This window comes from Cinclus cinclus, chromosome 9, assembly GCF_963662255.1.
Source record: "Cinclus cinclus chromosome 9, bCinCin1.1, whole genome shotgun sequence".
Taxonomy (NCBI): domain Eukaryota; kingdom Metazoa; phylum Chordata; class Aves; order Passeriformes; family Cinclidae; genus Cinclus; species Cinclus cinclus.
Window position 1 is genome coordinate 15,092,979 of NC_085054.1, and position 129,597 is coordinate 15,222,575.

Here is a 129,597-nt window from a genome sequence, read left to right on the forward strand (position 1 = left end):
TCAAGGAATAGCATGGGCACATTAGCCTTTGAAGAGAACCAAGGCTTTAAAAGGAGCCTTGGAAATGGAGATTGATTTGGAAAATGGAAGGTTTGAAACCTTCAAAGCAAACCAAGCATTTAGATGTAAGTCTTGAATGAACTCAACCAAAGACCCTAAATTTTGTAGGAAAAATGAGATTTCAACTGTAGAGACATGCTTTCTCTGTTCCCCTGCCCTACCCCTCACTTCTGGATTTGCCAAAACAGGCCATCCTGCTCCTCAAAACAGCAGGTGCTCATTGCAATCCCTACCCCACCCTGCGGGTCACTGCTGGATTATACCGTACCATAGGAACATCTGAACAAAGTCAATCCCATGAACTTTAGTCAAACATCCTGCCTCCACAGCAGTGGAGATCCTTTAGGCTAGGATCAAGTGTAGCATCTATTTTTATTGGTGTAAGACCCAACTTGTCCTTGGCTGGGATTGGAAGATGCACTAGGAACTTGCATACACAAACCAGAGTTGTGTCTCCTCCCCTCCAGGCATCCAAGCAGATGCCTAGAAAAGAGTAAAAAAGCAAGTAAGTAATACATGAAAACAGAACTTTGAGCCCCTCACCTCCCACACCACAGAGCAGAGAAAACACCTTCTACACAACATATGCACAGTGCTCTCAAGAAAAGGTTTAAAAGATGCTGGTCTTTTCTGACCTCTCCTGTAACTAGAAGCAAGGACCCTGGTTAACACCTCAGGCTCTTTTTCCTTCCTTCCTACTCAGAAGATCCCTGACTATCTCAGTCTCAGTCCCAGTCCCCTTTCCTTCCCTGCTTTGTGCTGGCAAGATCAAGCACCCAGTGCTTTACTCTGAGAAGTAAAAATGAGAAGAAACCACACATTGAAATGCCTGCAATTAGAGAGGAAGCAGTTGCAGTCATACAGCCTAATGGAAAATACAGTCAATTATAAATCTGATCTGGAAAGCATTATCTCAAAAATACCAACAACAAGCTACATATGTCCTGCAGTTCTTTTTAGGTAAGATATTTGGGGGCTTCAAATCAGAGCTTTCTCTGAGTAACACCTGGCTGCAGCCCAGGAGTTGCTGGAGAGCACAACTACACAGAGAGAGAACTGGAATATTCTCCTGGGAGCGATTCAGGATTGTTTAATGCATTGCTCAGTAAATACAATCTTGGATATTTAGACGGAATCTCCAGCAGCAGGAATTACTCGGCTCAGGGGAACTGTGATTGGATTCAAGTGCAGATAGAGACCTGTGATGCCAGGATATCAAAAATGCAGCACTCTGAATTGCAGACCAGTGAATGCTTCAGTATCATTAGTATGGTATTAGCAGGGTGTGTGATTTGTTTAGAAAATTTACGTACCTGTTTCAAACTGTTTGATGCTGATATTCTATATCTTGCACCACTGCAAACTCTGCTTTGAGTGGGATGTCTGTCTTGGTATCCTTTTTTTGTTTTTTTTTTTTTAATCACTGGAATGAAATTCCTAGGGATAATTATAAAAGATTGCAAAATCCTGATTACCTTCTAATGAGACTGAAATCCCCCAAGACATGGCTGAGAGTAAAGTGTCTTCCCAGAAAAGAAGTCTCTAAAAAGATTAATTGACCAGAAAGCCTGAATATTAGCTGGGGCTGATCAGAAGCAACAAAACAGAAAGGCCCTCACTTGCTGTTGAGAGATGATGAAAGGAAAAGCAGTCTCAGGAGAGAATGTACAGACAGGAGGTAAAGGTAGCAGGGATTCCAAAGAGGCCTGTTGCATAATCCCATGGAAAGGTCCAGAGAGGTAAGGACACAAACTCACACCAGCTTTCATTTGATTTTAGCTCAATCCAAGCATTTCTTGTAAAAGGTATGTGAAGGGAACAAAGTATTGTTACACTTTGTGTGGTTTTTGGTATTCCAGGAGAAGAAAAATATGAACCTGGAGCACCCATAAGCATGGGGTCTGGGAAAGCAGAGGCTACTGGAGTGCAAGCCTACATTTTTCTGAAGGCTAACTAGCAGAAATCCTCTATGAGAAGCTGTCTCTAACCTTAAAATTTTACTTCTGGGACTAAGATGCTTTTCATTTCCTCTGCACTTACCTCCTTGTGAGACTGCTGACCCCAGGGATACTCTCACAGGGTTTGGATCCTGTGAAGGTTTCTCTCCTGTCTGGAGCCACCTCTTCTCTCATATCAGGCTGGTACTTAACTACACTTGAGACCTTCCCCCTTGCCAGTGTGGATTCTGAGCTATAGGAGGGCACAGACACCCTGAAGGACAGCATGCCATAAGGAATTTTCAAGGCAGTACATATCAGTGCCAGGATTTTTAAAGCATGGCAGCCTAATGGACTGGCAGGTGTCATCAGCTGCAGAGCTGAGCCATAGGCTGGCAAAGCACAACATCAGCTTTGGACAAAAGTAGCTTTTTCTGAAAATGCAGAGTTTCCTATTCATCTCAATAAATTGAACTATTTCATTCAAAGCCAAGACGCAATCTGGGAGCTGTAAAAACAGGAAATCTAGTTTTTCCTCCTCAATATGTAAATAAAAAAGTAGATGTTCAAGAATGACATATGCTAATCCTACAACTCCAAAGGAACTGACAACTGGAAAAAACTACTGGATTCTTTGTTTGTCATTTTGATTTCTGAATGGTTGATGTTTTAAGCGATAGTTATACCAAGGCAAAAAAAAGTCAGACAGTTAACTTCAAAAAACAAAAGTTAAGACTTCGAGGCTTTAAGCATAGATTCATTTTCTTCCAAATGCAAGCTGACATATACTGAAAAACTAAATAAAAAATAAGATGTCTAATCAGACACTATTTTCTAACACATAAAAATTCATAATCTTAACATTAAGTTTATAGAGTAACATCAATATGTCTTTTGCTTACTGAATTTACCACTGTCTGCATGGAGTGACAGACCAACATGTTTCAATGCTATCAATAAAAGTAACATTCCTTTGTGATTAAGAAAGTAGAAGTGTATGAGGAGATTAAAATTGATTTTAGTTAGTAAGATTTTCTTCCTTTCAGCCTAAATAATTTTGAATTTCAACGACTGGGGTCAAATTGATTCACACAAAGGTACAGTTTGAATCCTTGGTTCAAAGGCAACGCATACAGCAGTGAACAGAAGCCACTGCTTTGCTGAAAATGTCTTGTGAACATTGGTTATTTCCACCTCTATTTTTTGTGGCTACATTTTGTACCGGAAGGGGCTACCCTCCACTGAATGCCAAGGAAATGCCTCCTTTTCCCTCCTCCTTCCTCTACTTTATGCCTTTCCCCTTTCTCCTCTCACCCATCACTCACAGAACCTTAACTCGTGTGTTCAGCCCCTTATTTATGGCATTTCTGTGGCTATTGGGAAATTCCAGAAACCAAGCAATATATCCTGATAGGGAAGAAAAATTCTTTGAAAGTGCTCTCCAGGAAGAACACTGAAATCAAGGAGGTCACATGAATAGAAAGGCCCATTGGATTTTCCCAGGGGCATGCAGCTCAGTTGGGATGGCAGGCAGGGTGGAATATGAAGATCTAATTCACTAGCACAGATGAGTGTTTCTCCCTGGGATTAATGATTGTTCTGATATGGCCTGCCTAAGAGATGTAGGGCAGCCAGAGACAGATAATGGGGATCTGTGAAGTCTCAGATTGTGAAAGATAATTAAAGGGAGTGATTTTTTTTTTTTTGCAATGTCACTCACAGTGCTTCACGTTTTGCCTCCAGAAAGTGGAATGCTTTAAACTCTAAAGTATTCTGTAAACATTGACCCACTCAAAAAGAGCAATTTTGTCTTACAGTTGTCTTATTGGCCAAACTCACCCTGCAGAAATCCACCCCTGCCTTGTCACCCTTTGGTGAATGAATCTGGACACACTGTTAATTTCTGCATGCTTTCCTTCCTATACACTTAAAAGGAGAGTACACAGCTCCCATCAAAACACACTGAACTTCAGGATAAAGATGCTATCCTAAAATTGCCCCAAATTTAAAGAATTAAACCTTAAAACATGCTTTTGGAAAAGTAAATAAATTTGTTTCACAAATGAGAATCCCAAAACAGAATCAGTGATTCTCCCACTTTACTTACATGACTTTAAAAAACCCCAAAACCTCATTCTCTTCTCAAATTAGCCAACTCTCCTAAGGCAAAAATAACAAGACAAAATTGAGACATACTTTCAAGCATCTCTTCTATTGAAAAGGACAGAGGAGATGCCTGGAAAGACACTGAACATGCATATACATGCTTCTAGGCACATCAGCGCTGGTTACAATCACCAGCGACGGACAAAGATGCTCGATCACTTCACTGTGGGATAGTAAAGAAAATAATGCTGCCTGTCCTCTGTGTCAGCTGAGCAATTAATACTGAGCTTAGTTAGGGCCATTTTGAGGGGGCCGGGAGAGGGGAGACGGACACCACCACCACCACAAAGGCATTTTAGCCCGAAATGACTCTGCTGGGGCTATGGCAAACGCTATCACCTCAGCCTTCACGGCCTCTTTCCGACACAGCCCGTGCCCGGAGAGAGGCTTGCCCGCCCGCGGGTCCGTAGCAGCGCTCACCGGCACCTTCCTCGGTCCGCGATCCCTGCGGGCTTCGCACCGGCTGCTCCCGGCGGGGCTCCGCTCCCGCTGCTCCTCAGATGCCCGCCCGCGCCCACGGTGAAGGTGACCCGAAGCGGAACAGAAAACCGAGGGGACCCGTGCCTCGCGAGCAGACGAGCCCGCGGCTCCGGGCAGGTGGGTGCTCACCGCGGGGCTGCGGCAGCGACCCCGCGGCGCTACCGGAGGCACCGACCCGTCGCGGACACTGAACGGAGCCTGCACCGCCGCGGGGTCGGACCCGGGCGATACCGACAGCGGACAGCCGTCCCCTCGGCTTACCTGCCGCCCCGGTGCCGCGCCGTGCCGCGCCACAGGACCCCGGCACCGCCGCCACCGCCGGCCCCGCTCCGCCGACCCCGGCGCCGAGCCCCGGGCGGGCGGGGCCGCGCGTCACACGGCGGGGGCGGCGCGGCCGAGGCGGGCAGGGCGGGGGAAGATGGCGGCGGCGGGCGGCGGGCTGCTGGCGGCGGGGCTGTTCCGCGGGCGGGTCGCCATCGTCACCGGTGGCGGCACCGGCATCGGCAAGGCCATTGCCGCCGACCTGCTGGCGCTAGGTGGGCGCGGGGCGGGCTCCGCAGGAAGCCCCGGTGGAACAGCGGGGCGAGGCGGGTGTTGGGTGGGCGGTGGAGCTTGAGGGGCAGCCAGGGAGTGCCCGGGGGCTGTGCTGTTTTTTGGGGGCTGACGGCGCTCGGGGACGGGGTGCGAGGAGCCCGTGGGTGGGACATTGTGACAGGACCGGTGAATAGCAAGGGGTATGAGGTGAGGTTGATGTGCGGCTGTGCCTTTTGGCCTGCAAAACGCTCGCTGTTTTAAACACGGAGGTCAGTGAGGTTATGTTAAACCAGGACCCTTTCTCTCAGACTCGCCTTTCAATGAGTTCTCATCTTACTTTAACTGGAGGATTTAGGAGGTTGTTGAATCTTTAACAGAGTGGTATGCTTGAACTGCTGCCCGCACGGTAACATCTTAGAGACACCGTGCTTCTCCCAGTGTCTGCGATTTCTGGAACGTCCTGAAATTGAAGAACATCTTCATGAGGCACGGCATAGGTTTTCTTTCCACGCTGAGTACAGAGATGTGGTAAAATCTGGAATGAAAGGCAGTCTCCTGACTTCCTGATGTGAGACCAGATGAGGTAGAAATGACTCCTGCATGCACCTTACAACAACCTTTCCTGCAGATTTCAACATTAGTGCTAGGGATCACCGGTATTAGACTGGGTTTGGATAGTTTATTGTCATGACTGGATTCAGCGCCTTCAGAGTACCAACGTTACACATCTCGGTGTCACACTCCCGTGGCTTGCGTTGTTGGAATGTGAACCACGCACTGCACTGTAAAGAGCTTTCTTTGTTAAGGCTGTGCTGGAAGACATCTCTGCCTCTCCTGCCCTTTGTGCCGAAGCTTTCCACTCACTGTGTGGAGCTGAATGGAGGATTAGTTCTGTTACCTTTGTATTACTGGGGAACAAAGTATTTTTTGTCCAGGTATCCTAACATGCTGTTTTAAAGAGGATCACACTGTTGGTTGGTGAGGTTACCCAGTTACCTTAAAATTGTGCTTAATTTGATCTATGCCGTTTTTCTCAAGCAAAATACAATAACAAAAGGGTGTCTGTAAGCCTAAATAGAACACAAAAGAAAACAAATCTATACAAAGCACATGAAAAAAAATGAAGAAAGAGCTATACAGAGCTTAAGACTGACTGAGTAACCTTCCTTACCTGTAGACTTGCTGGTTACTCCTGACAAGCTGGAGTAACCAAGCCATTATGGAGCTATACATGGAGCTATTTCCATGTATACCCTGCCCTTCAGGTAAGGGGAGGGCTGGTTCTTAGAGGCATAGGAGCAGTGACAGATAATGCCAGTCATTATATACATTGTTAATATAACCAGTCTCCTTTGAGGCCTTCGCCTTCTGGGCAAATTTAAACCTTTTATCTGGAAGCTTGTGCCCTTTTCCCTGACCCAGTCAAGAAATGGTCTGGTCATTCTTTGTGAAGAAAATTAAGTGATGTCGTGTCAGCTTGTACAGTATGTACCAAATGTTCTTCAGTGATTAAAATCTCGCCCTCTCCCAATTAGTTTATTTAACAAAAGTATAGTCTTCTACTGGACTTTATTCTATATTAGTGTGTGTATTAATGAGGGCTTAAGTTGGTAAATACAACTGGGCTACTGTGATTCAGTATTTTGTGTTAATTGGTAATTGTGTACGGCATTTTATAAACTTTGCATTAGTTAGGTAGGTGGTTGTGCAAGTGACTGGAGCTCTGTAGAAAAAATCAAGAGACCTCAGAGACTACTGTCTTTATATGTGTCATTTTAAGATGGCCACTAATTAAAGGGGAAGCTCCTTTTCCTAAGGATATGTAGTTGTGACGCTTGCCTCTGGAAGAATTAAACTCCTCTATTTTTAATATTTTTAATATATAGTTTCACAAGATAGCCTGAGTCAAATGAACAGCTTGCTGCTCTTTCCTCCCACTAGTTATTTTGAGTTGATTCTGGTGTTTGCTTGATCACATGAGAGGCCAAATTCCATTCTGCAACAGAGGAGGGGGGGAACTCCCCCACACCTGGCAAGATGTTAACTTTTCCTCTTTTTTTTGACTGATTGAGGATGGTTTATACTAAAGCAGATGGGCAGCAGACCTGATATGAAGAAGCGATTACTTCTACTGAAATGCTAAGATTATGGAAGGAGCAAGTGTGAGCAAGACCTCCTTGCCTGCTTGGCTAATAATTTCCTTATCCTTATTACATGAAGTTGCATGCCTTCTGGATTTGCACTAGGAATTAATTTGGTGTCCTTTGGTTTAGTTTGTGTAGTAACAATTGCTGAAGCCTTAAAGCTGTCCTGAGTCCACTGGTGTGACAAAAGAAATTAGACTGGTTATAGTGTGAGTGCTTGACTTAAATTTGGCAGATGCAGTATTTTTTCTTCATAGAATGAGTCCTTCTGCCTCCAAATGCTGCAAAAAAAACCAGAGTACTTGAGCTCCTGCCTTTTTTTTTTTCTCTCCTTTCTGCAGCTAGGATTCTGCAGTGCCACAGGGAGGGCTCTGTTCCCAGTCTGTAGACTGCAGATAGGGATTAATCTTATGAGGCTGTTATCCTTTCCTTCAGTCTCTGTAGAGTTAAAAAGCAGACCATTACATTTACTCACTACTAGTGAAAATTACAGACAGGTGAAGATTATTTTTGTAGTTTTAAGAGCAAGCATTTTTTGTAATCAAGACCTGCTGAAACATCTTTAAATCACTTAATTGATAAATGAGGCAGCTGTGAGCAGAAGCAGCCAAAGTGATGTCTGAAAGCTGCTTTGCTGACTCTGCAACTCACAGGCTATCTTCCCTTCTGCAGGAAGGAGAGGAAACCTTGTGGACATTTTTTTTTAATTGCTCTTTTCCTGGCATAGAGGGATCTTGTTGCTAAGAAGCACCTGACATCAGTCGTTTCTCTCTCTTGCAAGAACTTCAACATTTTATTTTCTAGTCAGTGACTAATAAATGCACATCCTACAAGATATTTCCATGATGTTGCTAAAAAATAGTATAATTGTGTTAGCTGAAGGATGTTTCATTTTGTCTCTACAGGTTGCAGTGTTGTTATTGCCTCTCGTAAATTTGACCGATTAAAAGCTGCTGCAGAAGAACTGAATAATAGATTTGGTTCCATGAGTCCTGCCCAAGTGACTGCCATAGAGTGCAATATCCGCAAAGAAGAAGAGGTAAAGATTAGTGATCTTGTTCTGGGGCTTAACATACCAAAAGCATATTGTATATAGGAATTCTCAGATTTCTAAAGATTTCTGGCCTTCTCAAAAGTATCTTAGATCAGGGGAGAGGTGGAACAAAGCTCAGTTAAATTGATCTGCGTAGATGTGCTTCCCAAGGAAAGACATTTGTTAGCCACCTAAGCAAAAAAGCATTTGTAAATATTGGCAAATATTTTTCTGACCATGCTTACATATTTCAGATACTTCTGGGCGACACAGGCCTTGGAACTGGCATGTTGTACAGTGAACTAGAGCCCACTTTGCATGATTCTTTGTCACATTGCTGTGACAGAAGTGAGGGGGTGTAAACTTGTGAAGATGGAGACCTCAGAATAGTTCCTTCAAACAGGAAGGCATAGCATGGAATCTGAATGCTTGTGACTTGACTCAAGTGCCTTGCATTGTCAGTTTGGCTTGTAATAAAGCCAACCCCCCTATATACATATATATATATATATTTATATATGGAATGTTTTAGCCATATCAGAAATTTTGGTTACAGTTTGAGGTGTGCTTCATTGCAAACTCTGTTGCTATTCAAGTTGATTTTTAAATTTTTACTTCATATTACAAAAAATGGAAGATCAAGAGCAAAAATACATAATCCAGGTTCTTCAGAAGTCTGCATGCACTTCCTATTTTTTAAATCTCTGTTATTAAATATTTAAAAATCCAGCTTCAGGTTGAATTTTTAACTTTTTGAAGACAGATAGAAAATCTTCCAGTAACCACTGATTGCTACATTTTTCTCAACCTCTCAAAGTCTCTTTTAACCTAAATATTAATGACCTTCAGTAGCTATGAAGATTCTGGAAATATCCTAATATATAGCCATTTAACAAATAAAAATTAAAATTCTTCCCTTGTGGAACAATTCATGCCATAAAATATTTATAGTGATCTACTCAGACGTTCCTGAAGGAGATGAACCTTGGGGCTGTGCAGTATGTCAGTTCATCTACCAGTGAATTTTAGGTGTGTATTTACTGGCATCAGCAGTGCAACATAATAGGTTATGGCAGATGTCAGAGGGCAACTTGCATGATTAAAGCTACATGAAAGAAAAGATGTAAAGAGGAGAAAAAGGTTTAAGCTTTTTTTCAGGTCTGTTTCTTGCAGAAAGTACTCTGACATGCTTAATAACTTTCTGGAGGTGAATCTTATTTCTATATCAGTCTGAAATTGATCAGTGGGAACTGCAGCATTCTGTGAGATTGTAAGGGGCTTGCTTGGATGGTGAAATGAGGTAATCTCCACTAAACTGCCATTCCTTCTTTGTTTCCTTTTTAAGTGTGGCTAAACACCTATTTGAAAAAATAGACTGAAGTGGCTTTGGAAATTTTTGGAAGTGCTTTTCAAGCCTTCCTTATAATGCTGTGTAAAGCGTTTAGGCATTGTTCTGTGTTATGGGTAGCCATACTGATACTTGAAGAAACTTCTGTCTTTGCTGTTACCTTGCAGTTTTGTCACAGAATTGTCCTGTTTCCAGTTGAGTTTTACAGATACACCTGAACTTTCCTAGAACTTTTCATGAGATATTAGTGAAGCTTCTCTTGGATGCCTCCTGTCAGTGGAAGTTCTCTTCAACCATTTGAAGAGACCTTTCATGTCTGTTTCTATTGAAGAGAGGCTTCAGAGGAAAAAGGCACATTAAACTCTAGTCTTGAACTTTTCAGTCATTGATTTAGTCTTAAGGTTTGACTCACTTCAGTTCTCCAACTGCTCTTACTTATTTCTGTTGAAGTCCTATTTAGAAAAAATAGCTATGAAAATTTCCTAAGCCTTTTGCTGATGATCTGAATAAGGAATGCAATTTCTGTTGCGTGTTAACATGATAACTTGTGTACCTGTTAAATATGTCTCCATTCCAGTTGCTCATCTCCAAGACCAGATTTTTTATTGGTTAGAGACATCCTGTGATTTTTGTTCTTTAGCTTGTGCCTTTCTGACTCTGTTCTCTTCTCTTAATGCTGAGATTCTTAAAGATTGCTAAATCCTGACCATGTGTTACTTAATTTCTAAATTTACTGTTGGACCAGAAATTTGTGTTTTCAGCTCTTAAATTTGTAGTGAGGATAGCACTTCCTTACACTTGGGTACTTCAGTTTATATGTTGAAACTAGATAAATTAACAATTGTTAACTTACACTGCTAAAACCTGTCAGAACTGAAGTGTATGGCAGGTTTTCCACATCCCACTGCTTACTATTGCTTATTTGTTTCTTAGAGCAGCAATAGTGAAAAGTACTTATTTCCTAATTCGCATTTGCTTGCCTTGTGGAAACTAGAGGAAAAGTACCTTTGGGCTTTTACTTCAATTCAAAGAGTATTGTACATCCACTTTCAAAACCTACTCCATTCTTAACTTAAAATTTAGTGCCTGGGACTTGGAGTCATAGACAGAGGAATTGGTAAAAGATGTCGCTAAGGATTTGTCTGGCCTAGGGGGCAGATATTGAGTAGAGGTACAGTATTTTCACAAATACAGGAAGAACTTCCTGTTACAGTGGAAGAGGGGATGAGAGGGCATGTGAACTTTTAGGTTCCCTCACAAAAGAAATGAGATTAGTTACAATTGTATTGTCTCTGTGTGCTACTCATTAGTAACATTACAACTCATTGTGTGATTTCAGCTTAGTACGAGTGAAGAGTATTTACCTCAGAAATCATGGGAGCACATTGTTGGGTAGAGAGGAACAGCCTCTGCAAGAATTCCATGTGAGTCACTACATCCTCCTTCTTAGCTCTTATACCATTGCAGGAGAAAAACATTATAAATGTTTCAACAGGAGAAAAAAACAGCTTAGGTGTTCAAGCTCCCTTAGATGTCAGAAGTGATCTATCACAAGCTTCAAAGCCCAGCATGTTTCCTGAAGAACTCGGCAATTCATTTAATATGTCATTCTCTCTGACATCTCACTGAAGTCTTTCTGAGAGTAAATCTTTGTTTTAGAGGAAGCCACCCTGATCGCCTATAGGAACAAGCCATTTCTTCTTGTTATAGAATGCCATTTTTTTTTAACACTCCTCCATCAGCTGTTCTGCATATCTCTAAAGGCCTCTATAAATTTTGTCCTTGTTTGAATTTTATAAACTGGAGGGAACGACTTTGAATACGGAAAATTTAAGAAAGGTGAAGGTGCTTTAAAATAGCCAAAAGATTATTTTTTACCTCCTATTGCAAATCTTAAAGTAACTGACCTGCTTTGAAGATGACATGGTTCATGCTTCTAGTTTGGATCTGTGAAATTCAAGAATTAGAAGGTTCATCCTTCATCATGTAGTTTGGGATATTTGTTAGAGCTCTTTCTGGCCTAAGAAGAGGGAAAAAAAAGATGCAGTGAAATAATTGCTGCAGAAGCTTGAAGGCAGATATCATGGGAATAGCTTAATGAATTCACATTTTTAAGTCTCTAAATCTTCATCCTCTGAAGCCCTTTTACTTTCTAGCAAATCTTACTTTTTGTTTAATGTGCAAGAAATAATCCTGCTTGATGAAGGATTTTCAACCACTGTGTAACCTGTCAGGCTTATTTTTGTCATGAGTTTTCTTCTGCTTTAGACTTGTTTTCCATTGAGTGTTCTGTAAAAGATGAAAACCTGTTTTATTTTTAAAAATGGCAGAGTTGAGGGTTCTGGGATCAGAGAACCTGAGGTTTCTCTATTCTGTCATCAGAATGTATTTTTATATTCTGTCATGGAGTCTTATCCTGGAGCACCAATTGTGCACCTGTTCCCTTTTCCTGTAGTTTGGAGTTTATATAGTGATAGATGTTGCTTCTTGGTGATTATGAAGCTGAAGTGATTTTTATTGTTGCATATTTCCTGTCACTGCCCTCAAAATGTTTTAAGAGCAGATCAGTTTGCTTTTGCTGAGATGCAAACTAGACAGCTCTGTGTGCATGTGTATCTTTATTTAACTCTTTTTTTTCTTTAATTTTGAGCTACAGAAAAATCTCTTGACAGGGACAAGACATGAGGAATAAATGTCTGAATTAAGGGGAGAAAGGGAGGGAGAGTGACTGAAAGAGACAGAGACTAAGCACTGTCACCATCACTAAGGTGATAGTCATGAACTGTGGATGCAGCAGTATCCTGTCATTCTTCTGGGGGTACCACCTTCATACAGGCCAAGTTTTGAGTATCCATGGGATGGTCACAGGTGCCATTCTCATAACTTGGGGTGATTTGCATGAGCACTTGCTTCCTTTTCCACGGTTTGCCACAGTGAGCACTTTAGTCTGGATGCATTAACCAAGATGTGCTAACCCCACCTTACTTCTGCTAGGCCTGGAATTAATGCTTTCCTGTTGCAAATTCCTCCCTTCTGTGCTTCTCTCAAGTTCCTGCTTAGGTGGCTTTTGATCTTTTGATAAATTCTTTCTGTGGCCTTGGCAGTGTTTTGAGACAGGCAGCTGTACTCTCTAAATCCTTACACTTGTAAAGCCTTTGTGTTATACTCTGTGGACAAACATTTCTTTAACTGACACCTGGATAAGTAGAAACTTGCATGTCTAGGTAAGTGGAAGATAAAACCTTGTACTTCTGGCAGGCCACAGCTGTTGTTGAAATCAGCAATTCAGAATTCTGTTCACGGTGTCTCCTTTCCATACTTGAATTCCAGCAGCAGAACCTGCTGCTGGACCAGACCTCGAGGGTAAAATCTGTCACTTGGACATCAACAAGACAACTTCAGACAGCCTCCATACGGTGCTACTTAGCACGTACCTTGTGTCCGAGTTCACCAGTAGCTTTTCTTTCCCAATAAACTTCATAGCTTAGCATAGGCTCAGTTGGTTTATAAATACTTAATTCCTGTCTGTGTGAAGCCTGTAGTGAAAAACTGTGGCTTAGTGGGGAGTTGTGGGTAAGAGATTCCCGTTGTTGTACTTTTAAATAACACAGCAGTAACACAGTAAAAATACCTGTTACCACTGTGCCAGAATGCCTATTAGTTCTAGCCACCAAATCACAAATCTCTAACACTCTGTAGTGGGTTGTTTGCCTGTGTATTTTACTCACTCAGGTTGACCTGTGAATGCATGTGGATATTTGTCCCTTTTCCCTGAGTCAGTGACTATTGTCAATTCAGTTGTCTGTGAGTATATGCTACTGCATAGAACATCTAAGTTGCAGTCAGACACAGAAGTTCCTTATTGCAGAGCTCCAGTCTTCTGGCTGTGTCAGAAATGCCAATTTTTTTTTATTTTCTGACTTTCTCAAAAGAACATCCTAAACTAGTAGCTCTGCCTCATGGAGCTTTGCTTTGCTTCCAAAAAGAGTCTTTAATAGCTTTACTAAGAAGTTCTTTCCAAGTGGATTTTTAAATTATAGCAATAGAAAAGAATCTTCTTTAGTAGTCACTGTGATTTAAGTGTGTTCTACCAGACCCTCCTCCCTGCACTGCTAGCTGCTGTCACCATGTTTACTGTAACTGGGAGAAGAGCTGCAGTGATGCTTTTTCTACAGCACAGAAGACTATTTGAAGATTGCTACAGTTGGAGTCATCTGAGCTGTCACTGGAGAGCGTTCTGGCCTTTCCTGGCCTTCAGAAAGCAGAACTGATATGCATGTGTTTGTTGTTGGGTTATTATTTTTTTTCCTGAGAATATGATGCAATATGTAGGAACAAAAACTGTTCCTTCAGTGCAACTTATGAACCATTTTGAATTGATATACTATAGCATATAACGCACATTTTTCCAGCTGTTGAAAGCTTGCTTTAATGCTTCTTTGCAGTGGATTTTTCTTGTTAATTTGTTTTCTGTCTTTTTTATCATTCTTATAATTTTTTCCTTTTCTCTCTCTCTCATCTTTCCACAGTCTGAATAGCCTTAGTCTGTTTAAATCTTCTTTGTACTGAAACCATTTCTGTTCCATAAATGAGCCCATATTTCAATGGCTTGCAGAGAATAGTATTCAAAGTAAGATTCTCAGACTGACAAGGGGAAGAGTTTAATGTTGTTGAGCAAAGCATAACTTCTGCTGCGTAGCCAGACATGACTTTCCTTTGCTTACAACAAGAGAAAAGTAAAAGCCAGAATGTCCTTGTGGCATGGCTGTTCCTGCAAGCTATGAGTTTGGGACTGCTTTCACAGCTGTTGTGGTTTTCTGGGATTTTTTCCTCACATCCCAAAGCCAACAGTGACTAATAAGTGAGGAATAAGATGACATTCAGAATTTGAACATTAGGTTTAGGTATCAAAATTATTTTCTTAAGGCGTTTTTTCTCAGCAGGCACTAGGTTTTCAGTCATTATATGTTTGTTGAGGGATTTTTTCTTTCAAGAGGTGCATCCTTACAGGATCCATACTATCCTGTTAAACCATCCTGTGCTGTAGGAATAAAGATGTAAGCAGCTATTTTTATCAGACTGGGTTGGTAATACTCATTGTGAGATACAGATAATGCATTGCTTGCACTTATTTTTGGTTTCTGATGTTTTCTACTGCTACCTCAATACAGAGAAAGGCTGATTGATATCCTCCCCCTAGCCCTAGCCCAATCTGTTTTAGTGGCAGCATTGCTCCACCTGTTGGGCTTTTTTTTTTTTTTTTTTGTTCTGTTTTACTCTGACCACAGATGCTAGATTATCTTTTTATATATGCTTGAGTAGGAATAACTGATGCATGATATCTACTTAGTATTGATGATGCAAGCAGGAAGCAGTCATGATGTCCCATTTCTTGTTTCTTGAGATAAACATTAAATTATTTAGTAGTTGCTGTGGAGTTATTATTACTATCTTGCAGTAATAGTTTTGCTAAAGAAAATAACTTTTATTTCTAGCATTTTCTAGACTTCATGTTTTTTAGGGTAATTAACCTTCTTGCTCTGTGTAAGAAGACTGACTATTGCCAACTCTTATCTCAGAGCTGTAGTGAATGTACTAAACTTCTAGGTAAGGATGATAAAACTCCACAAGATGAGCTATGTTTTCTATTTAAAATGGTCAGGTTTATATGGTCAGATAAAAATAACAGTAGCTACCTTACATGAAACTCTTTACAGATCTCATGTTAACGCCTCCACCCTTCTGAAAAACCCTTCTAAAATCAGGAGGTTTTTAGTAGGTTGTATATAGTGGTCTTTTGTGTCTGATTTTACAAATCTTCAGCAGCTTAAATCCCCTTCTTTGGGTGCTGGTATTTTATACAGCACCTGCATTATACCAGCAAAATTTCCTAAGTAAATGTGGACACAGCCCAGCCCTTCTTGGCTGGCTAAACCTCCTACCAATCTTACAGCCTCTGAAGGCTGGACCTCCTCTTTTTCTGTGAAAAGGGCATGATGGAGAAAACACTGTCTGAGAACAAAATTGGGTGTAGACCTTAATCATCATACCACACTAACAAACACTGTTTCAGGTAGAAGCTTTGGTGAAGTCTACACTGAGTCTGCACGGGAAGATTGACTTCCTGGTGAATAATGGAGGTGGCCAGTTTGCAAGTCCTTCTGAAGCCATCCGTGCAAAAGGCTGGAATGCTGTGATAGACACAAATCTGACAGGAACTTTCTATTGTTGCAAAGCAGGTAAGGTCTGAACAGTAAGCTTTTTATGTTTGTTTTTTTTTTTACAGAAATACCAGAAGATAAGAAATGTAAAGTTTCCCTACCTTCTACTTTTCATGCACTTATCTGACATTGGATATTTGTTTTCCTGAATCTCACCCAAAACTTTGCATTAAATGGTATATTGCATTTGTTCATAAATACAAACATACATTTAGGCAAGCACAGTCTTCTGGTTAAGGCCCGGTTTGGGAAGTCAGTTGACTTGGATACTCATTTAAAAAAAAACTTTTGTTGACTATATTCACTGTGTATAACACAGGAAAATACTTTCTTCAGGGGTATAAATTTAGGCTTAAATTTAAGTATGGTATGTCATTTGCAGATAGCATTTGGAGCGTGGAAATTAAATTAATTTACATGGAAACCTGAAATCTTGATTTCCATCAAATGCTTCTTTACAATCTTTGAGCCTTGCTTGGACCTTGCCTGTTGCCTCATGGCCTCACCTCTGGATTGGCAAGGCTGTGGTACAAACAGCAGATTGTTTTTCTAAACCAGTATGACAGATGTGATATGTAGTGTGATTGCAGTTAAGACTCCAGATTTGGTTTCCAGTTGGCAAGTTCATTTGTATGCATTTCTTCTGATATTTATAGGTTATCTTCCTCCTTCATACAGTGTACAATGCCTGGATGCAGGATCATGGAGGAGCCATTGTCAACATTACTGCTGCTGTGAGAAATGGCTTTCCTGGAATGTCGTAATATATATTTTCTTTTTACACTTTCTTATATTTTTCCCCCATAAGTACTAACTGTTCTTGAACACTTCAGAAAGGTGTGTGCTGGACAGCAGCAGAGTATAGAAATATAGTAGTTAGGTCATGAGAGAGCAGGAGTATCACTTGTCTGTATGTGTGGGGTTCTCTTATTAATCCACTAGATGGCCTCTGTGGTCTCCACTTGATTGTAAGAAACTATGAAGCAAGACTTCCCAGTGAAGCTTTAATTGGAAACGGTTCCCTTTTCTGTTCCTTTTTTTTTTAACTGAGATTGAATTTCTCTTGAAGAAATGCAAAAAGATATTTTGAGCAAGTGTTGCATTATCTCTCTTTGTCCTCATTCAGGGTTGAATGGTTTCAAAACCACCATTTTTTGAGGAAGAGCAGAATATTTTCTCACTGGCTTGTTCTTCACAGTACAGAATAAATATAGAGATCCACACGGTGGTGCTGAAACTACAGTTATTTGAGTATATCCACTGTGGTATCTGGTTCAACTGTCATGACAAATAGACTGAAGATGTTTCAAACTGAGTTGAACTAAGAGGAAATCAAGCTAATTCTGAATAATGGTGAAAACATTTTCCTAAGTAACCGTTGTATGTAGATGGATAGACAAAACTATTTCCAAATTAAATTGAGTTGAAACTTCTTGCAGAAGTGTCCTATTGAAAAAGATATGCCTTTACAAGTCCAGGCACCACTCATGCCAAAAGTCACCTGATAGCGAGTTTTTTATAAGTATTAATTTTGAACATAAAAGTTGTCACGTTTCCTCAGACTGTGCCTGGAGGTTATCTATTTCTGGCCTAGACCTATGAATAAGTTGCATTATCTTGCATTTTTCTTAAGCTTTTCTTATTATTTTGCTGCATTTGAGAAGCTATTTCATCCATCTCCTCTTATTTTAATTATCTCTCTGTTTTGCTAGGCTAAAGCAGCTAAATTTATTCATTTCCTCTGACCTCAACTGTCTGCAATTCATTATTTCAATAATTTTGTTTGCATTTGATCAAGCTTGTAATAATTTCAGACTAGTTACCTACAAGCAGCAAGGTGTAGGAGTCCCTCTGACTCTCGCATCTGTCTCCATCCACCAACAGTAATTTTTGAATAGTGACTTATTTTAATCATGTTTGTCAGAAGATTTGAACAGTCTTTCAGACCACTGCTCTTCCAAGTGTTGCTTTGCCTGTGCAGGCTACAGGGAGTTTTACATAGTTCGAACTTCAGTTTTTTCTCTCTTTATACGCCTCCTCCTGCAGTAGAGTGTAACTGACCCCATTTTGCATTGGGAAAGAGATTTTTAAGTATTTTCTAGCAATGACAGGAAATCACAACATAGCTTGTTTAAACAGCCATGGTAAAACTTGGAAACTATAGAGTGTCTCTCTTCCAGATAGTTTGTCCAGCCACAGAAAACCACTCTGAATACCCTAATGAGGCTACAGTAGAATTAACATTGGAGACTCTTAGCTAAGGGAACAGATGCTTCCTTTGCCTTCTTTTCTCCATAGGCACACAGGAGCTGCAAGAGCTGCAGTGAATAACCTAACCAAGACTTTAGCTTTAGAATGGGCTCACAGTGGAGTGAGAATCAACAGTGTTGCTCCCGTAAGTAATGGCAAACGATCTGATTAAAATTGCTGTTACACGTGCTCATAGTTAGAACTTTTGGACCAAAATGGAATTTTAAATTTATTATTAGTAACTGTGTGTGGATTATTTATGTATTTGTTTATAATTTCCTTACTATGTTCTTTGGACCATTTGACAGTGTTTGGTACTTTTGGATGATGAGTCAGAGGATGTGGGATAAAATTGCTTCCGCTTTCTGCCTTGACTTGGCACACTTGGTTTTGAAGTTTTTTTTATAGCTAAGTGAAATGATACTGGTAGGAGTTGGTGACCTGTCTTACAAAGCCTTGACATTAAATTACTGAATACTCTGTGTTTCAGTAATGGATACATTGCTTCTGAGTTCAGGAAACATTTTCTGTTTGAGGTTCAGATATGCTAATGGTTTCCACCTATGTTTACAAACTTGTTTCTAAACTCTCTGAATGTCTAATATAATGCCTTTTACTTTGTCTCCTACACGTTAAGTTAGTTTAGCTTTAGGCATATAAGGAGACTGTAGTTGGAGTTTATCTTCTCTCAGAGAAATCGCTTGTAAAAATGTGTATTTTGATTTTTTTATCAAATTCATGCAGACAGCAAACCACTGCACAGGTCAGCTAAAATATGCCTGCCACATTTCTGAGGAAGTAGACAGCAGGTGGAGTTGTTTTAAATAACTCTATAGAAACAGCTGCTGCGTTCTGTACTGCTGCAGATAGAGATACATATAACATATAGTTATATAGAAGCTGTAGCCGTGACATTTGAGAATGTGTGATCTCTTGTAATTTTCTCTTATCCACAATTTATTTTGTACATTTACTCCATCGAAATTAAAGAAGAAACATAAACTTTGTCCAGCTACTTCTACTGGACTTAGCTTATCTCACAGTGAATGTCATAGGTGAAGTGTCATATTTGTTTAAGTGATCCCTAGGAAGATCTTGCTACTATTTTTGTAGAATGTGTCTATATTATGTTGTGCTTCTTGTCCTAAAACATCTGGCTTGCTTTGTTTGGCATAGCATAGAATGCCTAATGGCAGATGTGTGTTAATCATTCAGGTAAAGACTTTTATGTAACCTTTGTGAGACCAAATTCATCTGGAGACGTATTAAATATTAAGATCTACTGACTTGTATTTCCTGTTTATCTTCTTTTTCTGATTTATCAAGTCTTGGGGAAGTAAGTAATTAAGACAGCATTATTATGTGAATATACTTTTCAGGCATGCTAATTACCTAATGAATCATGCTGATTAGATATTATAGCACATGTCAGAAGACGTTTTTGACAAGCAAATACTTCACGGCTTTGGCTGTTTCAGAAGTATTTGCTAGCTTTGTTACTGTGCTGGTAACAAAAGTTCATATTGTAGTTACAGTAATACTTCTGTCACTGTTGTGGACCCGTCAGTGGTAGCAATACAAAATTGTTACTGCCTTATGAGAGGAGAGTAACATGTAGGGAATGGATACATAGAGAGGGAAGTGTGCATTCTGAAAAAAAATACTTTGACATAAGTCATACAGGTATCTTAAAAATCTTAGTATATACTTCATGGGTGAATTCAAATTTTGCTATTTTACTTAAACTTGTGTCCCAAAAGTTCTGTACTAACTGGTGGATGTAACTCTGTGTTCACACTGCCATCTCAAAACTAAACTGGACTGTGTGTTCACCAGAGGAAACACAGTCATCCTTTTCTGCTTCTAAGAAGCTAAGCAAGGAGAGTCCAAATTCTGACTAAAATTTGTCTGCTTCTGTAATTCACAATGAGTCGGTCTAGTGCTCCTACAGATGACAAGAAACTTTTGAGAACTTGTTCTTGAGGTTTTGTAGTTTCCTGCTGTAATTTAACATGAAATGCTTGTAATTGCAAGGCAGCAACTGAGTTTTTTTATACTCCACTTTTTTGTTATTGAAGAGGCAGCAGAGAATTGGAATAATCAGAATTATTGTGCTTGAAAAGAGATGTGGCTAGCAGCCAAATTACCTTCTTGTGTAAATTATACTATGCCATTACATTCAAAAATTTATATTCAAGTGCTCTTTAGATAGTTCAGTCCCACAGAAAATCAGTAATGACAACTTTGCAATTGTAGAATGATCACTTTAAATGTATGCAAGAGAACTTAAGTTTCACTGTGCTGTTTTTAAATAGGGACTGGTATTTTCAGAAACTGCTGTTGCAAACTATGGAGAACAAGGTGTAATGATGTGGTTAAAGAGCATACCAAAGGTTCCTGCCAAGAGGTCGGCTGTTCCTGAGGAGGTAATGTATTTCAGAATGCTTCTGAGACACCTACCTCTGTGTCTCTATTTTAAAGCCACTTCATTTTATGGAGAACAAAAAATATTTAATTTTGCACTGTGATGAAATATTTAAAAAGAAGAAAGCTTGTAGCAATGTGTGGTTGTGCCAAGTGAGAGACTTAACCAGCAGTCAGTGTTATATAGAAAAAATTAATTCAGCTGCCTCTTACAGCTGAAGTGTTTTGATAGTAGACATTATTTCTTGAAGAAGTTGCCTTCAGCAGGAAGGACTGAAAGAATGAATACTGAAGGGGAAAAAAGTGTATCTTAAAGGCACTTAGCTCTCTTCCACCAAGAATGCACATCTTTGATAAACTGATCAACCCTTTTCTGTTGGCTTTTTGGTACCTGATGCTGCTTTGTGAGAGCTCACTGTTTCTCCTCTGTTAAATGCTTGATGTTTGTGGCTGAAAGGATGGCTTTAAGGCTGTTACAGCTTTCACTACTAAGTAGAAAATGATACTATGTCTTGTCTGTAAAAGTTTTCACAAGCTTCTTTGACATGAGCAATTCCCAGCAGTTTAAGAAAGATTAAAATTGTCATTCTTTTGTTAGATCTCTCCTGCAGTATGTTTCCTGCTGTCTCCAGCTGCATCATTCATAACTGGGATAACCATGGTCGTGGATGGTGGCCAGAGTTTGTACAGCCATACCCTAGAAATACCCAGTAAGAAATGGGCTACAAAATAAAAGTGACTGAATTTGTGCAGTGGGAGGACACAAAACTAAAATGCCTATTTTCTCAATCAACTAACTAAATTCTTATCTTTGTTTTCCTCAGATCATGACAGATGGCCCTCACCACCAGAAGGAAAAAATTCTGAAATGCTGAAAAAGCTTCTTTCTGGCGAGTTCAAACCAAAGCTATAAAAGAAAGAGATTTTACCTTGTTCCCTGTTGACCCTTGCTGATAATCTCACTTTGTGATTTGGCCTTACTATTCTGAGTAATAATTTTTTTTCTTTGCTTATAAGTAACTACATTAAGTGCCTTGATTTTTGTTGGTTACATTTAAAACTTTTGAAAGGCTTTACATTGTACATCTCTTCTCTGAAAACACCCTGAAAATGTGCAGTCTTTTGGGAAGGGAAAAGTTACAAAATACAAATTATCCATTTGCACAGGCATTAAGTAATGAAGAATCCTAACCAGAAGTGAATAAAAACAATACTTATTTTGCAGTGAAGATAGCCAAGAGGGAATGTTTAGGAATCCTTCTGTTCATGATGAATTTATGGAAAAGGTAATTTAAATCTTTAACTATTAGTTGCATCAGTAATCCTTAGGTAAGTGTTAGCTCTACACTGTTTCAGTTCAGGCACGTACTGAGTGTTCAACAATGGTTTTAAAGACCAAGTAGAGTAAGTATTTCTCTGAAAATAAATAAAAATAAGATGGAATACTGTTATTAATGTTTCAAACTAATATGGCATATCATATTTGGAATGCTTTTAATTGTTTGCAGATATAATGACATAATGGAGTTAAGCTGGCTGCAACTTAAATTTGATAACAGAATAAGTGGATAATAAATACAGTGATTGAAAACAGTATAGATTCAACAATTTAACATGCAAAATCTGTGCATATTGAACTACTCTCTGCAGTATGCTGCACTAGTAAAGGAGAAATTTGGAGTTCTTAATTTTCCATCTAAAACACCTTTTATCCATACTGTGTTGTCTTACAATGTTAACAGAATTTTGTTCATTACTGTCCTAAGGTGTGGTTTATGTGAGCAATGCAGAGATGCCATTTAAAAACCAGAAATCTTGTAATACATCACTTGAAGAGGCTATATTTGTAATTTTTAAATTCAGTTTAAGTCAAATATTCCTATGTCTGCTAACTTCAGTGAAAATATAAAAAAATAAGTAATGGCTGTGTTTTCTGTAAAAACTGAAATTCCTGGAATCAAGTTGCTGCTATAGAAGGGAACTTTTGATATTATATTTTGGACTGAATGTAAGAGTCGATGGTTGTTTGTTCCCTGCAAAGATGTTTGACTTCTGTGTCTCTCAGTAAGTTATATGTTCTTATATAGGGACGTGTAGATTGCTTTTTCATGAAAATTAAATGAATGCCAGTTTTTGAGGGGAGGAGGAGTTTGAGCCATCATGTGTGTTCTTTCTGCTTTATCCTCTTTCCTTAGTAAGTGGACAGTCATTTATGTGGCTGTGAGAAATTGGTAGAGCGATAAAGCCAACTTTTTTCATACCTCTTGTGCAAGGTGTATTTTGTTTATTGCAAATATTAGTTCAGGGAACTCAGCAAGAGGATTCCTGTAAGCAAATGCACTTGATAGATAACTAACTCTAGAAGTCTAGCCCATTGCATTCAAGTGAAATTATTTAGTTTATTAACACATTATTTTGACATTCTTAACATCTTTCTGGAAAAGAAGGTTAAACATGAATAAGCTTGAGACTTGTGGAACTTATTTTCTCTTTGTTTTTGACTTTGAGTTTCTATGGTACATGTGCACTGTGGATTCAAAGTGAAATGGAAGTGGATTGCTTAATGTTATTATATGCCAGAAATGTTCACTAAAAGATTTGGGTACAAACTTGGAAATCATCAATTTTTAATCTTGCAAATTTCCCCTTTAACTATGCTATAGTGTGACTATTCATAAAGAGGGGAAGTTTATATGTAATGATGGTGAAATTAATCATTCACCTCAGGAAATCAAGAGAACATTAGAAAGGTGAGCATTCTTCTGTGTGGGAGACATGTTCAGTCTGCTATTAATAAATTCCTTCACAAGTAAAACTATAACAAACCTTTCTGTATGTGCTGAATACAATTTGACCTTGCTTTCTGCAACTTTCAGCAAAGCAATGGACGTACTAAGAAGATGTAAGTTAGTTCTTTAGAAGAGGCTGTGTTTTTTTTTTAACTGGCAGGAAGTTGAAACAGGCAGCATTTGTGAAGCCGTAACGCGCTCATCTTAGTGCAATAGAATATACTCAGAATACTCTAAGGGTAAAGCTGGTTTAAAACTATAGAAAACACATCCTGGGAAGGAGAAGGGGACACATCAGTGTCTGCTTTTCTTTGCTTTTTCTTTTGTTTTCCCCAGTAATAATACCAAGGTTCCCGCATGAGCTGAGGCTTACTGTGCATAATATTAAAACGTTTATCACAATTTTTTCAATATTAGGATATCAACTCCCTTGTTGTAATGGTTTTGCAGTAATCACAGCCTTTTGTTGTTGTTGTTGTTTGGGTTTTGTTTGTTTTTATTTGTATTTTTGGGGGGGTTACTTTGTGTTTTTCATTATGCACCATTAATTGTTTAACTCTCAGAGATTTTATTTTGGTCTTGCCTCTTTGCTCCATTTTATGTAGATTAAAATTATTTTAAAAGTTTTGCAGCACTTTGCAGAAACACAGTACTGTGTCAGCTGGGAGCAGGAATGTTTCAGGTTTCTGCTGTAGTGCTGCAGATAATATCAACTGTAGCAAAGCTCTTCCTATGCCAACAGCCCTTGATCAAAGGGCATTGAGAGGTTAAAAGAAACGGGTGTGGTAGCAAAAACATCCTTGACCTTAAGATTGGGGTATCTGGAGTTCAGAGAACAGGGCTTTATTTTATTTGATTTATTTTAGAAGGGAAGCAAAAGCAACTGTGAGAAAAGGGCTAAGGAACCTCAGGAAGAATCAAGGAGATTTACTGACCAAACACTGAAATTTAAACATTTGCTGCACTGTATAATTGTAATAAGCAAAGAGAAGAACATTTTAATGACAGTTAATTTACCATTCTGTTAGAAATCTCATTTTTGGTTGCTTTAGTATTTACTTCTGGCTAAGCCTGCACCTGTTCTGCCTATGTCTTATCAGATATTCATTTGATGGATGAATAGGTGCTTACCAACTGCTACTTTACTCCACTGTCTGGTGTTATATCTGAATATGTAACATAGAACTTTACAGTTGTGACAGCAGCGTAATTCAGTGAAGGGGAACTTCTGTCAATTTCTGTCAACTGCACTTGCCTTACATTTTCTAGATACTCTTTGTGTTAACCAGAATATTGTTTATTCAGGGTATTTATTTAGCATAAAGTGAAGTCTGATTATTCTGTGGGCTTACTTAAATTGAAGTCTTTGTTGTAAATATCTTCAAAGATTAAAAGTTGTCATATTTGCTAGAGGGAGAATAGTCTGTGCAGAGTCATTCTGCAGTAAGGTGCCTTGTCTGCTTTAAGATGTAAATGAACAAATACAAGGCAACCCTTGCTTATTACAAGCATTTCTGGCTGTGGTTAGTCTTCTGAACGGTCACGCAGAATATCCTCTATAGTCTTTAAGGAAGTGTGCTCTTTGCAAGGTAGTGTAATTTCATATATTTCTAATTGGCATCTCCTAGTTTCCCCTTGCCATGTCAAATAGCAGCCTCGTGTTAAATGGCTGAGTGCTGCAGGTGTTTGGGAAGTTGTCTTATTAGAAAAGTCAGCAGTGTCTGTATTCTGGGTTACTCAATATGGCTGAGTCCTAAAGGTAAATGAGTTGCTTCATAAACTTCAGTGATGGGGCTGGAGAAGACAAACCTATCAGTACTACTGCCCAAGACTACTTAGTGTCTATTACATTTTTATGAGTCTTCCAGCAGTAGTTTAGGACTGTCCTCCCCAAGATATTTGCTTTTCCTTTCTTTTTGCATCAGCCTTACAGCAATGGTGAATTTGTATTGGGTGGAAGTACTGAGATGCAGGCACTTGTTCCCTTCTGTCATGGGAAGGCAGAGGAGCATAGCAGACACGACTAGCAAAGGTTGGAAATAATACTGCTGTTTGCTCAATGCATGTGAGCTGGATTTAAGTTTATAAACACTGTTGGCCCTTCTGCTGGTAAGGAAAGACTTGGTCATGTTACAACATCCTGGCATCACAAGCTTTATCCTACTGCAGTTCCCAGAAGAAGCCATTTTGATTTCTGTTATTTGCTCTGTTGTCAGCAGCTTGTTCCTTTGTCAGTTAACCCCTCATTTGATTCAATATACATTAAATTAATCACTAACTTACCCTTTTCTAGATGTCATTCAAAACGTGGTAATACGGTGCCATCTATAGGAAGGAGTGATGGGGAGGCGAAGAAACTTGGGGGGGAAAAAGAGAATAATGGCATGCCTCTAAAAAAGGGCTGGTTTGTTCCTTTTTAAAGTGTTTAGAAGCTGTGGCTCTGGTGTTAACTAATACAGGCAACTTAGCCTCAAGCCATACATGTGGGAGGTGAGAACCTCTCATTGCAATGAGGTATTGATTCTGGAATTCAGGGAGAGCCATTCTGCCAGATTTCAGTCAATTGCTTGAGTACACTGTGCCGAGATGTGCTTACTCTATAATTTCCACCCCCACACCTCCCAACTTCTGTCACCTGTACAGGGTTTGAACTGAATGGATAAATAACTGATACACTTTTTTTCAACTCCTGTCAGCTATTTTTTACTGTTATTTTCCATATCAGCAATTGCACTGTTCCTGTAGGCTTTACTTCGGTCTGGTAGCATGACACATGATCCCAGAACCATGCCCCTGGGTTTGGGCTGAGCTCAGTGTGAGACAGCGTCGTAAGTGCTGGTCCTTGGTGTCAATACATATTTTTTATCTCAAAGTCAATATTTTGCTGTTCACCCTGCTCCTGGTAGTGAAGATACTCTGATTTCAGGATTATGACATGACAGCACTGATGCCTGTTGGGATGTACATACATCATTTCTGCAAGGCACTCTCGGGATGGTGCTTTGTGCTGGGCAGGCTTTGTGCAGCAAAACAAAGCATCACATGGGCAGAGGAATGTGGGATGATTTTCCACAATCCTTGCTGCCTTCTGTAGTGAAAGAACTTTGACTTCAAAACCTACTATTCACTAACACCTCCTCCATCAGTTAAATCCAGTTACAAGATGCTAAAGCTGACAAATGGCCATTAAATGGAACATTAAGGCTAGGGAAACACTGGATGTGTTTTCAAAGCTGTGTAAGCAGCTGTGGCTCATTGATTGTGCTTGATGGGGCAGGAGCATCACAAGTCAGCATTTTCTTGGCTGTTTCACTATTGTTTGGCAGAAAAGGTCACCTTTTTAACTTCCTAGTTAAAGACTCTTGGCCATGAAAAGTGTCTCATGAATATCAGTGACAATTTTCCCAAGTCTGGAGCAAAATGTCTTAGCTTTGAGATGACTGTGTCTCCTGCATCATGGCTCTGGAATCAGTGATTCAGTGCCTTGTGCCTTTCTTGGATGTGCTTCATCAGTTGGTGTTCAGCACTGTCTTCTTCAGTGCCTTTAGAAAAATATGATGGCATTGTTTTTTATCATTCTCAGTAGCCTATTTTGCTTGAAGATCTCAATCAGGACCTTGATGAGGAATTACTTAGTTTCATATGTGTTTCCCACTGGAAATTGGCACGTAAATCTTAAACTTCTGTTCAAGTATTACTTCACAGGTTTGTTAAGGGTGATCAAAGTAGCACCTCAACCCTTGTTTTGGGCAGATTTTGAGGGGCTGTCCAGGATTTGCAAACCTCTTGATGTCTTCCACGTTAAATACTTCTTAGCACATGCCCAGAAAGCAGCATGTGAGCAGCAGCTCAGCGGGGATTACTGAGCTGCGGAGTCAGGTGCTGCAGCACAGGTCACTGCTGTCTCTGTACAGCTCTGTGGGAACGCACAGGGCCTGGCCGCGTCTCAGAGGGCATCCGCTAAACAGGCACAGGTCATTTGTGCATCCCACACACCATGGCTCATGCCTGTAAAGTTACTGTTAAATCTACAAAACTAATTACAGCGCCATGCTATTATTTACCGTCATCGGTTACTTAAGACTGCAAGGGTAGCTGTAATAGCTCTCCTGCTACGTATCAGGGACTGCTTCCTCGGTGATGAATTGAGGGTAGCCTCCTCCTTCCTTGCATCTATTAACTTCCTGCGGGAAGCAGGTGGCTCCTGCAGGGAGCGGTCAGTCTGTGCCGGGAGAAATGTGCGACCTCAAGGCGGCAGAGCGCCGTTCTGAATTGTCTAAAAGCGTGAACAGCCCTGCAAAAGGCAAGTCGAGGTAGCCTGGGCTGCGGCCGGGGCCTGGCAGAGGCGCAGGATTTGATTTCATTGCAGTGAGCAACGGCAATGCTCGTACCGCGCTGCACCTTCCCATCCTGCCCTCGCACGGCGCCGATCCGGCACCCCGGAACGGCGCCAGGCCGGGCTTCTCTTACGCTCGCCCGTCCGGGACCGGCAGCCGCTCCAGACGGCGCTGCGGCAGCGGCAGGAGCCCCTGGGCCCGGCGGTGCTGCGGAGGGTCCCGGGCGGGACTCGAACCCGGGGCCCGGCGCGCACGCGCCCCCGCAGCCCCCGGGCGCGCGCCGCCCCCTCGCCGTGACGCCGCCGCGCGGTGACGCCTCGCGCTCCCTCCCCGTCACGGGGCCCGGCGCGCGCGGGGCGGAGCTCGCGGGCGGCAGCAGCGGCAGCCTCGGCGCTTCACGCCCGACGGGACCCCCGGCCCGGCCGCGGCCGCAGCGCCCCTAGGCACCTGCCCGCTCCCCTCCGCCAGCCGAGTCGCGTCGTTCCTTCCGCGCCGGCCTCGGCGCCGCCTGTCACCGTCCCCGCCGTGCCCCGGCGCGGGCAGGCCCCGGGCCCCTTCCCCCCCTCCCCCGGGGGGGTGGGCTCCGCTCCGGAATCCTGGCCGCTCCCTCCGCGCCGCCCGCCCAATCGGGGCTGCGCCCGCCGCCGCCGGGAAGCGCGGGGGGTGCCCGGCGGCCGCCCGGCCTCCGCCGTGACATAGGTCGGTCGGTGCGCGGGGAGAGGGCGGGCGGGAGGCGGCCCGAGTGCGTGGGGACCCCGGGGCGGGTTTGCCCGGGCGCCTCGGGGCGGCCCCGGCGTCCCGGAGGTGCCTGGGCCGGGGGCGGCACGAACCCGGCCCGGTGCAGGTGGAGCTGCGCCGCGGTGTAGTTGTTCGCGGCGCCGGGAGACACGCGCTAATGATGCTTCCTTACATTACCGCTGCAGTAGCTTAAGTGTTTTACGTGCCTGACGAGTATTTCTATGTCATCCTAAACCTTCCCGCGATTGCTCGCTGATGCTGTGATTTCTCGTCTTTGAATTGCTCTGCAGTGGTAGTGCTGTGAATTAGGTATGTAGGTCAGATTCTGCGAGATGTTTTTGTCAGGGGAAAAAGTGAATGATGGATTATTTATTCCCGTGTTGCTTTTGAAGTGCATTGCAGCACCCACGAGGCTGGGGGTGGGGGGAGTTGTCCTTTTTTTTTTTTTTTTTTTTTTTTTTTTTTTTTTTTTTTTTCCCCCATTGATTATTCTTGCTTCATAAATCTGCTTTTAGTTTTTGGCTGTGGCGTTACTGAAGATCAAAGCGCTAAATTAGCTGAGCGCTTCTAAAGCTGTATTGTATCGTGCAGCGTCCTCTAAGAGGGTGGTAAAAGATAATAGAAGCCTGCCTTGAAATAAGGAGGATTTCTAGTCCAGCAGAAAATGTCTCTCAACTACAACGTTTCTTTTCTTTAAACAATGCAGCACGTTGCAGAGCGTTGGAGGCCTTCGGAGTTGTATTGCTGTGTATATGGCAGAGACGTATTAGCAGAGGGAATGGCTACAGGCTTGTCTTGCACAACATTTTGGGCTCTCGTGGCAAAGCACTTATTAACAAAATAGGCTAGAAAGTGTTCTTTTCTGTGGAATTCCATGTGGATATTTTTAAAGGAAGGGACATTGATGAGCTAGTATTTATGCCACACTGAAAAACCTGAGAATAATTTTTTTTGTTGCTATTTTTTCCTGCTTTCACCTCTATCTTTCCTTACAGTAACTTTGTAATTAACTGTTTTCCTCAGAAATCTGTTTAAAAATCAGAACTTGCTATAACTCCTGTTTCCTTTACACTGTGCGTTCTGTCATGACTGTTACTGATAGGTATTGAACCCAGATTTGATTGAAGTAGCAAAGCTGTATTTAATTAATTTGGGTTTTTTTCCTAAAGTTTTAGTAAATGTTGATATGAAGCAGAATAGGACGGTAACATTCATCAGCTTGACTCATTGCTTGAGAAGAAAAATCAGTGTAGAGTTTGCCTTGATGAGCTCTGTGTTGGTGTTTGAACAGGTGGTTTACCTAGCACTAATAGAAGACTAGGGTGAAGAAAACAGAAGATTTTGCATTGCTTGCCTTGGCTTGCTGAGATTTCTGAACTGTCAGAGGAACTTTTTTCTTTTTCTAGATAGCTTGGTAATCTTAGGAATTTTATAGTAAATTTATTAAGTAAAGAGCTGTAATGGGATTTATTAATGTGGTGAAAAGAGCATTATGTTATTGTTTAATATCAGTTGGAAAGCTTTTTTTGTTTTGTTTTGGCTTTACATTGATAAAACTTAATTTATTGTAAGAATGAATAGCCTTTCAATTTTGGTCATAGATGTTTCAGTTGTTCCTCACTATGAATGTTGGGAAAGCTAGTCAGTGCACAGGCTTGTGGAATTTAAAGCCTAGTGATGTTAAATGCAGGAGAGATTGTTTTATTATAAGGTTTTCTCTGGAGAAGGTGAGCATGTTGGTCAAGCTGTAACTTTAGTCCACAGTTACAGTTTTTACTTCACATTTTTTCCTGATCATTTCCTAGAAGCTGTCCATATTTAGGTAAAAATTAGAATTACTGGTTTTTAAAACATTGTCATTAATAATAAGTATTTGTGGAGAACTATGGAGAAAATAAAAACTTTGAAATCTTGGCAATCTGAAGTTTTATAGGTTTTTGGTGACAATAGGAAAAGGAAAGGTGGAGTTCTATATTGTGATACTGCAGGGATTCCCCATGGAAATGGGAACCACTGCTCTAGAGATACTTGACCCACAAATACACGTGGCATAGTTCAGGGCCCAGTTTGAGGTTGTTTAAGTTGGACTTAGTTGAGCAAGGCCAAAGCAGAAGTATCTGCATTGTCCTTTAAAAACCTGCAGTTGGGAATTGGTAATGCAGGGAGGCCTGTAGAGACGTGTCTTTGTCCCATCTGTTTGTGAAGTCTTACTTAGGTGTACTTTTGTATCTCAAATTATTGCATATTTTTAAAGATATTCCAGCAAAATTTAACTCAGTTTTTCATGTGAGAGAAAAATAGTTTTCATTAGGCTGAAGTATTTTTTATTTGCTGTAACTTTGTTTTCAGCTATTTTTTTATTTGAATCCTTCACAATATCTTTCTCACTTTCTTCTCATTCTGTATTTCCAAACATCATTTATCCATTTTTCTGTATTGTCTGCATCAGTAAAAGATACTGCTTTTTGTTTTCCTGAGGTGATTTGTGGCAAGTACACTAACAATCTGACAACAGCAATGTAATAAAATTCGTATGCTTCAGATGTTTGTGTTGGAAAGATTGTACTTTTGAAGTTCAGGTGTGATAGCACTGATGAATATTCCTCATTTGGGTGAAGGAAGAAATGATGGATGTGTAGGAAGGGAAGGGCTTTCATTAGGTCAGCCCCCACCAAAATATCCTGCAATTATGTGTGACAGACACTTGTCTGATCTTCTCTTAAAAAACTCAGAAAAGGGGAATACCACACCTCTTCACTGGCCTATTTATAGCTGGTGCATGACTATTATTGTTGTTAGGAGGCTTTTCTTAACATTTAACTCTGTCTTGGTGCTAGTTAAGCCAGTTAATTCTCATCCAACTCTTAATACTCGTGCAGGATAATGGTTTCTGTGCTCTTTTCACCAAGTGTTTGCATACATGAAGACTCTTCCTCTGTCTTCTTTTATTTTGGACTTCTCTTTACTAAATTGTGCAAGAAGGATTTATGTTGTTCAGTCTCACTGTGCGCTGGTTTGTCTGTATCTTTTCAAAGTTCTACAGACAGTTTTTGAGCAACAGAGTAATTAAGTTACTCTGCAAGCAGCAGGAGTAACATGACAGCCTTATTAAAATGTCATTCTAGGGTGTGTGCATGCAGGTATGGCTGGGTTTTGTTTTGGTTTTGTTGTTGGGCCTTTTTTTTGTTTCTGGCCACCAGCATCAGGTTCCTGGCTCCTGCATTTGCTAACACAGGAGCTCATACTAGTGTTGTTGTATCAGCTCAATTCATATATATGAATTGGAGTTATCTTTCCAAGGAATATAACCTTATGGTATGCTGACTTCAATCTTTATTTTGGTTTGGTTTTCTTCTATTAAGCCTTTTTAGACTTAGCAGAGTATGCACTTGCCACTCTTCCATATCTCTTTCCCAGCATATGCAGTCCCTGTGGCTTTTGGACATAAGCCTGCTCTACAGTAGGAAATTTGATTGAGGACAAGTTCTCCTAGGGTTAGATGCAGCTTCTGTTGGCACAAGGGTATCCTTACTGTTCTGTTTTATACATGTGCTGCCTTCTGAAGTAAATTAAATTGCTGAGGTAATGTCTGCCAGTGTAACTGTACCTGAACGAGCCTTTTGTCATTTTGAGATATCATATGATCCAGTGACGTAGCAGAAGAAAATTTAATCCTATAGGCATGCTAATTGGAAGAATTGCAGAGTCAGCTATGGAGCAGATGTGTTCAGCATGTTCCCTGGTTTTACTCCATTTTATCAGACTTATGTAAATGATTTTATCCATAATTTTTGAGGCTAGATCACAGATGGGACAAATTTTGCAATTACTTCAGCAGTGTGTTCTTCACAAAACAGACACCAGTAATTACTAATTAAGACCTTTTTTAGTTTCTTGCAGGAAGAAGTATTCAAGCAGTCAGTGTTGATTACATCTCACCTGCCCTTAGAATTATTTAAAAATAGTGTAGACTAGAGATCTGTAAATGCTAGCAGTTTAAATGCCATGTTACCAGAAGTAGCAATAGTCTTGAACAATCTTTGAACACTCTTTAGCAATAATCTTTGAACAAACTTTTGAAAACTAGAATAATCTGGATCAAGCTGTTTGAATTAATAATAATAATAATAATAATACTAGTAGTAGTAGTAGTAGTAATAATAAAGAGAGAGCTAAAATACTGACCCAAGCAGAAATTCAGCTTCTAAAGAAAATCTAAAAGGAGCACAACATTCTATTGAAGAGCATGAGATTTGTCACCCTGAATATTTTATTAATGCAATGGCTGAAAACTAGTAAAATTCAACCTGTATTTAACCATTGTTTTGTCACGCTGACTATGTGACACAATTTTTGTGACTCTAGCATAAGACTTTGTTTTAAAAATAAATTTGAATAGCAAACCCCCATGGGAATTGTGGAGTTGTTTTCCATTATGGCTTGATGATAACTGTCTTGGTGTAAAGTTGAGTTTAGAAAAGCATTTTTTCACTGCTGGTAGCAGTGAGCACAGTAACTTCAGGCAGGGATGAGGTTGATAATGTAATGACTTCTTAATGACTGACTTTTTAAATTCCTTGCTGCAGCAAGTTCCTTCATGGAATGTGTGTTATGTTTCTGTGTCTGTGATACTGGCACTGTCATGAATACTGAGTGAGACTTTCAAAGGAAAATTTATATTTTATTGGTGAGCTGTCTGGCAAGTTTTAGGTGAAATCTTAATCCGTGATAGAATCAAACAAATGATAATCCAGTATTCTTGCCTCAATGATGAGCATGAATGAAATCTTATGGAAGAGTGAGAGTAGTGTAAGCATTCTTAGCTTGAATATTCTTTCAATCCCTACTTACTTTTAGTAACGTTGATTCTAAATCTGGTATAGTTTTTGTAGCAGCTAGTAATGTTTGGATTTTTTTCTCAGACTTTTTTTGCATGCAGCTAAATAAATGTCCATCATCCAAATATCCTTTTGTAAGAAATTCTATAGGTATGTTAGTGGTTCTAGTAAAAATTACTCGTTTTTTTTTAACTTTTTAAAATTTGTATTGCATTCCTTTGGTGCCACCTTTCTTTTGGAGGAGAGTAGACATTCTCTGTGTATTATAACAGTACATCTCTCTGTTCCTTGTACAGTTTTGTAGCCTTTTATCACTTTCTTCCCACACCCAAATGTTATTAAAACCAGAGTCCTAACTTGCCTATTTCTTTTCCCCTTTAGAACCTATTCTATGCCTTTGATTGACTTTCACCTCTACTGTAGTCAGTCTTCTCCTTGTTCTCCCAAATAATAGGAGTTTCAGAAAACTGCTGTTTCTTAGATAATTTATGATTTATTGAACAACACGCACTGGTCCACTGGTATCCTCCTTCCTTGTGAAAACAGCTGTGTCTGTCCTATGTCTTCCATATTTTAACCAGTTTATTCATAAAAGGGTATATCCTCTTTCTTTTGCTGTGACTGCAAGAAGGTCTTTGGCGAGACTTGTCCAGCAGCATAAATCCAAGTAGACCATGATACTGAGTGAGAGCAGTTCTTTATACACATACTCAGAGTGCACCAGGATTTGAAAGTAAAGGCCTCTTTTTGGAGGGCCCTATCTGCTCTTCCCTGCTCCATCACAATTATGCATATGTTAATTATTTGTAGTTTATTTGTTATATGTCACGCCTAATATTGTGTGATTTACTGAAATCCCTGAATTATGCATGTCATCTTTTTTTAAAAGATCTGGATCTGTGTGGTGGCTGAGAGGGTTTATTCCAGCACGAGATTTTGCTCCTTTCTTTGTGTTGACATTGATACTGTAGAGATGTGAGACCAGTTAGATAGGCTGATTATTAATTAAAATGTAAAATCTTCAGCTGGATAATCTGTTGGCTCCAGATCTCCTGCTTGTCATCGGGGTTCAGCTGGACAGCAGCAGTTACTGTAGACAAGCAGGACTGCTCTCTTGACACAAATGCAACCTTAGCAGTGGAAAACTTTTCTTAAAGTTGATGGTTAGAAGTGGAAACGGACATCGTAATCCTTTCTCTGGAGCTTTTGAATCTGCACTTAGATTTTTAGTAGCTGTATTTATGAGGATTCTTACATTTTTATCACTTGAAGGAAAAGTATAATAATGAAGCATCATAGATGTCCTCGTAATTTGGTACCCACTTCTAAGGGCTGTGCTAGTGCAGGTGCAAGAAGGAAACCTTATGGCAATACGTTGTCTTTGTGTCTTTGCATTTAAATCTGGAGTGTTTTGACAAATCCAGGTTCTATTTTTGAAACTTGGTTTAAATATTATGAGGGTTTGGATTGAATTATGATTTTTTTTTTAATTCACAGGGAATTAAAATTACCAAAGTGTAAAGTGACAGAGCTTGTGCACTTGATAGCTTAGCAATATCTTAGTGTTTTAGCCTCTGTGAGTCATCCAATTTAAAACACAGTGCCTACTGCATACGGGCAAAACCCTACAAATTTGGTCTATTTAGACCTGCATAGTGAGACCTGCTTGCTACAAAAATGCTGCACAATCATGTAAAAGAATATTTGGATTTTACATGCTAAGTGTTACCTGTGCATGTACATGCAGTTTTCTCAGTTTCCATTAGTGTATATTAATTATACTCTCACCTATCTTCTTGTAGGCATTATTGAGCTCTCTGTACAGTTCCAACTGTGAGAGGTCTGAGTCTCTTCAGAGACTACCTGGGGCTCCCTGGATCAATTCATTGCTATTTGTTGTGACATCTTTTATTCTTGAATTGGAGGTGGATTCAGGGGTGTTTTTTCTATGCTGTGTTGGAAATCTGTATGGTTCATGAATGTTTTATCTACTGAAATATTCCATGTTTTAGTGTATTATGAAGTTTTTTTGTTGGGTTTTTTTGTTTTTTTTTTTTTTGTTTGGTTGGTTTTTTTTTCTTTTTATATTTGTTTAGAGAATAGAAAAAAATGAAGGAGCTGTCTGACTGAATGTACAAAGCTAATTTGAATTACGATGAGAAGAGCGTGTGGGGAACTTAATGAGGAAGAATTGAGTGTGAGCCAGGAAATGCATTTTAGGCAGAAGTTCCAGGTGCTGGTGAATCATTAGAGTAGGAAAACATTACAGCAAGGCAGCAGAAGATGAGGAAAATCACAGTTGTGTTACTGTACTCTGGATTTCCTCAATGTATCACTGCCTTGAGTAGTGTGCAGGAAGAATTGTGCTTTGAGGAACAACTGTGCTTTGAGGAATGAGTAAGATAGTATATAACAAGAACTGTTCACTGAGGACAATTTCTCCTTTATGTCTTGAAATATTTGGAAGATGGAGAGTAATTGAGACTGAGCTGTCTTCATGGTGAAGATAAAAAAATGTCCTTGGAGACTTAGATTCTGTTCTTACTGGCGTCACAGCAAAATGCCAGGTGGATCATATTAATAAAAAAGGCTCGTATATATCCTTATGTTATTTTTTTTTTGATACTTGATTTGAAATGGTGATGTGATTTGCAGCCATGATTAAAACTCACAACTGCTGCAAATTCAAAATAGTTGAGCTTTCCTCTGAAAGGAAGATTCTATCAATTATGACTGTTATACTGAAGAAAAACAAAGCTTTGCAGTTTCAGCACCTGAAGGTAGATATGAAAACTAGGTGTAGAAGTTGAGAGTGGGTTTATTCATCTGGCTTATTTCCCAAAATGCTTGTATTTCAACTCATCACAGTCACAAAACTGAAAGGTTAAGTGGGAAGCATAGAACTAGTTACTGGAGTTATGGAAGGTGCTTTCTTCTCTATGTCCTCAAAAGCTCTATCTGACTGATAATTTGTATGTAATCACTCTTGTACATTATTTGAAATGCCCCAGTTGTTTGCAGTACTCAGTAACTGCTGGGGACTACATTTTTTCTAAAGTACTTTATTTTTGCTCATAGAATATTGTTGATAGAAGTGGTTTGTGTTAGTTTTACTCTTTTAGTGAGTGGTTACTCTTAAAATCCATTTATTTGTTGCTGGTTGTAACATGATCTTCCATTCTTAGAGTATTGAAGGTTGCAAGAATCTGCAGTAGCACTGGTAGGATTAAGTTTGTACTGTGTACAATTAGTTCTTTGGCTGAACTGGTGATCTTGAATGATATCACAAGGATGAGAGCCAAACTGTACTCTTTTCGGGTTTATGCTGTGAACTGTCTCTTGGACAAAACCCTCTCCAAACTTTTATCTTCCTGTAGGACCTTGGATAGAGCACAAGCAGTTACATTTGTACTGAGGAATGGTTTTCCTTGTAGCACTTTCAGCCCTTCTTCACAAGTATTTTGACTTTGTTAGTGTTCAGCTGGGAATAAAACTAACATTGGTGCCACTCATGACAGTTTCAGCACAAGGGCTCCAAATGGCAGCAACAAGTGCTGAGCCAAGAGTACCACTTGAGATTTTTGGAAGGAGACACAGAAGCACCTAGATCTCATTATGACACTCACTGTAGTGCATGTTTCATGGGATTCTAGAGTCTAAAAATTTCACACGCATTTTGTTTGAGACCTTCTATGCATCTACTCAGTTCACATAAGATGGTAAATTAGGATAAAGTTGCAAAAATCACAGAAGTATTTTACTGTGTGTATTTGTTGACACCCCAATGTTACCTGAATATATTGAGTTAGCCTTCAACATTTTTATGATGTGAATAGCACTAAGCAGTTTGTTTAGCATATAGCCCAGCTAATGGTAAGGAATGTTCGTGTTGTGGTGCTCTGGGATTTTCCACCATGATGGTGGTGATGAATTTCCAAGATACCAGAGTGCTCTGGAGGCAGTGATGCAGTTATGAGTAGCCCAGTGAACTGTATCTGTTACTTTTTGACATACCTTTGTGAGCAGATCTGGTCCTGGATGAGAGAGGAGGATGAACAGTCAATTTGCAGCCAGTATGTTCTGTTGCAAAATTGGCAGCACTAACACATTTTGCAAGGTGTCGCTGTGGGGCGTGTCTGCAAGGTTCAGCTGCTGTGACTAAAATTTTTAAGTTTAAAAGTCATAAACAGATCTTAAGAAAGTATCATGACTTTCAAGAAAGATTTGCTTGATGTATCAGCAAAGTAATTTTTCAGCTAGGTTAAGAAATGAGCTGTCAAGTGCTTTGGCTGCTGCCGAGGCAATGACGGATAGAGGAAATAGAGAAGTTCTGTAAAACTTGAATTAGGTGAGGAAAGAGATCTTGTTGAGGAAAGTAGATGTTTTTCTGTTTGAGCCCAATTACAATCTTATCTTTTTGGTGTACTTGAAATGGAGTGGGGCTATGAAGGGTTAGCTAATAGAGGCTCTCGATACTGCTTAGAAAGAAGAGGTTCATTCAAAGCAGGAAACTTGCATTTAAGTGTCTTGAAACTCTAAATATGCTTATCTCTCCCTGTCAACTGTAAAGGAAGTGTAGAGAGATTAGCTTTCGTAGACTATGGTTACTCTTTGTGAATACTGCTGTAAGTGTTAAGATATTTATCTCAAAAGCCTAATTTTGCTATAAACTCATCTTGAACTGCTTTGCATTTTTATGAGAACAGTCTTTAAAAACTCCATCCTTACACTCTCAAACCTTCCAGCACATTGTAAGTTTTTCTAGTCAAGATCATAGTTCATCAAGCTGATAAATGTTACATGACTCTGTCAAATTACAGTTTATAAAACAGCAGGAACTAAAGATTTAATCTGAATGAAATTTTGCTATTGTCATTGGGCACATTGGCTCCTTCAGTTAATTCTGAAATCTGGTTCCCAAGGTAACTTGAGTGAGAGCTCCACTTAAGGTGCTAGAATTGACAGCACTGATTTCCAAGGTTTTATTCTTCCTGGAACTGGGCGGACACCATCCGTAGATCCTGATTTTTATGCAAGTCTAGTCTGTTTTATTGGTTTGGGGATTTTTGTTACTTTTTTGTTTGTCTGTGTATTAAGTTGAACTCTGGAAGTAGTACAGCTGGTAACCATTCTTTTCATAAAATAAATAAATACCGGATTATGTCTGTAGCTGTATAGATGATGTAAGTCTGCATGCTCCTGTGGGCTCAGTGAGACATAAATTCACTTGTTTTTTTTTGCCAGGAAGATTTTACAAGTCTTCAGTGTAAGAAATCAGAAAGTCTGCCCATTGTAGACAGACCTGACACTTCTGTACCAGCCACAAAGATTCTGATGCTTCAGCCATCCCACAGTTACTGTCTGCAGTCTGCATGGAGCACTGTGGCTGTAGGTTGTGTACAGAAGCAAGATGGCTTCTGCATGCACTACATTTTTATACACATGGGAATTCACTATGCCTCTTTAATGTGTATTGCACCTATGTTAGATAGTTACACGTTGTGATTTAATAATTCTTCTCAATTGTTTCTTGCTTGTCCAGTCTTGTGGCTGAAACTTTTTCCAATTTCCTAAATGATTGTCTTTATGTCAAAATGCATTCAGTGCAAAAACATTACTGAGTAAATGTAATAAACCATAATATTTAGACTTGCATGAAATACAGCTTCTAATTGTGGATGGTGCCCTCCTGGTTGCAGGGAGTATAGAAGTTCAGAAAGCAGTCCTGTCAGTTTTAGTACCATAAATGCAGTTCATCTCATTTTTAAAGTGTTTAGTATTGTTTTTAATTAATAATAAATGGAGAGTAACCACAGTAAACTATTATATATATTTAAAATACTTGATGGTATTTAAATACATTTTGCTGGATTGCAACTCTTTTCTGACATGATTCAGGTAATTTCCTTAAGCCATAACTTGTCTATCTTATTGTGCATGCCTGATCATTGTTGGTCTCTAGGGGCCTGCAGTAGGAATCATGTTCATTGGTGTTTTTTGCTAAGTAGGAGTATGAATTTCTTTTATTTTAGTCCATCAGCTGGGTTTCCTGTCAGTTAATTGAGGTTTTAAAGCAAATAACTAGAATATAATGTGATACTTAGCCAATGTGTTGAAAAAGCCTAAGTATGGTGATTGCTGCAGTTAGTTCTGTTAACTAATCTGTAATTATTTCAAGAAGGCATATTTTTCTTGGCAGTAATAATAAACCTTGTAGTCAAGGCATTTGCTGTGTTTTGCATTTATTACTATGGTAGAAACCAAGCTGAGTATTGCAGTATTTTATTATTGATTGCTATAATAAGAGTAATTGGCAGCTTTTGGACCCTTTCCTTTTTCATACTTGGTTATTTATACAATATTTACAATTCACTAGAACCTTGTTTTCCGGGTATTTACAAATATTTGCAGGAATGATCCAGGAAAAAAACCCACTGCTTTTGTGAAGTCTTAGACTCTTAAAAATCCGTGGATCATGAATTTTAAATGTTTGATTTGAAACATATTACATACTGCATTTTATCTTTTTGTTGTTGTTGGTCATGACATTCCTATTCCAGTAACACTATGCAGTAGTTTGGACACAATCTCTTGATTTTATTCTAAAAACTGGAACAAAAAAATGGATGCTGGCTATTTATTTCTCTTTTTTATCACCAGTTGCTATTTCACTATCTAAATGCAGTAAACGCATCTGAGGACTTTTTAATCCTTAATACATTTTTTATTAATAATTTTTTAAGTATTATTAATTTTGAGTGAGTTGATGGCTCTTATTTTATGAAGCCCATTGTGCTCGTAGAGGTTGCTGGCTCGTGGTACTGTTTTAAGGTTGTTTGGTCTCTCTACAACAGCTTAAAATAGCTTGGGGAGCTGTCTGGTTTAATTAAAAGAGAGTGAGAAAAGTCAAGGCAAAGTTTGGATGTGTATCGACTATGCTACATACAATCAGAACAAAACTTAAAATAATTTTAAACAATAAATCCAAGTACTTTTGCAGGAAAAATGCCAGAAATGTTCTTTCTGTGAAAATGTGTTTGATGTGTTTATATTTCTCCTGTCAAACAGTCATTCTAGTGGTAGAAAGGTGTAGTTCAGTTGTTTGGGACAGAATTGTTGAATGATGATTATTATGGAGAACAATGTAGCTAGATGCTGTGTGTAGCAAGGTGGGAGCTGGCCTCTTCTCCCAGGCAAGTAGCAGTAGGACAAGAGGAAATTGCCTCAGCCTGTTCCCCAGGGAGGTTCAGGTTGGACATCAGAAAGAATTTCTTCCCCAAAAGGGTTGTCAAGCACTGGAATGGGCTGCCGGGGGGGGGGGGGGGGTGGGGGGTGGGTGTCACCATTCCTGGAAGTGTCCAAGGAATGGCTGGATGTGGCAGTGCTCTGGTTTAGCTGATGTGGTGTTTATGCTCTTGGTGAATTTGGTGGATTTTGGATGTGGTGGATTTGATGTGCTTGGTGGTCTTTTTCCACCTTTTAATGAATCTGTGATTCTATAAGAGGGGAATACTGTTCCTGTCTCATGCTGCTCAACTCCAGGACAGGACTCAATCATTGCTGAATTACTTCCCTGGTCATGAGAGATGCTGCTCTAGATTGTCTTCCTTGCTCTGAGGTGTCAGCTGGCATGGCTTGGTTGGTTCTGCTGTTTTGCCAGTCTCTCCTGGCACAGCACAGCTGGGTGGACACTCTCAGTGTGCCCTGTCCAGTGCCGTTAACCTCACAATTAGGATAAATTAAGGGGGAAGGAAAGTGCTTCAGAATAGAAGAGGGCACATGAGAGACAAGGAACTGAGGAGAATATTATTGTGATGTGGCTCATGCCCTTCCTGGTGTACTGTTGATAGACAGGATTCCTCCTTGGTGGCTTTCAGACCTAAAGATTCCTCAAGGTGTACAAAAAAGGCTGGAATCAAACATTTCAACAGATGTTTCCTGAGAAGTATTTATCCATTCATTCCCTTGCAGTTTATTTTAAAAGATCCCATAGTACTGTGACAAGAATAATATTCCTTTTATTTAATTCATCCAGTTAAACATAATTTGTAATGTTCCAAATCTGACCCACTGAGTCCTATTTTTTGTTTTCTTTTGCAAATGTTACCTGAATTTAGCAATGTATCATTGGCTTTTGATTTGGATTAGTTTAGTCTTTTTCTCCCTTTTCTGCTTTCCCTGAGAATACCTTTTTTATGTATTATTACAATATGTTAAAGATCCAAGTTTTCCTAAAGCTGACCTCACTTCTGATGTGTTACTGTTAGGCTTTTTCTCATTACTGTTCTTCGATTCTCTTTTTTTTCTGTCATTCATGATTTTGTGCTACTGCTGCTACTTTCATATTCTTTGAAAAGGATGTTTTTTTATCCAGTGTTCATCTGTGTGTGTGTCCATGTACAATCCTCTTCTTTATGTACATTTCTATGGAGTTACCTTATTTTAGGTGTCTTCTAATGTCTTGTAACAAAAAATACTGACTTCTATGCTTGTCACACTGTGTAGTGTCATTATTATCATTTATGCCAACAGTTGCTTTGAGTTATGAAAAATGCTACAGAAGTTCAGATTTAGATATTACTCTCTGTCTTGTTTAGAGATACTGTGTTTGTTTTTTTTTAAAATAAAAACTTTAACAAGCAGTGCTCCACATTATTTTGATTAAAGATTAAGTAGGTATATTTGACTAGGTGATCACTTGAGATTTTGTCAGCTGAAGAACAGGGGGAAAAGTTACAGTCAGGCTTGCTGTGATTTCTAGGAGGTTGGTTGTGTGAGATCAAGCATTTGATGGCTTAAAAATAACATTTTTAGAGTAAAAACATTTTATCTGGCTCATTCTTCTTGCTATGAAATAAAATTTTATAGTCTTACTTTATATTCATATTGTCCATTCTACAATCTGAAAAATCAGCTGTGAATGCTCACTCTTCATTTTTACTTGGCTCTTTTTGCTTCATCTATTTTAGACAAGTATGTCTCTGAATAGGGATGCAAGCAGATACTGTTTTCATGTTGCCTTGGTTTAACTTGCTCGTGTCTAATATAGTGTAAGTCTAATTTAATCTTTACCTGTGACTGAAATAATTACAGTCCATCTTTCTTATTTTGAGTTCACATTGTAATTTTGCTTTGGTGTAAGGGTTGGAAACCATTTATCCTTGCACTCATTTATTTTAGTGAAATTTTAGTGGAGGGAGTTGATATCCTTGAGATTCTTGCCCCACTATTGCAAGAGGTTTGGACTCTGAAAGTGAAAAGCACCTTTCTGTGTAGGTAAAGGGTTGCTGTGTAAGTCTGAATTCCTTACTAAATCAGGCAAAGCTAGATTGCTTTCTTCACTGTTTTTTTTTATTCTTGATTTAGTAACTGAGAGGAGCAGTGTTGTGATTATTATAGAAATGTGTGAGAATTGGCAATTAGCTCAAGGGTGTCTGAAACAGCTACATTTTCTGCATGGCTTACTTGTCCTCAGGCTTTGTTTCATTTGCCTTGACAAAACCACTGAAGAAAGAAAATAGCCAGATGATTTTTTGAAACTGTTTTTAGCTTTCTCAGATTCTGAAAGACTTCCAGACTCTGGAAGTGGCTGGTGGGAAGTGAATCATGAATATAAATCAGCATCTCTCTGCCCTTATATCCAAAATGCTGTTGCTAGGATATACTTCTTTGATGATGTGATAAGAGTGTAGCAAACATCTTTTTGAAATTCAGTCTGTCATCCCTTCTTTAATTACATTCAAATTCAGGCTGCTTGTGTCTCTCTGCAAGACCTTGTCATAATTTTATTCTACCTTTGTATCTGCTCTTTGTGTTTGCAGCCTTTGCTTCTCCTGAGTCTTTCTCAGAGTTTAATTTTTAATTTTTTAATTTTTTTTTTTTTGTCTTGGATTGTAGTCTGCTCTTGTGTGTGTGCTACACTAATGCAGCTTGCAACCAGGGATTAGGGTATGCTTTTTTAGCTTTCTACTGAATTTATATATACGTGTTTGAAAAATGTTGATTTTTGTTATGTCATTTTTACTCTCCACAGCCACCCTGTTGTTATAACCTGTTGTGAAACTGATCAGTTAAAAACAGAAGTATTTTTTTTTTCACAAGGTGAATTCATAAGCATCTTAATGAAATGGGGTCCAAGTCATGTTTTTAATTGAAATTTTAATGTTGTTAACTTATCTTTAAAGTAACATTAAATGCTAGCACAAAGGTTGTTAAGGTGGTAGATTATACTCCATATTTGAACAGATAATTTTGGTTAAAAGGGAGGATAAAATAAGAAAAAAGTTATTAGAGAAATGTAATTTCTTAAGTTGTTTTCTTCTTTTAAAGAATAAGAAGGAAGTGGAAGGGAAAATAAATGGATGCTCCCTCATTAACTTATGTTCTGGTTAGATATGCCACAGATTAATATTGAGGAATGAGTTGTAGCTGGAGGAACTTGGAGGAGATGTTTTTCTTTTCAGCCCTATGTGAGCTCTTAAGCTCAAATATCTTCTGCTTCAAAGTTTGGGCCTTTTTCATATAGGTTGAGGAAGAACATCTGGGGTGGTTTTGTTCGGTGATGTAAGTTGGTTTTGTTTTCTTCAGGTCTGGTGGAAGATTTAAAATGCCTCACAGAACTATTGTATTTCTTTGAAATGCTTACAAAGAAATATGACAAAAGTACTTCCGCCGAAGTCATGTATCTTAATGTATTAAGACAGTTATTTAAAACAGACATTTTATGAAAATGACATTAGCTCTCATTTTAAGACAGTTGGATCAAATACAGAATTAAAAATATGTTTTATAAGCACTTCAGCGATTATTTTTTTAGAAGATTCCCCAAGACAGCTGCTGATACAAAAAATATAGCATAGGAAATAATTTAATATATGTTCTGCTTTTTTTGATTCTCAGAGATGCAAAAGATGCAAAGAATTGCTCATGGGGAAGAAATGTTAGCTTTGATATTTAAGGCCATAAAGGTAATCCCAATTCAATAAGCAAATCAGATCTCCTGGCATCTTGTGTGGGAGCAAGGTTCAAAGATACAGTCCTTATTTGGAACAATATTGGCCACTGTCATTCAGCAAATAAGTTAAAATTCAGCCCATTTTCCTCTCTGAGGATTCGTACAAATCCCCTCCTTTTCTGTCTTCATGGGTTTCCTTTTCTGTTACAGAGCAGCAGAACATTTTTCTTTCTTCTTGTTTTGCTTTGTTTTGTTTTGGATGGGTTTTTTTTGAAAAAGATTTTTCTGTGTCCTGGTGTGGTGGCATCAGGAGGCTGAAGGCCTCATTAGCAGTAAAAGTTGGGATTGTGCCTTGAGGCTATGGGCAGCCCAGGCCAGGTTTCCTTTTCACACCCTTACAGGTTTTAATACTTTACAAAGCATTTGATGGGAGTTTCTTTTCCCCAACACTTGGAAGCTGTTTCAGGTACTGTTGTGAGGCTATCCATAGATTTGGGAGTATGTAACTCAGAATAACCATCAATTATATTTTCAGGTTTCTTTTAGTTCTCCTGTGCTTTTCTGTGTGTCCTTTAGCTGAACTGGTTTCTGATGATGTAGTGGGAGCTCTGGGTCTTCCTTGGAAGCCAAAGCTCTTGGTTATTATGGAGCTTGTAATAGATGATAGTAGGCAACTCATCTGATACATAGGTAAAAGAAGTTTTCTGGTTTATGTAATCAGTAGGTATTGATAGCTCTTGATTTGTGCTGTGAGTTTTGTATGTATTTATAGATATGAACTATATGTATGCAGTTCTGAGAACAGAACCAGATATGGGGACCTGTAGAAAAATGGTTCTTAATAATCTGGAGTTGTGTTTAGCTCACATAGTAGAGTGTTACTGTTAAACTACTAATCATTGTTTGGGAGTATAGGTAGAGCTTAGTCATTTTTAGTCAAGAAGAATATTCAGTTCAGGCTTGGTGTCTTCAGAGATTATATATGTTACTCAGAGGCTGGTGAGACTTTAGGGACAATATCTGTTTCTCCACACATCACATGTGTGTCTTATGCAAGCTTATTTGTAGTTGGGGTGTGTGTGTTTGCTAAGTAAAAACTTAGAAAAACTGCCCATAAACAATGAAAAGTTGACTGCTTTATATGGCCTTGACAACTTCATTAATTGTGGGGTTTTTGGTTTCTGTGTTTTAGGAAATAAAATAATGCTAATGAAACAACCATTTCCCTGAAGTTTGAGTTTTCAGACTCACTGCCATAATGGGTAAGTCTTCTGTGTAACTTACGTAAAATTTTACTAACAATTCCTGGGAAAAGTGCTTTGGCTGTTTAACACAATGTAAACATCTATGTATGAAAGGCAGTGTTCAGCAGTTTCATGTATTTCTAGTATTGAAAATACGCCTTTTGGGGTTTTTTGGGGTTTGTTTACTTGTTTGGTTTTTTTTCCTTCCTTGTAACATGGTACTTTTCCCTCATTACAATTCAGGTTTAGGAAATTGAGATTCATGGTGTTAGGGTACGTAGTGAGCAAAACTTACTGTGTTCTAAATGGTAATGGGTGTTAGAATTAAACTCAAACCACAAGATCTACATGTAAGAGTTTTATCTTACTGCCTTGTGCCATTACAGTGCCAAGCTGCTTCTTTGCAGATGGTTGGACTTGTTTTAGTTATGTGGCACATTTGTATTACTTTAAATTGTGTGTCAATTTTTCAAGTTGTATGTTGTTTGTGAGTTGACCATGTTGTTACTATAATAATTTCTCTGTGCTCCCTCTCCAAAAAATCCCAGCAAACCAACCAACCACACCACACACACATTTTTATATTGCTCTTGTTTATCTTTTAATGTTTTGCCAATTTTCTGTAACCTTATGCTTAATAATCAAGTTGCTCAATCTAGAAATACAGCACTCTTAAGTTTTCTGATATTCTCCTGCATTTTGTGTGAGAGAAATGATTGTTGAATCATATTGGATATTTAGTAATTTCATATGCTTTGCCACAGTACCTTTTCTTTTGTATAAAATATGCAATCTAGTAACCACTAGAAACTCCAACCAACTGCTAAAGCATTGCTTTATTTTTTTGCTTTGCTCACTAGAATAGGCCATAACAAAATAAAACAGTTCAACTATTTTAATTGTGGCAAATTTTGAAGTTTGTTTTAGTGTGAGAAATTAATAACTGAGCTGCAAGAGCACCTTTAGTTGTGCTATTAAATATTGCTGATAAAAGTTGCTTTTATAGATTTGCATGTCTTAGTAGAGTTATGAATAATGACAGCATGAGTGATGATCAGAGTTACTCATTTTCAGACCAGCTTTCTGTTCTATAAGGAATCTATTAAATTGGAACACTTAAATACCACAATTTCCTTATATGATAAATGTATTTGGTATATTTTAGTAGAATGTGAAAGAATTCTCACTGTTGCTGAATACTTGGTATGCTTGCTTGCTGCTTTTAATGCTGAGCATTTCTCAGGTCCATGTTTGAGAAATATGGTTCTTTGTAAATCACAGCATTTAGCAATGAATTCTTCAACAAGCATATCCATTGTGAAGGAGCATGAAGGCATACAGACAGCACCTCTGGAAATAAATTTTGTTATCCAGTGTTCTAGATACTGCTGAGTGCAGTTCTATTGCTGTGGCAAGGAAATAATATAAAATACTAGAAATAAATTACTCTTAGTGATGGATATACAGGCTTTTGAGCTCCTAAATGCTTTCCTGTGTAAAGGAGCATCCCAGTTCTGGGGCAAATTTTGTCTATCATGATATAAGGTCATCACAGCTGCAGCAGATTGTCAGGATTTAGGGATGTTTGTCAATTTGAAACCTAAAGTATGTAGCATTCCTGCCCCTAAATTGTCCCCTGGGTTGAATGCTCCTGATTCTCCTTGTGAATTCTTCCTTTAAGCCCTAAAGTCCTCTGTATTTTCAGTCCTGGAAAAGTTCTGTGGTGTTTTATTTTTGGTTTGTTTATTGTTTTTTTTTTTTGTGGGAGGGTTTTTGGTTTGGATTTTTACAATGCTCCGTGTGTTATCAGCAGATGCTCGGGCAGTTGTGTTCATGTGGGAATTTGTGTATGCCTCTCATGGGCATGATTATACCTGCTCAGGACAGAGGAAAAATAGTTCAAAAGAACTTGCTTTTTGTTCTTTATTTTATGGGAAGGAACAGGAAGTATGATCTCTAGTGAGTATCTCATCTATGTATATTGTGTGAATCAAAGTAGACAAGGCTTTCCCCTGCATACCCTTTCTCTTATTAATACAGCCTGCAGTTGAGTAAAGTTTAATCTTTGTTATGACTTCAGTTTTTTAAACCTGCTAGTGAGTTGGGGTTACTGATTAAGCTGTTTATTTCCTTAAGCGCTGTTAATGATAAATAAAATAAAAATGTTTACAATGGGGCAATGATTTTTTTTTATTTGGCAGTTATGTATTGAGCTGTAATGCAGATTCTTAGATTAGACTAATACCTGCGTAATTGTGAAATGAGGCAGTAATGCCCTTCAGAAGTAACAGTTTTTTACACTTCTCTGGTCTTTTTCTCTGAGCAGATGAGCAGCAAGCTTTGAATTCAATCATGCAGGATTTGGCTGTGCTTCATAAGGCCAGTCGTCCTGTATTGCCCCAGCAAGAAACAGGAAAACCAAAGTCATCTTCACCTAAAAAACAGGTAATCTTCAGTATCCTCACTACTGTACTGAACATGGCATATCCTGCTGTGACATCTGTAATTATTTTTCTTGCCAGATCAGTGAGCATACCAAAATGAGCTATTAGTCTCCCACGTGTGCTGCCATTTTCTTTGTTCATATTCTTACATTAGCAGCAAAATGAAATGGTGGCATTTCAGAGCAGATCATAGTGTATTAAAAATTTGATTATAGAGGTATTTGCACCATATGATAAGTGATTTTATATTTATTGTTATTATTATATTGGAGCAGTACTATTTTAAAATACCAAGGAATAATTTTATAGGTTTAGTAGATACCCAATTGTCACCTGTATCATACCAAAGGGTGTCATTACAGCAGCAGAAATACGCTTAAACTCTTTCACTGCATCTTTGGTCTCAATTTCTTGTTCATGTGCTGGAAAAAGAAGAGTTCTTTCCAGTTGCATTTTTTTTTTCTGTAGATACTGAACACAAATAGAAAAGTAGTGTTTCATAGTTGATGGGTGTGAACTACTATATGGAGAGATTAGGAGAGGATGTAGACTTCTACCCAAATTGAGTTAACTGTATGTTTGTTTGATTTGATCCTTAATTTACCATTCAACAAACTTTAGCTTGTGCTTATTTTAACCTTTTAAAGATCAAAATATATGGATATATTTGGCTCTTAAACTGTCAAAACTGAATGTCTACATAATTTTCATTCTCTGCTTTAGAAGTTGTGGGAGTTCAGTGTGTAACATGGTTGTGCTTTGCTACTATCATGAAACACATCTGAGCTGTGACTTTAGACATTATGGTAACATGCACATATAATCCAAAATTATTTGAGTATAATCCATGTTTAGCAAGTTAGAAGAAACTATGTTTATCACTGTTTCAATTTGTGGATTGTGAAAGTAATCATTTGAAAGTCAGTTCTTCTGGAAAATGAAACACTGTTACTTGGATAAACTTTGTGGTTGAATGCATTATTGTTATTCCTGCAATAGTTGCTAATACAATTTGATTCTTAAAATTATGATTTTATAAAGCAGTTTTATTTCCATGTAATTGTAAATATATACAGAGATGGTTATTGGGAAATGCATTGTGTGACTGCTGGCTTAATTACATGCGTGGGTTTCTATGGTAATGCTTATGAAACAAGATCTGTTTCTTAGGCCTGGAGCACTCAGCTGCCAAGTGTACTTACAAACCTGTTACTGGTAAATCTATCTGCCTATTCAGGATAGAGAAGTCTTTAGGAACCAATTCCACATTAAATTTGAAGCTGTAGGTCTGTTTTAATAACATATATTGATAGAAAATAATATGTTTATGTACAGAAGCATTCACTGTACTTCAGAATATGTTTGTATTTTAACATAGTTATTTTTAGCACTTCTTGTTTTTTAACTCTTTAAGCCTCTATCATATACCTCAGCAAAAGTAGCTTGTTAAACTACTTGATATATTGGAAAGGGCAGAAAATTAATATGGAATTTAGTTCTAGTGTAGGAGTATTGAATGGGAGTTCATGGGCTTCATCAAAAGAGGTAATAACAAACCAATAGTGGTTCCTTTATCTCTTTTCTTACAGAACGATGTTAGAGTCAAATTTGAACATCGAGGTGAAAAAAGGTAAAGAAGTAGTCTTGTCTCTGTTTATGGAGTTTTGTTGTGCTCCTGTCATAGAGTTTCAGATTAATGGTTTGAAGTGTTTCAGATCTCTAAGGTTTTTTTTGTTTGAGCTTAAACTTAATTTTATATGAACACAATTTAAAGAGAACTAGCTGTTTAAAGTGTGGGTTCTAAGTATGCATAAACACCTAAATATCATACTGTATCTTTGTCCAGTATGGTATCCTTCATTTTGTTACCATTCAGATAGATGTTAGTAGCCTTGAATAGTTACTTAAGTCATTAAAATAAATCTCAAGTTGGAATAGACCAGAAAGTAAATTTTTGTACTTCACTGTGTGTGTAATAAATGCATGATAATTTATTGGTACTGTAATACCCAAAGGAAGAGGTTGGATTGTACTTCAGGGGTGCCAGTCTGACAACTGTAAGAGGAAAGTTTATTAGACTCAGATTGTTTTCATTTAATCAGTTAAAATTTATTTACATTTTGTTTATGAGAGGTGGGTGATGCACCTGCTTAAAGTATACAAACATCTGTCTTTATACAAACTCTCCTCTGATGGCTGCTCAAAAGTTTTTACAAAATTTGATGTTTAATTCCAGGCAGAACTGTTTTGTTGACAATTCATTTTGCCTGTCTTTCTGAAAGTACCAAATTTCTTTCTACCTACAGAGAAATTATTATAGAATAAGATCTTTGAAAATACTTACAGAAAAAGGAAGTAATATCCTGGGCATGCTATTTCTCAAGAGAAACAGTAAATTCTCTAAGTAAAATTAGCTTCAATAAAACCTATACTGGTTCTGTATAGCCCTTAGTGTGATGTGCAAAGTTGAGTGTGTATGTGCCCTCTCTTCACATGGAGCAGTAAAAAACAGTGTTCCCTAAATATTGGAATTCTTCAGCTTCTTCCTATCACTTTTCTGAAGATCACATGTAAAAGTAGATCAGTAATGGTTGAGTTCTCCAAATAATTTGAAGGGAGTAAGTATTTTGGAAGGTTTTGAGAATTAAAGTCTCATCTACCTAACAATTTCTTGTGAAGTAAGAGGAGGCATGAATTTAAAACAAAAATGTCTGCTTGCTCCCAGTCTGCACAGACAGTGCATTTTGCAGTTCATCATATTTCACTTTCACAGTGGACTAAGTTAACCAATTCAATATTAATACAAGCTTAAAGTAAGTGCGTGGAAAGAGACCTTTCCAAGTTTTTATGCTCATGGGCCTAGCTCTGTTACCAACCATCCCAAGTGACTTCAGCCTGCTTGTGCAGGGGTGCTGGGCAGTCTAAGCTTATTGGTCAGCATGAGTTATAATACTTCTGTTTGCCTGAGCATGTAGCTCTAATGATCACATAAAGAAATCATGCAGGAAAAAAAAATGCTATTACTTTCTCACTAGTTTATAAAGGGGGAAGTGAAAAAGAGAAGTGATTCCAGACTTGTTTTCAGTGGTGAATGTGGCACTTTGTTCCAAGGAGTTTGTAGCGTAATGGGTAGAGTTGCAGGCTTGCTGCCTGAATTGTTAACTACAGTGAGAATTGAGAATTGGTGTTTGCTGGTTTCTTGAGGGGGTTGGTTTGTTTGGTATTTTTAGGGTGTTTTTTAATAGATCTTATTTTTTGAAAATAATTTTTAGTTGGAAGTGGTCTGGTTTCTAGCCTCATTTCAGTCAGAGAAATTGTCCCCCAAGCTACTATACTACTAACTGCACTACTGATGAGAGGGACAGGTACACCTTGCTAACTTTTTTACTTCACAGAATTCGAGTGCTCTTTCTTTGTTGAATGTGAATTGAATGTAGCTTAACAGTCACTATTTAAAGCTCTTTTTTTGTTTAATGGTATTGTATCGCAAAAATTAAAATTACTTTCTATATTATAAGGTTAGTTATAGGCAGTTTGGGCTAATTGGTTTAATAGGACATAGAGTTAAAAGAAAATCTAAGTTGTTGACCTACAACTGCACCATTCTTACAGGAGCACACTTGAAGCACAGTTAGTGATGGACTGGGCAGTTTGAGTGTGTAGTTCATTATGGTAAAGATGGTGACATTTAGTTACCTTCCTCAGGTAAGATAGTCTTTTGGATTTCCAAAAAAATGGGGACTACAGGAGTAATTCCTTTCTGAAGCTTATGTTTGTCAGCCTATGGTACTCCATTGTCTTAGTTTACTAAAGTGGAAAAATGTAGAAGTTTCTAAGAATTTTCCTCTGAAATAGAGACTTGCAATGCATTAAGCAAGTAAAATAGTTAAAATGAAATCTAATTCTGTATTTGATTATCCCTTTTACATTTTTCACTGCTTTTCTTTCTTTTTTGAAAGTCTCAAAATACAGAGGACAGGGAATAAAGTATAGGCTCTTACGGTCTTTTTAGAAATAAATTTAGTTCTGAGGTAGTTCTTAAATAATGAGTTGCCAGATTTTCCTAAGTAATGGACAGAAATTCTTTATAACTTAAATTATGTTTCAGGATCCTGCAATTACCAAGGCCTGTTAAACTTGAAGATCTTGCAGCTAAAGCTAAAGTTGCTTTTGGACAGACTATGGATTTACATTACAGCAATAATGAGGTAATATTTTGTGTTCTATCTATAAGTTCTTGCTTTGGACGTTGATAATTTTAAGGCTCAAATTTGCTCTTGTAAGGAGTGGGAACCACTTCTGTGACCAAACTTAACTCCTGTGAAAACCTCAGGTTTCTAATCTGTGTATGTGTGTTTTCTCAAAAATATAAGTCTTGTCTGAATTAGGACAGGCAGGAAATGCATAAAATGCTTCATGAGTAGTGTTATATCTTAATGATGCCTCTAACTTGTTGAGGAATGGATAAGTTGTCTTCCTGGTCTGCCACAGTCTTGTTGTGTGACCCTGGGAAATTCTTTACCTCTTTGAGCTTTCGTGTTTGTAAATTTGAAATTGCATTTATCCTTTCTTGTATGTAGTTTTGTATATTAATCTTGTATTTTAATCTTTCTTGTATATTAATCTTGTTAGGTAATTGCTCAAATGCTGCGTTTAGATAATGTGTAGGTTGGAGAACTGGGCTTGACTGTTGCTCTTCTAAAGTGTCTGGTTCCCAAAGATTTCTTGGGCTAGCACTGTCAAAGCACTTATGTCTGAACAATATTACTTCTGCTCTTCCTTTAGAAGTAGAGATGGAATTATTAATAACAAACATATATACAGATGCAGGATCCATTCTTAGGGGTTACATCTGGCTTTTGCCTTGAGTCAGTAAAGTGCATGAAGGCTTATTCATCTGCTTGGTTAAACACAACGTAACTACTGTATCTACTCTGCATCTTTGCAGAAGAAAATGCCAGTGATTGCTGTTTGTTTACTCACTACATTACCAGGCATTTCTGTGAAACTGATACTCGAAATGAAGAATTCCAACAGAAGGTTTTTGGAGGTTAGGAAGGTCAGGTGAAGTGGCCTTTCATAATGCTTTAGCCTCAGCTCCTTTTACTAGTAGATTTTTAGGCATTTGAGTAGGTTTTCTCTTCCTACCTTCTGCACTACTTGGCAAATAATGCCATCACCTTTCAGAAATGTGATGGTAATAATATGTCACTAGCATTAGAAGTGCAAATTAACACATAAGCATACTCTTCATTTTATCAAGATCTTCCTCCTCAGTCCCCTCTCTTTTTGTATAAAAGTACTGTATTTTGACTGGTGTTTTATTTAAGCATCGACTGAGGCAATTTACAGGTATAATAGATTTAAAAGTCTGTATTCTGTTTTTCCTTTGTTACAAGCAGGAGCTGTAATATACACTCCTGAAACTACAAGCCCAATTTTAATTGTTATAGAATTCAGACCTCAACTGCACGTTAATGGCATAGTTTTCTGTTCTAAAGATACATGTATGCCGAGTTAGTTCCAATTAATTATGTCCAATAGGATTCTAGTGAGGGCTAGAGTTGTTGCACATGGATCACATCTTCCTTAACAAATGCTGCTTTTCAGTGGAGAAATTTTCTTAGTGATGCAACTTTAAATATGTATGTTTTGTAATATTTGAGGTACAAAAACTGCTTTATACTTTGTGAAATAGGACTTAGGTTTGTCTTCCAGACTTGAGTTAATTTAGGCATGAACCCAATTGTACCCATTTTGCTGAAACTTTCAGATATTTAAGTTCTGTATATGCAAAATGGTTGCTTCTTGTGAAGGCTTATTGCACTTAGAGGAATCTGAAGGAAGAGTTAAGGTTGAGCTCCAGACTTTTTAATACTTACTTAAGGGATCATTTAATAAGGTTTCTTTTCAAGTTGTTTGCTATGAAAGGAAGGATTCTGTTTGTTTCTCTTTAATTCCTCATTTCTTTTTTGTGTCCTGTTTAAGACTTTTTTCCCCCCACCCTTTTTTTTTTGTAGCTTGTAATTCCATTGACCACACAGGATGACCTGGACAAAGCTGTTGAACTACTTGACCGTAGCGTACATATGAAGAGTCTCAAGATACTGCTTGTGATACATGGAAACACACAGGTATGAGTAGATGTGCTAAATCTTTTTCCTCAGTTTTCATAATGAAGTATAATTTGTATCTTTTCTTAAAGATGGCATTTTCTCAAATGAATGTAATACTGATTGCTTCTTCATTTCACTTTAAGCATCCATTAGCCTTTTGTACTGACTCAGTTTTAACTCTTTCCTAGATCCTGTTCCTGTCTTTTTGTTTGCCTATCCTACAGTGGTAGAAAAGTGAGCCTTAGTAGAATGATAGAAAAAAGCATACAGAATTTAAGTAATGGTAGTTATTTGAAACTGTTCTTTAAATTATATATGGGAAGTTCAATATTTGTTGTAGCAAAGACTAATGGTCTATAGACTAAATGCTGAGATGTTTCGGTACTATTTAACAAATCTTGGCATTGATACTCATAGGATTTGTATACTGGTGCATATAGAAAATTAATTTTAAAGACTATGAATGAACTTCTAAAATAGATGAATTGTGATGTAAATTGGCAAGCTGCTTTTTTGACTGCTTTAAAAATGGAATGTACTGAACAAAGCATATAAAATTTATGAAGTATTTTCATTGTCAGGAATGTAAAATAATAACTGCAGGTTGTAATGCTTATGCATTTTCAGTCACCCAATGTAAATAACGTGGAACCCTTGCCCTCACTGGAAGATTTAGATAATACAGTGTTTGGTGTGACAGACAGAAAAAGGCGACTGTCTGTAATAGGTAAGCTGTACATTTCAATAGCTTTAATTGTAAAAATGTCTTTTGTGGTATTCTCTTCATGAAAATTTTGCTCTCAACACAGTCTCTTCTACTCATCAGTGACTACTGTAGAATTTGCATTTGGGGAAGCGGATTTTGAATGTTAAGACTAAAGTGTTTTAAATATATATAGTACAGAAAATTGTCAAAAAAGCCCTACAAGTAAATAAGTTTATGTAGAGTTATTTCAGGGTAACCCGAAAAGCTGTTGTTAGCTGATGTTAGTATTCCCCTTTATTTTCTGTTACAGGAATTAGCTACTGAAAAATCTGCTTATGCAATGTGTTTCCTTGCTCAGTTTAGGACCCTCATATTTTTTTACTGCGTGAGCATCTGTTTAAGATACTGATGTTGGGATTGGGGTAACTTTTTTGCTTATTCATGTTTTTAAGTTTTGATGATGTTAACGTCCAAATTTAGTTATGAAACTAGACAGTGTAATGAATAATTTCCCAGACAATTTAATTATTATGCATTTGTTATGAATATATCTATTTATATTCTTACATACTTAATATTCAGCATAGAAAAACTTAAATTCTCAAGAGCTGGAAAGGATTAGTTGACATGGGTAGAAGGGTTTGGATTTTGATTTTGTTCAAAAGATGGAATTTACCTAGCTAGATGTGTGGGCAAATTATATTTCTGTTCCTGTATAATGAAAATTCTCTTTAATGTCATTGAGGAAACTCTGCCCCAGAAATTTTGTAATTTCTGGATTGCATATTTTAAATGCTATACTTAAGTCTTGTATTACATAGGTATTTGTGGGATTCCTAAAGCAAGAAGTGATCCAGGCAGGCTCAGTGCCGGTGAAGCATTTGAATAAAGTCCTTGAATTCTGGGTTAGTGGAGGGACTCTGACTGGCCCTTTTCTTTCACAAGGTTCTAATACTCGTGATAGGAGTTCACCTCCCCCAGGATACATTCCAGATGAGCTGCATCAGGTGGCTCGAAATGGGTCCTTCACCAGTATCAACAGTGAGGGTGAATTCATTCCAGAAAGTATGGATCAGGTATGTCTGTGATTATTGAAATGAAAGTTTTTGTTAAGTTTATTTATGAAATACTGCTGTTCAAAAAGGATCTGGAGTTATTAGAAAGAGCAGCAAAAAAAAAATTGATGATAACTATAAAACTTAATTGGTGACATAAGGTTGAAATAACTGCTGTTAAGTCATGCAGAGCCTGGTTGGCTTTTTTCCTCTGTCTCTTCAATTTTTTAAATATGCTGTTAAAAGGAGAATGAATATTCTTAATTGCTATGATAGTTCAGTGAGATTGTGATAGATACAAATAACAACAGACATGTCTACATTAGAAAGCAGTCCCCTTTATTTTACTGAGAATGATATGTAAGCAAGACCAGGTTTACAACTCTTCCAGGTAATTAAAAAGATATTTTAAGAAAGAGTTTGGATCTGTCAGAATTATTTGGACTCAGTGATCCTTGTGGGTTCTTTCCAACTCAGAATATTCTGTGATTCTGTGTGGTAAGTACTGTGTTGAGGTAGAGGCAAGGGGATGGCAGTAGGACATTAATAAGCTCTGAAACACTTCCTAAATTCACTTTCTTGGTGTGTAAAGATCACAAATGTATGTTGCTTTTTATTTTCTTCTTCCTCACCTGCATTTGTGTAGGATATCAGCACACTTAGCAGAAATAAAAATCCAGCTCTCTGAATATAAAAATTGCTCTTCAAAACAGCAGGAAAATGAGGGATGTAACTGCTCACAGAATTGGCAATGGAGAAAGAGATGTTTCAAGGAGGAAAGAAAAATAATGCTGCACACACAAATCAGTTCAAGTTGTTGTTGACATTGGCAGTGTATTTACAAATGGCAAGAGGCAGCGGTTTTTATGAGCTGACTAAATGAGAGACAGATGATAAAATAAAGGCGACGGAATAGGGCAATTTATTGCAAATTTTAATGACTGAGCTGAGAATAGAGACTGAATCTCCTAGTTTCCAGACCAGGGCTATTCATTATGATAGCCATGTGGTCAGATCCAGCCCAGGTCTGGTTTCATTCCAGTGAAATAGTTACTTTTGGCCTGGGCAAAGTAATTCTGGTCACTGACTGGTCAGACAGACAGATGATCCCTGAAGCCTGGGATGTCCACTCACTCCTGAGTATTCCAGAAATATATAACCTGTCATGTATGCATTGCTGTGTGAGCTGTCAGCAGGTTGAAATAATGAATTTTACTTTCATAAGAAGCCAGGTTAGTTCAACCTAAGCAGCCTCAAGGGCCAGTTTGAGGTGGTGGGCTCACAAATCCTGTTTGCCACCCCCACCCCCCCCTTGGCCATGCTGCCTTTGTTCGTCACAGCCTGCCCAACAAAGACAAGAAGGGAATTTGGGAGCCGAGGGTTTTGCTCTGCTGTGCTGTTGATCTGCCTGAGCACAGCTATTTACACTCTGACAGCAGACCCCACACTCCCTGTAAGGGGTGAGAGGTTGGGTAAAGGCCATGGGCTGCTACCTGGCCCATAGTGCATTGGTTTAGAGAGGTAATCAGTGTGGTTCAGCATGAGACAAGAGGAATAAAAATGCTGATCCTGGTAAGTGTTGTCCTCTCCAATACAGTGTTCATTTAAATGCTTGAGTTTGCACTCTGCAAACCATTTTCTGGACACTATTTCTTCAATAAGCCCTTGCTTGGTATGTGGCAGAGTAGGTGCCCAGGACCTTTAGGGTGCAGCACAGACCATAAAAATTGGAGGGGTAACTGCTTAATTTAGAACAAAAGACTGGTATCCAATTAATATAAAATAATAGGTGTTATACAATATGCCAAAACAAACTTCATTTTAGGAAGGAGCTTATTTTAAGGCAGCAGAAGAGCTGTTTTTCCTCTCTTTTTTTTTTTTTACCAGTTTTTATCTGATTTGGACTTGTTTCTTATTAGCTGTTTTATAGCAAAACCCTTAACTGTTTAGAAAAAAAGTTGGAAAAAAAAACCCTTGAACTTGTTGATCTTCCTCTGTTTGTTATTTATTAGATGCTGGATCCATTGTCTTTGAGCAGTCCTGAAAACTCTGGCTCAGGAAGCTGTCCCTCACTTGACAGCCCGTTAGATGGGTAAAAATGATTTACATTCATTAATTATTATTTATCTTTATTAGAATGCATAATGTCTCAGTTGGAAAATACAACTCCTCGAGTGAAGTACTTCTTCCAGAAATTCCTTTGTTAGTTATAGAATGTTTATAAAAGCTTATTGAAACTTAATTGCTTATTAATACATGGAAAATACTGTAGCACTTTATAAAAAATTATTTGTATTTAAACCACAAAAGTTTAGATTTAAGGTCCTACAAAAATGGACTGAAGGTTTTTACTGAAGGTTGCTAGATCTTTCATACATGTGGTGCATATTCCCTGGCAGTGAGCCACTCCATTAAATTTACAGCTCTTAGGCACTGCTGTGTGAATTACGTTCTCCTTTGCTAAAGCAATTCAAGGAGGGTTGAATCATTCACAGGATTCAACAGGCAATCCCATCCTCTCCTTTGCACTTACTGTCTGTTCCTCTCCCCTTGTTCCTGTTGCAGACTTTCAACTTATTTTTCTTTGTTAAAGCCCACCAGTCAGCAAGAGGCAATGTGTGCTGTGGGAGGTCTTTTTGGATTGACCTCTGAGGAGACTCCTGTGTTTTGAGGGGGTCATTGTCCACCAACCAAGTCAAGTAGAACATATTCCTGTTTGGTTTATGGTGGTCAGGCAAATAACCTTGGGTTTAATGTGCAGATTTGCTCTTTGTTCTTTTCAAACTGCGAAACAAATAAAACTGCTAATAAAACATTTTGTTTATTTGGTAGAGAGGAGAAGAGCTAGAGGTCACTGCCTGTAGCAATTAATCAGAGCTCTATTATTTAGTAGTACTATTTTATTTGAGAATATGTGGTTTGAGGACACGTAGATTTGGTCTAACAAACACAGTTTTGAGTTTAATAAGTCTCCATTTCACAAGCAAGAAGACAATAGACGTGAAAAGCATTTTGTGGTTTTAGTATGGTAGGTTATACATGCACAGTGTTTAATGTAGCTCCATAGAAGAGAAATTTTACCTAATTGCCAAATTTAGGGTTTTTGTGGTGTAGGAGTGTGAGTGGAAGAAGTGGAAACCAAGCAAATTTAATGCAACTCATATTTCTTTATCAAAACTTCTTTTGGTTGTTTTTATTTACTTAATTTGTCACCTCTACTTAGTTTGTTTTCCTTTTTTTTTTCCATTTAAATATTTCCTACAAAGATGTAGGTTTTGTGTCTTCATTTAGCTTCTGTTACCCATTAGAGAAATTCTTACCAGAGAAAGGAGGACACTGTTTTGGTATGTTTATGGAAATAAACTGTTATCGATTGCTCTGACTGGCAATCCCATCCATTCCTTTTGGTGGCTGGGAGTTACATACCAACTGTAGGTAAGAAACAATGTGATCATGTAAGAACCAAAAAATTCTTCATCATTCTATAACTCAATAAAATCACTCTCTTAATCCTATGACTTTCACGGAAAGAAGTGGAAATGTTTTTCCTCATTAAAAGGTTCTACATTTCTTTGGTTAAATTTCCTCAAGAGTTTTTGTAGTCTGTATAACTGATTTTGCCAGTCTGTAAACCTTTGTGTTTAGCCATAAGGGTGTTAAACATAACAGTGTTCCTTTGTGGCTGTACTTGTGATAATTCATGTTTTTACTAATATCATTGCTCATTAACAGAGTCTGTTGCTTTCTCACCTACATTATTAAACTCAGTAAGCAAACTTTTCCATTGCTACTGATTCTCAGTTGTTACAGTTACCTACTGGAATTGAGTTTCACAATTGTGTTCCATGTCTGTAAACCAGTGCAGCAACCTGTATAGCAGTGGCTTTTCATCAGTATGAGGACAGTAAGCTTAAGTCTAGATTAACAGTAGTTTTTAGATTCTATGTATTTTTACACTTCCAGGGACAACTATCCCAAGTCTCGGATGCCAAGAGCACAGAGCTATCCAGATAATCATCAGGAATTCTCAGGTAGGCAAAAATCACTGGATATACACTAGCTTTTCAGAGCTGCTCCTCTTGCAAATAATAGGACTTAGAAGGGATGTTCACATTGAAGAAGTATTGTATTACACAAACAATATGGTAGAAGAAAGCAGAGCAACACCAAATGCACACAGTGAAAGATACCATGGAAATACAAGGAATTTCTTGTTTCTTTCAGATTCAGATTCACTTCTGGTGAGTGTACTATAAGTGTCTGCCTCTGTAAAAAGAACAAATGTTGCAGTCTATAGGGGCATGCAACACTTAGTTGAATTGGACTAATATCTGTCTCTAAGTTGGTGTATAACTGTGGTGTATGTAATTTGGAGGTGGTGTGATTTAACCCCAGTAGGCAGCTAAGCCCCACACATCTGCTCACTCACTCTCCCATGTGAGACTGGGGGGAGAATCCAATGGGAAAAGGAAGAAAACTCACAAGTTAAAATAAAGGCAGTTTAACAGTACACCAAAAGCTGCACATAAGTGAAACAAAACAATGAATTAATTCACCCCTTCCCATCAGCAGGCAGGTGCTCAGCCATTTCCAGGAAAGCAGGGCTTCATCACTCCTAGTGGTGACCTGGGAAGACCAATGCCATTGCTATGAATGTCCTCTTTCTCCCAGCTTTTGTTTCAGAGCAAAACCTCTGATAGTATGGGGTATTCCTTGAGTCACTTGGGTCCAGTTGTCCCAGGTGTTTTCCTTCCCAACTTCTTGTGCCTCCCAGCCCACTCTACCAGCTGTCAGGGCAGTATGTGGAGCAAAAAAGCTCCTTGATTCTGTGTAAATGGGCTTCAGCAATAACTAAAATATGCTATCAGCAATGTTCTGGCCACAGATCCAAAATGTAGCACCATAAGAGCCACTATGAAGAAAATTAACTCTATTCCAGCCAAAGCCAGTACATGGAGAGCCTTTGTTTTCTTCTATGTGAAGTAAGAATCCCTTTGAAGTGCTCATGACTTCTGTGATTGAAAGCACTGCAAAGTGAAAGGATGGAGAGCTGTGCCTATAAATTAATCATCACCAGTAATGTTTTTTCATACAATACTCTGGCATGAGTCCAAATTGTTGTGCAGGGTTCAGGCTACGAAGTGCAGTGGGTAACCTTAAAAGTGTTCTGAAATGTCTTCTCACAGTCATGTCTCACTACAAAATTTTGCTGTTGAGCACTAATTAGTTTCCAGTTAATCAAAAGGGTTTTATGTTTCTTCAGTCTATTATGTATTTTGAGGCTTCTTTTTATTTTGATTTTGAAGCTTTATCCAGATAAATGTGTGATGGTGATTTTTTTCTTCTTAGAATTCTAGGTGCTTAACAGATTACACCACTTTTAAATAAAACTAAAACTGTGTGTGAGAAGCATTTAGGTGGTAGAGATAAGTACCAAAAGAGTTGTAAATGTCAGAAATTACTTTGCCTTTTATATAATCCTAATCTAGTTTGTTTGTGTTCATTGCAATTGCTTTCTAATAAAATAATTTTGCAATATTTTTAAGGGGGTTTGTTGGATTTTTTTCCCATAGCATATTCTGGTATGTTAACAGTGGAATAGACAGAAATCATTAATTCAGTATTCAATATTTATTTTCATGATTTGATGTGTAACAGCAGCAGAAAAAATGTCCATCTGGCCTAGTCTTATCTCCTGCCACAACCAGTATTTCTGCAGAGGGGTGTGTAGTGTTCCTCTCTCAAAATATATTCATAGTCATGTATTGCTCAAGGGTTCTGTAAATGCAAGATGTTTTTCTGTAATTTTTTTTTTCCTTCCACCAATTTTTCTTGTGCCTATTTCAACTTGTATAAACTTTCTCAGCATCAGCTGTAGGTTGCAACAGAAAGTTGTGCAATTTATTGTGTTTCATGAAGAAGTTTTCATGAAGAAGTATGTGCTTTGTGACACTTTTTAAGACTTGTTTTTTTTTTTCTCTTATTGTTTTTCCAGTGGATTGGTTTGGTTTGGTTTTTTTATGGACCTCTTTGTTCCCTTTGAGCTGTTATTTTTCTAGTATATAGCGGCCTACATTACTTATGAAGAAGCAATTTTGCATCTTTGATCATCTCTGTACTTCTGAATATTTCCCAGTTTTACTACATTTTTTGAAATGGGGTAGACTGAAACTTTGTTCAGTTTATCTTACAGCACCTAATTTTCTTCTCAGCTAATACAAAGAGTTCAGCTGCTGCTTTTTTGGCAGTCTCTATCACAAACCTTTACAGAAACCTATACTGAATTTCATCTGCAACTTTACTGTTCTTTCATGTAGCCTCTTAAGGACCATCTCTAATTATGTTGTTGGTTTTATTTCTCAGAGTGATTTTTTCACCTCAGTGTTCCCTGTTCTGTACAGAGAATTCATGGATAATTAAACTGCATGAGTTTTTGCCCAGATTCCTCTGGACTGTTGACTTTTTCCTCCCTTCTTATGTAATTATCTTTTAACCAAATATTTTTCCCTTATCATACGCTTTTCCCCCTCAATAACTTTCAAAAGAGGATCTGTTGAATGTCTTTTAGTAATTCAAGCTGTTGACTCATTCACTAGTCTTTAATATTTATACAATTTTAAATTATATCCTTTGGAATACTTTCTTCTCTAGAAAGTATTTTTAAAACTGGTGTAATCAGGCATACTGCAGTCCTCCAACATTCTTTTAAGCAGGAGGTTACAAACCACTTGAACTGTTGAATTCTTGATCCTTCGGGACTTTTGTGTGAAGTCCTTTCAGTTCTTGTGAGTTGTGTGATTGTGTTCTATAAATATCTTTTTGCTCTGATTCTTCAACCCTTCATATACTCTGGATATGTTAATCCATTTTAAATTTGTATTACCAAAGTGATTAATTTAACATGTTTTTGGAACATTTTAAATTTTAAAATGAATAATTTTATTTTCTAGTAGAGTATGATATCCCAATATTTGAGAAATTTGGAAAGGGAGGGACTTATCCTAGAAGATATCATATTTCATATCATCAACAAGACTACAATGATGGTAAGTATGAACACTGCAACAGTTTTATTAATCTATTTTTCTCATCTGAAAATGTGAATAAATTTGTAAGATCTTAATGAAATTAAATTAAAATATTGAAGAAATTGAAAGCTTAAATTCTTTCCCCAAACTCATGTGCTAAGCTTCTAATGATTGATAGAACCTCTGAGCAGTTCTCTCTCTGGTTAAGTTGTGGATTACAGAATTCCTGACTCATATGCACAACTGTGGAAATGTTTGCTATCTTTGGCCACACACATGTCATACATTATAAGTTCTTCACCTTTGTGACCCTTTTCTAGCTAAAGTAGGTATGTCAGTTTGTAATGTCTTGTTTAGCTTTAAGAAATCCCAAGTATGGTGGAGTTCCTGTTAACAGTTTCTTAGATTAAAAGAGTAAATAAAATTGAAGAACAGTGATATAAACTGAGAATTAGCTGGTGAAATAAATTCTTGGGATGCAAGGCAGCACCTGCTAATGTGTCCGCAAAACTGGTTTGGACAGTAATACCATTGATATAAATTTTAACATGTGTTAAATTTCTAAAGGAAGTAGAGAGGAGCAGCTGAAAGATTTTCATACTTCAGTGTGTGTCAAGTGCTAGTTGAGAAGTTAAGAAATGTCTCTGAAGACCAGATGGCTTCACTTGCAGTGTGGAATAAGTGCAGCAATAAATGGAATTATGTTACTGAAATCACAGAAATATTGAACTGAGGCACTGCAAAGTGCAGTCCCTTGCTCTAAGGCAAGATTTAACAAGTCAAATATCTCTCACACAGACTTTTGAGTAAACTCTAAAATGACTTAAACGGAAGGCATACGCTCTTCATGTTACCAACTTCCAAGATAGCTTATCTTATAACTTAACTTTCTCTGTCTCCCAAAACGTTTTTCCTGCAAATGGAAATAGTATCTAGTTACTCTATTTTAACACAGTGACGTATTGATCTTTGCCCATATATATCACTACATCACACACATGTCTGTTTTCTTGCCTTGGTTTTCTTTTCCTGCCCGAGCTGAGGCTTCTCTCACAGCCACTTAATGTATAACACAGGATATAAGCAGATCTTGGTATGTAGCAGTCACATTAATATATTGCAGAATGACCTTACTTTCTGGTCACTATTCTGACCGCTCTTCAGTCTTTGGTTACATTTCCTATATAATTGTCTTCATGACATGAGGCCAATCAATTGCTTTTCACTTTATAGTTTCTGCATTAGATTTCTCTTTAAGTATGTATATCGTACTTCCTTACTGATTTTCATCTTGTTAGTTTTTGAATCATCTCTCACTTCCAATACCACTGTGAACTTCGATTTTTATCTGTGAATGGACTTTTAGCCACACTTAACATGATGTCATCTGCAATATTTCAGTGTGTTAAGTTCCATCATATGTACATCATGAATTAAAGTAGTGTATAGAAATGGACTGAAGATAATTTAAGTGGACATCCCCAGCAGTTTATCTTCCCCTTTGATGAGGAATCACTGATAACTGCTCTGAATCTGTCTTGGGTATAATCTGTAACCAGTAAGCTGGTCTACAACACTTCGTGAGTTGGTTTGTGAGAACGTCCCATTGAAATGGGAAAATTGGATTAGCTACATGAGACAAACCAATTATGATTGGTTTATCTTGGTTTTGTCTTCTCAGTGGTGAATAAAACTGTTTTAATAACTTGTTTGCATATCTTTCTTGGAATTTAAATTGTCCAGACTAGTATATAAGTCTGAGTCTACTATTTCAAAGATATTTTATCTTCTTTCTTAAGCCCTCTGGGAATTCCTCCTCCAGTGTAGTACCTAATCTCAGGAATCAGAGACTTCTTCAATTATTGCTGAGCTCTGTAGGAAGAAACTTAATCAAGAAATACTATCCTAAAAATAGTTGTGTTATCTAAATAGATTGGCATAAATAGTATTAGTCATCTGGTTGTAATTAACAGGTTGAAGATTGGTACGCTGTTTTTGTTATTTGGATGCTGTAGCCATCTCTAAATTTTGCATTGCTGGTGTTTTGATTTCTAAAATACTTTTTTGGTCTTCCTGTTGATTCCATGTGTTAGTCTTTCTCTGCATTCAATTATTTCTAGTTTACAGAAGGAAGACCCTGGCTTGTGCACTACAGGATTGTAAATGTGTATTTTGTTCTCCTAAATATCAAAATGTGGTATTTGCACATTAATAGAGCAATAGAAGCAGAGGCAGGGCGTTTTCCTTTCTCCTCTTACAGGTCTCCAGGTTTTTCAAGCATGTTGATTATATTTCAGAACAGTTGCAGAATTTGGTCAGTTTTCATCTGTTAAACACAAGTTTTTGATTCTGTCTAGTCCGTATATACATCTGTGATGAATATTCATTTTCTTCTAGTTGGAAAGTTAAACCAGTAAATTTCATGATGGTTGTGTCCTATCCTCCGCTGTGGCGTGATGTAGAATTCCTGAAGTATTTGCATGCGTACATTGCATTTCAGTATCTTTTTGTACTGTAACATTTGTGTTCTGTGTGTGTCGCTGAAGGTCGTAAAACTTTTCCAAGAGCCAGGAGGACTCAGGGGAACAGCTTCCGATCACCAGTTAGCTTCAGTCCCACTGACCACTCGCTGAGCACCAGCAGCGGGAGCAGCGTCTTTACGCCGGAATACGAAGATAACCGAATGAGGAGGAGGGGCAGTGACATAGACAATCCCACCCTGTCAGTCATGGACATCAGCCCTCCCAGCCGCTGTAAGCTCTGGCATTTGGTGAACCCCTCTGTAAAACTCGTACTTTTCCAGTGCATCATGTCAAAACCTAGCATGTCATCCAAACACATGCCTGTAAATGTTTTTATCTCTCTAACAGCAAAGGTCAGGACTATGTTCGTCAGTATTTTCATTGCTTACCTTGCCTGCCTTCATGTAGACTTTCAATTGGAATTTACATCTGTGATAACAAAACATTGTAAAAGTGATTTCTTGGTCACTTTGGGACCTGAGAAGGATTTTGTAGGTTGCAGTTACTATTTATTTTTGCGGATGTTGGTCATGTTTTCAGTTAAGCCGTATATTTTCAGTGGTACTGCTTCATACTTGTGGTAGAATTTCAGGAGTAAATATATTTTGTGATGACTTCAGTAGCACATAACTTGTAATTATGCCTCTATTTTTTTTAAAGTTGCTTGTTTAACATGCTTTTTCTGATTTTCAGATTAGCTATTACTAGTTGTTTTAAGTATGTCTAGTTCTACCACAACTTATTTTGTGAATAAGTTTAAGTAGCTCATGTTTTCCATCTTACAGAGAGTTTTATTGAGCTTTGTAATTTATATGGTGAGGTTTAGGACGCACAGTCTGTTGTTGAAAAAGTAGTCTTTTAAAAAATTATTTTCTGTGTATTCCAGTTTTTCTCGCTCAGCAGAATAACAAGCTCATTTGAAAACCAAAACATAACTTATATTTTCAGCACCACGAGCTCCAACCAACTGGAGACTTGGCAAACTGCTGGGTCAAGGTGCATTTGGCAGAGTATATCTGTGTTACGATGCTGATACTGGAAGAGAACTGGCTGTTAAACAAGTTCAGTTTGATCCCGATAGTCCTGAAACCAGCAAGGTAAGTGATACCAAAGAGAGACCTTGGAGAAGGCTTCTGCTGAAGTGGTGTGTTCTAGACCAGATTCACATTCCTTTCCTTGAACAGGATGAACATGTTTTGAACATGTTTTAAGCCATGTTGTGTTAGGAAGCCATGTACTTGTTAGGAATTCTGTTTTGTTAGTGCCATAGATAATTAGTCTGCTTACCTGATTTTAATATTACATCACATTTTTTAATTTTCAGACAGATCCTTATGCTGTGAAGATGCATAATTTGATTTGGTGTAGTCTCAGACTCTATAAGGAAACAATCTATTACGAAGTGTGCTCTGAAATAGATAATTAGTTATTGAACCTGAATTGGAAGTTAGATTTATAAGCAGAAAAAGCTGTACTAATATAAGTGTTCCTGAAAACAAAGTATTGAAAACAAATTGGTTTTGGCTATGAAGACAGTTTGTGATTCTTACCTATTTTTTCCTCTTTATTAGGGGGTATTTCTATGTTTGGGGGTTTTTTTGTTTGTTTTGTTTCTTTTAAACTTTGTGCATTAAGACTAACTGCTATTACACACTATGTTTCTCCCTAAAGAACACAAATTTCCTTGTTAGTTTATTCTCTCTCTAAAACTAAACTTGTCCATCTTCAAATGCTGGATGCTGAAGGAGATAAACAGTTTAAAAGTAGCACTAATCCACTATTTCTTGTTTTCCCAACCCATACTTGCTGCTTTTTACAGGATGGGAAGAGAATTATTATTTTCCCTGCATTACGATTGCATTCTGCACTGTGGGGAGCAAGGCCAGGGAAACAATGGGTGTAAGCATGATTGCAGAGTTGAGTGGCTGCCAGTTATAGTTGCTGCTGTTTGTGGTGTAGGATCAAACAAAAAGTCAAGAATCATTTGTGCTGTAGATTCCTAGTGTAGTTGTTGTTGCTACTTCTTTAAAATGTGTAACACAACAGCTTGTTATGTTTTGGAAATGTTAAAATATGGTAGTATCTCTCCTGAAGCAACAGTTTTGTGAGCTCACTTGTCATAGCATATTGTAGTACTATGTGCCTCTGTGTATTAAAAAGTCTATTTTCTTTCTAGTCTCAGAAGTGCGAGGGTATCCATAATAGGCTGTGACAGATAAAAATTCAGGTTTTGATGAAAAACTTACAGGTGAAATACAGAATCTAGTTGAGTTTAAATCCATGGGTTAGTATTTTTCCACCATCTAATTATACAGTCCATTTCAAAATAGCTTCCTGTTTGCAAAATCTGTTGTATTTTGGGTGGCTCCAGAGAAAGCACCAGCTGTTAGCGTTTTCCTTTGTTGTATTTCATTGTTAAAATATCAACTGATACTCAAAGGTATTTTTGATGTATAGTCTATCATCCTGGAAAAGTTAAGAATTGATGCTAATTGTTCCACCACAAAGATTATAATGTGAGCGGAGGTTTCTGTGTTTTGTTAGTAGTTCTTTTACCCAACTGTAGGCTTATGACATGTTGCATAATGATCACTGACTTCATGCACATATTGGTATCTGCTGTGCTCTGAAACAAACAACTTAAAGAGAAGAGAAACAAAAAACCAGCAAAATTATCCCAAAGATAATGTTTAGAAAAGACATAGCTTGGGGTTTTTAAATTACCTCAATTTAACATTGATATTTTCTTGTTTAAAATGCAAAAGATCTACATTAGCTGTAGGAGTATTTTTGTTACTTAGTTTGCATAACACTTCAATATGTACACACTGCTCTGCTTGAAAAAATTGAAATCCAAAATCTTAGTTTTACTACATCAAGCATGGTAAATTTGTCCTCTTCTGTCATTTCAGGAAGTAAATGCACTTGAGTGTGAGATTCAGTTGCTGAAAAATCTTCTGCATGAAAGAATTGTTCAGTATTATGGCTTCTTGAGAGATCCACCTGAAAGGACACTCTCAATATTCATGGAGTACATGCCTGGGGTAAGCAAGAGAGCTCATCCACTTCAGCCATTGGTTGTGTGCAGTGCAACGAGCACCCAAGCATTCAGCTTTGCATAAGTTCACACAGATATTTAAAACTGGCAAAGTAAAAACACCAGAGATGGGTACTGACAAGGGCTTGCAGCCTCCTGTCTTCTGCATTGCTTGCTTGGGTTTTCAGAATTACAGTGGTTTGTACAAAAGCTCTTTGTGTTTGGTTTTGGCATAAGTGGTGCCTGGCAATGTCTTTGAAAAGACAATATTATCATTAGTAAACTCTTAAATCTCCTTGAATTTTATTGTTTTGTTTTGCCATGCTTCAAGTATTTCTGGAAAACAGAAAGGAGCTGAGATGGGGGTGGGAATAAGTGCATACAGAAAATAATCCTGGTGCTTGCTTCTTGTGTGGCACGTATTATATGCTGAACTGCTGTTCTTCTACAGGGTCAGAAAACTGTGGATTTTAATTTTCTCACCAAGTGGGGTCAGCAGAGCTAAATAAAATGTGCTCTTGCAAAAACAGAGGCTCTATATTTCTGAATAGTTAAAGCAGTCTACTTACTATGAGACTCCAGAAGGGAAAAGCAGTGTCTGGGCATTGCTTTCTTGTGGTTGTGAGTTTTTTGTTTGCTTCTTCATTTTTTTGAGTTCTGGGTCTTGTTTTATGGGACTTGTTGAATTTTTCTGAGATTTGGAGGGCAGTGTGACAGAAGTAATCTTAGGAGTTTGTAACTCTGTGTGACAAAGACAGGTTGTACAAAAATGGTTGCACAAAAATAGTTGCAAAATCCCAAGAAGTTTTGATTTCATTTTATTTTAAGCTAAGACTTGCTTACCTCTTATTTTTTACCTAAAGCTCCACCTTATAGCACATGGTGGTTTTTTTCTTGACAGTATGTTTTTTCTGAGTATAAGCTAGGAAGGGACATACATGTGTTATGTCCATCCTGAGTATCACCACCACTTACCCATCAAGGTTTTTTATTCTATTTCTGTACATAGGACTAGAACTATTCAGCTGCTTGTGAGTTTTAAGGTCAAATCAAGAAGAATTGTAATTTTAAATATCTGCATTTCAGGCATAAATTTGATTGAATTTCAGTTGAATTATAGAAATGTTAGTGCTTTATACTTCTGTCCCGTAGGGTTCCATCAAAGACCAATTGAAATCGTATGGAGCACTCACAGAGAATGTGACTCGTAAATACACACGGCAGATTTTGGAAGGAGTTCACTATTTGCACAGTAATATGATTGTCCATCGAGATATTAAAGGTAATGATAGTTCTGTGCACATTTCACTGCTCTTGATTACTGATCCTTTTCCAATCTTATGTGAAGCACTAAAATGAAATTAAGTTTCAAATACCAAAATACTGGCTTAAAATCAGTGTGATTGCTTTCCATCTTTTAGTCTTGTCACTGTTGTAACCTGGGAATGGAAAAATAAGCAACTTTGGGACGTTCTAGCAGAGTTGTGGCAGTGTTTCTTTGTCTTCATCTGCAAAACAATCAGGATAAATTCCTTTGATTTTATTTTGCTATTAATAGGTTTAAATATATTGGAGAATGATGTCATTAGAAATAGAATGTGTAGAGGAAAGCGTCACGACTCCATAGTTTAAATTTACAGAGCTTTGTTTTATCAGTTATATAGAAATTACCCAGCACTTCACTGGTACAGGAAGTGAACGGCAGAGGTGACTTGCCTGATCAGACTGCTTCCATTTTACTGCTAGGAAACCTGATGAAACATTTACTTTTTGCAGATAGGTGCAGATGACTTGCAAGTGTTGCATAAGCAGGGTGTGAATATGTAGGGAGATGGTGATGTGCAGAATAGGTATGTTGAACACAATACTGTTGTATTCCCTAGTATTTTCACCATTTTTGTGTTGTTTTGTATCAACAGTGTTTTGTTCCTTTGCAGGTTGAGATATCACAGTCAATCTGTACATCTATGTGCAGATAGTTGTTTCGAATAAACTCTAACACAGTTTGAGGTTTTGCTTTAAAATAGTACAGAGACATCTTCAGTTGTGTGGAAACTCCTTTCCCGGTTTTTTTCCAATGTGTGGCACATTCCTTATTTTGTCAGGAGGGCTTTACAAAGGGACTGCCCCTTCCTGGAAAAGGCCTAGGATGCAAACCATTGGGCAGTTCACTATTTTCTGAACTCCAGAGTGTAGTAGTCAGAATGAGCAGAGAAAGTAAATTCTCTGGCTTGAAATCCTAGGTTGATGTTGAATTGTATCGCTGAATCGAAACTTCTGTGACTGTTTCCCACCCCAAAACCTTGAGTCTTTCATGAAGGTAATGCTGCATTCCCTTCCTTCCAGGAGCAAATATTCTGCGGGACTCAGCAGGCAATGTGAAGCTTGGTGACTTCGGTGCCAGCAAACGCCTGCAGACGATCTGTCTCTCTGGTACAGGAATGAAGTCTGTCACAGGAACTCCCTACTGGATGAGCCCTGAAGTTATTAGTGGAGAAGGGTACGGCAGAAAAGCAGACATCTGGTATGTTAAAAACCCTCTTCTCTACTGAAAAGTGTAGTTTCATTTTCATCAGAGAGTAGGTGTTTGTTATCTCAAGCTGCAGTGTTTCATCCTGGGATTTAAGCTGAAGAAGGTGGCAAATGTGAACACTGACAGTCATATTTGGAGAGTCTTAACACTGAAATTTAATCTTTTGTGTGGCAATTTCTCAGCCCATCAATTTGGAGATCAGAAGAGAATCCTTTCAACTGACCTTGCATGAATTTAGGATTACCAAACTGTTTAATTCTGGAGAGGTACTGGCTGAAAGCTATGTGTGAAACTTTGAAGCACTAGTTCAGTCAATGTCTTGTAATGAAACTTCAACACTGAAATCCCTTTGATGCAAGGCAGAAAATAAAATGCTACTCCTCTAAAAGTTAAGCACTTAAGAGGGAATTTGCCAGATTTAAAATGGAGTATCCATAAATAATTTCAGTTGTTATTAAGTACCTAAGAGCTAAGAGGAAAAGGTAATTTTCAAAAATGAAGGTTAGTGAAACATTGTATATGCCAGAGTCCAACATGGCTCCAGCCCAGTGGACTGGTGACTTGGGCAGTGAGACCCCTTGCACTGCAGCTGATCTGTGAGCATGCAGCAATGGGCAGGCAGCAGCAGATAGGAAGGAGTAGTAACACTGTTTAAAAAAGAATTGTGTTATATCCAACCAAAATACTTTACTGTATACAATACTTTTAACCTCAGGGAAATTAATTTGGGCTACTTCAGATTACTTAGTAATTACTCTTGACATACATGAATAGATCAGCCTTATAATATCAAGTAGCTGACTTGTTCACATTTGAAGTATTGGTACCAAAGTTATTGTGTGTTTTTGGTGGAAACTCAAGAAAAAATACTGAAGTGGGACTGCTGTCAGTCAGTAAATCCTTATTGTGTAAAGCAATGTACCTCTGTTTAACAACAAAACTTCCTGCAAGCATTTTGAAAAACATTCAAACTTTCTAAGAATTGGGAAACTATTCCAGCCAAAAATCCATTTTGCAATATCATTCACTTGTTATTGGAAGATGCTGATCTTTTAGAACTTCGGCAACAAAGTTTCTCTGGCCATATGTATGCTCTTCTACCTTCCTAAATTCTTTAAACATGAGTTTTGTATACAAAGATTATTGAGGAACTTAAAATTCTGTTTGTCAATCTAAGTATATTCTAAGTGTCCTTAACTAAAAGAGAAGATACCATGAAGTAGGGCTTTTGTTTTTCAGCTGCCATATTATGTTTGTACACAATTCAGTAGTGATAACTTGTGCATTTCTAATGAGCTGGCAACACGCAGTGCATGGATGGAGCGTTCCTGATGCTTTGCAATTCTGTTTGGCCTCAAGGAGCAGGAAAGCTTCCAAGTGCATTGCTGAGTGCGTGGCCTTTGTCAGCCTGCTGAGCACTGGATGCTGGCAGTGCCCTACCACAGCTGGTATTGCCTGGATAAATACGTAATTATCCCTTCACTGAGGTAGTAGCTTTTGGCCCAGGGAAGTAATAAAGTGGAGACATGGATAGTGATTTGTGTAACTTTGAGATTAAGTTATAGCAGTACACGCTGGTTTTTTTCCCAGTGCCCGTTAACGTGCTGAAGTTACTCTGTAGTGTTAAGTGGACACTGCCTATTTGTAGTATTTGAGTCCCTCTCCTATTTCTTGTTTTCCTGGAAGGGCATGACTCTGTTGTAACCTGCTGTTTCACTTCTGCCTCTGTTTCAGGAGTGTAGGTTGCACAGTGGTAGAAATGCTCACTGAGAAGCCCCCATGGGCAGAGTTCGAAGCCATGGCTGCCATCTTTAAAATTGCCACTCAGCCAACCAACCCCCAGCTCCCTCCTCACGTCTCCGACCACGCTCGGGATTTCTTGAAACGGATTTTTATCGAGGCCAAGCTGCGACCGTTTGCAGATGAACTGCTGAGACACACGTTTGCACACTATCACTAACACCTGCCTCAACTCAGCTTGCATCTACTGCATTTATTTTCTATTTGACTGCACTTTTATTTTTTATTTTTTACAAAGAAAATGGAGAAAAAAGACAAGAGAGAGAATATTCTCTTGAATCTTTGTTTCACTTAGATTGTAAACAATCTAAATTTTGTATCTAAAATGAGAGTCTTCTCTTCCCCCCCTCCCACCAGGACTAGAACTTTTTGTTTCTATAATGTACTGATGTGGTTGATGTAGATAAAGCACTTTAGTACATATTTGTTCCTTATTTAAAGAGGAAAAAAATTACAAATGCTTGGACAGTCAGGAACTGTGTGACTTTTTCTGACACCGCTGACTGACTCAGGGTGCAGGGAAAAATAGACATGCAGCTAAAGGACAAGGTTGCTTCTATGTGATTCTTATCTATTTTGTAGGTACTTGCAGCAGAGAGTTCTAAGTTCTTATTATATTTTAGCAGTTAATCAGTTTTGGGAATTTACAGTTTAAGCAGGAACATGCAGTTCTGAGAGTTAATTGATGAAGCTGGAAGAACTTAGAACTCTTTGTACAGCAGCATGTCTAGCTGGTACTTCTATGTGACCAAAATAAAATAACAAAAACAAGCTCAAAACTGATGTACTAGTTAGAGGTTTTGGTGTAGAATTATTGTATTATCTTAATAGGAAAATAATTACAGGTAAACAGATTATGGGCCCAGACTCCTAGAAACTACTGTACTGCAAAGGGGAAATTTTCCATGCTAGACAAGGGTCAGCTGTTGGATGTAAATACTTAGGAGAACGCCTCCTGTTCTATCTGCCAAAGAGAACCTCTGTTGCATAAGCTTCGAGGGAGACAGTTATCTTAGCTGATTAAAAAATACTGGTGTTGAGAGTCAGTTCTCCTTCACAGTCTCATGAATGGCTGCAGGGAAAAGGGAGTGACTATCCTTGTGCAGTATATGAGTTACTGAATTCAGAATGAGCTATAAGAAATGTTTTCAAAGCTGTTGAGAGGCGCTAGGATGGAATGTATGTCAACATCAAGTGCCTGAATAATATCAAATTCTTCCCAATCTGCACTAAAAAAAATTGGTTCAGTAATGCAGGTCAGTCATCTAGGATGTATTGAGAGTTCTTGAAATAAAGTCAAACATCTCATAACAACAGGAATGAGTCACTGAGAAAGCTAAGGCTCCAGTTGTAATTTTAATAAGGTTGCACTGATAAATCCTATGAAGAAGGAGGTACAGCACAGAAAATTGTATGATGAACAGCCCAGAAGTGCAGAGAGAGCCAGCAATTAAATAACATGTGTGTGATTATTCCAGCCTGATAATCCAGATTGGTGTTTGTCCAACTTCCAACTGTCATAAAGTGTATGTTAATTATTTTTTCTATTTCTGAAAGAGCATAATAAAAAAAGGTGAAAATCTGAAATACTGCTTCTCAGTTGAGGAGCCCAGGTACTGATCAGGTGTAGTGAATAACTGACTTTTCACAACAGGAAAGTCAGACTCTCATATTTTTGTAGAATAACAGAACATAAATAATTTAAAGGGGCATTTGGAAATAAACTATTGGACAACAGAACTGAAATTATGTTTACTGTTTTGGATGATTCATTGCTTGCTTTTGTTGTTTTTTAAAGGCAGAGCAGGCTGGTACTGTGACCCTTGTCTAGTGTGACAAGGTTCTACCTGTTCTGCATCTTTAGAGGAATATCAGGTTTACAAAATGCATGGAGACAGAACAATAAGCTTACCCATTCCCACAGTCACTCACATATGAGATTTCTGAATTTATTCTGCTGAATTCCATATGTCTTACCAGAGCATAAGCAGGAGTATGGATCTATCCTAATCACTTTACCTGTAGTGGAGTAAGAATGACTTTTTTGTGGCCATCTCTCCAGAGACTGAGAGTGGTGACTTCTTCAGCTTTTGTGCATATTTTACCCAACTTATTATTTTCTCGATCAGGGTGCACAACTGTGCAAGGTTTCCTGAGCACAGGAAGAACTAGTCATACCAGGAAAAGTGTAAAAGGCTGGAAGGAAAGGCAGGGAAGCTTGTACTGACTTTTTGTTTTGTTTCTCTGTCACTAGATAAAAGCTATGAAGCAGCCTTAAAGAAGAATTGGTATGTACTCTGCTCTGAGGGACCTTTGCTTTATAAGCAAAATATAGTGACAGTAGGGATGGGAAGTTTAATGTAGAATCTAATAGTTTATGTAGGTAATTTTCAAGATCATGTAATTGAAATGATTGAATTACAGACTAAGAAGGTACCAAAACCAAGGTGAAAATGTATATAAAAATCAGTAGTGGTCAGTGATACCTGAAAAGGTAAGGAAATTTTAAATTACCAAAAAAGGACGTTAAAGGGAACCAGGTTTATCTGTAGCATTCATAACATTTAAATATACTATTCTAAAGAGAAACTGCACTCTCTGAAGCTTGAAAATTTTCAGAATATAGTTTTCTTATAATGTGACCTTTCTGTGAGACACTGCTGGATCATGTATATTGCAATATCACTTCCTTGTGATTTTTAATTACTGAACAATCAAATTTGCTGCTTTTGTGCCTTTTCTAAAGAAAATGGCATTCAGTCATGACAACGGTCAGTGTTTTGGAGCCAGGAAAAAAGCGACTTTCAGAAAACATTTTTCATCATGTCTTTGACATGTCAGAAAGCTGCCAAAGTAAAGACTATGCTTCTTAAATGAAATTGACATTTTCCAGTTGGAGTGATTCTAGTAAAATTTTACAAATTTAACCAAGGTTAGGCTTGAGCTAGTTTTTTTTCACCCTAAGGAAAATTTCTCTACTGATTTAAATGATTTCCATTTAAATTAGTTGGTTATTAACACAAATATTTTGAGCTAGAAATAATTATGAAGCTAAATCAGACTTTTACCAAAAGGTTGGCTATTACTTACTCATAGTGGGGTAATGTAATAAAATGAGCTGTACACATGGTTTGTTAAACACTTAGAGGGACTCCTGGGGTGATGGTGAATGGCCTCTCATTCTAGAGTTTTTGAGGGTACATGGAATTTGAGGATTGCAGAGACAAGATCCCTGCTCACAACTTCTTGTATTTCACTTAAAAAGCCACCAACATTTTAGGATTACAAAATTGGTTCTAATTGTTGAATCCAATTGTAAAAAAATTGCCAGTGAAAGCAATTCTGCTGCAGGGTTGATTTGCTTTTCTGTAAATGCCACAATGAAGCTGTATTCTCAGAAAATGAGGGTTGAAATTCACGGTAAGTATGTGTATTTTCAAAAGTCTTATTTATCTAATAATTTTTAGTATTCTTTCTGTTGCACACATTAAATGACAAAAGCTACTTCTGTGGTATGGTTTTAATGGTGTAACTAACAGTCCTGTTAGAGCATGACTGAAGGTTTCAGTTGTGTTGTGTTAGAGGAAGTAGGTTTTTTTATTTGGGTGATCGAAATATCCATGGAAGAACCCAAAAAGGTATGGATCTAATAATTGAGTAGTTAAATCTACAGTCGTTTCTTGACAGTTTAAATACAGTCTTAAAACTTATGACTTGATTTCCAATTTGATTTGTAGCTAAACAGTCCTTTTAGTTAAATAAAATGAAAAGTTTAGGGTTTTTTTAGCTTGTGCCTTTTTCTCTGTATGCCTTAATTTTGTTCATGTTAGAACACCATATTGAAATATGTCATACAATTCCATGTCACCAAAGCAGTCTTACAGAATGGGTTTTTTCAATGTGCCCAAAGGAGAGTTTGCCTAACTGCACTGAAGAGTGTGCTTGAATTATAATCTGCAGCAGACATTCAAATTCAGAACTTTAAAGTGATTTTTGGCTTCCTGTGCTAATACACGTTTTGTATTTGCATTCTAGAGATTGTGTAGCAATGCACATGCCATGCCAAAAAGAGGATTTGTCCAGTTATAGAAGTAACTGGATTGTCAGGATTTGTCAGCTTCCTGGCTCTGGGTACCAGACTCTGCAGCAGAGTTTCTTAGGGGCTTGAAAGCAAAGTTGGTACATTTGTAAGCATGGTACTGTATTAAAAGCCGTTTACTTTCAGTGCAGAGAAATATGATCCATCCAAGCAAACCAACAGATTTCTTTGCCTTTTGGATAATCCTAATCCTGCCGTTGTCTTGACTGAAAGCCTTGTAGCACCCGTAGGTACAGTGCAGTACAGCAAGCCATTCTTTTGGACAGCATAGAGCAATGTCTAACTGCAGCTTCAGAGACTTGAGCAAATTGGTCAGTTCTACAGTTATTTGTAACCAATTTCTTACTTTTTTAATCTTGAAAGACTGTGTCACGCATATAGAAAATTATAATGTGTGTGCTTGAATGTAAGTCCCTATGGTGTTTCTGGAAAAGCAAAAGTATTGCCGCCAGTGTCATTTCTTCTTGCTGGTAACTTGCTGTCTTGTGGCAATGACAAGTCTGCAGTGTAGAATCACATACAATTACCAAAGCTTTTCTATCCCATATACATATAGCCAAAAGTGATGTTTCATGTTTCTTATAAATAGTGTATACTCACCAGTAAGCTGTTGCTGACTGAGTAAAGCAGGTACTAGTAAAAAAGTGATAGACACTGCCCATATTTCAGACATGTGGGTGTTTATAGTTGCTGTTCCCATATGCAAAATTCATGCTTGTATTAAAATGAAGAGTTTTCTTTTCAAAAGCTCTTTCTAATTTAATCTTACTGTTGTCATTCTAAAATTACTGCATAAGCTTGGTGACTAAAACCTGGTGACTTCTATAGCTGGATTTGAGCATTGGGACATTTCAGGAAGACCCACAAAGATAAAATTGTGACTTGATCTGTGTTGTGCGCCATAGTGTGAATGTTCCAAAGCTCTGGAAAGCGGCCAGTCCTCTTAGTGACAGCCAGATGTCACCCACAGTTACCTGGGTGTGGGTGTGACTTCAGCAGAAGCCACTAATGTGCGTTGAGGGGTCAGACAGGTTTGCTATCAACCCAAGTTTTCTGAATCAAAATCTGTGAACGGAAACAAAGGAGCTCCTTTCTCATTTGATATCCTCCACTTGGCCCACAGCTTTTGTTTTTCTTTTTAGCTGGCAGAGCTTAAGTCCTGCATAGGTGGTGGCCGCTGATAGCTCCTGAATGAGGTGTGTGTCCAGGTTTAGACCAGGGAGCCCATCACTTGAACCCAGGACTCTGCAGCTCCCGGTTTGCTGGCACAATCCTTGGGTTTCTTCTAGCAATATATATATGTGTATGGAGTTGAGGGGTAGGTGGGATGAAGGAAATTATATTTCTCATGTTTCAAAGCAGTCACACCTTGTCTAGGTCTTAGTTTTCAGAAACTTAAAGGAAGAGGACCTGGATTAAACGACATAAAAATTTTATCTCGTGGTTCAGCCCTTTTGTTGGGTCCACAGGTAAGGATTGGAGGTCAGGGTCTTCTGTTGAGAGGTAAGGAAAAGGATACTCCAGCTCATGAGTGGATAGTCATAGGAAATACATCACAGCTTTTTTGTGCTGTTTGCTCGAAAACTAGATGATCTTTTTTTCCCAGAGGGCTATATAATGTGGGTATAAAAACAAGGGTTGCATTTTCTTTTCTGAACGGCCATTAGACTATCAGTTCCCTAGTGTTTGTTTCTTGTTAATATCAGTAAAAAAAGGTGGTGTCACCCTAAAATTGGAATGGTTTATTAAAGCATAGTGTCTGTCATCTCAGACCTCACAGGAGTCGTATAATGGAGTGTCACTGTAAATATGTGGAGGAGACTTAGATTAATTGGAACGTAGGCTTTTAGTTTTCATGAAGCTATGAATAAAAATTTGTAAATTTACTCTTGATCTAATGTACATTTTTATGTAGCCATTAAATTCTCTATTTAATCTATCAGTTTCTCACTGTAAATGTTTTTACTCTCAGTTGAATGCTGGGCACAGTTTGTAATGTATGTACACAAAGGTGTTTTTTTCTATCAACGTTGACTTTTTTGCACATTTTTGGAAATATTTAATTTGTACACTGATTTAATACTCTGACCAATTGTCGATGGGTGTATGAGAATCACGTGTGTGTGCAATGTACTACTGTCTGGATGTATGAGGTTTTTTATTACTTTTGAGATGTTGCTACCAGTAACTGCACTGCTGTTGCTGCTTTACATGGAATATCTTGTGTATAAAAAAAAAAAGATAAAAACAATTTAAAAATCAGCTTATGGTTATCATGGTTGAGGAACTCAGGAGTTGGGCATTGCTTGCTAGTTCCGTTATCTAACAACCTTCCAAACTTAAAAACAACCAACCCGGCCCCGCCTTGTAATTCTGTGTATGCATAGAATGTGTGTGTGTGTATATCCCAGTAATCTTATTCCACAATTTCATTTCTACATTTTTATGAACTTGTTTTTTAAGGGTACTATGTTTAGTTAGAATAATTAAATATATAAAGCTTTGAGAGATGATTTACTAGATAAATATATTTTCAGCTGGCTGATGTTCAAAATATTTTTTTAATTTTTGTTTTTAACCATTCGAAATGTATTTGTATTTCCAAAATCAGACACGAATTGTACTTAGAAATATATTAAAACACTCTGTAGGGACAACAGTGTGATTTTTTTCTTTTAAGAATTCTGTACTTCAGAACACTGCGCAGTGTCACTCTCGTATCTCATTCCGAGTTGGCTTTTTTTAATTGTTATTTACGGCGCGCTTTCCGAAAGTTCAATTTCTTTATTAAATTTGAATTATTTTTCCTCATTTTCCGCTGCTCCGGGCGTGCCCCGGGGTGTGGCTGCCTGCCGTAGCCGAGGCCCCGCCCCGCGCCCGCCCGCGCGTCTCCCCGCGGCGGGGGCGGCCCCGGGAACAGAGAGCCGACGGTGTCTCCTCCCCTCGCGGCGCTGCCGTGCGGAAGTGACGCGCGGGCGGGCGCAGAGCGGCGCGCGGCGGCCATGGGGAGGAAGGAGCGGGGTGAGCGGGGCCGGGGAGCGGCGCGGGCAGGGCCGGGGAGGGGGGACCCTGGGGGATCTCGTCACAAATCCCGCTCTGCTCCTAGATAAGAAGAAGTCCAAGAAGCGCCATTACGATGACGACGAAGACGACGAGGACGAAGGTGCCGGGAAGGAGCCGCAGGAGGCGGTGCCGTCGGCGGCGGGGAAGCAGGTGGAGGAGAGCGGCACCAAGGTGGACGAGTACGGCGCCAAGGACTACCGGCTGCAGATGCCCCTGAAGGCCGACCACAACTCGCGGCCCCTCTGGGTGGTGCGTGCGCGGGGCGCGGCGGGGCCGCTGTCTCGGGGAGCCGGGATGGCTGCGGGACACGGACGGGGCCGGGGGGCGGCTGTTGTGTGACGGGGAGCCCAGGGCGGCCCGGGCCGTGCGGGTGCGGAGCCTCGGGCTCGCCCGGCAGAGGGGTTTGATGCGTCCCCTGCAGCGCCCGTGCGGGGACAGCCGGGACGGGAGCCCCGGCAGCCTCCGGGCGGGGTCCCCCCTGTCGCGGGTGTGCTGCGGGCCGGGCAGGGCACGTCTGAGGGCGGCTGCAGAACAGCGCGTCGGCTGATGGAGCGAGAGGGATCTGTCACTGCAGTGACACAGCAGCAGGGTTTGTATTGTGCAGTGAAACAGCTTTAAGGCCGGCTGGCCTCATCTTCTGTAACTGGTGCCGTTTGTTTTCTCTGCCCTTTGAAAGGGAAGTCAGTAAACTCGCCCAAGGTCTGGCCAGTGGTGCAGCATCTAGGGTGGTTTCCCAGCCGACATCTGCAAGGTGCCTGCCACTGAGTGCTGTACAGGCATCTAGTGCTGTGACAGTCAAGGGTCTTTTCCTTTTTCCTTTTCTTTTTCCTGTCCTGTCCTGTCCTTTCCTTCTGCATAAAATGAGCAAGGAGGTTTTTTTGTTCCAGGGGAATGGGGCTGGAAGCTTGCCTCTACAGAAGCCATTTCTTTAGCATTAAAAAAGAAGGAATACCCCAGCCTGTCAGTCTGGAAAAACTTTATCAGTCAGGGTGTGGTTTACTCATAGTGCCTTGGAAGGAACATGGACAAATCAATGCCTTGAATATTTTCAGAAGACAAAAGATGCATGTTTATTCTTTTTCTTGTAACTTCATTATGCGATTCAGTTTGACTAACACTGTTGTGCTTTCAGCATTTCTTTTTATTTCTGTAGGCTCCTGATGGCCATATATTTTTGGAAGCCTTTTCTCCAGTTTACAAATATGCACAGGACTTTCTGGTTGCCATTGCTGAGCCTGTGTGCAGACCCACCCATATTCATGAATACAAGCTGACTGCTTACTCCCTGTACGCTGCTGTGAGTGTGGGCTTACAGACAAGTGACATCACCGAGTATTTGCAGAAACTCAGCAAGACTGGTGTCCCAGATGGGATAATTCAGTTTATCAAGGTAAGGCTATTTCACTGGCATTGGAAATACATCTGTTTCTACTAAGGAATTCCTTTCTTGCTGCCTCTGCCTAAATGATTTTTTTAAATCATTCATCACTTTTAACTGTATAATTCTTCTATCATTGTTTCAAGAGAACATTATTTTTTCTTTCTTTCTTTTTTGCATCTGATATTGCTGCACACATACTATTTTCATAATATCTCCTTTGTGGGATTTATGAAAAGTACATTTAAGTGTCTGTGTAGATAATTTCAGCCAGTACAACTTGTACATGGGGAAAGTTTCCTCAGATTTGCTCTGAAGGAAAACTGAGAATGTGGGAAGTAGTCTGTAATAGTGGGGCACTATGAGACAGCCTGCCTTATCCTGCAAGTGTGTTCTCATAGTCTTGGAAACAGATAGAAATTAGGTATAAAAAGTGAGTATTTGTACATGATCTCCTGCATAAGATGATGTGAGCATCTTCTGAAAATACCTTGTCAGCTTTGTTCCATAACAGCAGTGCAAGTAAATGTTTTAAGATGCTTCCCCACAAAGACATAAAGCCATCACAGTGTTTGGTCCTAAACATGGAATCTCTCTTTTGCATGTTCCTAATGACTGCTCTCTTTGTAGCTGTGCACCGTCAGCTATGGGAAGGTGAAGCTGGTTTTGAAACATAACAGGTAAGTGGCTTTTTCCTTAGCTCTTGTGGCTGGAAGCCCTCCAAATGCACACCAGCGAGTGAGTGCATGCATGCATGCTCTGAGGAGCTCTGGAGTCTCACAGCTGCCAGCTGAGTGTAACAGCTCTCATGTATCCCTTTTGCAGCTTTTGGAAGTGTTTAATACACTAACTGATGAGTTGTGTTTGAGTGATAGCCTGAGCTAGGGCTGGTTGTTGTCACATTTTTAAAAGTAGCCTGCAAATTTGATATTGTAACTTGTTACTTTATTGCTTGGTTTTGCAATATGTCTTTGAGATTTTCAAATTATTTGGAAAAGATGAGCAAATCCAGTGGGAAGAGGTGGGTGCTTGTGTCTGTGTTGAATCTGATTTGTTTTAAAGCTGGAGGATAATGCTGGAAGGGGCCTGGAGAAGTCAGCGCATATTTTAACTGTGATCTCCAACCAGCATCATCATTGAGGAATCTCCAGGACGCATTAGATTTAAATTTTAGGTGGCTTGTGTTTTGGAGGTTTGGGGTTTTGTCCTTTGGGCTTTTCTGCTGGAGTTTTCCACCTGTGCTAGGTTAGAGAATATTTGAGTAAGATGGAGGGATGACTGCACAATACATGATGCTTTTGGTGCGAGGCATCCTTTAAGAGTTTTGGTTGCCATAATGTCTTTATTTTTAAATTAGGAAACCAAGATTTGATGCTTGAGAGTGCATCTAGGACAGCTGTGCATTTAATCATCTATGCAGCTCTTCTTGTGAGTTATTCAGTTGATGAGTTCATAAAAATATTTTCCTTTTTTCTTTAATTTTAGGTATTTTGTGGAAAGTACCCACCCTGATGTCATCCAGCAGCTTCTGCAAGACCATGTAATTAAAGAATGTCGCTTGAGAAATGCTGAAGGTGAAGAGACAGAGCTCATCACAGAGACATTCACAAGTAAATCAGCGGTATGTCCAGCCGTACTGTAAAATTACTGCAGTGACAAGGTGAACTCTTGAGTAGTATAGAGTTGTTATTGTTTGTTTGTTGTATTAGCTTCATTCTGCCAGCAACAAACTCTGTTTCTTTAGTGAGCCCAAAACTGGGGGGAAGAGGAGAGCTAGAGTGTGTCTCTAATGAAATCTTTGGTGAAAATTTACATTGCTCTATTTCAGATTTCCAAATCCAGTGAAGGTGGCCTTGGTCCATCAACTTCACAGGGAACAGATGCTCAGAATAAGCCAGATGTCCCAGCTGACTTATTTGAGTTTTATGAACAGATGGACAAAGATGAGGAGGAGGAGGAGGAAACACAGACGGTGTCTTTTGAAGTCAAGCAGGTATGAATATTGCACAGAAGCACATATGCAGGAGAACTTACTAGGAGGTACTGTGGCTCTTTGGTGGAGGAGCTCACTGGAAGTCATTAACATTTCTTTCCTTTTACCTTCCAAAGTTTAGAATCTTAGAGTGTGGCAGTCTGGGTGTTGTTCCTTCCCAGCCTGCAGAGCGCAGTGCCCATGAACCAGAGAGCTTCAGGGATTCAGGGAGGTTCCCATCACATGTGGAGGAGTATTGCTTAGTTCAAGATGAGAATTCAGTGGAAGGCTGCTTTCAGAGAGCTTTACTTTTTCCTTTTTTTTCCTCCTCCTTTTGTTTTGTAATTCATGGTTGCAAAAGGAACTCTTTCTTGGTGGTTCCAATTTCATCACTTGAGAAAGGGAGCTGGAGGTTGGAGCTCAGTCCTTGTTTTTGACCTTCAGAGAGCTTCTATAGAACTTCTCAAGTTGTTTATGGTTTTGGTGATTCTAATGATGCCTTAGGTGGGGAAAAAGGAATTTTTGAAGGGATAACTTAGTAGCCATTTTGTTTATTTGTAAAAAGCCAGCCCAAACCAACAACTTTTGGTGACTGGTTCAGCCTGTCATTGTCTCGAAATAACTTCCACACAGGGTATGGAGGTTTTCAGGGTAACAGATGTTCAGCTTTGTGTAACATAGAGGGCCTTTTGTGTCTGTTACTGAACTCTTTGTTGCAGGACTTCAGGGTATAGTTTAGCCATTGCTGGGTAAGCAGCAGTCTGAGCTGGATGTGTCATGTTCTTCCATCTGCCTGAAGAGCCCTCTATAATACTAATTATCATTCAGAATGTTTAGAGGGGTGGGGTAATCACAGGTAAAGTTTCTGGAATAAGCCTTAGCTCTTGCAGACTTTATAAGTGTAAAAACATAAATGTAACTTCACTTGATACTATGTAACCTAGCTGTTTTTAGGAAAAAAGAAATTAATTCAGATGTAGAGAATTTGTCAACTGAAACTTTGTTTCCTCTTCAGGAGATGATTGAAGAACTTCAGAAGCGTTGTATCCATTTGGAGTACCCCTTGCTGGCAGAATATGATTTCAGAAATGATTCTGTGAATCCTGATATCAATATAGATCTGAAACCTACTGCAGTCCTCCGGCCCTATCAAGAGAAGAGCCTAAGGAAGATGTTTGGGAATGGACGAGCCAGGTCTGGTGTTATTGTCTTGCCATGTGGTAAGTTTCTGTGTTGGTACTTAGACAATTTGTTGTTTGCCTATAGTAAAGAGAATTCCAAAGATGACAGCTGCCTGGATTTCAGGCAGCAGCAGGGACTGTTCTGGTGGTTTCTCTTGAGCTGGAGGTGAGGTTGTACTGAGGGAGAGCTGGGTCACAGAGCTGTCGGTGTCCTGGCAGGGACTGGGGAGCAGCTGTGGTGCCTTCACACTGCCAGTTGTGCTTCCGCTGTGCCCTCTGCCACCTCTGCTCATCTTCCTGTGACATGTAAAGCTGTTGGCATTGGAATTTGTTCCTTGGTTGGGAATAGGGAAACTGGGGGGAGCTGGGAATACAAAGGTGGCATAAAGGGGCATCCTAGGAAGAAAAGAGCTTGTGTGCACAAGTGCTGGGCAGGGAAGTTTGGGGAAGAAATAGAGAAACATGCTGGCTGAGGTAGCCTATAGAAGACAGGGTAAAATGGAGCAAACAGGATACTCTGTGCCAGTGCCCTCAGTATTGGGGGAAGAGGATGTACATGGGATGTGATGAGGGCCTGAGAGCGTGTAAGCAGAACTGGGAGAAGTGTGAAGGATGGGAAGATTTAAAGCCTTACTTTGTGAAGGAATGCTTAACTGGCAGAGACAGAGGAATAAAGCACCCCTAGAGAAACTTTCTGTAGCCACCTGTAATTTAACATTCTTTTGAAATTAAAAAGCATTGAAATGATTGCTCCTAATTTGACCTAATGGTGAAAGCCATTGTTTACAATTTTCTTGAGGAAATGCAGTTGTGTTATGTAGACAATCCAGCTGTGTTTTTAAGAAGCAAATACTTGATCACTTTAAGACTATTGTAGCAAAGAAACAACAAAGAAATCTGCCTTTGCACGATTTCATATCCTCTCACAGTTTTCCTTTGCTCTTTTGTTTTCTTTTCCTCCTACTCCAGTGGTGTCTGAGAGATGACTAATGAGTGTCACTCCTCCTGCCCTGCAGGTGCTGGCAAGTCTCTGGTGGGAGTGACAGCTGCGTGCACTGTGCGCAAGCGCTGCCTGGTGCTTGGGAATTCTGCCGTGTCTGTGGAGCAGTGGAAGGCCCAGTTCAAGATGTGGTCCACCATCGACGACAGCCAGATCTGTCGCTTCACATCTGATGCCAAAGACAAGCCCATTGGCTGTTCTGTTGCCATCAGCACATATTCCATGTTGGGGCACACGACAAAACGGTCTTGGGAAGCAGAAAGAGTAATGGAGTGGCTTAAAAGTCAAGAGTGGGGCCTTATGATACTGGATGAAGTCCATACCATCCCTGGTAAGGAAAAGATGTGCAAACCTTCCATGTTGCACACATTGTTAATGTCCTTCTGTTTTTGTAGAAGTGGTGGTTTTTTTGCTGTTTTTCTCATGATTAATGTAGTGAGTAAACCCATGGCTCAGGGTTTTGAGAGAAGTAAACTGCCTTGTTCCACTTTTTTTCCCGCCGATATTACATAGTTTAGCTGACCACTAGTTTTCTGAAAGCCTTGAAATTAAACACTGTGTTTCCTGTAATAGCAGTGTAAAGTACAAGTCCCTCCATGTAAGTTGTTAAAGTGCTCTTAAAATAACTGAATTACATTTGCATAATTTTGCTGTAGATATATTTGAACAGGAGAGGAATTAATCTCCCTTCTCTTAGATGCAGTGGCACTGCAGGCCAGCTTTTAATATCTGAGTCACTGAAGTGATTGACAAACAGAAATAACTGTTGTCTTTGAAATCACCATGTAATTGAGACCTGTACTACTGGAAAGCAATAATGTACTATTAAAGTCTCTGTGGAATAGTCCTGGCTAAAAAAGACGCCCAAGATTCTGTTAGCTGTTATTCTTATTTGAATATATTTTGGTGTCTACAAAAGTAATGGATTTCAGAAGTAGACCTTAGTGATTAATTGTCATTTTATCAAAGTAGCATAGTGCTGGCACTATTTGTTCTTGCTTGGTTTCCTAGAAATTAAGCTATAGCAACTCCTTTGTGATATCTAGCAATACTAAAGATGAGTAATTCTGCTATATCCTGCAAGTCCTGAATGTGGCAGTCAGCCAAGAGTCCTTGTGTCATAGTTCTTGCTAGGAAATAATAGAGATCCAAACCAAGCCATGGAACCTCTGAATATATTAATTTTCTCTTTGGGAATGGGAAATAATAAAGATGCCAGAAAGTTTACTGGGGTTTTCAGAGTACACTTGACAATGCAAAGTAAAGCTGCAATCACATGAAGTTTTGCTGCAACACAGATTTGTTAGGAGTGTGTGTGCCATGGGGTACGATTTCCCAATGCTGTGCTTGCCTTAAGTTCAGGAGTTGATGAAAATGTCTTTTAAAAGTTGCAGTATTTATCTTCTAAAACCATTCAGGAAAGTTAACAAAAAATTTGTCTTGGATTTCTTAGCAAAAATGTTCAGACGTGTGCTCACTATTGTACAAGCTCATTGTAAACTGGGGCTGACTGCTACCCTGGTCAGAGAAGATGATAAAATTGTTGACCTGAACTTCCTGATTGGACCAAAGCTCTATGAAGCCAACTGGATGGAGCTGCAGAACAGTGGCTACATTGCTAAAGTCCAGTGTGCTGAGGTGATGCTCTGCTTTTTGGTACTATTAGTGTTTTTTTAGTATGCTTGTAAAGTTGAGAAAAATTCTTGCAGCTCTTATAACGAAGAAGGATAGTATAAATTTTAAAACACATAAGAAAACACCTGCTTATTTCAAGCCTGAACATAGGAGGGTGAAACTTGAAAACTTAGCGCTGGATCTCACCATTCTTTCCAGTATAAACGTGTGACCTTTGTTCAGCATATGGGTGAGAGGTAAACGTGGGATCAAAAGAAGTGAAAATCTTTCACATGGGCACATTAGAATGTTAACATAATCTTTCTGGAAAGTCTAATTCAATGTACTGTCTTTGATAATTGATGTGGAAGATACTTAGGGAAGTGTGTAACTTTCTCCAAGCTCCATTATTTACAAGGTTTCCTTGTAAGCATTAGAGGATTGTTTCTTCATGAGCTTATCTGGTCTCCCATTGAATGAAGTAAAGTTTTAGCAGCTGCAATGTGTTATGGTAGAGTTCTGCAAAGGTTTCTGGTCTATTTGGCATTCTTTTATTTATTTTTCTTTTGTTTGTGGGGGTTTTCTGTCTTTGTTTGCTGGTTTGGGGATTTTTTTTTGTCTTTTTGTTGTTGTTATTGTTGTGGTGGTTTATTTTAAGCCATTCTTGCTAATTTCATGCAGTTCTCTCTAGCTCTGGTACTGGAATAAAAGATGCAGATGCACCTAGAAAATAACTCTTGAAGGGAGAGTAACCAGTCCTCAAATTCAGATTTGCACGTAGGCACTTTGTTTGGTTCTGCTGTGCAAGCAAAATTCTCAGTCCCTGAACTGACCTTTAGTCATTGAAAAATGAAACATGGGCTACCTTTTGTTCTGAATTATGGGAAAATTCTGCAAGTTTGTATTCCTTAGGCCAATGTTTTGAACTAACATTTGACGACTTAACCAAAAGTAAAGAATAAAAAAGCCCAGTGTAGTGTTCAATAGGTGCACAGCTGCTTTGCATGTTTATTTGGATTTCTTTGAGGAGTAGCATTATTAATCAGCTGGGTTTATTCCCCTCAGCCAGGAAAGGTGTTTGGCTCACTCTTTAAATGCAGATCTTCCCAGGTGGCCTATGATGCCTCATAGGGCAGGTCATGGTTGTTGCAGGTTTTGCTCTTTCACTGCTCTAAAAAAGAACAAGCAGCACAGTTTAAAAAGTTAGACAAAGTTTTAAATAAGACAACAAACCTGTTCTTTGCCTGTTCTTTCAGAGTTTTGTGATTTACAAATAACCCCTTTCTGAGCAGCCATACTGAGTCTTTGGATTGGAGTGCCTGTCTTGGAAAATGTAAAAATGTAAATGTCATTGGGGTGAGAAGGAGACATTACCTATTTTCTAATCCAGAAGAGAGTGCAAATACAAAATAGATGTGTATGCCTTGCAGTCAGAGGCATTGAGCAATAGATGAAATTTTTTACAGCTGTCAGATATTCAGTATTTTTATCTCATTGTCACTTTAATCACTTCTGGTTCGAGTTTTAAGTCGTTCATGTAGACAGCCCACAGTAGCAACAGAGCCTATTCAGTGCGTGAATTTCTTTTTAATGTACTCAAAGGGTAATAAAAGGATCATCTGGCATTTAACTCACTGGAAAAATATTTTGAAACAGAAAATTAGGTCTTATCAGTACAGAACAATTAGTGTTGTTTAAATAAACTTCTGTAAATTGTCATTAATTTCCTCAGCTGAATGGTGGTTATGAAAGAGGCTTTTCTCTGCAATAGTTAGTTAATATATATTGTGCAATGGATATGAGGGAATAACCCATGTACAGCAAAGTTAATGTTTCCTAAATTATATGCCCTGTGGATAGTGTCAGATGTTATCAACAGTGTCACTTCATTGGCTTAAACTTCATCATTTCTTCTTTTTTCATGCTGCGGTTGGAAGAATGAGCGTAGACTTATTGAAGTACTATGGTTGTTATTTAGATAAGAGAAGAATTGCTTAGGTATCCTGGGCTGATGTTATTGTCTGTTGAAAACTTCTAGTCAATCTTAGTATTTTAAAAGTTCTAGACTCAATAGCTGTTAAAATAAAGGTCACTCCTTTGTGGATATATGAAGAAAGATGTATGAATTTGTTCTGTAATGAAGACAAAATGTCTCAGCTTTCAGAATATGGATGAAAATAAGTCTTTATGGGAAAAAGCTCTGACTGCTGTGACACAGTTCATTCCCATAATTACTGCTTTGTAAGAAATTGTAGCATTTGTGTGAACATAAAGTAACTATCTCGCAGTCTCATTCCAGTCCCACTGTCTATTTCTGTCATGGATCTCAATGCCAAAGTATTTTGGAAAAACAGATTTTAGCGGTGCAGGAGACTTCACTGACTGATAGCTTTCATTTTGGTACAGAAATGACTGTGTTAAAATCTGTGACCTGCACTGTACACAAAGTTCTAATGTGTTACCATCCCCCAATATCTTTTCAATTCCCACTGGGATTAAATAAGTAAATAATGAAGTGCTACTTTGTTTGTATGTGTGTCTTCTAATTGTAGGTCTGGTGCCCAATGTCACCTGAATTTTACAGAGAATATGTAGCTATTAAAACAAAGAAAAGGATACTGCTCTACACCATGAACCCAAATAAATTCAGAGCCTGTCAGTTCCTGATTAAGTTTCATGAGCGACGGAATGATAAAATCATCGTCTTTGCTGACAATGTGTTTGCACTGAAGGAATATGCAGTTAGACTTGGGAAGTAAGTGTTCACAACCATTGATGACACTGTTATTTTCCTCCTTCCATGACAATTTCCTTGCAATATCACAGCTTTCAGTAGTCTTGAATATTTTTTTGTAATGCTGTAACTCTAGTCCTCCTGCATAAAAAGCTCAGGAGAGTATTTTTGGATGGACCTTCTTGGCACTGCAACATTATTTCAGTGTTTGAAGAGTCTCTTTAGCATTTGCTTAAGAAAAGCTTGCATCCATAATTTTGTGAAAGATTTAGTATTTTTATTTTATTTTAATTAGTAAAAGCCAGTGGAAAAGTGAGGGGCTTTTAGAAATACTACTAGAACTGCTTTTTTGGTGGATGGTACCTTGTCTCACAGAGACAAAGGTTTCCAAATATATATTCTCTGGATCTTTCAAGATGTTCTAAGATGCGGGGCCTTCCTCTTCAAGTTCTCAGAAGGTCTTACCCTTGTCTAAAAAAACTAAGACAAGCTTTCTTGGGATCTGTGCTGTACTAATGCACTACCTAGAACTGCAGTAATTGTTTAATAAAGTAAAGGACATTTCTCCCCAGAGCTCTTTTGTTACCTTAAGTGACTGTAACATGAGTGCAGTTAGAGGAGGTTGTGCAAACGGGGTTTAATGAGGGGACAGCATCAGTCTTTTGGTAGGATTTGGGGAGGGATGGTCAGGGAGAGTTTGTTGGGATCGGGCATAGAGCAATTATTAGGAAACCATACAAGCTGGCCTCATCCTTTCTTTGACAAGCCCAAATAATGGCTTACTTGCTGGAAGCTGTGGGGCATTTTGATGGTGTATGATTTCATGTCTAGGAATTTCAGCAGTACTCCTTAGTGAAACCACAAACAAGCCTAACACTTTCCAAAATTCATGATCAGTTCTGACTGCAGTTTAAGGGGCCGTGTTATGCTGGCACATCAAATAGCAAGCAGAGCTAATGCTGGATGAATTCCAACAGCCATGGTCTCTTTCATCATTTTTTTAATCTGTCTGGACAGAGATTAGCTGTAATGATGCCTCTGGAATGTCTCTAGCAGTGTTCAGTGCACCACAGACAAAGCCTTTAGCACAGGCGATGCTGAGGGGGGGATGCTATGGAGCACAGCAGTTGTAAGTGGGGTAGATGCTGTGGAAGCGTGGCAGGAAAACCAGTTGAAAAAATAGTAGGTGGCCCCTTTTTATTTTCTGGAGTGAATTCTGTGTTTCTCACATCATTTATGAAGCTCCAGCTTATCCAGCTCATCGAAAGAAAGGAGGCTTGCAGTGGTGGAAAAAGGTGAGGGAGCCTTTGATTTAAGCAGAGTTTTGTATCAGTTTTGCCTTTGGCTAAACCAAAGGGAACTGTTAGTTTGTGCAGGGCAGGAATTCTGTGTGTGGAGGCAGAGCAACCCTGGGTACAGCAAGAGTGCTGTGGCTGTGTGCCCAGCAGGAGTGAAGCTCCCACTGCCCTTCTCATGGCCTGATGGAAGCCTGCGGGCTGGGTGGGCTCCCACATGGGGGGAGAAGTGGCCACGGTCTGGCTGCCTCTGCTGGCTCCTCCCTTAACCCCCTTGCCCTTGGTAGTGAGGAAGCATCAGGGAAAGACCGTGCACATGACAGGAATTACATTGCAATTTTTGGGGCCAGAGAATCCAAATTTGCATGGCTGACTTTCCCTCTGTCATGAGTCTGTCATCCAGTGGGTTTTACTGGTGTTAGGAATATGTTTAAATGACTGTTTCTGAAGGACTGTGCCTCTGTGGTTTTGTCAGTTATGTCAGTTAATGGGAGAGGAGTCTATCTTTGCAAATCTCTCAAATGTCTTTTTGCAGTGAGGAAAATGAGTCATTAAAGAAAGAATCCATTTAGCACTTAATGTTCTAGATTTAGAAAAGTACTCAGGACTGCTAGTGAATCACTGTCAGATAGGATCTGGACAAGTTAAAATGAAGGATTGATAGCCAGGAATTCAGGATTATTCTGTTCTTAATACAGAATGTGTTTGAATGCCTTCTTAGTAGCCTTAAGAAAAGGAAGGCTTAAAGATTGAATCTGCCATTTAACTTCACAATTTAAATACTACATGAAATTTAAAAGGAGAATTAAGATATTGCTGAATGCTACTAATTGAATAGTGAAGGTATTTTTTTCAGAGTTGACTCATTTGCCACTCTCATTTTTTAGCTGTTTTTTTCTAAAAGTCTGCTTAAATATACTAAATAGAAGAATTAGACATGACTAGGATTGTTTGGTAAAAAAACCCAGAATTAAGTTTGTAGCAAGGAAAGAAAGATGAGCCAGTGTACAGGGATTAGTTGATAAGAATAGAAAACCTTGGTCCTGTGCACTGCCATGTTCATGTTCAGCTACCACTTGTGTGTGTGCAGTACTAAATGGAAATTTGAGTTTGCTTCCTTGTGTTACAAACAACTTATGGAAATGTGAACAAAACAATAATTGGGAAACTTAACTCCTGTTGTTTGGAGATGCTTGATAACCAGCATTTGCAAAATTAGTTCAACAGATGACAAAGCAGTGGCAGTGCTATCCTGCATGCAGTTCACTGTTTTTGCATGCGCTTTGCTTTTTTAGCTTTTCAGTTTTTTAACTCTGCTTAGGCAGAAATAAAACAGCCAGACACTGGAAAATTCATAGCAGTCCAGGTTACTTACGAAGTCTGTGAATGGCTGAGAGTTTATGTGAGCCTTTGGGACTGAGACATCAAATGTTCATGTAATTCATTGTCAAACATTAGAAACCATAGGTGAAATGCCACTGTGAGCGGCTCATGAAATGTTTGAACCTTTTTTCCCCTCATTTCAGTAGTCCCAGAAGGTATTAGAAGGGGCAAGAGGTCAGCTTTAAAAGCAAAAATAATTTTCCCAGAACAACACCCAGCAGCCCCTTTGTGATGCTCAGCGTATCCTTCATAGAGAAGCCTGTATTTTTAAGTGTTTAAATAGGAAGCAAAGGTTGCAGCTGTAAATGTGCTAACTCAGTACATTTGAGGAAAAAAAACTCTTTAACAGCTGCCTTCAGTCTTTCATGTAGGCTTAGCAAATGTATTCAGTCCGTTGATATATGGCTTCATTGGTGCACGTAATTGCAAAACATTTGTAACTGTCAGAATTTCTTTCTGGCTGACTGGGTTGCTGCAGAGGGTTCCACAAACCCCTGGGCAGCTGGCGTGAAGAACCAAACAAGCTAAAAGTAAACTGAAATTTGGACTAAAATCTGATTTGTTTTGCTATCTGCTCAGATGTGTCCTGCACTCCCTGCCACAGTACCTCACAAGAAATGCGTGAGAAATCTTGAATTTATTTCATTTGTATATGTTGTGTTCTTTTCAGACCCTATATCTATGGCCCTACTGCACAAGGGGAAAGAATGCAGATTCTACAAAACTTCAAGCACAATCCAAAAATCAACACTATTTTCATTTCCAAGGTGAGGGAGTACATTCACTGTGTCCTTGTGCCTGTCTTTGGAGTGAATTTTAGGAGTCAGCTGCATGTGCATGGTGTGCATTTGACATTTTCATATTGAAGCTCACAAAGAAAGCTGTGCTTTATGTTTAGTGTTGGTTGGGGAAATGTGGAAATAAGAGACTTCTCAGAGGGTGCTGCTCTGTTGCAGGTAGGGGACACGTCCTTCGATCTGCCAGAAGCCAATGTTCTCATTCAGATTTCATCCCATGGTGGGTCACGAAGGCAGGAGGCTCAAAGGCTGGGACGAGTGCTGAGAGCCAAAAAAGGTAAGGAGGTGGCGAATGGGCTCTGGGCCTTGGATCATAGCAACCTAGAGCAGGAGAAACTGCATGTTCATGAGGTTTCTGGATACTGTCCTTGCTTTATGTTTTAGTCAAAGAGAATATACCTATGTAACTGAATGAAAATGGGTCTTCTGTGTCAGTAAACTTAGTGACGAGAAAATGTCTAAAGGACAAAAAAGGCTGAAAGAAAACTGACTTTGTATTCTTTGGCAGTTCTCACTTTTTCATTCCTTGATATTTTCTTCAACATTGTTTGTGAAGAATCTTTGTATTCTAAGAAACAAGCCTCTAGAAATCATATTTGATACTGTAGATTACTTGCTTTTAAAAATTGGATTTGGTTTTTGACTAGTGTGTTTTTGTAGAACATGGCCAAAGGAATTATTTTTGTTTAGAACAATTTCTGCTAAAATACTTTCTACTCAGCCTTAAGCTCTGCACACACTTACTTTATGTGCAGTTTTTGCTTGTTACAGGTAAGGCTTTGTTTGAAAATGCAAACAAAACCCGTGTTCATGAATTGACAAAGTCTTAGTGAAACCCTGGGTTTAGAAAAGAACCTTATTACCAGGGTAACAGACCTTAAGGACTGTAAGTGTCAAAAAATTATATACAGCCTGGTATATGCTGGTCTTCAGATAGTGCTGTGAATTCTAAGCTAAGTATCTTTGTTTCACTTTTTAAATTCAAAAACACTGCAAACTCTAGTTCACCTGGATAAAACTTTTCCTTTGTCTTTTTCTCTTGAACTTTTTTACACGTACTGCAGTCCTTGCTCTTGACATTTCACGTCTTCTTGACATAATAGACTTAAAAACAATTCTGTCTTTCACTTTGCCTAGCAGAATAAAGCAGCAGATTCTTCTCACCTGTGTGATCGTGTTAATCTACATTTCCTTTTCTGTTGTCTTTTCACCTATCCTCAAGCTATTAAGAACAAAAGTAGGAGTTTCCATGCTATGTCAATCAATTTAATCAAGGTCTGGGTGCAGCTAAACAATGCAAATAATTTTTGTGGGGACAAGTTACTTATGTACCTGTTTTCAGTATTTATTCCTTGGTTGTTCTTTGTTGCAGTGTACCAAATGAAACCAATCACTGAGTGCTTTTTGTCTCCTAGGCATGGTTGCAGAGGAATACAATGCCTTTTTTTATTCCCTTGTATCCCAAGACACTCAGGAAATGGCATATTCCACAAAACGGCAACGGTTTCTTGTAGATCAAGGTTATAGCTTCAAGGTAATTTGTCCCTTTCTGTTTATTTTGCTTGAGGCCCAATAATGTAATTTTCATATTGTTAAATGTTAGTATTTGGTCCAGTACTTGAGTATTCTGGTTGTGAAATGCATTTCTTGCAAGGGAGAACTGGTCCAGTATTGTTTTATCATCTGTATTATTGTGAGGGCAGATACAAGTAGCTTAGTACAGCTTCTGGAAAGGGAAGTGTTGTGACTTCAAGCCAGGCACCCTGCAGAGTGCAGCGCGTGTTCCTTTGTGGTTGGTTTGTGTTTGTGCTATTCAGTTGTGCAGGCCTCCCATTATACAGTATAACACTGGCACTGCATAAAGCAGTGTTGTCAGAGTGGGCAGCAGCAATTTAGACGACTTGCAAAACTTAAGAAGTGACTATTTCCAAAGAGCTCCAGTCTCAGACCAGTATTTCACTATGTCATCTTCTTCCAAACATAATCAAAGCTCCTCTATATTATAGATTTCATGGAGTATCCTATTTATTTTTCTTTCAATGCACGGATTGCCCTGTATGCTTATCCGTTAAGCTGTAAAGGCAGCAGAATATCATTATAGCTTATGGGTTTGGGTAAATTATTCCTTTGAAAAACTGGAACTTACTGCTCTGATTAGAAGCCTTCCCCATGAGAAGCAGTGCTGAGAAGAATGAAAAATATGGCTTCCACATGTGACTGTTCAAGAGCTTGTCTTCATGAGGCGCCAGTATGGGACATCCCCCTGAACTGCTGGGCTGGAGCAGATCACTGCTCTGGAAAGAGCAGCCCATTGAAGAGCTCTTTAGAAACAGACCTGCCATGGTCTTTATAGGTGAAAGCTTTGTTTCCCTTTGTAGTGAAACAACAAACTTGTAGATCAGTACTAAGCTGCAATTAATTACAGCAAATGCGTCTGTGTGGCTATAGCAAGCCCCAAGATTAGAGCAATCCCTTTACTTGTATTTGAATGCCCTGGATTCTAGAACCAAGAAAGAGGTTAAAATAGAGGGATTTCATTTTGCAAGGAAGGAGCTCTTAGTCCTAGGAGCTTTGGTGTAATGTGGGGCAAAAGCAGTGCAAGTGGCCAGCTGAGTATCTGGACCAACATTTTTGCTGACCAGTACTGGAATGTTCTTTATTTGCAGATTAGAAACAAAGCATTAGAATATCTATTTTCTTTTGTTTGCCAAACTTAGTCATAGCTGGCATCAAAGAATAATAGGGCTGAAAGAAACTTCCAAAAAAACATCTATTGTGTTTCTTCATTCCAAGCAAGGATGAACTATGTGTATGCCATTCCCAGTAGATGTCTGCTTTCTTAGTATTCCAAATATGGAGACTCTATCTCTTCGTTATGTAATTATTTTCATGGCCATGTCCTGTCCTTCAGAATTTGTGTTCCTAAATAACTGAAAATTCATTACTAGTTTAAAAGGGTAATAGTTTTCACTTTTTGTTTAGGACTACTTCTTGCCATCTCTAAATCACTTCATTCTCTGTCTTTCATCAAAAAGAGAACTGGAGTAATATATTTTTGCTAAATCCACGTATCTTGTCTTTGCTTCTTAAATATCAGCCTTATTACAATTCACTGCTTGGAGTGTACTGCTAGCTGTTTTTTCTTTTTTTAAATTTTTTTGTTAGCTAACTAGTTGCCCTTGTTACTGTATTGTATTTTAATTTAGAGACCAAATATATGATATACTAAATTTTAAACCAGTAGCAGAAGAATTCTGTATATTGAAGAATTGGGGCTAACTTTTAAACAGAGCATCAGTTGAACAGCTTAAAAGATGATGCAGTGGGAATTCTTTCCATTCTATGAATCATGCTAGCACTGTTTTGCAGCCAGAGCTGGAAACAGGCAAATGCAATTTAAAATGGATTTTTGTGACTCCTTTTTCTTTATTTTTGAGATGACCATAGCACATATCCTCCTAAATAAACAGGGAAAAACCATGTAGGACTGATTTCTTCCATGAATGGATTCTGCAGGCTTGGATATTTTCTCAGGAAAACATCCTTTTTCAAACTAGCAGTTCCTACAAATAACAGCCCAAAGCACTGATTATTCATTCCAGTGTTTCCCTACCCCATTTTTAAAAAACAGTAGTTGGCAGCTAATATGGATTTATTTTACCTTAAACTTTATTTACAGTGTTTCTGTGATCTGCTCCAACCCAGACTGCTGAGGTAATTAGTTTTTAATTGTATTGACTCAAGAGGTGAGCAGAAAAGATGAGGAGGGAAAACACTACATAATCAATGGTTGAATTAGAAGGTTTTTCTCAAAACCTTGTCTGGTTGGGAACAGTGGGAAAACTAACTGTTATGTTTAAACATATGCTTTCAAAAAGCATTTAACTGCAGGAAAAATTCTTGTGAAATGTTCAAAATACTTCTCATTAAGAAAGTAAGCTGCCTGTTGCAAAGCTTTATGACAGAAGCTTGAGATCTTTTCAGTTCTTCAGAAGAGGTTTGTCAGCTCCATGGTACTGCATTGCCAGTGCCCTGCCCCCACAGTTACCAGAGGAGTTACTGACAATTCCAAGGAGAACAAACCTGAACTGAGCTTACCCAGTGTTTAAGTACTCAAAGGCTGGAAGAGTCCTTTTGCTTTGTGGCTGATGTTCTGTTGCAGGTTGCTGCATTGTCTCACAACAGCTGTACATCTCAATGTGTTAGGGTTTTTCCCCCATTGTCCTGAATGCTTCTTGCTAAAGTTCTAAGTCTCTGCAGAGCTAGTGAATTTTTTTTTGTTAAGTATAAAATACTGGTTCTTAAACTAGGCAAATCTAGAGCCTACAGCACGACACTAACCTTGCAGTAAGTGGGATACATTATATATGTGTTTTGGTCAGGTTCTTGGTCAAGCTGGTATGAACAGTGTTTATCTGACATACTCTGCCCAGAGCTTTTCTTTGTTCTTTTCCTTCTCCCCCCCCCACCCCCCCTAAGATTTGTCTTTTACCTTTCCAGCTAGACTATAATAAGAGATGTGTGTGTATGTATATGGACATCACTTAGAAAGATTTTGTATGTATCTGTGCTATCTGTAGTGTGAGGTGGTTCTAACCGTTGATAAAAGTTGAAGGCAGTTCCAACAAGATATGGAATCAGAAATACTTGTCTTGGTTTTGAATAGCTAACAGTGAGGAGCCCTCACCTTGTAGTGTGCTCTGTTTCATAGGTGATCACAAAGCTGGCAGGCATGGAAGAAGAAGAACTTTCATTTTCAACCAAAGAAGAACAGCAGCAGCTTCTCCAGAAAGTCCTGCAAGCATCTGACCTGGATGCTGAGGAAGAAGTAGTTGCTGGAGAATATGGTTCAAAGTCAGCTCAGGTAATGAAGAATTCTTTGAAAAGGAGGACCACAGAGGGGACATAACCGGGCCATTTTATTTCCATCCAATTCTAAATGTGATGTTGTCATTGATGGCCTGGTATCTTTGCGAAACAGAGAACACATTTATTTTTTTAATCTGCATTAGCCTTTAGCTGTTGGAATTTCCAATTCACTTGTTGGGCACTCAGAAGAAATTAGACATGGAATTTGTGTCCTTCTCCATCATATTTAAAGGAGAAGGTAGCAGATCTGTTGTTACAGATTTTGAAGTAAATCTTTTAAGTCACATGCAATGAAAATATTTTTAAGCCTCTGATCACACAGTAAGCACTATGCTCCTTGTACTTGCAGGTGTCCCGTCGCACAGGCACCATGAGCTCCATGTCTGGAGCAGATGACACCGTTTACATGGAGTACCACACCTCGCGGAGCAAGGCATCTGCAAACAAACACATCCACCCCCTGTTCAAACGCTTCCGCAAGTGACGTCCCTCACGTGGGCGCCTTGCTGAAACTGGGGATCCGAGTACTTGTTCCTGGAGCTGAAAAGATGGAGTTGAAATTTATGACAGGACCTTTAAAAGACTCTTTTATATGCATCTGTATAGCCACATATTTACTTACCAATGTATGTGCTCTCATAGGTGAGTGGGAAAGAAGGACTTAAATCTCACCATGGAAATATTTTTAGAGACTTTAAAATACAAATATGTCACAGCACATACTTTTTTGTGTGGCACTGTGCTTTTAGTCTTGTGCCCTGGTTTCCTCATGGCCAGAGGGCAGAAGCATAAGAGCCACTTTGTTCAAGAGAAGTACTTGCCTGGTTTTCAGGGTAATTAATAGATTTTATTTTTTATCAGCTGAAGATCCTTTTTCAGAAAAGTCCTGAAAAGGTTTTGTAAATGAAGTTTGTACTGATGTTTGAAATATTATTTATCTGTTTCTTGCGTCTGCTCAACAATATACTGTTCTTCAAAATGCTTAAATAAAATCAGTGAACTGAACAAATCCTGAGATGAGCACTTTACATTATATTTTTAGACTGAGAGCTAATTTATATTTGTGACTTCACCTGTATTTAAATTCTAACAAATTGGTCAGAAATACTTTAGAGTTTGAAGACAAGAAGAAAAAGGGACTCTGTCTCCAAAGTAGACTCAAGGAAAGCATTAGTAAATACAAATGAATTCTGTGCTCATTTTCCTAATTTTTTCTTGCTACTGGTGAGAAATTGCTCAAATAAAAGCTGGTTTTCTTGTTATTTATATTCTGTTTATTATCCATGCAATAAAACCTTTGTAACTGCTAAACAATGCGCTGTCACCACAGAAATTATTACTGAATCAATAAGTGTTTTGACTTCTCACAAGGTAAATTGGAAGGATATGTGAAAGAAAGATTGCTGAGTTTTGGGGTATTTTTAATGAAGACTGTGTTATAATTCTTGAAAACGGTAGGAGAAATGGTGATGGTTTGTGGCAGAATAATGTTTTTAAGTAACGTCTGCTTAATAATGTAACATGCTACTTGGTGCTGTATTAAGAGGTGTTATTTTTCTGGTTGTTTATAGAGCTTTAGGAACAACCTCTTGGTTGAAAATAGGTTGGTATAAAGGTTCACCTTACTGGAAGGAGCATGCATGGTACAGCTATTCTGGTTGTATGACAAATGTGCTTCAGAAGAATGCTGAATTCTATTTCTTACTAGCATGAATTCACAAATTGAGAATGTAGAAATATTGGAAGCATTTAATAATTGAGAACAGATGGTGCTTGATTTTGGTTCTCTTTGGTATCAGAATCAGGTAATCTTTAAAAATGGAACTGATCTGCTTCAGATTAAAGTTTGTTTAGGCTCTGAGCCTACCCTGTAACACTTTATTCTTTCTCTTGTGCTGAGTCTTCTGCCTCACAACCTGGAACCAGCCATGGCAGTGCTTGAGTGGCTTATACAGAAAAGATAATTGTGCAGTATTCTGGTGCTGATTTCCTTTCCCCAGTTTAAGGCACTATTTACTTCTTGTAGTTTGGACCAACTCCAGTGGCAACAGTAGCAAAATGGTAATTTAGTATAATGGGAGGGACCTGTGACAGAGGTCTAGCTGAGCAAGTCAGGCAGTGTCCCTCTGCATAATTCTCTCTTAAAAAGCTTTATGAATTGCTTTGAAACTACTCTCTGCCCTTCATAAACTTGAAAAAAAACCGCAACATACTAAATGCAAATGGCTCAATACCGATTCCTTTAATTGTGGAATCACTAGTAGTAGCTGGATTTAGAACTGCTGTAGTTCATGTGTAGTAAATTGTGACTAATGATCTCACTCCTCTAAGTGATGTCTGTGTGGGATGCAGTACATTCAGCATCAAGTAAAGCACAGTAATTTTACCAGGTATGAATGACTCCATGCATCAGTGATAGCATCTTGGTATTCAAACATTGGAATTCATTACATTGATAAGATTAAGTGTGGTAATTGCTGCCTGCTGTCACTCCAGGCCATAGCAGCAAGTGTCAGACTGGTGCATTTGCTCACTACAGCTGAGTTGCTGCTGCATATGACAGCACCTGTACCATAACAGGCTCTGGCACGTGGGTCACTGAGGAACTGATGGCTCCTGGGGCTTCTGTCCTGCTGGGCCCTCCCTACCCCTGCACTCTGGCAATGCACCCAAGGGTCACAGTAGGCAGCTCCAGATCTGTAACCCCAGCCCTCTAGGAAACTAAATTGTCAGCAAAAGAACAGATTGTGTGGCAGAACTGTGATTCAGATTATGGGTGATGCCAAAACCCGGTGAACTCAGGGGTAAGTAAATTATTTCTTGGAAGTCTGTGGATAGAGGAGGTGTGATTTTCTTGGATGTCAGTCAGGTTTCCTTGCTGGAAGAAAAGCTTTTCCTCTGCTCCCTGGCCCCCTCCTTGCTCTGAATTCCATACTGAAGAGACTTAATCTTCTTCAGGAATTGTGTTTTTTAATATTTGCTGTTTGTGTGTCTGAAGGCTACAATACTGAAGCTTCTGTTTATATGACCTTCCTTCTTGTGGCAAACTAGCAAGTGTCCATGTGAAGATGTTAATGCTTGAAGGGTCCTGCTGTTGCTCATCAAAATGGCATTCCAAACTAAAACGGCACAATGATGGTGGGGTGGCAATCTCAAAACAATGCAGCTCACCAAAGCACCCAACTACAGCCAGTTTCTGTATCTCTAGCTCCTTATTGCCCCCCTGATGGTCATTTTTTGTAATGCCATATTTTCCTCTATGTGTTCAAAAACTCTGGACTTCAAGGCAAGTAGTTCTCAATATAACTTAGTTGCATATTCCCTAGGAGGCACAGGGTAAGGATCTAAATCTACAAGAAGTCTGCAAGTAGAGCTGAATTCTTTACAGCTGATTCATGGGGCTTTCATTAAAGGCTGAACAATAAGTCACAGCGGCATTGGTTTGCTTGTTCTGATTTAAATACCTTCTTTTTGTACAATATTCAAATAGTATTTAGCCTGTGAAGTTCAAATTTGTCCTGTTTTCAGGAAAAAGCCAGGAATTTAGAAAGCATTTAAAATTCCAAAGAAGTAACTTCACAACTTGAAAGGATCTTTCAGAAGATGGGTTTGAGAAAGTCAGAAAAGGCAAAAATTATGACTAACTGTATGGCTTTTTAAGTGAAAAAAGTTTTAAACTACACTGAAAATTTTTGCTTACATTTCTGACAGTGCAGCCCTTTTTCAGCTTTTCTTTACAAGTGTTCTGAAGAACATATCTGTGTAGTCTTGGGCAAAGTTAAATGCCTCCTATCAAATCTCTGTTATGTCCATAAATTATAAATGATTTATACTTGTAGCTATTTTAACAGTTACCTAAAACATAGAGTACGATATTTATTATACTGTATATCATAAAATTATGTTCAAATAATTACAAACCAGATATAGCCAAGACTGTTGAAAGGTGAGAATAATTTTAAGAAAACAGAATTCCTCCTAAGATGATAATGTCACCATTGACTCTGAATACCAATGTTATTGACACAAAGAGCTTCGACTGAACATGGTCACAGTTCATGAAAAGAAAAGGGCAAGTTTAAATTGGATTTAGAAATAACAAAATGAAGGTAACAAAGTACAATTAATCAGACCACTGGGGGGTCTAGACTGAGAAAACAGCAGGATTGTGGGTCTGAAGATGGATTATCCAAAAATAATACATAATCAAAATTATCAATAAACCAAGTTTAGTTTATACTGTGATCCTGTTACATAGCAAAAGTTAACTAAAACTGAAGCACGTCTGCTGTGAAGGGGCATGTGCTCCAACTTGTTTGAAATAACAGAAGTCCCAACTGACTCGTTATATAAAACATATTTTCAGACTCCAAGGACCAACAGGCTAGGACAAATGTAATTGTTTAAATTTAAAGAACTCTGAGTGTGTTTCTGAGTCAGTGTTAAGGTGTCTGATAAATATATATACTGGTAGGTTGTACAAATAGGAGAGAATATTTATCTTTTAAGTCATATAAATGTGTTTTGGTTGGCTTGTGCTGATGGCATAACTCCTCCCTTCTTTATGGTTTGGTGGCTTTATGTGGATTGGAAGGAGGTTCTGTATAATGGCTACAATACTCACCATTATTCCTGGGAATTCTGTGGCACTACTACTGAACTTCTGTTACCTGAAACAAGTCTGTGTTAGTACTGGGGAGAATAATGGGACCAGATCATGCCAACCTCTCCACCACTTTAAACCTTTCACCCTCTGCTGATCTTTCCTTTACTCTTCCTTTCTCTTTTTCAAGTCTACTCTAGGAAACTTATTTCACTTTTATCCATCTCTTGTCATGCAAATTTTGGTGTTTACTCATAATGTTGACTACTGAACATTCTGTAGTTTGCAAGTTTGACCTCCAGCTCAGATTCTGCAGTAGTAAGGATGTGAAGTGTGTCAGTAAAGCAGGAAAATTAGTGGCACAAATGTACACTAAAACACTAATTTGAAAGTCAAACAGAACCACACAATTATGATCTGGCACAGCAAAGAGAAATGAATGGTTTAATTACACATTCCTTGTTGTGGTAGCCCACGTGTATTCACTCACATTCATAAATATTCCCTTCCTGTATTCAACTATTGAGCCACCTTACAATTTGGCTCTTGTGGTCTGGACTATTCTTTTTGTGCAGTTTACATGGAAAAAGAAATTTGTATCTGCCCTGATGGGTTGCTATGGTATTACTGATAATTATTGTAGAACAGTGCTTTAATGGTGTACCACAGCTGCATCTGTTAGTGGCTCTGAATTTCTACTCCCTCTGGCAAACTGCCTAGAAATATCTATTATTTATAAATATTTTTGGCCCACTGATGTACCTCTAGGCCAGCACCTGCGCTACAAAAAAAATGTTTTTGTGGATGTTAATCCATTAATCTCTTTTTGTGCAAGGAAGATGTTCTATACAGATTTACATACGGGCACCTTTACACCCCTTTAAATACTTCTGTTATATCTAAGAAATTTGGCAATTTTCATCATTAATGCATTGCCACTTTGTGCTTTCTTAATTTATTTCTTTGTTATGCTCTGCCATTGCCTACTCTGGAAATTCTTCAGGATGGTGTGGTTTTGGCTTTGCTTATCAAACACTGATGTTTCCTTGTAATAAAATAACAAGATGGCAAGCAGTGATGGAGGTGTCTCACAGACACTCCTGCATCAGGAGTCTTCTCAAATGGCACATTCCACTCTTTCTTTAAAACTAGGCCAAGTATAAAAAGCCTATTCAAAAATTAATTTTATACAGTGGAGTTGTTTTTTGCTGGGGATTTGGGATTTTTCTTTTAGGTTTTCTGTAATTTTTGTTGATTTTCTTTTTTACAGTAATAAACATCTGCATGTGACTAATGAAATAACTTTTTCAAACCTCACACTCCTTAGTGTCATATTAAAAACCAGCAGCAGTCAATACAGACAGCAGAGAAGGCATCCAGATCCTCAGGAGCTGTAGCACAATGGATTGCTCGAATCTTTTTGTGAATTTAGCACTACTGTAATTGTATAAGCTGCACATGTAAACTTGATAGCCAATAATCACAGAATGTTTGACTGGTATTAAAATTTGCTGAGGTTTGCCAGTAATGAGATCTGAATGGCTGCAGCTGTTTTACGGGCTGCACCAGGTGAGCTCCCTGTTTCACTAAAATTGCAGATTCTCTGAGTCTTTACATGTTGTTTTTTTAAATGGCATCTGTGTTTCAGACCATTTTACTGCAAACAAACAGAAATCTAACAATAAGTAAACTGAGAAGAAACTGAGTGCACCCAGGTGGGGCTATAAAACACAGTTCCTATGCAGGGACTTCTGCCACCTCCAGAAATTCTTCAGAAGGAAAGCAGGTACTGTTCTGGTGAAGTACTTAAAGGACGGAGCTGTGCTTCTGGAGTTTTTTTTCAAATATCCTGGCTAGAAACAATATGTCTTACAATGATTGCCATGGAGAAGGGGTAACAGGGGAAAATAATGGAGAATTCCAAATATGGAAACTGGAAAAAGGTACACTCAGAGAAAGCTGCTACCAGTTGTAAAACTGTAACCTTTACAGCATAATGTATCTAAGTTTATCTCACTAGCATATTAATAGTAGCAGATGCTTTACCTTAACAATGTATGACTTCAAACAAACAAATAAAAAAAAAAATCAACCATACTGAATAGCTGTGAGCAGGAGTTTCTAGGAAGGGTGCACATATTCCCTCCTGCAATCTAGAAATTACTATGCTAATACTAAAAGTCCGTGTAATTGTCTCAAAGCATCTTTAGATAAATATCAAAGAAATAACGTAGCTACACTACACAGAAATGTAGGAAGGAAAACTTTAGAGGTTCCCTGATGATGTTCTCAAACCTGTTCTTGTAAAGCCCAGTGATAGAAAGTATGTAATGTCCTGCGATGCCTTGGCTACATGAAACATGAGATACCAAGGCTGAAAATGCAATCAAGAAATCTGTAGCTACAAACTAAGCCCATTATTTTCTTTCTGCTCTCTCTGATATACTCCTCTGTTTAACAAACGATGTACACATCTGTAGGCTGTTGTCAGGGTTGTGGTAGTCATGTTTCCCAAATGAAATAAGTCTCTCAATCTTCTTACATAGCTTTTAAAAACCTTCTTGTTTCTTTTTCCTGTTGCTCTTCTCTGGACCCTTCAAGTATGATGAAATCAGTTTCAAAGACATGATTTTAGCTTAAACATGCTTCAGCCGGTTTTATTCCTGTAATATGTACTGCTGTATCCATAAAGACTGATGCTCCTGTCTAACTTCAGAGTTATTTGTTTCAGCAGAGTTATCAGTGCCTAAAGTAAGCAGGTACACAGAGCTTAATCAGAATACAGCCTCACAAATCTAAGTGAAGATAAATAAGGAAAACAAAACCTAATAATTTTGACACTTACTAGATTTACTCTTCCAGCCGTTTATTCATAATTCTGCTATAGAAATGTGGATCTTCCTTGAGACTTTCCTCTGTCCTCAAATTTTATCTGAGTGTCTGATTCACTTTAAAACCAAGTCAGTCTCTTCCACATAATTTCTAAAACTAATCAACATTTTAGAGGTAATTATTAACACCTTTGGAATTATACAGAAATATAAATGAAAATAACACTAATACTGTTAAATTGTGCAGATTTCTACAAATCTTGACGCAAGTTGCTTATGGAATATATCCTGTCCAAAAGATAAATTGTTCTGCAATACAAATAACATCTCTCAATATTGTAATTTACAGGAATTTTTTGTAAGGTTACTCTGTAAAACCAGTGCTACTTATATGTGGATGCACAAGTGTTTTTCATATATGTTACAGGATAATGAATGGTTCTAAGAGAACTGCTTGCAGAAAACACACTGTTTTCTAACACAGGGGAATGAATTAATGCCACAGGAAAAAATAGGTCTAACCCTACCTTTTTAAAATAGGAGAAAGCTGGGGTGAACTTTTCACCAAACTAATGGGTGAAAGAGGCAAAAAATGGACTTCGACTGCATGTATAATGGGTAAAATTATCTGATTTGAATTATACAAAATAATAGGTTCGTTCTATTCAAGTCTCATCCCAGACCCACCCCCCTTTTCCAGCCCTAGGGGAGGGAGCGTTAAATAATGGTCTGTGTAAACTGATGCTCATGCAGTAAGAGTTTGGAGAAGTGCTGCTTGTACAAGTTAAAGCAGGCACTGAAGAAAGAGCAACCAAATAAAAAGCAGCTTCAGGAGCAAAGTGGACCCTTCTGAAATTAAAAGACATGTCTTTCTTCACCAGAGTTTTGACGATGAAATGCAAGCAGACGCTTGAATGTGAGAGGACTTACTTTTACCAGGCGGTTTTTGGCAGCAGCAGGTTTGCCGGGCAGCCCCGGCTGTGCAGCAGCCAGGCGCTGGCGGTGCGGAGCAGCCCGCGGGCAGCGGCGGGGAACAAAGGCGAGGGGCGCGGAGCGGAGCTGCTGGAGCCACCCCCGCGCCGCCTGGGCAGGGTGAAGAGCCTGCACGAAATGCCCGGACCCAACACTCTCTACAACCTCTACGAGTTCTTCTGGAAGGACGGCTTCGGCCGCATTCATGAAATCCAGGTACGGCTCCCTCGCCTACTTAACGCTTTAATCGAGCCAGGATTACTTTTACTTAAAACTTTAATTTCCGTCCCCCCGTAAAGCGCTGGTGAATGACCGCGCTAGCAGCACCGCAGCCGGGCATCCCCCTTCCCGCGGGGGAGAGCCGGGTTTCGGGGGACCCCCCGCTCCAATTCCCGCAGCGCCGGAGGCTCCGGTGGTTTTGTTTCGCAGGGGATCCCACGATCCCGGTCCCTGTGCCCGGCGCCCGCGAGCGCTCCCCGCGCATCTTTGTGCGCGCTTCGAACCGCTGAGGAGGTGCCTCAAGCTGAAAGGAGGGGGAAAAGAAAAAAAAAAAAAAAGAAAAAACAACCACCACCAAAAACAAAACAAAATAAAAAACCGGGCTGTTTCACAAGCTTGCAGACGGCTTATTTTGGCGGGCAGGGTTGGGAAGCCCGGGCTTCTCCGTGCTCTTCGACCGCAGCGCCCAGCCCTGCGGTGCGGGCACCGGGACCGCCCCGGCCCCGCCGCGCCCGAGGCGCCTCCGCCGCTGCCCTTCCCTCAGCCCGGCCCGGCGCTGCTCCGCCGCGATCAGAGACCATTTTGTCTCTCCTACCCCGGCCTCCCCTTACATAAATACGCCTTGCCTACACGGGTGCCCTGCGGGGGCGGTGGACGCGCCTGGCCCCGCTGCCGTCAGCGCCGGCCGGCGGGAGGCGGGCGGTTCGAACCCGGCCGGGGGGCGAGGCCCAGCCCCGGGAGCGGCGGCCACGGGCACTGCCCGCCCCGCCGCCACATTGGAGCGGGGGAGGGGAGCGGGTGGCGGGAAACGGGGCCGGATGGCGGCGTGAGGGGAGGGAGGGACGGACGGAGGGGAGGAGGGCATACGGGCCGAGAGCGGCTCCTGTCACCTGGCGTGTGGCTCTGCTGGAGCGGGGGAGGCCGTCGGGCGAACCGGAGAGCGGGTGGGGCTTGAGCAGCGTCCTCTGCTGTGGGCACCTCCGCGGCTGCGGAGTCCCCCCGGCGGCCGCACCTGGTGAGGGTGGGTGAGACGCGCTATCCCTGCGGGAATTGCGGGGATGAGGATCCTCCTCCTCTGTGCAGCGCTCTTACCGTAAGGCTGTCGCTATCCAGAGATGAATTCTTTTGCTTGCTTGGCCAAACGCGTGGGTTTCGTTCCTAAAAAGTCACAGTGCGTCTCCTGGGGCCCTTTCCCCGTGCAGTCCAAGCGATTCCAAAGGAAGCGCTTTGTGTCCAAAGGAGTAAAGCTGTGTGTTTCACTCTTTTGCAGCTGTGGATCCATAAGCTTTCCACCGGCAGCACAGACATCTCAGACGGGGCATTTCTTACTTTGCTTTTCTTAGTGACCTTTCCCCAATCGCTAGGAAGAAATTCACAGCCAGCCCCAAGAGGTTTGCTGTCAGAAAATTGCTGAAATTTCAGGAAGAAGGAAGAGGGAGAAAGGGAAATAAAAATAGAAAAGGGAAACTAAAGGAAACAGAACTTTAAATGGTTAGCACATCAAAACCTGAAAGTTAAGAATGACAAAGGAGCTAAAAACACCAGAAAGAGGGTGGAGACCACAAAAAAAAAAATCACATAAGTTGCTTGGTTTTGTCCAGCTTTCTTATATTTTAAGATTTTTAAGAAGAAATGTTAGGATGTATGCTGTATTCTCTGGCAGCCAAACTAGATTGCTAATGATGAATTGCTCAGCTTGATTGCTTCCTAATTACAACATGCAGAAGAGACTTGAAGACAACCAAAGCTCTTTGTTTCATTCTGTTTCCTTTTTCATCTAATTCTGTGGTGGTGTGCAAAATTTGAAAGGTACTCGTCACAGTTTCTTAACATTAAAAAGATGCTACCATTGGTTTGAAGTTCTTTCACTGTCAAAACAGTGAAAATTATTCAAAATATTAAAAAAATAATATAAGACATCCTAAATAGTATATGCTATTCACTACCACTAGCTGATATGGCTATTTTCTTCTTTAGTGAATACTGTTCCTAGAAAGGAAAGTGTGAGGAAGGATAAAGAGAAGTTGCAATTTAATGCTAGTTTTTATTTTGCTTAGAGTCTCAAGAATCACAGGATGCTCTGTTTGCCTACACGTACAATGTAAGTAGGCATTTAATATTCTGTTAAATTTAACAATACAGTGAACATCAGGAATGAATTAATCCCAAACCCTTTGGTAACCAGCACAGCTACTTAAACGATGTCCTTTGGTGCACACAAATATTTGTGTGCTATATGCAGAAGGGGTGGGGAAGCCAAGCCCCTTTTCACAAAAGAGGTTCTGTTCTCAGTAACATGATTCCTGTTAGGCCTGGCCAAACTAGTAATGCCTACAGCAATTATGACAAAGTATTTTTAATTTGATGGGACTGGATCGCTTTTGTCTCATCAGTGCTGTGCAAGGATAAAGAAAAGAAAGGTGAGGAGGGAGGGATTTGGATGCTGGCAGTTTGAATTTATGGTGTGTGAAAGAATGACCAGGTGTGAGAGTGGTATGTGAGGCACTAGAGTAGAACACTTGTAAGGTTCGGAACAAGGGAAAGAAAAACCCATGTTGTGATAGAAAATACGGAAATAGAAATCCTGGAGGTCTTTTTATACAGGAAATTGATAAAATGGTGTTCAGTCAATTGAAAGAAAGGGATGTGCAAGTACTTTGTCCCTGTCCGTTTTTAAAACTATTTAATGTATTTGGTTAGGTAGCTTGTCACTTGATTTATTTTCTGTTGAAGTTCACTGTTTCACATAAACCTCACCGTCACTGAAAAAAATAAGCTGCTCTATAAATAGCAAAATTTGTTGAATCTGTTTTTCTGTGACTGGTGGCCTGTATTCCCCTCCACTGATTTTTCCTTGCTACACTCATTTCCCAACTCATGCTTTCCTTTAAAGGCAGATACTCTCCAAGTTCAGCATCCCTGAAGTATTTCTAAGGCAAGAGATGCTTTGGGTTTTGGGAGTGCTTGTTCATGCATTGCTCTGTCTGTGGTGTTGGTTAGGAGCAGACCAAGCAGAAAGGACAACTGAGTTCCTGCTGTAGCATTTCCCTCATCAGCATGACTAATAGATGTGTCTCATATGAATTCAGATGCTGATTTTTGAAAATGGTAAGAATATCATTGTGGGAGACTTTTAGAACTTAGACTGAAGTTGGCCATTGTGTTCCAGAAGTAGTTAAGGGGTGACTGGCAGAGACCACAATTGCACAACTCATGTTTTATTTGGAAACTAGACAAAAAGGATTATATTTTTTTATGTGCACTTGGTCTCATATTATGAAGAGTGATTCATGTGTCTTAAACTTATTGTTGGCAATTAAACAATTCATCTCTGTAACTAAGATTGAATAAAATATATTTCACATAAGGTAATCTTGGGTCAATACTAGACTTTCACAAGTGCAGTTGGTGTCAACCAGCTTTGGTTTATAATCAGCATAACTCTTTGTGCAGATATCTTCGGATCAGAATGTAGGTAATGTGTCAAAGTTAAATTTTGGTCAGCTTAACTTGTTTTAATACTTTAACCAGAAATAAAGGTTTTAACATTGATTTCTAAAGTCTTCATAATATCTTTTTAATAACTGCTTTGCAGTTTTGATGGGGTTTTTCCCCCTCTGAAATTAGGATGTACCCCAGCTTCAAGTGAATTTGTAGGAGTTGAGAGTTTCACTTCATGACTATGTCAGAATGAAATTTATTTAAAATAATCAGTACGATTTCATGGGACATTGATAGTATAATCTTGCTGAAAAACTTTCTGGGTTGGTTTTGTTTGTTTGTTTTAATATATATACACAGTTTAATGTTATCCAACTGTCTGTATTAATTTCCAATCCTCTTGTTTGCCTCCAGCCTGAATCACAATTTGTGGATCAACCACTCAATAAACCCCAGTGCAAGAATAAGACCCCACCTTTTCCTTTCTTTTGCAGAATTAGCATATGTCTCTCTCAAATTCATTGCTGACAAATCTGTTCCAAAATGCAGTTTTTCACTAGGCTGTTTTGCTGTCATTATTCTTGGTTAGGTGTGAGAAACTTACACATAGCTTTTTTTGTAAGAAATTAAGTGGTAGACTGAGTAGCTATTTATAAAATATTTTAAATTATATCTTTGCATTATACTGGTAATTTAACCCTATATGCTTCCATGTTTTTCATTTTTGCATTCTTTCTAACCTGTTTGATCTGAAGGGATGAGTTTTAAAGTGCACCAGGTCTTTTCATCTTCTCAGTGTTTGGTTTCACTCACACTGTGCCTTAGAGCTTTGGGTCTTTTCAGCCAGGGTCCTGAACTGTGTGACCTCTCTGTTTTCCTTGTGAATATTTCACAGTAATGCTTAGATGCTTCTCCTGACATTTCAAACTGTTCCTTGACTGGAAGGCTGGGGATCAAATTCTAGATGTGAGAGATTTTGTATGACAAATCGTCAGTTTCCTTTTGTGATAGTTTTCCTTAGTAATACTTGACTTCTGTTTCTCTTTGTTGGTGACTCTGTAGCAAAAACACACTCAGGAATATGGAAAGATCTTCAAGTCTCACTTTGGTCCCCAGTTTGTTGTATCCATTGCAGATCGAGACATGGTTGCTCAAGTCCTCCGAGCAGAAGGCAGAGCACCACAAAGAGCCAACATGGAATCCTGGCAGGAGTACAGAGATTTACGGGGCAGAGCCACGGGGCTCATTTCTGCGTGAGTGTTGTTAGTCCTTCACTTTCCTTGCTTTCTTATGGAAATTTAGTGATTTCCTGAAAGACTGTACAGGTCATCTGGGAAATCAGGCCTTTCTGTGTGGGGAAATTTGTGTGTCTAGTAGGGGGAAGGGAGCAGGTATTTGCGGTGAATGCTGTGAATTTGTTCTGCTGTGAGGTTTCAAAGGGATGGTAATGATGAGTAGCTGAACGCTACCTTGCACGAAGACATTCTTTGGGGATGTGTATCAACTGGAGCTGTCTGAGCTGACTCACCTGCAAGCAGTTTTACAGAACAGAGCTTACGAGCTTTGGCATTACACTGCATGAATGTGGGTTTATTGCATCAGTTCTAGACTCTTCCATCTGGTCGGCAGTGTGCTGTGTAGAATTGTTAACTCAGATTGGTTTTAGCTTTATTTTTCACCCAAGTGCCCCCTCAGAAGACTAATGAAAAGAATGGTCAATTCACACTGTAGTGCATCCCCACACAGATATTTTTGAATCTGGCTGATTCCAGAGGAATTGTCTGTCTGTACAGCTTGCATAACCTGGCAATGCATGTGGGTGTGGTTAATTGCCACTGGGAACTACTCACAGTCCCCACTGACATAGGATGTTTATTTAGAGGAGAATTAATTTCCTGAGTCATGGACAGTCTGTTTTTTTTCATAGTAGCAAAATGCTTTATGTATTTCACTGCAGACTCAAATCCTAAGGTGCAGTTGAGACTCAAACTAACAGTTCCTTGATACTTAGTGAAAAGATCTTAAATCGGGTGAACTCAGGAAATATCTCTTAAAGACATCAAATTCTTCTGCTGGCCACTAGGTTTCTGTGCCTTGCAGTGGCATTGCTCCAGGTAAAAAAAAAAGTAATGGAAAATATAACAATTTAAAATAAACACATAAAAGATATTTTCCCATTTCATAAGGAATTGAAAAGTATCCCTGCAACCACTGTTCACAAAGACTCTGCTCATATTGAGTATGTAGTAACTATAATTCAGATTTTTAGTCTTCAGCACAAGGGTTTCCATGCATAGCTCAGCTAAAGCAGAATCTGTAGCCCTAAGTTGTTTCTCTGCAGATAGGTCTGCTCTCTTATTACTTTGTAGGTTTCGAACTGGGGTAGCTGAAAGTGATGTATCAGTAATGGAATTTATGGTACCAGCTCAAGTTGTTGATTTGTCAGATCTGAATGTGATACATTTGTTTAGTGATTAAGTACTGGTTCTGTGTAAAAGCAAATTTCCAGACTACCCATTCAAGTATTTATTTAAAGTAATTTAAATAGAATATTTTACCAATTTCTTGCATTACCCACTGCTAACAGATTAACATAGGGACACTTGTCAAATTCAGAACATGGAGTGGGCAAGTTCTGTCACTCAGAATTTACACCTTAACACACATGTTGCAACACCGAAATTTAACGAAGATGTGCAATAAACAAAGAATAAAGTTGTAGGAGCATAATACAAAATACATATTATCATCATTTTAATTTTACCATTCGCTTTCGTTCAACATGAAAAATCACAGTTTAGTCGCAGAGCTCTTACCCAGCTGATGATTGTTAAGGAAAACTATTCACATTATTAATAATTTCTTCCAGGGAGGGGGAGCAGTGGCTAAAAATGAGAAGTGTACTGAGGCAAAAAATTCTGAAACCCAAAGATGTGGCTGTTTACTCTGATGGAGTCAATGAAGTTATCACAGACTTAATTAAAAGAATCCACACCCTCAGAAGTCAAGAGGAGGATGGGGAAACAGTGACCAACGTTAACAACCTTTTCTTCAAGTATTCAATGGAAGGTAAGCCCAGGCTGGATCTGTAAAGAAAATGGTTGTAAAGCAGTGTGGTTGTGGTTATTTCTGTCAAGTGACTGGGCCCCAATGTGATTAATTTGAAAAGGGAAGTTTGATATTCTGCATTCGAGTGTCTTCCTAGTTAGTGCAGTGGGTATCAGCAGCATTCCTTTGCAGAGTCCTTGCATTAAGGGGCAATTCCCATGGAAATTAAACGTTCAATCAATGCCTTGAACAGTCTCAGTACTCTGTATTTCTCTATTAATTTCACAAAACAAGGGTGCTGACCTCCTAGCAGGTGACTTCTAAGACATGTTAATTTTGCCATATACCAGCCAAATTCCAACGGAGCATCCCCACGTGACGTATCTAAGTTCAGTTCACAGCTTAATGTGGGAAAAGATACTGCTTTTCCCTGCCTACACGTGCCAAGTGTGGGATTGTTATGCCTGTCTTAAGATCATCTTCCACTAGCTGCCATTAATGAGGGAATGTTGAATGAGACCCTGGGCTGAGCCTGTATGGCATTTCCTGTGTTCTTACACAAATCTCATGGTGATACATATTCATGTATTTCTTCAACTGACTGCATACAACTCCATCTTGTTATATGTAATGTCTTTTAAAAACATTGGTACTCTTTGCTGACAGCCAGCCGAGTAATCTGGGATTTGAAGAATTTCCAAATTGCTCACTTATGAAGATATTGTGTCAAATTGCTGACTGCCTGCTTGGTCTGTTTCACATTAACAATGTCTAAAAATGGCATTTAACTACCAGTTTGTGGAATTTCAAACTGTGAGCTTACAGATTCACTATAAACGATGGGTTAGTTTAAATTCTTCACTTTTTTTTTTAGTTTTTCATCCATAACTTATTCCTGGCACACACTTATTTTCTATATGACTTGCTGTTTATTTAACTTACACTGCAACTGTTCAGGGAAACCAGTATGTAAGATTTCTCTGAAGGGACCATGTAAGCAGCAAGAGGATATATAAGAACTAGCAGTTTCTGAAGAGGCACAAAAGAAAGAAAAGATGCAGAAAAATATCTTCCCAGAGAGAAAAACTGGGAAAGGAAGAGTGAGTTGAAAATTACCAAATTTTAAAATTATTTTAGTCAGTAAAGATAATTTCAAGTGAGGTTGCCTGCGGAGCTGCAGAAAAACATCTGTGAAAATCACAAGAAGTCAGAACAAGAGGCAGTCACCTTTGTCACTTGCAACAGGGTCACACTTGCTGTTTTTTAGGGCTGGGTGGAGAATGGTGTGTGCAGTAAAAATACTGTCTGGAGTGCAAGATATTTATCCATTTACACAGACTCAGTATTCATTGGCTTCCAGCTGATGACAGACACAGCCACTGGTAGAAACTATAGTGTTGTCACCAGTTGTCAGAAATGTCTTTGGACCCGTGTGTCCCTGTGTGGTCAGGGGCCAACAGGACAGGCTCAGGATTCGTAGTGCAATGCAAAACACAGCGAACAGGCTGGAGGCTGCCTTGCTTCTGGTGGGATTCCTGGCTGTCTTCTCACGCTGAGAATTAGTGACATAGTAAACTACTCTCTTGCTGAAGTGTTCAGCTGGGCTATTTTACTGTGCTTTGAATTTCTGTTTTATCTGTTTCCCAACTGAAGTAGTAGTAGTAATAATAATAAATTTCTTGTAAGATTGTTCCATTTTCTCTTAGTTAGTTCCTTAAATTATTAATATGTATTGATGCATGTGTATAGAAAATTCCTCCATTTCTTTATGTGCAGGTGTGGCGACTATTCTGTACGAATGCCGGTTGGGCTGCCTGGAAAACAACATCCCTCAGCAGACTGTTGAATATATTGAGGCTCTGGAATTGATGTTTAGCATGTTTAAGACCACTATGTATGCAGGTGCTATTCCCAAATGGCTCCGTCCACTTATTCCAAAACCCTGGAGAGAGTTCTGCAGATCCTGGGATGGACTCTTCAAATTTAGTAAGATTTAGTAGTAGAAAAGTTCAGCTGTATTTCTGCAGGTTCTGTGTGTGTTTGAACGGGACAAGCTGCATTTCTCTTCTAAAATTATAAGAAGACATTGTGGCAGAAGTAAGTTTCATATTAAATGTAGACTGACCAGGGGAACTGTTTTAAAAAATATTCTACTGAAAACAAACTTTACCAGTACATTTCAAAACTCCCCTGTTTTATAATGCTCCTTCTTTATCTTCATCTATTTCAGCACCCACTTGTCACTCCAGTTCCAAGTGCTTTGCCAAGGTTTTATCTTAAGCCACTTCCATTTTAATGAGGGCAGTTTTGTTGGCTTCAGCAAAATTTTAATTGAGCACCTGAAAAATAATCACCACTAAAACTGACTAGAAAGTTAATAAACTAGGCTCTGGCAATTAATTAAACACTTTATAAAGTCGACTTACATAGATTCAAGTGTATAAGTAGACATAAAAATACATTGATGCACTACAATATGGTTTTTTTTGATAAAGGAAACATTCCGGGCTACTTTATGAATCAGTTTTCATGTAAGTTCATGTAAGTAGGAAGAAGGAGTTGTCTTAGCAATTTTATTTTTAAAATGTTCTTGAGTATTAAAAAACCTGAACCCTTTCTCCATCCCAAATATTAGAAAGCTGCATGCATTTTCAGGTTTTTTTTTTTTTTTTACGTGAGCCATTAACTTTGTGAGGACTTTTTCTCTTCTTAAATCCCTTGTTTGACCAAAGATGCTGTTTGCAGTCACTAGAGTATACGTGGAACTGTGGGTGAGATTTCTCAGCGTGTCATTCCCTGGAGTTTTTGAATTTTTGTTATTACTTGATGCTTCTCATCTTTGTCCTCAGAGTAATTAAGTTCTGTGGCTTTGACCTTCTGGTTGCAGCCTCTCTCTGCTGAGTTGCAGCAGGCTCTGCAGAGTTCTACACTTCTTGCAGAGTCATCAGGAGCCAGGTGGGCATAAGAACTTGGCCTTGAGCTTCCCTCGATGGGAACTGTAGTCTCTTGTGTCCTTTCTTTTGTGCTAACCATTCTCATGCTGTGAGCTACCAAGGTTCCTGTCAGCTCAGTCTTTCCTTGCCATGGACCTCCACCACCACTCTAGGAGTTTTCCTTAAGAAAGAAGAATTTTTTTTCCCTTGGTTGTGCAGTGTAGTGTGAGAAATGTGATTACTGAATGGAACCAGCAGGAAAATAAAAATGGAGGCTTAAGAATTTTTTTTGAATCCCAAAGGTCAAATCCATGTTGACAACAAATTGAAGGCTATTCAGTCTCAGCTTGACCAAGGAGAAGTAGTGAATGGTGGGCTACTTACACACCTCCTAGTGAGCAAGGAACTTACTTTGGAAGAGATCTATGCCAACATGACTGAAATGCTTCTGGCAGGAGTGGACACAGTAAGCTTGTTACCATTTTTCTTGTGCATAGTTGTTTTTGTAAACCAGAATCACTGGCAGCTTTCTTCAGGGGGGTTACATTGTTTAGGAGCATGTAATTTTAACACATTTAAGCCATGATGCCTTTAAAGTGATTACAAAGTACTTCCTGTACTGTGTAATCTCTCCAGTAGAATGAAATCAGTGTTCTGATCTAGCTATGGTTTACAGGAACCCATCACTTCTGAGTTTGTTCCACAGTTTATTAAACAGATAAAATAGCAGTTGCCTTTACATTTCAGCTTGCATATGTTCTTTTACTAGTTTGCTTATCAGGTTGGTGCTTGTGCTACTTTAGGTAGACCACAATACAAAAGTTAGCTGAAAGTTAGTGTGGAAAAAATTGATCAATAAACTCATGTGTAGAGTTTGGCTAAGGGTTTTCATGTATGGCTAATTAAATTAACTGGAACACACGTTATGGATCAGATACCTGCTTTCTGCTGGAATCCATTAGTAGGGGGATGTCAGGCCAGCAGTGATGTGGATAAGTTCACTCTATCCTGCTTGTGCTGGCAACATAGAGTCAGGCTGAGGCAAAGAGCTGTGGTAAAGGCTCAGGATTAATGGGGCTGATGTATCCAATGTTAACACCTACGGATAGGTTTCAAGTGTCTCTCATTCTTTATTCTTCTGCTTTGCCATACAGACCATTTGAAGAAACATTAATGTCGTGTGTGTATCCTCCCCTCTCATTCCTATCCAAATGAAATCAGTGTACCTCAGTACTGACTGAAGCATGACAATTGGAAGAATAAGCAAAAAGAAAGATGACTTATTGAGAATGTGAATGAACACTACTACTATAAATAATTGTTACTGAACAAATTTTTAAAAATAAATTGTATTCCTTTTATAAAGAATCAATAAATAAAAACCATAAATAGTGATAAATAGTCTTAAAGTAGAAAACTTTAAAATAAGTAAAAAAGTAAAATGGTGTTAAAGGAAAGAAAAACTCTCTGGATAATTGAATTCAGATTTTTTTTTCTTTTTTTTTTTTTTTTTGCTTAAGAAACTTTGTAAGGTTCCTAGAGAAAGAAAAAAAAAACAAAACCAGCAATCACTTTTGAATTCCAAAATAAAGACCATATGTAAAACTTCATTATGTGCTGAATACTACTCTATTGGCTAAACGTCCCAAGGGCTTGTGAGTTTGCAGAGACTTTTGATGTTTGGTTCTTAAGTGAAACATGGTTATTCATCCCATTTTTTTCTAATCTTTCAGACCATTAATTTTCCATTTTTAGTGTGTGACATTTTTCATTAAAATAAAAGGACAATGTTCATGCCATCAGGACTTTGCCTTTTCATTTGACTCGGTTTTCTCAGCTGGCAACAGTCCTTTTCTGAGAGGACAATACTTCTGACTTCATTTTCAAGTACAAAACAAAAATTGAAGAACTTTTTTCTTCCTACTGCTATCAATTCAGATCTCATTTTATCATAGAAACTGAAAGAGGTTTAAAGGATTATAAAAGCTTTCAAGAGCATTGTGAGGCAGCTGTTGACTACAAAGCATTTTGTCTGTTGCTAGAACAGTCCTAATTTTAAAGAGGTTATGAAGAAACTGGGAAGCCAGGAAGGAGCACTGTTTATATCAGAGAAGTTCTCTACACAGCTGGCACAATTGCCAGCTCCTCTGAGTGGAATAGAACTGGATTGCATTGTAGGAGGTACAGTCATTCAATATTGCAAGAAAAACAAGAAAAGTTATGAGAATAGTATCTCTAGCATTATATTCCAGTTTGAAGACAAGATATTAAAGGTCACCATCATGATGAATTTGCATTTTAAATTGATCCTAAACTTAAGACCAAAATAAGACATTTCCACAAGCTGATTTTTTTTTTCTTTTCCAGCTGTGGTAAAAAAAGATTAGATGATGGGTTTCTTTAAATCCTCTTGCACTCAAAGTTGAACTGTGTCCTGCCTCGTGTTCTATTTATTCTTCACACAAAGTATTTTTTATATAATAATAGTGTAGCATTGCTTACCAAAATGATAAAATATAATCTTAGCAGTGATGATATTAATTCTGTTGTGTGGATGCTATGAGGGGACCACCATATGCTTAAAAGGGGTTGGAAATGTACAGAGTAGTATTTTCTTATTTTGTTTCCTGTGAAGTGTTTTTGTTGGAAAGAAAGGTGAAATGCACATGGAAAACTAAGAGCTAACCTAATCCATTGCTGTTTAGAGTGTTTATGTTTCAATATTGTTTACATAATGGGTTTGCCTTTGGTTTGTTTGTTGCTTTTTATATTTCACTGGGAAAATATCAACATGGATTGTTTTCATATGTGGTGGACTTCTAGAGGGAAAAGGGATGAAGGAAGGGATGGCAAAGTCTGGCAACCTCCCATTGAATCCAGATGTGAATCACTGCCAGCCTGTTTCATAACTTTAAAGATATAAAACACATAGTTGAAAGCTGATTTGTTTTTCTTGGCTTGAAATTATTTTTAATGTTGGGTTTAATGATTGTGGTTTCTTCCTTAGACTTCTTTTACTTTGTCCTGGGCAATATACTTGTTGGCAAAGCACCCAGAGGTGCAGCAACGTGTTTATGAGGAAATAGCTAATAAGCTGAGGAAAGATCAAGTTCCAGTTGCTCATGATGTCCCAAAACTGCCTTTGATTAGAGCTGTCCTGAAAGAAACCTTGAGGTAAGTAGCAGACAACTAAAATATTTAATTCCATGTTATTTCAATAAACTTTGAGTCCATTTTTGCATTTGTAGTTTATTGTTGCTACTGCAGTTTGCTGCTTCTACTTTTATTTATTTCAGCAGTATTGTGTCCAAGGATGCTTAAGCAATGAATAAGATAGTTTATATAATGTTTAATGTTTCTAAGTATGGTAGAAGTGGCATCACATATGTAGGACATGTCTGTTAAGGTAAGGAATTGAAAGCTTGATTTTTCCCTTTAGTCTGATAAAACATAACAACCTCCTTCCCCACACTGGTACTTTGCAGTGCCACTTCAATAATTTTAAGCTTTTTGATTTAAATCAAAGACATGTGACATACTTTTTAAAATATACTAAATGTTCATCATGAGGTGAAGGGAGTAAGAGAATTTTAGAGAAGGCATCAATAAGGCTTTTTCAGCTTTAGCAGTAGTGCTAAAATGTCTTCAGCTGGACCACCTACCTTCAAGCTTGTACATGTGTAAAGTGAAAAAATGCATAGACCAACCTTCAGTTACTAATAAATAACTTTTCTCAGATGATGGTCATATTCTCACAGATGATTCAAGGTCTTTGAAGCTCCAAGGTGTTCTCTACTCCTGAAAAACATTTTTGGTATGAATGAATATGGCACTCGTCCTGCATATTTGTGAATGCAAATTAGAATCTAAACATTGTATTAGTTATTACTGTTGAACTTCAGATAAATATTTCTCACTAGGTTATATCCAGTATTGCCAGGAAATGGAAGAGTGACCCAAAAAGACTTGATTATTGGAGGATACTTGATACCTAAAGGGGTAGGTTCCATTGCAGTCCTCTGCAGAGAACAATTAAATTTTTGCAAATGAAATATGATCTACTACAACATATATACACTTCATTGATTTTAAAATATTTCACCACACTAGAACATTAAGAGGAAAGTATTTCCATTACACCCATTTATATGCCACCAATAGATTTTATGATTGACTTGTTGCTGTTGTTTTGATATTTTTTTATTTGGGTCCTCACCTGCAAATTAAATTTATCATCATGATTTATTCTTAATCTTCTTGAGGATAGAGTCTATTAATAACATATCTGTGTAATGGTACAATTCAATTAAAAAAGCATGAATTTCATTATTCTTGCCATTTTCTGATTCTTTGTCTGTTAATTCCCTTTGTAGAAAGTTTCTCCCTTTTTCTCATAGCAACTTAATGAAACAATTCCCAATACTTGTAACTTGTTCCCATCTCCTTCCCCACTGCATCTTCTCTAATATATTAAACAACATTGAAAACAATTTGGAGATTATTTCCTTTGACCAGTTGAGAAAGGGATTTGATATTGGAGGTATCTTTTTGTCTTCAGAATTACTCAGAGTTACTTAATTTTTATCACCTCTTGCTGCAGAAATTACAGTAATTGCAAATGCTTTTAAATTTTGTTATGTACATTGGAGCTAGCTAAATATAAATATCATTTATTTCCTCAGACCCAGCTGGCACTTTGTCACTATGCTACTTCATACAGTGAAGAAAATTTCTCAGTGGCAAATGAGTTCCGACCTGAGCGTTGGCTGAGGAAAGATAATTTGGACAGGGTAGACAACTTTGGCTCCATCCCCTTTGGTTATGGCATTCGAAGTTGTATAGGAAAAAGAATTGCAGAGCTGGAAATCCATCTTGCACTGATTCAGGTTAGAACTATGTGACAGCATTACAAGAAGAAAAGTGAATTTGTATTTTATATGTATATATATATATATATATATACACACACACACACCATTTCTGGGTATCCTACAGTGCTCAAAACCTTTGTTTTGGAGTGTTGTCTAATGTACTCATGCTGCAAAGACTGAAAAAATTGAAAATAATCATGCTTGAAATGTAGCATAGTACCTAAACTACATTGTAGATTGCATGGTACACGTGGTGTAAAACTAAAGCTAAGTTTGTTAAGGAATTCTATAGATCTGGTATAGAAGGTTTCTGTAAGCAAATCAGAAATATTTCTTAATGTTTATTAGAATGGTTACCTGCTAGGTTTCTGTGTTTTAGTTAGAAGAATTCAGAACTTACAAAGATGTAAAATAGATTTTATATCCTTGTGACACTGATCACAGTGTGATGACAAACAGTAGAATTCTTCTGTGCTCTTGGCTTTTTTGTCTCTTGTTCTTTCTTCTAACTCATTATCATTTTACATATACATAATTTATAGTTATATAAATAGTACATATTGAGATATATTGGTTTTGATTGCATCATATCATAAAGAAAATACTCCTGACAGCTGCTACATTTTTCGTACATTTACAAGTACAAAGGCTGTATTTACAAGACAGCCTATAGATCAAATAATGAGTGCAGATTGTGCAATCAGATTGCAAAGATTTGGTAGCTATTTATAGTTACTTAACTGTAAAAATATTTAGATCCATTTTATGAATTTAAAGGAAAGCTTGATTGAATTTATCATTGAATTTCCTTCAGTAAACTTCTAGAGCAGTCTCTGAACGATTAGTGCCTATCTTTTGGAGCTGAAAGTAAGAGCTCCCAGGGGCTTGGTAAAACAAACACACTTCCATCTTTTTAAAAAGGAAGCTCAAGGAAGTAATGGAGAACCTGCTTTGTTTTCTGGAAATAAACTAGAACAAAATAGCACACAACCTATTTACAAACATAGAGATGATATTTGAATTAAAATAAGAAACACATGGAACTCGTAATAGAGAAATTGTTTCAGACCAATCTGATTTCTTTCTTTGGCTTGATCACTTACCTCATGTGGGGGTATAAAGTAAGTCATGCACTCTGACTTCAGGAAGTATTTTCACACGTTCTGTATGTTTTTCTCTCAATTGAATTAATAAAATTTGTTCCAGATGGAAGTGCCCATAAAATGCATGCACAGTTGGTTGGAAAAATGAAATAGCTGGAGGCAGTAGCTATCAAATATTTGCTGTTGAACTCGGAAAGCATTTGATTCTTAAAATTCATATGATTCTTAAATTCATAAAATTCTGTATCACTCTGTCCTGCATTTGATTTAGGCAGTTATTTTCATTAACAGTGTAAATGATGGATTAGAGAATACTTTTACAGTTTGCATGGGATACCAAGCTGACACAAATTAAGTTAAAATCAGAGGATGTGACTATAGAATTTTGAAAAAGAAGGAGAAATGTTCCAGAAGCAATATAAAATTATTCACTAATGGCAGTTGCAAGTTAGTGCTCTTGAGAAGAAATAAATGCATAAATACGAATTTACGAACAGCTGTCTGGGTAATATTAGTACAGTAGGAGCAGACTGAAGTGATATAGTAAAAAATTGGGGAATTCTGACAAGATAGATAATATTAGCAGCATTAGCAAGCATTTCATATGTCAGAAAGAGGAGCTAAATTACTCAGTCTTGCCAAACGCTGAATGAATCCTCACTAAGTAATGACAAACAGCCATCACCGTGCACTGCATTTTAAGGACAATATAGCCAAATTCAAGAAAATATGGAAGACAAAGATAGTAACAAAAAAAAAAAAAAAAAACGGGGAAAATTAGATAAGTGTTTAGTCAAATATCTGACACTGAAAAATGTAGTTAAGTATATGAAAATAATGCATTGGTCATCAGTCATACTAGGAGAAAGATAAGAGATAATTATTTACTTTATAGAAAAAAAAGTGTTTGAGATTTATTATTAGGAAAAGTTGAGGATGTAGCAGTATTTGCCTCTTGAAAGTGTAAAAGTAGATAGCTGAGATATTCTTCATTCACAAAAAAGTGTCTGATAGGATTTGGATTCCTATAGCTTTCTTAATATTTTCACATATTAATTGATATTAAAGGAAGGGAAATCAGAAACACATAGAGAGGAATCTCACAAAGTTAGGAAGTGACCTTAGTTTCTTTGTTAATTCAGACTGTTTAATCTGGTTAGGTGGAAGTCCTTCAGAAAGGACTTGCTCTGTCCTCCCTCCATCAGAGGAGGAAGATTTTGAGCTATAATCTTTACCTTATAACACCTTCTTTTATTTTCCTGGATGAGAATCACAGCACTTAAACTCTGCTGCACTGGCAACATAAATTTTGCTTGTGACAGTCTGTTATGTTCTCTTGTTTAAAGGCTGCTATTGCTGGCAATTTTGCAGTTCTTCTAATACTTGTCCTGTTTGTGTTTACAGCTACTTCAGAATTTTGAAATAAAAATCTCTCCAAAAACTGAACCAGTTCATGCCAAAACTCATGGACTTTTGACTCCTGGAAACTCCATTAATGTCAGATTTTCTGACAGGAAGTGAAACTCAAATGTTTTGGAAGTACTTATACAATTTTCATGGAAACAGGTTTGCATTTTGTGCAAGTTTAGATCATGCTTGTTCTCTGGTTTGTAGGTATTTGACAATATCATGAAGTATTATGTTCTGCCTTAGTTCTAGCAGTACATAAGAGCAATTACATACCAAAAAAATCCTTCTTGCACTGGGCATCTCCTTTTATCTGGAAGAATTCCTAGTAATAACAACACAAGCATTGAAAAAAGCCAACCAAAAGAAAATTCAGACATGTCCATATCATTCCGTGGTTTTGTTACGCTGCTACTTGGTGAGTGTATTTGAGAGCAAGGGGATTATTATATAATATGTGGAAATTAGCTGCATGTATAACTTTGTATTTTCCAGTTTCTTGTTCTCCAGTGGTTTTTTTTTTGAAAGTTTCCATGTAATAATTAAATTGAGATAATTTTTTATATGTAAAAACATTTACTCTGCATGTATTAAAAAAAAATCCAGTAATATGAAAAGTAAGGATAGAAAAAATACAACTTATGTCACATTGTTTAGACTTGAAATACAGAACATATCCAAATTTATCTAAATTTAATCCCCATAAAATGTTTCTATATAGTTTTAAAAAAAATAAAAGTATTAAAAATTAAAGTTTAAATGTCACATTGGATAGTTTGAAGCCAGGCATTGTTCTCATCACCAAAGCACAAGCCACTTTCACTGTTCTAGCTAATATGCCAAGCCCAAATGTAAATATTAAAAGGAAGTAGTTGTTACATTTTTATCATTTAATTAAAATACTACTTTTAACTTTATTCACAGTTCTTCAACAGTAAGAACTGGAGACTTATCATTTTAACTTGCTGAACCCATAGGCAAATACAGAATTCTGTAGGATGGAAATGTGACTACTGAAGTATTCAGACAGGTTTTTCACTATCTAGTGCCTACCAGAAAGAATGGACACCTGGAAGTTTAGGTTTGGTCTTTTGGGGGTAGTTTTCTCTGGTTGGTTGGTTTTTCTACTATTATTACTTTTCCTATGACAGCCAACAGAAAACTCTCTCTTTCATGATACTTTGGATAACTTTAGTATCACTGCACTAACCTTACATTCCCATTTTTGAGAGAAACCTTGGACCCTGTACCCATGGGTTATGCCTTGAACAGTGTTCAAACCTGCATATCCTAATATAATACATATGTAATTATATATTATCCTAATATAATACATATGTAATTATATACAGTTAACTGTTTACATATCAGGCTCTGACTGTTTTTCGGGAGGTAGTTTACATACTGACAATCATAAATATTTCAGCTAAATAAACTTAGCAAAAGTTTTGCAACTTGCTTTTTTTAAGACGACAAATTTTTTTCTTTGATTGCCTAGCCTTTGGAAGTCAAAGACAGGTTAGAAATTAAACAGCACTGCAGTTTTAATGGTGTACATGAAATTTCACATTGCTAGCTACCTACTACAGTTGCACTGTTATAGTACTTGGATTACTTTTTGTGGTGCCTTTTTAAGGTTTAGACAAAAGAAAAACAGAATCTCCTTTGCATGGATCTCACATGCACAATAACAACACTAAACAAAATTGATCTGATCTATGAGAGGATTAAAAGCTTACATAAGGACTTTAAAATGTTATTCTTGTATTGGGCATATATGTGTACTGTAAAAAATTCAGGTACTCTGTTGGGAATATTTTCCTTGAACAAGCTTGCCTTCGGATTTTTCCAGGGCTTCCAAGTATTCCTTTTTTTTTTTTTTTTTTTTTTTACCCTTCCCCATTGTTATTTTCAATTGTCTTCATCATAAATCAAATTAAGAGATTTGTATTTGCCAGAGCCAGCTGACATCCCAAAGGAGATGTTTTGCAAAATCTGTTTAAAAGTCTATGGACTGAGTGTTTGACTCCATGACTCTGCTTGGTTTTGTTGACTTGGAGACAAAGAACTCCTGCCTTGAATCCAGATTTTGATGCTATATGGTGCCTTCCTTTTGCTTTGTCATAGCATTATTAGAAACGCCAGCCACTGCTATGTTGCAGTACATTTGCTGCTTGGGATGAGTCCCTAAACACTACATCAGTGTAGGCAATGGAAGAGACATTTTAAAATGCTTTTTATAGCATTTGAATCATTTAATGAAAACAGCCAGTGTTTTGTTCTAATAGAGCACCTATCCATGTAAGTAGTATTTTATACATAATAAAATATTTATACAGAATGTACAAGTCTTGGTTCTTATTTTAATTACTTTTTATATTTGTATTTTTCTTTAGCAGCTTAAAGTATTTAACTTGTTTTATTGAACTCAGAGATTCACTACTCCATGGGAAATTAATAGTTCAGCTAGAAAAGAGGGAGATTCTTACAAAAATTTAAGGTGTGTAATGACTTGGTGAAAAGGGAGATAACATTATGTTAAGAGTACTGTTATTGTGGAGGAAAGGTACTGGCAAAGTTATCCAAGAAATACCCAAGGACTGACTCTAATGTTAATGTTTTGATTAATTGCTTAATACGTAGAAGAGTATTAAAGATATAAAGAAAAAAGCTTTAAAGTGTTAAAAATCAAACCAAACCAATAACAAAAACAGAACCCAGAATGTAATAGAAATGGGCTGGAATTTAATAGCAAACTATATGTATGTAGGAAATATAAATAATTTATTTAAGGAGCTCACAACTTCAAAATATAGGTATGTAGAGGAAGGCCTACGTAATCACAGGTGACTAGAAAGTGCAAGTATGTAGGAATAATGAGAAATAGTCGACAATGCATGAGATGCAATCTGACCTATTCTTCCCCAGTGTCTATCAGAGAAAGACAGATAGATAAGACTTCTTCCTAAGTACTGTGTACAGTGTGCTTAAGTATTTAAGAAAGGTGGAGATTGATTTGGACAGATGAGGATACACTAAGATTATCAGGGTAATAGTTTCTGTGAGTGGAGAAAGGGTTATACCACAATGGTTTTTGCTCTGCCTCCCTGTGGTTTGCTGGCAGATCAAACCCTGGCACATCTAGAAGCTATGTAACCATGGACTTAGGAGAACTTGGTTTGTTGGACACAAAACTGCTGAGTTGATTTTGCTTCTTCCAGTTGGATTATATAACAGGTAGTGGAAACATGGATGTCTGCAAGAGACTAAATTTATCCTCAGAAAGTTCATGTAATTAGTCTAGGAAAGTGAATATTGCAAGAGGAAATAAATTTTCTCTTTAAATACTTTCAGGTTAAGCTCTTTACTCCTTAAGGTAAAGGACAATGCCTATTCAAAACAAGTATCACCAGTAACAATGAATAAGTAAACTGGTGTGGAAAGTTTCAAACTATCAGGAGACTTAGAGCTTAGAATAAAGTCACTGTGAGACATGAGGAAGACTGAGAAAAAAAAATCCCCAACCATGAAACTACAAAGCATGTTAAAAAGAATTCCATAAAGTGTTTAACTAGAATTACTCTATTCAGTCAGTTTGTTCTGTGTTTTTCCACTCTCTTATAGGTAAGGAAGGAATCTATGAAGTCAGTGGTGAAATAGTCACAAGGCCAGCAACATTATATGCCAGTGGTGAATGAAAATTAGAAGCTTAAGTAGCCCAGCAGTGAGGGGGCTGTGACATGGAGAGCAGGATGCCTGGCAGCTGTGAAGGTGAGAGAAGGAGGCACTGGGGTGTGTTTGGAACTAGGAACAGAAGAGCTGTGCTGGTACTCAGGCCTGGGAAGAGACGAGTGGGAAAACCCACCAAGTGGAGGCTTTGTGGCTACACCAAATACCCCTTGGGATGCAAGTTCAGGAAGTGGAGAGGTGAGCTGTGGACTGCACGGAGGATGGGGCAGGCTGAGGGAAAAGGGATGAGACAGGAGTAGTTTGGGTGCCTGATGTGTACTATTTGCACTGCATTTAAAAATAAAAAAAGGCACTCAGTTTGATTACTGAGGTTCTTCCTTCCTGTGCTATGTTGTCACATAATGTTTATAACTTTAACACATGCTATCATATAATTTCATGTAATTACTAGGGATTTATATCTTTGGTAATGCCAAACTTTGCCAGTGCGTGCCAGAGAAAGACTCGGAAGGGCAGTAACAAACCACTGATTCTCAGTGTTCAAGCCAATGTTAGTTTGCACTGGCAGGCTCCCAGGGTGGCAGATGTATCAGAGGGTTTTTCACCTCCTGAAGTGTCACAGAAGTGTCAATAGAGGATTTACAGGGGTGAGTGAAAAGCAGATGGTAGGATGATTTTAAATGCTACCAAGTGATAGTCCCAGAGCTGCACAGCTACTAAGCACAGATGTAAATAAATATGCCAATACCATCACCATCAATTGCTCTTACACATTCGACCCTTCTGATTGTTGCAAAGTGAGCACCTCTGTAATGGACTATTTTTATCGAAGCAAGATTAACTACAGTTCCCTGGAATATGTGTTGGAAAATGTTGTAATAAATCAGCCGAGACTTCATTTTCTTCATGCGGGAAAAGTCCCTTCTTTATTTGCATAATGCATTTTTATACAATTTTTACAGGTCTCATGTTTGACTCTAATTGGCTCTTAGTTTTCTTACTTCATTTATTTGTCAGAAGGTGATTTGTGTGCATGTGCTAAGGTTCAAGTGTTTACATTTTTCTTTTTGTGGGTTCTCATGGGACAAACCTCATTGTTTACACTTGTTTTGCACCCAGGAATAGGTTGTTGTGTTAACAAACCTTTCACACCGAGATTGTTTCCACGTGGGAGCTTGCAAACTGCATAGAAGTGACAGGCTAGCTTTAATTTAGCTGAGCAAGCCTGATTTTATGAGACCTTTCTTTTATAATTTCTCTACCTGTCTACAATAGGAAAATATTTGGGAAGCAGTCCAAAGATGCTAGGTATTTCTTATTCCTGTGTAGGTTTTCATCTAAACCTCACACATGCAGTAAATGAATATTGCAATTTATTTACTGCAGTAAATAAATAATAAAGTTGGATAGAAAAGTGTAAGTACTAATTATTTTGGTACCTGATCTTTTAAAAGTATATTTTATATATATATGTACAATAAAAAGAAAAATATTTTATCTGGTGTCACTAACACACATGTTCACTTCCCTTTTACCCTTTCAAATTTTACTTACGATAGAAAATAAGTATATATAGTTATGTGTACTAAGAACTTGCAAATATTTATTCCTGTTCTTGCTGGGAAAAAAAAAAACAAACACAAAAACTCCCAAACAAACAAAACCAACCAGACCAAAACATGTAAATGTCATGTGGGTATTAAAACAATAATTTCAGCTAAGTTTTCCCTGTGTTTCAGATCGGATTTTCTTCAGGAAACCACTGAAAATACTACACTGGGGTTTTGGTACCACTAGGTGGTGCTGCCTTTTTAGTATTCCTAAGTGAAAGCCTGTGATTATGTATCTGGAATGGGGGGAAAATATATATATAGATAAGAGCAATGTACTTATTATGGCTTGTTAGGAATAGAGGAGTTTGGTTGCACTTGTTTGACAAGGACTCTTAGCCCTTGCACATGTAAGCATTCTCAATTTCTGTTCATCTTTTGCATATCCTTGCTCAAAATGGGAATTTGCATGTGGAAAAAAGTACAGTATGTCCAAAGTTTCATATGGGAAGAATGCAGTCCTGTATGGCTCCTGCCGAGATTTACCTTTTAACAGTTTGTTAATCATTGAGCTTTGACACTCTAAAGGTTATCATGCATAATTCAAAATAAAGCCAGTTCTTACTCTGAAGAGATCACAGTCTAGGTGAGGTAAAAGTAAAGGAGACAGGAAATAAGTGAGGGGGATATTTGTGTTTCAGACACTATTGCTGTAAACATTGCAGTAAACAGGAGATCATCTGACACCATTTAGAGGGCAATGTTTGAAACACGGTGTTTGCCTCAAGTGTTTATCTAGCTGGGGA

General features: G+C 38.5%; 4 protein-coding genes across 5 annotated transcripts; all 4 read left to right on the plus strand.

Moving 5' to 3' along the window:
* The first annotated feature begins 5,061 nt into the window (after nucleotides 1–5,061).
* Nucleotides 5,062–21,538, plus strand: PECR (peroxisomal trans-2-enoyl-CoA reductase). Its single transcript, XM_062498015.1, has 8 exons — nucleotides 5,062–5,179; nucleotides 8,227–8,360; nucleotides 15,776–15,941; nucleotides 16,602–16,683; nucleotides 18,222–18,318; nucleotides 20,489–20,599; nucleotides 21,196–21,307; nucleotides 21,422–21,538. Exons 1-8 carry the CDS (start codon nucleotides 5,062–5,064, stop codon nucleotides 21,508–21,510), a joined length of 909 nt encoding a protein of 302 aa, XP_062353999.1. The 3' UTR covers nucleotides 21,511–21,538.
* A 23,952-nt stretch (nucleotides 21,539–45,490) lies between these two features.
* On the plus strand, nucleotides 45,491–73,516 carry MAP3K2 (mitogen-activated protein kinase kinase kinase 2). The gene is made up of 16 exons (XM_062498129.1): nucleotides 45,491–45,515; nucleotides 47,824–47,942; nucleotides 49,531–49,571; nucleotides 52,050–52,149; nucleotides 53,962–54,075; nucleotides 54,685–54,784; nucleotides 55,709–55,839; nucleotides 57,831–57,910; nucleotides 59,782–59,849; nucleotides 62,772–62,864; nucleotides 65,393–65,599; nucleotides 66,317–66,465; nucleotides 68,281–68,412; nucleotides 69,558–69,687; nucleotides 70,752–70,929; nucleotides 72,673–73,516. Exons 1-16 carry the CDS (start codon nucleotides 45,512–45,514, stop codon nucleotides 72,896–72,898), a joined length of 1,872 nt encoding a protein of 623 aa, XP_062354113.1. The 5' UTR covers nucleotides 45,491–45,511; the 3' UTR covers nucleotides 72,899–73,516.
* A 6,314-nt stretch (nucleotides 73,517–79,830) lies between these two features.
* Nucleotides 79,831–99,431, plus strand: ERCC3 (ERCC excision repair 3, TFIIH core complex helicase subunit). Of its 2 annotated transcripts, none has more exons than XM_062498282.1 (15): nucleotides 79,831–79,858; nucleotides 79,944–80,149; nucleotides 81,054–81,290; nucleotides 81,909–81,958; nucleotides 82,764–82,899; nucleotides 83,107–83,271; nucleotides 84,266–84,470; nucleotides 85,448–85,762; nucleotides 86,885–87,069; nucleotides 89,598–89,800; nucleotides 93,128–93,224; nucleotides 93,414–93,531; nucleotides 94,670–94,788; nucleotides 97,966–98,118; nucleotides 98,473–99,431. In XM_062498282.1, the coding sequence occupies exons 1-15, from the start codon at nucleotides 79,840–79,842 to the stop codon at nucleotides 98,605–98,607; spliced, it is 2,343 nt and encodes a 780-aa protein (XP_062354266.1). In that variant the 5' UTR covers nucleotides 79,831–79,839; the 3' UTR covers nucleotides 98,608–99,431. The 2 variants fall into 2 exon arrangements, with proteins under 2 accessions (XP_062354266.1, XP_062354267.1); XM_062498283.1 differs by having other exon boundaries at nucleotides 79,840–79,867.
* Nucleotides 99,432–106,421: 6,990 nt separating this feature from the next.
* LOC134047405 (cytochrome P450 27C1) lies at nucleotides 106,422–123,665 on the plus strand. The gene is made up of 9 exons (XM_062498507.1): nucleotides 106,422–106,745; nucleotides 111,252–111,442; nucleotides 113,059–113,258; nucleotides 115,014–115,223; nucleotides 116,473–116,636; nucleotides 119,178–119,344; nucleotides 120,091–120,169; nucleotides 120,853–121,056; nucleotides 123,549–123,665. The coding sequence occupies exons 1-9, from the start codon at nucleotides 106,422–106,424 to the stop codon at nucleotides 123,663–123,665; spliced, it is 1,656 nt and encodes a 551-aa protein (XP_062354491.1).
* The last annotated feature ends 5,932 nt before the right edge of the window (nucleotides 123,666–129,597 follow it).

Excerpts from the sequence above, each read along its gene's own strand:
- PECR (XM_062498015.1), top strand. The coding sequence starts at position 5,062 with ATGGCGGCGGCGGGCGGCGGGCTGCTGGCGGCGGGGCTGTTCCGCGGG. Across the intron at positions 5,180-8,226 it reads CGCCGACCTGCTGGCGCTAG|GTTGCAGTGTTGTTATTGCC; the intron begins GTGGGCGCGGGG and ends TTGTCTCTACAG. Across the intron at positions 15,942-16,601 it reads TTTCTATTGTTGCAAAGCAG|TGTACAATGCCTGGATGCAG; the intron begins GTAAGGTCTGAA and ends TCCTTCATACAG.
- MAP3K2 (XM_062498129.1), top strand. Across the intron at positions 55,840-57,830 it reads TTCCAGAAAGTATGGATCAG|ATGCTGGATCCATTGTCTTT; the intron begins GTATGTCTGTGA and ends GTTATTTATTAG. Across the intron at positions 62,865-65,392 it reads TCAACAAGACTACAATGATG|GTCGTAAAACTTTTCCAAGA; the intron begins GTAAGTATGAAC and ends GTGTCGCTGAAG.
- ERCC3 (XM_062498283.1), top strand. The coding sequence starts at position 79,840 with ATGGGGAGGAAGGAGCGGGGTGAGCGGG. Across the intron at positions 84,471-85,447 it reads TGTTATTGTCTTGCCATGTG|GTGCTGGCAAGTCTCTGGTG; the intron begins GTAAGTTTCTGT and ends CCTGCCCTGCAG. Across the intron at positions 93,225-93,413 it reads ACACTATTTTCATTTCCAAG|GTAGGGGACACGTCCTTCGA; the intron begins GTGAGGGAGTAC and ends GCTCTGTTGCAG.
- LOC134047405 (XM_062498507.1), top strand. The coding sequence starts at position 106,422 with ATGTCTTTCTTCACCAGAGTTTTGACGATGAAATGCAAGCAGACGCTT. Across the intron at positions 111,443-113,058 it reads GCCACGGGGCTCATTTCTGC|GGAGGGGGAGCAGTGGCTAA; the intron begins GTGAGTGTTGTT and ends AATTTCTTCCAG. Across the intron at positions 115,224-116,472 it reads GGATGGACTCTTCAAATTTA|GTCAAATCCATGTTGACAAC; the intron begins GTAAGATTTAGT and ends TGAATCCCAAAG.